The sequence below is a fragment of the Melopsittacus undulatus genome, chromosome 7 (assembly GCF_012275295.1).
Source record: "Melopsittacus undulatus isolate bMelUnd1 chromosome 7, bMelUnd1.mat.Z, whole genome shotgun sequence".
In the NCBI taxonomy this organism is placed as follows: domain Eukaryota; kingdom Metazoa; phylum Chordata; class Aves; order Psittaciformes; family Psittaculidae; genus Melopsittacus; species Melopsittacus undulatus.
This window is the reverse complement of record NC_047533.1, coordinates 62,882,243-63,021,519: the sequence shown is the minus strand read 5'-3', so window position 1 is coordinate 63,021,519 and position 139,277 is coordinate 62,882,243. Positions and strand designations below refer to the sequence as shown.

The following is a 139,277-nucleotide window of genomic DNA, read 5'->3' as shown; positions in this document are numbered from 1 at the left end:
GAATTTCACCACATAAATTGTCAGAACTTCAGTGCTCTGACCCCCTATTCCTATTTCTTCAGCTTTTCATCCCAAATAAGTAATCTGGGATCACTGCAATCAGTTATATAGAAGTTTTTGAAGGATTATAGGGGGTGGCAGAAGCACAGTGATTTTGTTACAACTGTCCTGAGTATTGTTGTGGAATTAAAATACATCACTTACAGTTTCTTTTCTATTTAAACAGCCTATATTGTGTATGACAGAAAGTGCCCCAAACTGAAAACAATATCTTCTTTCAGCTTTAAATATTAGATGTATTTTTATGGTACCTAGAAGAAACAACAGACAGGTGGAAAATGAATTAATGAGAGCAGCAGCATTTTAATTGGTGAGTTCTCAGGTTTTTGTAGTCCATTTGTTTCAGGTGATAGTTTTTGAGGTGACCTCATTTGTGCTTATCTGTTACATCAAGCACTTACTATTCTCATTACTTTTGCCAGGGACTGCTGTTTTCCTTGTCTGCTATATGTGAGCTGTCAAGAAAGTGAAATAGAACCTGCAGCTTTGTTTAAATGACAGCTGCTCAAACAGAATATGTTTTAGCACTTCCTCAGTATTTGTTTTCTGGACACAGATCTGTTGATCCACTCAAGCTATGGGCCATCATTATTTTCTCCTGTTGTTGCTTCTGTTAAAGTATCATTAATTTACTAATGTACTCTTAGCAGAAGACAGTACAATGGCTTAAGCAAGTTCTACTCTTCATACAACTGCATTTTTTCCCTAAAGTAGAACAGTAAATTAAAATCAGATTTGCCTTCTTTATGTCTTCATTTGTGCCTCATGCTTCAGTAGACAGAGAAATACCCTTATACTGAAAAGGGTCTTTGGAAATGATAGGTTAGATAAGGGTACCTGCTCCCTTTTTCAGTGATTCCTCTGAGAAACACTGTATTGTGCAAACTATGAACTGTCTTACATAAGAGAATCACATTGTTTTACAGGTTCTAAAATATTTATGTGACATGTTTTAGTCAACTGCTGTTCATGTGCTCACAGGCTAGAGAAATGCATTGTCTTCAGCAGGACTGTGTAGCTTTAGCTGGTAGGCTACAGTTTAGTAAACAATTCAGTATTTCCCAAGATAAGGAAGAGCATTTCCAGCTCATCATTTCTAGCTCTGTGGGATTAAGTGAGGTAAAATGCATTAAAACATTGTCATTCAAGTAAACAGGCTTTTGAAAAAGGATAGTAAACAAAACCATTGAGTAGGATGTTGACATATTCTTAGTTTCTAGAGTTATTAAGTTGCTCTCATGTTAACAAAACAACAGCTACTACAGAACAGTATGAGAAAATAATATAACTGTATGAGAAAATTATAGCAAGAATAAGTTTGTAGTTAAAGGTATGATACAGTTAGACAAATTGATATGGGAGATAAGGAACAAACTCTTTAGATACACAAACTCATGTCCTATGAAGTCTTGCAGCTGTAAGTGTGTAACTGTGAAACTTTTCCCCGGGTCCTTGTGTAATAGATGTTGCTGGTGTTTCACAGCTGGAAAAACAAGTGTTATGAGATGAGGTGATTTACCCAGGACTCTGAAACAGGTCAGCAGAGTATAAGGGTTACAGTCCAGTAGTCTTTGTTTTGAGCCCCATGTATATTTACAGCCATGTTACTTAAGGTTGAAAAAATGCTCTTAGCAAGTTCATGCTCTCAGTGTGACTTACTCCTTTCATATTTAATCTCTCTGTTTTCAGTGACGGGACCAAGTGACCCTTGACTACTGTTCTATTGTAATGTCCTGCTTTAAGTAATAGAAGAGTTTTACTTGATCTCTGATCTGCCCTTGTCTTTTGTAAATGCTTCCTGTTCTGCATGCTTGTTCAGTCTTTATGTTCCTTCACATATATTGCTTCTTTGTGAAATCTGCAGTGTGTTGGCTGTTTGTGGGTCTTGTGATTTTTGAAGAGGGGGATTGAGCAAAGCTGAATGATACAAATGAACTTTTTTTAAACCTTGTACACTTAGCTTCCCAAAGTTTCCTTTCTTAAAATAATGTGGTAAGATTCAGTTACTAACTTTGCTGTGTACTGGTGTAAACACATTTATTTCCTCTTTTCCTTACTCAGCACGCTCTATTGTTCCCGCCTTGGATGCATAGTCAGCAAGCAACACTATCCATGAGTTAAAATGAGAAAGAGTTTTACAGACTTCTGTAACTATTCCTGCTGGACTATTCTAAAGCAGATATCATTTGAAGAATGAATGAACAGAAGCTGATGAAACAGGTATTTAAAGAAAAATTAGTGTGTTCCCCTGGAACATATGATTTGAACAGTCAACAGTGACTAATTAGCAACAGGTATACTCTTCCAAAAACTAGTTCAGCTAGTCCATGGTCATATTGCTTACAGTTTATTTAAATATACACCACCACCACCACCCTCCCGTGGTAGGACATTAACAAAATTCGTGGATTGAGAATAAAAATTTCAAAACTAAAAACCCCTTTGCAATTACAGTACATATTTAGAATGGAAGTATGATAGACATAGTCTCTTCCCTGCTGCCATACTGAAGTATGGTTCAGCTGGTGAACAAACAAGGAAAAGAGGAGCTAACATTCATGACAGTCTGTGGAGAAAGTACATTATGGAGCAGAAAGAAGAATGTCTGTTTTCCTCTTTTTTTCTCCCATGGGAGCATAGGAATTGTCTTTAGACAATTCACTGGCAAGCTGCAGAAATTGTTGTGATCCACAGTGTTTGCTCTGTGAGGTTTACAAAAATGATCAATTCCCTTTTCTGTCTCTTGGGTTTGTATGTTACCTGGGACTTGTCTAATGCAGACACTTGTCCTTTGGAACAGACTGGTTGTAACAAAGCTTGTAACAAAGTCATCAAAAGCTTCACCTTACAGAGTGTATAATGAGATTCCTGTATTTTTCCTTCAGATACTATGGCGAAATGAGTTCCTCCTATATGTTAGTTACTATGTCTCCTGGTAGAGTAGTATGAAAAAGCTACACAGCTTTTAATTTTCTCAAATATTCATAAAGTTAATTAGGAATTAACAGTATTTTTGCTTTGTTTCTTCTATTGTGACTTATCACCTAAAGATTATAACCTATATAGTTTATAATCCAAAAACAATTATAGCTTGAGATGATTGAGCTGATCTGCTCTGTGGCAGACTGCAGTGGCTGGGGATGCGTAATGTATGTATAATGAGAAGATGCTCTCATTGACTGTGTGGCTTGTAGCATTACAAAGTCACACTGCTAAAGGTTTCTCAGCACTGAATCTGTGACACAAGGATCCTGTTTGTATTTTTCTAATTGAAACCAGCAGAAGGGGAGAGTAACATTAGTTTTTATGACTTGTTGCTTAGCAGCACTGATCAGCAGAAGTACAACTTTCTTTCCTTTTCCTGTAACCTTGGTGAACCCAGGCTTGGACAGAGCTCACTAGCAGACAGGGATTTCTGAAGTCGTGCATAACTGTTGTTTGGTATCTGTTAGTAGCATCTGAGGAAACTGTCTCTTCTTGACCTCTTTGTTACCTTTGCCCTTTAGTCTTCTTTCTCTCTTGCATCAAGTCTTAGAAGAAAATAGACATCCTAGGAAGGTGTGAAGGATGAGAAGTTCAGAGACAAGCCAACTGTGTTAAGATGTATCCTGCTGCTTATTGGGAAAAGGAGCCAAGCTGGTTCCCAGATTGTGATATCGGACCCTCCTCTCATGGCAGCAGAAACAGATTTCAGCCATCACAGTAAGGACCATTCTTACTTAGAGAAGCTTCCCCAGTATTTTGGAATAGGAAACATAATCTGGAGAGGAAAGGGAAATCAGGGCACTAAGAATTTCCTGGTTTATATCTTTTAGGAGAGATTTCACAAACTGAACTAGAAAGGATACAGAATGTGTTTGAAAATTATGAGCGATCTGCATTGAATGTAGATATAAAGACAACTGTCGCCCCCCTGTCCCTCCCTTTTTTTTATCTGATCAAATCTGTCAGAACCTGTAAAATAAGAGCAAAGAGGAAGTTGGTTATTTTGCCTTGCTTCTAAACTGTAAATTGTCTAACTGGACAAAGGATCTTTAGTGACATCACAAACTGCAACAATTAATGTGCTTTATGATGTCAGAAGGTCAGACTTGGACCTTTGACTGTTACTCAGATTCTTGTCTTTTACTTCTAGATCTAAGTAAGAAATCTCAGTATTTATGTACTTTTTTTCTGCCAAAAAAAATTTATGATTATGAGACATCTGTAAGCTTGTGGACATTATGTGGAAAATAATGCCTTGTCAGTCTGCTGGTGTTCTTTCCTCCCTCTCACCTCCTCTACTGATTTCTCTCATCTATCCACACTTCAGGAGTCATTGGTAGCTGTTAACAGCAGTACAGGTCAACATTAAAAGGTCAGTATGTGTTTCACAGGCCTGTTACACTCTGGTGTCCCTTCTCTTCTGAAGTTCAAAGGGAAACTGCCATTTGGCTGTCGTGGTCTCTTAGAATTCATGGAGAGGACTAATACTGTTATAATTGCACAGTTGAGGTGAGATAGTCATTTCCACAAGAAACTGGTTTCTGTCCTATGTGTCATGTGAAAAGCATGACAAGTCTATGGTGTCTGGCACAGCTCAATAAACAGCAAACTGGACTGTGAATTATATTGCAAATATTGCTACCAATTTTTTTTTAATTGCACAAGTCTTAACAAGATGATCTGCCTGAAATCCTGACTGCTGTCTGAGACTAAGAGGAATGATTTTCCATGCACTTGCTTGCTGAACAGAGCAAATTTTTTTCAACAAAACAGAATTTCTTTTTTTTTTGTTAGCTGTGAATACAATTCGTCTGTCTGCAGTGAACAACAGCTGCTAATATTCGCTATCTGCACGACTCAAAACAAGTAGCTGAAGTCACATTCTGAACTTCTGATTTAGAGGAGGAGGAGGGAACTTAGGTCAAAATCAAGAAGCTGGTAAAACATTTTCAGTAAAAGCAAAAAACTTTATTGTGTTTGCAAGTGTTGTGATGCAGAATATGTGACTGGTTCTTTCTGTGTGCACTGGTACTAGAACTGAATAGATTAAAAAAAACTACATTTCATATTTCAGATAATTGGAACTGTTATCCTTTACCTTTTCTTTTAGCTATCCATTAGAATGTGGCATTCTCTTAGAAGCAAGAAACTGGCTTTACTGTGAGACTCCTTAATGTTGGCACCTGCAACCATGGCCACTGTATAGCACTAACACAACTTTAGTTGTGCTCTAAGCCTCTGAATGTTCTATTTCTGTGACAAGATTAACCAGTTGTTCTGAATTATGATGTGTTGAATAAACAAGTCCCAGTTTCATACTTGCAGGATGTATATGGCTTTCAGTTTAGCTGCAGACACTGCTCCACACACTCGTTTCACAGCAAACAATTCCTTGCTGTGCACTTGCTCAGACTAGAAGAAACACTCTCATTTCTTCATAGCCTGACATCAGGGAAGGATGGCATTGGAGCATGTGCGTACGTGGAATTGAATAGGGCTCCAAGAATACAGGCCACCCGAGTTCTGTCCCATTAGGTGAGTCGGTTTTCCATTTTTTGGGGTAGTAAATTTCATATGGAACAAGACAGGAAATTTCAGAGGGAAAACAGAATAATTAAAATAATCTTGTTTGGTCCATTGCCAACTCTTTCATCTTAGAAAACACTGCTCTGGAGACATGCACAGATCCTGTAAATGAAAGTAGTCTGGGTAGCCCTTGTCTAACATTCTGAACATGTATCCCTTCATGAGCATCTTAAGTGCAAGGATGTTTCTGTGGGACAGTTTGAATTGTTTTGGTTTTGTAAGTTCTTTTCTTTATTGGCTGCTGCTTAAGTTTAAGGTTGGATTAAGTGGATCCTCAGGTTAGTGTGGCATTTTTCATGTAAATTGCATCATCAAATGACCATAAAAGGTTTTTGGAAGCAAGACTTGTATAACTGTTCAGAAAGACAAATAATTTTACATTGAAAAGCTGAAATAGAGATTCAAATACTGCAAAAGCTGGATGGAATTAAGGCTATTCTTTTTTACTTTTTTTTAGTTTCTAAATTTAAAAGCCGTGATATTTTCTCTTCTGTGCTTAATCTAGAGTGTTTGTAGCAAACCACCTTGTTTACATACCAAGAAATTGCAACAGATAGAATCAAATTTCTACAAATGACACAGGTAAATCTGTTTATTGTGAAAATTATACCTCATCCAGCTTCTCAGTAACTTCATTTTCTACCTGATTCTTGATGAAATAGCGACAGTGATTCACAGAGAAAACAGCGACTTAGAAAGTTTTCTTACGACACTGCTGGAAGGGCAGCGAATGTCTTTCCTTCCTTCTCAGTTGCAGTACTGAGAGAGAGCCCTTAGATGGTGCCGTATCGCAGCGCTCAGCTCTTCGGAGGTCTGCTCAGCTTCCCACAGGGGTGGCTCTTCCTTGGGGTCAAACTGCTGAAGGATGCTTTTATAAACGGGTAAAATGCTTCCTTAGCAGCTGCCAGATCTCTTCACCCACTGATTTGGGGCTACTGCTGAAATTTAAACTTTTTCAGTGAAGTTGTTGAGTAAAAGAAAATAAATTCCAAAATGTTGCAGGAATAAGCTGTAGAAGCAAAAGTGACCACCAGGGCCTGTGTATTCACTTCAGGGTGTTCCACAGAGTCAAAGCTTTCTGTCCAGGAGAAGAAATGTCGTTGTGTCCCCTACCCTCCCATTTCCTAAATGTTATACCCAACCACTTGCTAAGTGATGCGTATTCCTGTCCTTTATTTTCTGTATATAGAATCATAGAATGGTTTGAGTTGGAAGGAACCTTAGAGATCATCCAGTTCCAACCCCCTGCCATGGGCAGGGACGCCTTCCACTAGACCAGGTTGCTCCAAGCCTTGTCCAACCTGGCCTTGAACAATGCTAGGAATGGGGCAGCCACAGCTCCTCTGGGCAAGACTCTTCCAGTGCCTTACCCACTCTCACAGTAAATCCATAAATTAATCTGTGGATCCATAGGTCTGAAATTTTGCCATAGTTCAGTCTGGAGAACATAGATAAGCTGTCTCAGGGCACTGTTAATTAAGATGTGTAAATGCAATCTGTCAGTAGAGACATATTAAATATTAAATTCAAACATAGATTTCAATAACTGCTATAATTTAATTCTTATAAAACTTGAATCATGTCATACTTAAATATCTTTGTCAATTATATTGCTATCTATCTCTTAAACAAAGTGCTTTTAAATAATAGCTAAAGAGGTTCTGAGGGCATTTGAGAATTGTCATGATGAAAGAACAGAGCTCATCCTGGGAACTTTCTCACATAAACATGGGTGTGGTGTTGTGGTTTTCCAGTTAAATATTCCATGCCATGAAACTCACTTTCTTTCTGAAGAACTGGGGATGCAGATTCAGGAATTTGAGTTGTGATGTCAATTACAAAGAAATTGAAATGGAATTTCCTTGAGCAGGATGGGTCTCAAGCCACAAAATAAGCTTTATTTGGAAGCTGTTGATGAAATTATGAAAGGGAGTTATGAGACCATGCTCAAATACTGTATCTATATCTAGTCTTTTGTTTTGTAGTGAGGCAGGAGAGAAGTGAGATGTTGAAACTAAACTGATCTCTATCTCTTGCAAAAGAGGTGACTGTTTTTTTTCAAGGTTGGGAGTATAGCCTTCCTATGATTTTACTGTGTGCTTATACATGTTCATGTGATTTGTAAATGGATTAGATTGTTTCCCACCTTTTACCACAGTTTTGGGGGGCTTCAGCCTGGGAATTTTCCACCAAATCAAATAATTCATGTTTTCAGAATTACTTCATTTAGTCATGACTTCTATTTATTTAGGGAGAGAGAGGGAAAGAGCTGGCGTTGTTACAGTCTCTGCTGTATTTTTTTAATCCCTCTAATTTCCTATAACCCAACTATATATATTTTTTTGTCATTTGAAATGTACCAGACTGCATAAACTGAGTATCCACTGTGCATTCTGCTTGTCCCAGTAGTTTTGATCTCTGCATGCTGTTACTTTAGGTGTATCCTTTGCCGTTATATGAATTAACATTACCTGAAATTCTGCTGGCATGTAGGTGGGAACAACTATTGAGCTTTTCTTTCTTGTGTGTTGAGAAACTCTGTAGTTGAAGCTGTGGTTTACAAGTTAAATGTTACTAGGTGGTGACTTGTGGCTGTAAGCTAGTGGCTATAAGTTCTCACCTGTAGCTCTGCACAATGTGTTCTTCCAGCTGCATTTCTGCTGTGTTAAAATCCTTCAGCAGCTGCAGCAATGTGTCAAACTGATCTGGCATTTTGCATCTTCAAAGCTCTGCTCATTCTGCTCAAATACTTGAACTGAGTAAAGCACTCCACCAAGCTGAGCGGTGTTACCATAACTTTTGATTCGGAGAAAACTCCATGAACAAACTCGCCAACAGTTTCAAGTTGACAAGCAGGTATTCTTTATTGCGGCGCCGGGAGACACGGGGGATAGCTCCTCCTAACGTGTGTCCCCGTATTGCTCTAAAGGCCATCCTTATATAGTCACTGGGAATATTACATCATTTCCAGAAAGTTTCCCACATTCATACAAAAACGTGATGGTCGTTCCCAGATTAATTAACATTACAGACATAGCAATAATCCTGTTCTTTTACTTATCAATAGGTTTAACTGCTCCCATCCTGGCCATCAGCTAGTCCCAGGTGCTACCCACCCCCTGGTCGTTTTCCATTCTGTTTTTGTCACACCTTTTGTATTGAAGTTCTGAGGACCTGAAACTGCCTTCAGGCAAAACGGTTACTTTTCATTACAAAGCCAACTTATCATTACTTTAGAACTGATTACATTTTGTGCCTCCTTGTTTCACTTTACAGAAAAAGGAACAACCCTTGAGAGGTTAAAGCGACTTTCCCTCATCACACAGCAAGTCAGTGGTGGAGCTGGAATTACAGCTCAGGAGGTTCCTGGCTCGTGCTGCGGAGAAAGGTCATTTCCCAGAATAGTACAGAAGGTTCCCGTTTGTTATTGATAATAGGGCAACAAAGGACTCTAGATGTATTAATAGTCACTGTAAATGTCCTTAATGATACATAATTAGCAACCTTGCAAAACTGACTACACAGTGTTTTTCTGGGCCAGGATCACTTCCATAGTTTTGTCTACTGTACTCGAGAGGTATTTTTGTTTTGGCTCTTCTAACAGAACTTTATTTAAAGTAAATAGGGATGTTTACAACATAGGTATAAATAGCATCTCCATTAACAGTCACATTAAACTGCATCTTCAACTCACCTTTCAGATAAGTACAGCTCCTCTATTACCATTGATACATGTTTGTAGGCCTGTGGGCAGTAGCCACGCACTATCTATCTAGGGAGAATGTAGAGGTGATAGAGGATTTTGGTGGCAACATTTTCCCTGTACTATGTAAGGCGGAGACAGCACTAGCATACTTGGGCAGTGTAGGAACTGAGGTGTAAGCACAGGAGCCCACAGAGGTGCTGGATTTGGTGCTGGTCTTCAGGCAAGGCAAATCCCATCCACACCTAGTGGGACAGGGGAGAGGATACTTTAGTGAAGGGGTTTTCATTAAGGTTAGGTCCCATTCTATTCCTCAGGTGTTCCCAGGGCTTTGTTATCTGGTAGATATTGCTGGATTTTGTAGATATTTTTAAATCTACCTTTTATAAAATGCTGTTGATTCCCCTTTGAACTTACTTGCTTCAACAGTGTACTTACTGAAGGTTTCTGTTTCTTGTTTTTAATCTACATGAGTTATTTGAACTGCTGCGTTTCTTAGCAAATTCAGAATAGTCACTGAGTAAAAAGTTTGAAGCTTGAGTTTATTTTTTTACTGAGCATCTAGATCTATGCATCTGCAATTGAAAGAAGAATAAAATGGTATTTTCTCATAGCCAAGTCTGAAAAATGGCAGTGAATAATGGTGGGAAGAACAACATTCTCAAAACAAACAAGTTAGTGAATCAATTTACCCTGTTTTGGTTTGAGTTTGGGTGAAGTGTTTCCAAACAGGCAAACACCCGGGTGGGGAAAAGTGGAAACCAAAAGTATAACTAAAGTGAAGAAACCAGAGCTCTACATGCATACAGAAATGAAAAGAGTGCTGTTTTCTCATCTTTATATCTGTGGATGCACATGTTTAAATTAACAAAGCAATAAGAGCTTCATGTGCTGCATCTGCTTTTTTAATGCTTGTTGGTTGAAGTAATTGGATCTATTGTTGGGGGCACTGGGAATGCCAGCTTGGCTCTTATGGTCACTGACTTGTGAACATGACCTTCTGGAGGTCAAAACACTGGAGAGTTTGCTCTGTTTAATTTTCAGAGGTACCAGTGATAATAGTTGTTGCTTTGAAAAAACAATGTAGATGTTCCCTGCTCCATCTAGCTTATCCTTTTTACTGAATTGTGGTGTGGTGGGTTTTTTTTTTTTGTTTTTTTTTTTTTTTTTTTTTTTTTTTTTTACTAATTCATCTCTAACTATTTTCAAGTGGATTCAGGTTTTGAGGGTTTTTTTGTTTAGTTGGTTTTAAAACACACTTGAGTTTTCATGACTAAAGTTGATTAAATAACTGATCAGAGATTGAACTGTAAATGTTAGTCAGTGGTTTTGAGTGGTTTTGATCAGGCATCTTGCTTTCATTCTTCCTGGTGATCAAATGAACCAGGCACAGTCAAACAGTCCCACATAGGAAAAGCAGTGAACTTTCAGTGTAAGAAAAAAACCTCTTATGGTTGATGCCAAAAGGTTCATGGTAAATGCTGATGGCTATGAAATTTCAGCATTAAGTATATCTTCTTTCCCTACCAAGGAATGCCCAAGCAAAATGTCCTACAAAAAAGAGACAAATGATCTCTGAAGAGAGTCTCTCAGTTCAGGCTCCTGGTCTCACTGCTTTGGCAGTGTCCTTGAGTCCTTATGGCAGAAAGGGAGGTTTCAAGGTCTGTGTGGTTTGTGATTTCTGGCAGCAGCTGTCTTAGTGGTTCCTCTTGGTATGAATACTTTCCAAGAGCTAGGGGAGATGCTGTCAGTCCTTAACTTTCCTCCTGGAAACCTGTCAAAACACATAGTATTTTAACACCAAGCATGACATGAAACAACCCCTAGATTTTGTAATCCATCATCAGGTCTGCTGCACTTACAGCAAATCATTCACAGCACAGGTGATTGGATTGCCTCCTGTAAGGTTTATGTTCATGGATGGTTCAGATGGGGATAGTTGTACTTCCACAGACCTTCTTTATCTCTCCCTAAAAAGCAGGTATAGCTACCATGTTCCACCTATCAAAGATTCAATTTGAGCTGACTTGAATGTTTTTTGTTCGTGCACCACACTGCTTCTTAAAAATGCTCACATTACCAGCTGAAACCTGTATCTGTTATAGTGTTGTTTGGAATCTGTGGGTAGACTTACTCTGCCTAGGTAGTAGAGATTTTTTTTCTGGAATTAGAAGAGTTCAGACCTCTTTAAACCTGGACTCCTATTTACTACAGATTTGAGGTTTTATGTCTTGCTAGAGAGCTTTATTTTTTTCTCTGCTGCTCTGTGGCTTGGTCAGGGCAAGCAGCATGCTGTATATCTCCTGCACTTGTTTGGAATTGATGCAGTGCACTGTGTGTTGTACTCAGATTTACAGCCAAGGTAAAAAGAACAGCCACTTGTTACCATCTTTTTCCCCCCTCCTCAATATGTCAAACTACTCCATGCTCCTTCAGAAGCATATTGAACTACTCAGAACCAGTGAAAATGTGCTAAAGAAAATGGCAATCGGAGTCCTTAATCAATTGCCTCAAGTCTAATTTCCTTCTGGTTTCTGCGTTTCTGACTTGTTTTCAACCAGGGCTTTTCACTGCTTTCTGATGGGCAAAAACTACTAAGGATATAAGAAGTTCTGCAGCTGAAGGAGAGAAGATGCAGGGCTGGCAAGATAGGACTCGCAGCTATTGTGTAAATAACTTCAAGATTATAACTTTTTTTACAAGAGGCTTGCTTGGGGTTAAGTAGTTCAAGGCATTGCTCTTGGTCAGGAAACCTGGATTTCAACAAGTTTCAGCTAGCCCCAACAAATTCATTTGAATCTTCCCTGCGTCCTCCCCTTATATTTCTTTGATATCTTTTATTTACATGGTTCGGCCTTGCTAAAACTATCCATCCCTCAAGCTTTCCATCTGCTTATATTTTACGTTTCTCATGAAGGTATATTTCTGCAATATTTCCTGCAGTGAACTGCACTGTGTACTGTCCCCCTTTTCCCTAATTCTTTCTGCAGATCCTGCCCCTCTACTCTGCTCTTGTGAGGCCTCATTTGGACTATTGTGTGCAGTTCTGGTGTTCTCAACATAAAAAGGACATGGAGCTGTTGGAACAAGTCCAGAGGAGGGCCATGAGGATGATCGGGGACTGGAGCACCTCCCATATAAAGACAGGCTGAGAAAGTTGAGGCTGTTCAGCCTGGAGAAGAGAAGGCTGCATGGAGACCTCATAGCAGCCTTCCAGTATCTGAAGGGGGCCTACAGGGATGCAGGGGAGGGACTATTCATTAGGGACTGTAGTGATAGGACAAGGGGTAACGGGCTGAAACTTAAACAACAGAGGTTTAGACTGGATATAAGGAAGAAATTCTTTCCTGTTAGGGTGGTGAGGCACTGGAATGGGTTGCCCAGGGAGGTAGTGAATGCTCCATCCCTGGCAATGTTCAAGACCAGGTTGGATGAAGCCTTGGGTGATATGGTTTAGTCTGAGGTGTCCCTGCCCATGGCAGGGGGGTTGGAACTAGATGATCTTGAGGTCCTTTCCAATCCTAACTATTCTATGATTCTATGAAAGCCGATAGAGCTGGTGTGAAATTCACACTCTTACTAATTATTAAGAGCCAAATCCCACTTTTGCAAAGCTTTTCTCTCTCATTTCCTTCCACATAGTACCGTTGCATCACTGTCTTGTTACTTATTTGTCAAAGGCTAAGAAATCTCTCCTTAGCCTGAAAGGCAGGTTCAATCCTCATAGTAAGAGGCACCTGACAGATGTAGCTCACTACAGCAATGCTGGATGTGATAAGTGAAAAGGCATTGTTCAGCTGGAGTTAGAAAAGGATCCGCTCATAGCCCCTCACCCCAAATTGACCATTTTGCCTCAAAAGATGTTGAACTTCTGTTGTGCATCTGAGCGGCTGGTGTCACAGCATGAAGTCTTTATTTGTAGACTTATATAAATAAAAATCAATCTTCCTCTACAAACTGTCAAAATGTATTTCCCAAAAGCTGGAGGATCTGTAGTCCATTAACTCTTGAGTGAGCCTGAGTTTTTAGAAAGAGCACGTTTTGTTCAGAAAGAGTTGTTTGTTTTAATTTGGCTGCTGACATGGGCTGTCTGCAGTTTCTTTATGGAGGAGAAGAGAGAATACTTTTAAAGTGTTAAAAAAATGTCACTGCACTGTGGTATTTAGAGTGTTTGCATTATTTCATGTTTTGAGTAAAAGAAATCTTGTGTAGTTGAAGGCACATACAATATAGTGGCAGCACAGACAAAATAAAATGTACAGTCTGGGGATGAGGGTAGACAATTATTTAAATAAGGTGTTAATCTCCTGACCTTTTTTGTGCAAGGAAGAGGGTAGATCACTGGAAGCAGGTTCCCTGAGCAGCTGGTATGGCTGTCTACTGTTCACCTTTCCAGGACGTGGGTTTGAATTACGCTGTACTGTTTGATCATAAACAGGAAAAAAGAACCATATTTTGAACTGAAAGTACCTCAAGGGTAACTACCATGCCTTATAAATTAAGACAAACCAGTTGCTTTGCTTCAGGGCCAGGCTGTGAACCGTAGTGGATGCATTTCCTAGTGAGGCTGCATGAATCTATCTTCTGACACCTCTCATGTCTAAAATAACTTGCAGCCTCTGTCAGAGCGCAGCCATATTGAGCTAGCTGGTGAGAAAGTGTTGGGTTCAGGTCCTCCTACAGCTCTTTGATTAGAGCCTCAAATGTCTGCCTCTCCTTTCCTGGAGAGTCTTATTGCCTGTCTCAGATGTTACCACCTGAGTCTTGGGTCCTCCCTTTAATAACCTGATGACTGGATAGGGTCTGGCACATACTGGATTGTCTATTATTAAGAGAAACTGCTTCTCAAGGACATCACAAGAAGATATACCAGCATGGGCAAATGGATGGTATGTGGGCAGGCTGCTGTCCTCTCTTGGTCTGTCTCTGCCTAGTGTCCCAGGTTGCCTGCTGGAGTTGAAAAGGGTGAGGCTTTCTTCTCTGCAGTTTCAGCACACTTAACTGCTGTCTCTGGCCTCTGCATGTGGGTGGGAAGTTTCTCTTGTGTTCTCACACCTTCCTGGGAGATCTTTCAAAAACCTTTGAATAGGTGGGAGGGAATCTTTCCTTGAAGATAGCTTTCTTCATTGGCTGTCCTATTGATTGCCAGGAAGGAAAGGGGAGGCAAGGCCACCATCAGATTTCAAGTTGAATGCTCCTTTGGGATGTCATAAGATTTCAGATTTTGCTTGACTGACAATATTAATTGCATTATTGGGTGTTGCAGGTACTTTTTCCTTTTATGTTAACAGGAAAGAAGTCTTCAGAAAGTCCCCTTGCATTGTTGGGCCTGTGAAGAGAAGATTTAAGGGACTGAGCAGTCTTATGGTAGAAGCAGCATAATTAAATTGAGTTTGTTAAGACACTGTAACTTGTTACAATGAGCGGGCCATCCTCTGCAAGAACAGAGCAAGAGGAGACAAGGTATGTGTGCTTCCGTGACTACTGATGGGGTGGAAGTTCTTTGGCTTACAGTGTTTGCACAGTAAATTCAATGTCAATATACGTACAGGCAGCAGATCTCAGAGGACTTTAAGGTAAATAGCCTTTCTTTTTGAGGTTTCTACAAAGAGCTGCAGAGCTAAGGGATTTCTTTGAGTTTTGGGCCTGTCACAATCTGGCAGATGAGTTGGGAGGAGGTAGTCCCTGGTTGTTTGGCAGTGCCAAGAGCGAGCTTTGAACCATACAAGCTTTTGGCAGCCAGGGGACACTCACGCTAGAGACTTCAGAGTCCTGCCCAGTCTGTGGCTGCCAGTGACAGTTTTTGGTGAGGTACTTTTATTTGCTCTCAGTTCCTCCCTTAATGTAGCCCATGAAGCTAAAAAAGTCCTATGGAAAACAATTTTCCTGAGCTATACAGAATACCAGCCCACCCATTTTGTTTTGGCTCCCTAACCATGGGAGATTCTTGGGTGAAGTCTCTACCACCAGATAAGAGCCTGGATCTTGACAAGCTATTGATTAAGTGAAAAAAACCCTAATGACAGCAATTCACATGACTTGTGCTGCCAGTGCCAAATACAAAAGTTGTGGGACTGGCTATTACAGTGACAGAATCAAAAATCCTGATGGAAAACACGCAGTTTCTAAAAAATACTCAGGAAAACCTCTCTGTGTAAAGGATATTTGGGAACCAGATCCAAAGGCAGTGTGTCAGCACATGGCCAGTAACACTCATAGTAAGAAACCACAAATTCTGCTCCACAGGAAATTCCTGTGTCTTTTAAAAGTTGTCTGACAGCAAAGCATTCCACTGGAAGAAACCTCGGAACAATCCCAATTTCTGGATTCTTTTATCTTTTTAATTCTTTCTTCTGAAGTGTTAGTCAGTAGCATTTGCCCTGAGAGCGGGATACTGGCTGAAACTGAGGAATGAAGGGGCTGATTGAGCAGGGTCAACCCTTTCACTACATATGAAAGTGAACTAGAAGAATGAGCTTTTCATATAAGGGGGAAGGATCCGAGGAGGGCATCAGTGAAGATTACAAGTACAAAGTGACCTCTGCTTGTGGCAAGAGCAAACAGTGTGGGACTGTCCAGCTCCAGGGCACCTATGAAATAGCTTGGGGAAGACTAATCAGGAACTGGTTTTGCAGTGACAGTAGTGAGGGATGAATTTAGTGTATCACAGCAGTAAACCAAGTACTTGTTTACTTAGTGGGTTCACATATAATTTGTGGAACAACAGGGTGGTGGAGATACTAGATTTAAAAAAAAAGACCAGGTTTGGTGACAACAGGGCAGCCCTGCATCTGTATCATAAGTGCTTATGTCTTGTCAGTCACATTAGGACTAAGTCAGATGTAATTTACTATGGAAGCACCAAAGAGATATTAGTTAATTAAATAGAGCTTAGAGGAAAACATGAGTGAATTGGTTTTTTCCTGTTAAATTCCTTTTTATGTAAGTTGAGCTGGGCCAGGTACTGGGACTGCTGTGTAGGAGAAGGGTTTTTCCAGGTCCACAATCTACCAGGACTGCAATGTGCCCATGAAGCTGCTGGAAGTCAGCAGCAACCAAGTGCTGGACCATCAGGTGGTGCGTGAGGCCTTTGAGTGTGCCAAGACCATCCACCTGAACCCGAGTGATGCCAAACCCATCTGCATTGGCAGGCTGGCTTGCTGTCATCAAGCAGAACTGCTGCAGCCAGGTTAAAGAAGATATTTGCAAGAGTTTTAGACAGTAGGTACACAGATGTAGAATCATAGAATGGTTTGGGTTGGAAGGGACCTTAAAGATCATGCATTTCCAACCCCTGGCCATGGGCAGGGACACCTTCCACTAGACCAGGTTCCTCAGGCCCCATGCAGCCTAATACTTAATGAAGTCTGCCCTCTTTCAGATGTGTATAATAACTTTTTTTCAGTGCACATGGCATTGTTTTCATATTAAAATTGCATGTGAATTAACTTTTATTATGCAATTATTAGCTTTAGTAGACTAGCCACAGGAAAGTAACAATGTGTTTGTCACAAAAGCTGTTTATCCATAAAATGTGATATCCCAATTGTGGGAACTGATTAAGTACACCCTTAATTCTATTTTCCTGGCTTAAGTGGCTGGAGGATTGTTCTTCATGGTTCTGTCTATTTTAGGGAAATCTGTCACTTTGAATAAGAATGAAACTTGACTGGTAAAATGCAGTCTTATCACAGTATCACCATATAACTGGATCTTATTTATTTTTAGTTGAAATGACAAAAGATTCAGTGTGTATTTTTAAATCACATTAACATTATTTTTAGCTCTTTTCATTAACTTCTAGGTATGTAGTCCCATTGAAAATAGGTACCTAGGTATAAAATACAACTAGGTATAAAAACATCTTAATGCTTGCTTACTAAATATTTGGAATGCAAGTGGGCATCATAATAACACCTCTAAATAGAGTTATTCTGGTATGTTTTAAAAGTGTCACTGGCATGAGTGACAGCCACCACTGTGTGTATTCTTTCAGAATACCACTGATGGAGGGAGCACTCCTACAACTATTTATCTTTACTTAAATTCTCATGTCATTTAAACTTTTTTTCATCACTTTCAGGAAAAAAAGCCCCATGATTTTATTGCTGAAACAGCTACTACTTCTAACTGTAATGGAATGGAATTGTACACTGTGAACTGGAGAGTCTGACTGTCAGGAAAGTGTAATACAAGAAATATGAGACATATGGTTTATCATAATTTATTTTGCTGGTTCTAGCTAGAAATTGTGCTTTAAACTACCCCCACAGTTTCAGTTGGACTTACGAAGAGGCCAGATGACTTCCTGCCTTCTCCTCAAGCAACTCCTGCTCCCAGTACCCAAACTCTCTGTGCCTGATGCTACACAGCATGAGATGTGCGACAGCATGAAGGTAGGTGCCCACGGCTGGCCCTTGGGTCTGGCTTTTTGACAAACGAATCAGTGTTGGATGTTGCACTGGAAGTGCTGCTGCTGTGAGTGTTCAGGCAGAGCGCAGTCTTTTTGGAGTAGGGGCTAGACCAGGCTAGTGTGGTTATTTGTGGCAAAATGCTGAAGGAGGCGGTGAGAGCAAGCCGAGGAAAACATGCTCACATTCATTCATGGAGTTATGCAGAAATAGGTTCTAAAGTAAGTCCCACTCAGCTGTGTGTGAGCATGTTAGTCACAGCTTTGACCCTCCTGACTGGCTTCCTGTTAAATCTGTTAAAAAGCAGGTTCTTCAGTTTAGTGTGTGAATGAGGCAAGAAAGTATCTGATAGTTTTTGTGACCAGCCAGAAAGCAAAGCTTATTTATAGTTTTGATTGCATTAGGCTGTGCTGTGAACATAGGCATGAAGCTCGGATAGCTCAGAGATGGAGAGCATTTTTTTATTCTTTATTTAGATGGGCACCTTCCCAGAAGAGTAACAATCCAAAGTTTGCAATTCCAGTGAAATGCTGTCTGAGAAGTGCTGGAAAAAAAAGGTATGTGACAGAACTTTTTTTTTCGAGGTTTGAAAAGCAAAGTAGAGCAGAACTACATGCAGACAATGGAGGATACTACAGGAGCTCAAAGTCTGTTTTCATTAACTATAGCCTAAATTGGAAAAGCTGTTGGGTTTGCAGGTTTTTTCAGAGTTGTGCTGTATGTTGTGTGTTAATCACAGTTTAGAGGGAGGGAAATGGAACAACTAAAAAAAAAATCAAAACCAAAATAAAGCAAAACCCCCACCTAGCATGGAACATCCTCTCCCACCACATCTTAAAGGAGGGAAATAGGCCACAGAGGCTTTACAAGGCTTCAGTGATGTGCCAGAACATCACTGTCGTCTTTCACTGCACGGCTGTTGGAGGGGTGGGTGTGTTCTTTAATTTGGTTTTTGGTTTTTTTATTAATGAAACATTTCCAGTTGGTGTCCCCCATCCACTGCTACTGCTCAGCTCTAAAGTTACTTTTATTTTCCTTTGCTTTTTTAAAACAGTGGGTACTTGAGCACCATACATGTAAATATAACCATTGCTGTTGCACAGCAGCTGTTGTGCACATGTGGAAGCACAACAGCTGTATTTCTGATGCATTGCCTGGTGTCTAGCAAGTGGATGGCTTCCTAATATACAAAGCAGTAGGTTCCTAAGAGCTACTAGACAATCCCACAAGCCAAGTGAAATCCTGGTCTTTGTTTCAGATGCAATGTGTTAACTCAGCCTCAGTTTGTCAGGACACATGCGGTCTGAGCCATCCTGCCTGGTTCAGTGCCAGCAGTGCTGTCCATACTGCAGCCAGAGAGTGCTCTTGGGGAAACAGGCTGCTCCCTGCAGCCCCCAGCAGGATTTTTAGGCCAGGATTTTTAAAAGCAGTTAGTGCATTTGGTTAGTAAGGATGAATTGCCTTAAAGACACCCAATTTTCAGGGGCATTGATCTTAGGGGACTAAAGCCGGCCTCATCCCTTTTCCAGGGTCTCTTGCTGGGCACTCAGGCCTCAGCTGCCCCATGTCCAAGGTCAGCAGTCACTTCCTTCTGCAATATTTAGATGCATCACCTGTAGTGTCTAAAACTGATGCAAAACCTGGTGCCGCTTCCCTTGCAGACTGTGTGAATGCCTCTGCGATAGACAAGGACATCCTGCTTACTGCAGCTCCACAGATGCATGGCAGTTGGCACACCTCCAGGTAGGAGCGGTCACGCCAGTGTTTTATTAGGCCTCAGAAAATATATAGCAGGGAAGAGGCTCCTGCAGGGTCTGCCTGAGCGCTGACCCCTCGAGCAAGAGGCTAGATTGCTTTTACAGCCAGTACTTAACCTTGCTGCTGATCCTTGTCAACAAGGAGTCCAATTAGCAGTAGAGATGATGGTGGATGATATAATTCAGATGTGTGTTTGTTACGAGCCCAACTGATGCATTTTTAAAACAACATGTATTTTAAACCATGGCTCTGCCATCCCCTCCAGAAGAATCCCTCTCTACAGTCATGTTTTACAGAAAATAGTTTTTTTTTCCCCAAAGTCTCTCTCACATTGTGTTCTGCTGGGCTCATAATGACTATGGCAGGTGTAGGATTATAAGAAATAATTCTGCTTAAAAAATGTTCACTTTTAAGTTAGTTAATTATTGACTTTTTTAACATATAAAGCATGTTTAAAATATACATAGATGTAAGATGAACACAGAGTGGTTCTTGCTGTCCTGATTTCACTGAGGCTCCCCCAAGCAAGGCCAGGCTCATCAAACTGCTGGGTAAGGATCTGATACTTGAACTGTGGGGCTGAGGAGGGCAAGGCCAGAGAATGCCATCATCCTTATGGATGAGCCGGCTCCTCAGAAGAAGTCTTATCCCCCTTGCAGAACTGATATGAGGAAAGGACAGAGAGAAGTCCTGTAGCCATTCCAGGAGTGTGTGCTGTTATTTCTTCATGAGCAGTAAGAACCAGTGCTTTCTTTCTCAGTTTAAACTACTGATAACACCTTCCCTTTTTACTTCATACCTTTTTGTCTTTAAGAATCCTCTCCCCCTCCCTCTAAATCAAGCCTGAATCTATTTAAGGGGAAAAAAGAGAGGAAGGAAAACTAAAAAACAAACCAGAATATAGCCAACCTTTTTAATTAGAGTATATTGTACTTCCAAACTGGATACACTAGAAATTGGCAATGCAACGTAAGATGCAAAGAAATATACCAGTTACTGTCAAAATGACCCTGTACAGCCTTATAATGCAAAAAGCTTTATACAATACAAATTTTTATTAATGTACACAAACCTTGACAGAATGATAGTTGAACATAATACAACAAGTAAAAAAAAAAGAGACAGAAGAAAGTGCTGAGAACTTTAACTGAATTACCGAGTGGAAAACCATGCGAGCTTTCCTTACAGAATGCATGGTGAAAACAAGTATGAAATTGCCTTCATGGTGGGGGGAATTGATCAGAACTGTTGGTCATTAGTCGGTGGGGGGAACCTCTGGAGAACGTTAATTTCTTTAGCCTTGAACTGCAAACCAGTTGTTTTAATATGCAGGAGCTCTGATAAATACTGTATTTTTTTTTTCCTTAAAAAAATAAAAACCTCCTCACACACTTTTCCTTACAGAGAGAACTATAACTTGCCAGAAAGAATTAATTTATCCTTTCCAAAGTGCTAAACAAATTCCCAAGTATATTAAACATTACTATATCAGATACTGGTACAGCGGAACATTGTTGCATGCTGACAGCTCATTCTTGGAAGTTGCAGCCCTATTTAAATTGCCGTTTGGTTTACATAAAGTGTCCTACTAATATTCCTACATCCTCCTCCTAGACTTTACCTGTTGTACTTTACCTGCTGGTTTGGAAAATAAGCTTTTTGATTTGGAAGTGGTTGCTCATCTATGGCAGGGTCGGAGATCTATGCACTGGGTGTATTTTAAAGAGCAGGTATAGCTTCTGGATGCAGACTACATATTTCATGCTGGCAAGCTACTCAATTTTTTATGCTTTGCATATTTACTAACCCAGCATTTTCTATTTTGTCTGTACTCTGGGGGGGAGGGGGGGTGGATGTGTGTTACCAGGAGTTCTGATGGAGTAAAGCATGGCAAACAGGGCCCTGAGTTAGGCAGGTTGCTTACAGACATTTGTACATACCTTGGAACAAATGGCTTTTCCTTACTGCTGAGACAGAACTGCCACATGCTTGGTAGAACCAAAACTGCCTGCTGGAATGTAAACAAAACGGTGGACTTCTCTGTCCTTTAATTAGTAATTCCAAATGCTGACCTCCTACTAGTTTGGGTATTTCTCCCTTGTGAGTAGCTTCCAGTATGTTAAGAGGAGTGCACAGATTAGGATGTCCTCCCCAAACAGGAGGATTTTGGTCATGAGAGTGGAGAATGTTTGGCCACCTCAGTGCAAAACAAATGTAGGAATCTTGCAGATAGGTTAAATGATGAGTTTTGCATAAAAAAAAATTCCTACACAAGCTTAATGTATAAACTAAGGAAGATTGAATTCTGTTTCTAGTTGTGTATACAGCTAAGAGCCTTTGGGGACAAGAAATGCCTTCCTGAACTGGGACCTTGCTTTCGTGCTGTCAAGAACAAGGATCCTCCCATCCCACAACAGCCTGCAGAAGCCATTCCTTCAGGACAGCATGGAGGTGGGTGGATGGTGTGTAAGATGTGACTCAGGGTACCTCCTACAGCAGCTTGGCCAAGGGACAGAGAGGGGACTCTCACACAAGCTGGGTCAGACATTCTAATTCCTGGTAAAAAGACAGTGAGATCTGAATCCAAGAGCTGCCATGGAAAACAATAATCCAGTAAGAAAGCATTCCTGTAAGTCAGCTGATAATTTTGAAATGTTTCATACTTTATACTTCCAATTTTAATGCAGAGTATTTTTAATCCTGATCTTCCTTTCTGGGTATTCAGTTGTCTAAGAAACACAAATCCATTAACAGTCAGTTAGCTTCTCGGAAATTAAGATTGCTCCTGACTTTTTGTGATTAACAACAGTTATACAACCAATCCTTGTTTGCTTCTTCCTGCGATAAAGTGCTACACAGAACATGTCATTTTAACGACCATGAGTAGGAGTGTTAAATAAGTATAAAGTTAGCTTCCTAGCAGTGTCCACTCTCTCTGCCATTAACAAAAAGGAGTAAATTATTACTAATAATATGGAGGGTAGCAACAGGACTGGGAAGTTGCAAGTACAGTTAAAGTACTGAGGGTATAAAAGAGAACTGTGTGGTTCAAACAGCATCTTTTTATAGCTTTATATTTCAAAGAAGTTACTGGTACCTTTTCAAATGAACAGTCATCTTACCTTCAGCCCACATTTGGGATATTTTCTTTTTTTTTTTGCAAGTGAGAAACAAACTAGTGCAAGACTAAAGCACTGTGCAAAACTGCCTTTTTTTTTAGTCTGAGTATTTATACCCAGAATTTATCCATACCCTTTTTTTAATCCCCTTGTTGGATTTTCCTTTTTTGTTCCACCATAGGATTCTAGTTATACAAGTTGTTCCTGCAAACTAAAAGGTAACCACTGCATAATACAGTATATATATATATTTATATGCCCTTTTAAAACAAAAGATGTATGCTATGGCCCAGAGGTGGGTATTTGTTACACCTGTGTAACAGTTAAGAACCGGGCCTGCTGTGTGAGCGTGTAGACTGCACACACTGCATCTGCATGCACGTGCACACACATGTTTCATTATCATGCTCTGATCCTGCAGTGCTGAAAGCAGCTTTTTCCTCCTCAGTTCTACCCCAAATCCTCAAACCTTGACAACTGATGAGCACAAGGCATTACACAACTGAAGGAAGCTGCAAACAGCACTGAAATAATAGACCAACCCACCCTGAACCAAGCATTACTCCTTCCATAACTCCGCAGTTCAGGGGGAGAAGGAAGAGAAGGGAGGGAGCATGTGTGTGAAAAGGGGAAGAGAATAAGAAATAAATAAGCCAGTACAAGGGATGTGCAAATGCAATGTCATGGCACGCTACAGGTAGACTCTCTTCCACGCACCCGCACGCAAACCAAGCCCCAAAATAAAATGCATCAATATGTAATCTTACAAGTGCTGATTGCCATTAAGGACACTCTTTTTTTTTTCAGCTTAACAAGACAAAATAGTTTCTTAGATAAGAGTACTGGGAACATGCCTCTGAAGGTAGAAGTATGCAGTAGGTCACCTCTTGGAGATTTAATAAAGCAGCTTTCATGTCAATGCAATAAGTATACACACAGAGCCATTTTCTAAACCTCACTAATGATATAGTACAAGTGTTCGTTACCTCTTGGGTCTACGTTTTGCAGCAATGTATACCTGCTGGGTTTGTTTGGGTATTTTTGGTACAGAATATAACTGCCCTCAGACAGTTTCTGCCCTTTCTGTTAGTCCAAGGTAGGCAAGGAAGGAGTGTTTAGGTGAGGAGGCACCTCCCGGTGCAGTCTGAGGTCTGGGTGGATGGAATGTGAGCTCATAGTGGTTTTTGGGGAAAAACATTGTTAAAGGAATAAGGTGGGCATACTCTGAGTTCCAGTATTTATCAAAGCACAGGGAAGTGCCATTGATGGCCAAGGCTTTCACTGCCAGGTTTGGCTCTGCCCCGCTGCCATGTGCAGCTGACATTGCCACTGTTTGCAAAGCCTGGGAGGCAGACATAACTGAGAGGGGCGACAGGAGGTTACTGGAGCTGTTCACTGACAGGAGCAGACTGGCTTCCTTGGAGGTTGAATACTGGCCCTTCTTCTCCTCTTCAGAACAGTCCCCATTCTGGTGCTTCTTCACATGGCGGCTGAAGACAAAAGGGTGGGTAGTCTTGAACAGGCACTCGTCGCAGCTGAAAGTCTGGCGTGGAGCGTGCTTCAGTTTCTTGTGCAAGTTGAGATTGTCTTTGCGTTTGCAGCTGTAGCTGCACTGGTCACAGTGAAAAGGGCGCTCACCAGTGTGGACACGCACGTGTTCAATCAGCTTGTTGGCGGTCTTGGACAGATAGCCACACTGGTCACACTTGTAATGGTTGCCAAGGCGGTGTTCTCGGATGTGCATCTCCAGCTCCAGCTGATTGGCTTTCACTGTCTGGCAGATCCGACATTTGTACTCCATCTTGTAGTGAGTCTTCAGGTGGCACTCCATCGCTGCGGGGCGGTTAGTGGAGTAGATGCAGAATGGGCACCTGGCAACACAGCAAGGAAAGGCATGGACAGAGAAAAGACAAGTCAGTCAGCTTGAAGACCTGCATTCCTGGTTTAACCCTGTCGCTCAGCCCCTCTCTGACCTACTGAAGAGGGGAAAAAGACACTTAGTTCTCCCTGTGGAGCCTCTTCCGAATACTCGGTTCACCCTGACACATTTCTGCTTAGAGGAGTTTTGCCCATCCAATGGCAATAGCACTCACGCGTTCCTAGGAAAACACTGATTCACGCTGAAGGAGCATCCCTTTAATCTTCTGGCTTACCTTGATGGGGAAGATTCTGCAAAGCAGGCCGGGTAGTGCAGAGTGGGTGATTGATTCACAGGTACTTTGTGTAACGACATTCCTAGTGTCTGCACGAAGTCACTTTGGCCATTTTTTCCGTTAAGAAGTGGTTTAAAGTGAGTGTTTACAGATGAGTATGAAAGCAGCTGTTTAAGTAAAGATGGAATAAACTTGTAATACCACATGTACAGCAAAAGCTTAGGAAATTCCTCTTATGTGACCTTGAACAATAAGCTTGCTGGGTATCCTGCTAGGAGCAGCTGAAAGCCAGTCTGTTAGGATGTTTTGTAGGGATTCCCATTTCTGGGAGTTGATCTAGCCATGCTCAAAGGGGGCCTGTGCTTGGCAGCATTTGCCTACAGCTGCCTCTGCCACGGCAGGAATTATTCATGTGTGGGAACAGGATGTGGGCTCCGCTTACTCACAGCGGCAAGCGTCCGGACCGGGGTGGATGTGGCAAAGGGCCTCACCCCTGGTTCCTGAACCAGGAAGGGCCTAGAAGGCTGGAGGAGGAAAGCTTAAAAGCTTGGAAGGAAGCCCGAGCTGACCAAGCCCGGACACCAACAACTCCCAAACATACCTGCTTTTGCTTGACATAACTGAGAGGAAATTGGTGAGGACAGCTACCTGCCAGGGATCTCTACTGTGCTAAACAAAGCTGCTCCCTTTCACAGCTAAGTGTGAGCTAAAAGAGCAGGTCTAGATAAAGAAATACAACTGTAACTATAGCACCTGGCTGCTGTCTTACAATTGTCTCCACTGTCGCTGATCCGCATTAACAGTGAGGCAGGTCTGCCAATTGTGTTCTAGCATTTCATATAATTTCCTAGCAGAGATCCTCTCTCTCCATGTGTGTTTTACCTTGCTACAACTGGGTGCACATACAGGTATAATAATTACCTGCCAATCAAGAGCACAGTAAGTAATACAGGAGGACAAATGGATACTAAAGCATCCAGACACCTTTTTTCTGATGCACATCAAGCACTCTGATCCAGAGAGGGAGCCTAGCACTGAGGCTGCTAACGTAATCAGCTCTATTGCAACAGAGGACTCAGCTGTCTGCGCACACATACCTCTACTGGGCTGGGTGCTCTCTGGATCAGAATCTCAGATTTTGACCTGGAGCAGGAGGAATCATGTTTTTTCCTCTTCCCCCACAGCAAACAGGAGACAGAAAAATACAATTTACTTGGATCTCTTCAGGCTCTTCTGGATGCCTTAAAAAAAAATCACAGCTTTTTCTTTGGTGCACCTTTCAAGGTACCCAATTATTACTTGAGTTGGGCAGGAATAACTTCTGTAGACTGAGAAGCCCATTCTGTCAGGAAGGCCTGAGTCATAGGTCATGGTTTTTCCTTGATAAATAGAACAGATTCTGTGCAGCTTAACCCAAAGTGTATTAGACAACTGGTCTGTACATCCAAGACAGACATCCCGCTGTTCTGGCACACTACTTCTTTCTCAATCTGGTCATCTTCCCAGATTCAGTCATCACATCTCAAGTGACCACAGATCCCAGTTCATGGAACTACTGAGCTGGAGACCAGATGCTGCCTGGCAAACGAAACCAGTTTTCAAAACCTGCAATGCAAACTGATTGAGCTATTCACGGTAACGTTAACTGTGGTGTGCTCAGTCACAGTGCACTGAAAACATCAGTTTGCTTAGCAAGAGCAATAGAAGCAGGGAGCCCTGTGCTGAACCCTGCCTGGGCATAAAGTGGTTCCAGCCTCTTTTCCTGCAGCAGCTGGAACACAGGAGAGGGAGGTGCATCTTGCATAACTGTCACATTTCCCGCCCACAGAGAGCAAGCATATGGCCCCAGCAGTCCCTCCTCCCCTCAAGGGCCCAACTTTGACATAAGGGCACACTCATTCTCTAGAAACACTGCTCTGCACCAACAGAATTTCAAGGACACCATCTCAGTCAAAGCCAAAGGGCTCTTTTTCTTAAGAGTGTATTACTTATAACATGTTAATTCACACAACAGTAATCATCCCGGGGCATGCAAACCAAAGCAGAAGACAGCCAAGTTATTCGTTCTCGGAGAGGACTGACTTCGTATTAGAGCCTACAAAGGTTATAACATTTAAGGTTATAACTTCATACCCAGTTGCAGAGATCATACAGGGTTTAGTTTCTTGGAGCTGGGGAAAGAATAGAGCCTGTGCTGTGTGATCTCCTTTGCTCTGATGCCTTGTTTAAAAAGCCCCTCTTAGTCTGCAAACAAACACCTCTGTGTAGTGCTCCATCATTTTCTGGAGGACACATCACATATTGTCTCCTGTTTGACTTGAAAAGGGAAAGGATCATGGTTTGCTAAACCTCTACAACCAGTAGATACTACATCTGCTGTTAGGTTACCCATCTGCTGTAATGGTGGCAGCCTACACTAAGGATTGGGTTGAGTCACCCCAATAAAAGGAAGCTCCAACTCTGGATTATCAGATATTTAACTGACCCTTCCTAATTGACTTCCTTCTGTCCTAGCTGCATAGTATTAGAGGTGCTTAACACAGTAAAAGTTTGTGTACTTGCTTTCCTTACTTGAGCCCACCGGTGGGGACAGTGTGGCATTTCTTGTGCTCCAGTAACTGTTCAGGTGTCTTCATGAACTTGTGGCACACATCACACTCGAACATCCGTGTGATCAGGTGGATTTGCAGATGGCGCTCAAACATGTTTTTCGTTTTGCAGACAAAGTTACAGAAAACACATTCAAAGCCTGGAAAATAAAGCAGTAAAATGCATTCCTTATGCTGGGGCCAGACTGGCTGTGTAGAAGGTGATGAGTCTCTATTTGTTTAGCAGTGTTTTACCTTTCTCTGACTTCTCTTCAGTGTTCACTGAGGTCTGACTACCAGGCACTACCGAAATGACTAGCAGGTTGTTTGAACCCTTGTTTTTTGGAGTTACGTCTGCATCTTCTTTGCTGTTGGCAGAGTCACTCAGTGCTGACAGCGAAGATGAAGATGGACTGTTAGATTCGCTGGGTGTCTTCCTCTCTTCAGCTGAAAAACAGAAGTAAAGAATACTAGTACAGCAGATCAGATGAATTTTCAATGATCCCAGTTTAAATGTCAGAAAAATATATTTAAAGTTAATTCAAACACACTTATAAACAAGTCTGAAATTAATTAATCTGGTAAGATTAATTTGGTAAGTTGCACCTCCTTCCTTTTTATTAGCGTTTACAACAGTACATCTCTCAGTTTATCCTAGAACTGTGTCTGTAATGGCAGTGGGATGGACATGTGCAACTCTACCTCATTACCAGGCTGAAAATATCTCCAGAAAACACTTTGGTTAGCACAGAGTTCAAAACCAACAAAAACCTTGTCACCCAGAAAGGAAGCAGAGCTTCTGTAGCTTTGGGATATGGAAACCAAAAGTGCCTACTGGTCCAAGCTAAACTTCACGTTTTTTCCACTTGTGTGGGTCCAATAGCTAAATCTGGGGGAAAGGGTGAAGGAGAATAATTCCACTCACTGTACTGAGGAGCATCCTCACTAATGATTATAAGAGATAACAGCTTATTTTATTGAAGATAATTAATTTAAAAAGTGTTGTTTAACTGGATCTAAAACTGAAACCCATTGGTTTCTTTATGCGTGCAATAAATGCATGAAGTTCAAATCCCAAACTCTGTCACACACTAGAAATGAAGCAGAGGTGATAGTTATCATATGAGAACTGCTCTGAGCCAGCGATGTGCAAATTATTACCTCCCACCTATGTCTTGGTTTAATCAGCTGTGTTAAAAAGAAACTTTCCTAAAACTTCATATTCTCCATGTGATCAAAGGCCTCTGCAAACACCAGTCCCTGTGTGCCTAACTTTAAACTGATGAGCGGCACCTTTAAGTCTAAGATAAAAATGTAGGAATGCACTAATGAAATCTGATGACCCGAGCTGTCAATAGGGAGGATGACTGGGATATCATATAGAAAGATTTGCTGACCTTGGGGACCAGAGTAATAGAAATGGAATGAAATTTAATAGCACAGAGTACAAGGTTGTGACCTGAAGGGCCAGTAACAAGAATTTTTGCTACAAATGAGGAGTGCTTAGGTTGGAAACCGTCAAGGAAAACAAAAGAAGAATTTGAGCAGAACATGGGATGAATATGAGCAATCAGGGGAGTCTTCAAGGAAGGTAAATATGATCACAGAATGTTATTGTGTGTTTTATTCCCAGTAGCTGCTGCTGTTTTATACTGCCACCACTACTTATTTCATTTCACCATGTACAGCTGTGATTGCATATGTCGAACAGAGGTTCTAACAAGAACATATGCAGTGAGGGATTGGTACAGTGAGAAAATTGTGTTTCATCTCACAAAAGGCTCCATGTACATTTAGAGGGGAGAGGGTCATTCTCCATAAATATACTAAGGGAATAAATACAGTGGTAGGAGGGAAGAAAGGTGGAGGAAGCAAGAGGCGGACTGCTGTTTCAGATAAAGGACTGTTCTGGCACAAGAACAACATGTGTGTATTCTGCCTCTCAGCAAGACACACTGGAAATTTCTTAAAAGTCCCCAATCTTTAATGCAGAAAAATCTGCAGCTGCCTATCTATAAAAGTAGTTGGTTTAAAACAATAACACTTGTTTGAAGACATATGCCAACATCCTTACAAACAGGCCTTTTATGACTTCCTAACATCACAGGGTAAGGGACTGGATTTGAGTGACCCAGAAAATACATTCTATTTTTTACTCTCTGTATTTGCCATACGTGTTAAACATTTGGCTGAATCACCAGCTGAATGGCTCGGTTTGACAGGGTGAAGGAAGAACAAGGGAGTTTTTTCCCAGTATTAAGCTTTCCACATGGCTACAAGTGGCATTTCTCATTTGCCTTGACTTCCTATATGTGGAGTGAGATGCAAATATTATCAGGGAGCACTGCTGAGAGCTGTGCTGGCATAAAAACACTTGAGAGCTCTCCAGTACTCTGTGTTTCTGTCGTTACATTTAACTTATGTATCTGTGAGCACAACAAACTGCATTCTTCTCTCCCTTCTCCATCCCTCCCTGTTTTCCCAATTTTATTCCTGGTAGGACAGGAAAAGCAATTTAGCCATGGAAAAATTGTACTGGATGCAATTCAGGTTCAGTATTGTCAACACAATTGCTAGTAGGTTTGTGGCAGCAAAATGCTTCTGCCTGGTGTTGTAAGAGAAATTAATTAAAAGGATTCTAATTTTATACTCCTTAAATTATGCCAGACTTCATTAGTTGCACTAAGCATATGGAGCTTGTTTGAAAACTGCTATTGCTCTTCTCTTTGACTATTAAGTGAACAGGACCAGGGAGAGAACACATGACTTGTTCTGTTATTTAATATAAAATTACATTTATGGTATTGCTGAATCACAGTGTCAACTAAACATCCACCTGAGATTCCAAACTGACAGACTGTGGAGGCAAACACATGGAAGAGCGAAGCTCAACATATTGTGTATTTCAAATCTGCAGCCAGGTATGCACAGTTAGCACTCAAAGTCACCTCATCACCACTGAAGTCAGACCAGGATTTTGATGAAATAGTAAACCAGTCAGAAAAACAAATGAAATATGCTGACTTCAGTGTGGAGGGGATTTGGGGGATAAGGGGAATAGCAAGAACCAGGGCTAAGTAGTCCTTCATTTATTTCACTAAGCCTGAAAATTGATCTGCACTACCAGATTATTTGCCTGGCTGGAGTCCAATTCACTTTAACTTTGAGAGATCAGGCCTTAATTAGCAAGCATTTCAGTGAAAGTAGAGTGCTAATGGGAAGTGTGAAGGTTGCACCTAAAAAGCAAGGAAGAGAGAGATCACTGCAGCTGGGAGAGAGGGATCATCACCTGTGTGCTTGCTGTTGACATGAGCCTTCATATCTGCCTCTTCCATGGTGACAAAATCACATGCTGTGCAGCAAATGGAGAACATCCACTGCTCTTTATCCACATGGAGGGACATATGACTGACAAACTGGACATTCATCTCGGTCTCAAACCCACACACATGACAGCTGCAAGCAGAAGGGAATTCAAGAGTAAGAAACATTAAAGCCCAAACCACAAACAGAAGCATACTGCCTTTCCCTGGATTTGCAAGAACAACTCACTGCAGATTTCTTCTCTTCCTCACTGTTGAATGTTCACTGCAAAATTCATTTGTCTGCTGAACTGCCTTTGAACTGATGGCCATGCCAATGTGATTAAGGGCAGGCACAATGCAACAATCCTGTACATGCTATAATGATGCTAAATAATCATAAAGTTAATTAAAAACTACAGATTCCAGATGCTGCGCATCACCTAGCTGATTCCTTTGGGCAATAAGAGACATTGCAGCTCTGCCAAGATGTTTAGTACGGCTGATACACTGACAAACTGAGAGCTTGCTGCACACTCCAGGAGTTATTTTCAAGCCCTGGAATGGTTCCCATGCCAAACTGGGATCTTGTGCAGAACTGCCTGGCAGTTTCAGTGTAAGCAAGTAAAAATGGGTTCAAACATTTCTTATGCTTGACTGCAAAACAGCAGTCATCAGATATGCAAATAATTAGCAGGGATACAGATTTCACAGCCAGTGCATAAACACAGGGATATTGAGAGGCAATGGAGGGGACCCTTTAATTTAACTTTCTTTGCAGAGTCCTCCTCTTGCTTTGATTAGGCCATTAACATTTAAAACAAGCCAAAAATATTTAAAAAGGAAAAACCAAAATACTCTAGGGTACTATTTTGCTTTCCTAAGGAGGACAGACTGGACAATTTAATCCAGCAGGTCTCATTCACTTCTTACTTCTATGATTTTATAATTAAATCTGCCCTTGGCACTTTGACTGAAAGTAAGAGTAATTTGGTAATCTGGTTGGCCACTGGAGTTCAGATCACAGTTTGCAGAGCACACAACATTGTGTGCAACAAGGAGAGTGTCCAAATATCCATTTTATCTGGGCAATTCCTTTTAATTTTTCAGGCAAATGCTTGTAAAGGTTTTCTTCTTTCTTTCATCATGTTGATCACTGGATGTATATACCTCTAGCAGATGGAGGAAATATGTATATCGATATGAGAATTCTTACTATGTTTTACTATTTGATGGTATAGATTCGGCTAAAAACAATGGAGCTGGTCGGAGGCAACTGGAAGCATAGTGCTTTAGATTTGCCATGAATCCATGTAATGAGATGTTTCCAAAGACAAAACTTAAATGAACACTGCATAAAAAGTTAAAGAGGCTTTTAAGAGCCCAGCTGCCTTACAGAGCTGTTCAGCAAAACCAACCCACACCAACCCCCAGAGTTTCTCCCAGTGGCCAGCCAAGTCAAACAGCACGAGGCAGCCAAGCTGGGTTTTGCTACTAAGCTCAAATCAGATATGGGCAAAATAAATACTTTCATCACAGTTCTGTCCTGTGACATCAGAAGGGTGGCCCTGTCCTTAGAAGGCAGGTAAGACATTCAGATTCCAGTGTCTGGTGCACAGCCCCTATTTGGGTCCTCACCTGTAGTAGTAAGGGTGCTTCCTTCCATCGCTGCCTTCAGAAGTGACAGCGCTGACAATGTCCTCAGTGTCTGTACTCACCAGCTTCACAGAATGGACGGTCAGGTGCTGGTTCAGATTAGCACGGCACTTAGCAGCATAGGGGCACAAGTGGCATTTGTACTTTCTCTCTTCTGAGAAGAAACAGAAAATCTTACATGTATACTTCATTTTGAAGCAAGCTACTTTTAAAGCTGCCAATAACCAAGCATGCATTCCTTTGGGCTTCTCCAACCAGCTTTCAGAATGAGGTACTTTGGGGGCTTGACTTTTTGGAAACTTAGAGGAGTTCACAGCAATTAGTCAGAAAAAAACCTAATTTGGAGGTAGTTTAGGGCTGTTTATTTTTAACTTTCTCTACCATTTGTAGTCAGATAATATAAAACTTTATAAACTGGAAAACTGGGGCAACTGCTGCTCTGAGAGCTGCAGAAGAGCCAGTGGAGAAAGAGGTCAATAATCTACAACTACTTCCTTTACCTAGTATCTCTTATTTGATTTTTTGTCCAGTTGAGGTTATCCCTGTGATCAGTCACAGACAGTTGATGGTTGAGGATTCTGTATTAAAATCTTAGGGTTAGGAAGGAAGGGGACACTGTATCATTAGGCCAGTTCCGAACACAAACTAATAAAAAACCCTCACTTTGAGTTGAAGAAATTAAAAGATTAAAACAACCAAACAATACATCAGCTTTTACAACCTCTCCCTTTGAGGAGCTGCTGCTCTAAATTTGAAATATAATGCTATAATTGTCTGGGGAAAGGCATTCAATATAGCAGCTATTTGACTAAGGAAACCCCAAGGCACCACGGAACAGAGCATTTGAACTCTTTCAGCATGGCTCTACTAGGTGCTGCAATGCACACTGCCATTATACTAATAATATTTTTCAGCACTGCATGAGAAATTCTTGCTTTCAAGTCTTATTTTGTGCAGTGCACCTCAGCAGGCTGACAAGGTGCATCTTCTGTATAAAAACTCTTAGTCTCAGTTGAAGTGATTCACTTTAAGAAAGTTGGTATGGGGTAGAAGAGCCCCTCTTCCTCTCAGACCTGGATGATGAAGGCAAAGATGAGCAACAGGTATCAAATGCTTTCAGTTTCACCAGATCTGAGACACCAAATCATTTGTTTTTCAGTAGCACATAAAAAGCTCATCAGGTGAATGTAAGAAAGGCTGTGCCTTCTCTTCAGAACTCCATTAACAGGCTTGGTTAATCAAATGGTATCTACAGGCTGGTCTACTGGAACCTGGACAAATTGGAATTGACACATTTTGTAAAGATAAACAAGTGGGATGTAAAGAAATAAAATGTCAGTTAACTCCTTGAACACCACTCTGACATTCTGTCCTGGTTTAGTGCTTGGCTCTGCTCTACGTGCAAGGAGCCGAGGATGGCTCTCACACTCTTCTGCTTGCATTCTTCCCCCTCCACTCAAACAAACCATGATGACTTCCTCAGCACTGTAACAACCAGCCACAAAGCATCGGCTTACCTGTGTGCAGTGAGAGATGCCGGGACAAAGTCTGCTGTCGACCAAACACTTTTCCACACACATCACAGGGAAAGAGCTGGTCATTAAATTTCCAAGATGGCAATCCATTTCCCACCTCCAGCCCCAGCTTTTCTGTTTCTATGCCAAAAAACACATCAACAGAAAGTTGTATTTTAAGAACTCTGACGACTTGCAAATTTCATTCAGCAGAATCCTGTAGGTGTCATATAAAATGCAACACCTCGGCTGCATGCTGTGTGAGCTGGCACATGAGTTCATGTAAAAAGGAAACTCCCAACGATGGAAAGGAAATTAATCTTTCACACAGCATCTTTCATACATACTCTAAAGCAGAACACTTACTCAGAGTGTTCTAGACATAGAGGCAGTTAAAAGAATTAAACCAAGTTATGTAATGAGAGAAAGTCAAGAGTAAGCAGTGCAAAGTATTAACTTCTAATTCTGTTTTTGTGGAGAGGCTGCTCCATTGGCTTTTTCCATCACCCGCCTTTGCCAGGTGCATGAAGAAGGCCTGGCACGAGTTGGTGGTCTGTTTTACACTGGATTATTATTTACGGATGAAGGAAGATTTCCAACCCTTTTCAACTGACAAAGGAAGTTTTGCTTCATAAGCAGTCTTACATTGAAGAGGAAGGTAAAGTTGCTCAGGCAAACATTAAACCAAGAGGACACAGCATGCCAACAAGTGCCTGGTATCCAGCGTAAGCTCAACCTAGCACCTGCTGTTCTTGGGCATCAGAATCCCCAGTGGCTTAGAGGGCCATCCAATGATAATCTGAGACCCAGAGTGAGCCATTGTCTTTAAAGAAGAGGTTTTAATTGTTTCAGGGACAAAGCCTGCCATACAAAAAAGAAACTCCACACAACATAAAACACAGACATGAAGGCACTCTGTAAGGAGGTAGAGAGAAAAGGGCTGGGAATGAGGAAGAAGAATAAGGGTAACACAGTGCTTAAAGAAGATAAAAGCATGGCCAGTTTTGATCTTGACATAAGGGAACAGAGAGCCAACAGAGACCAGGGATAGCAGTGATGCTGCTTAGCTCAGTAAGAGAAACAGTATCAGCAAGCCTCGTGTAAAGAAATATTCACTGCAAAGGGTCCTGCTGTTTGAGGAGAAGGGACCCCTGTGATGAGAAGTGCATGAAACTGCAAGGGTATTCAGCAGCTTTCCAAATACAGCAGCCAGTGGTGAGGAGGCTTGGTTTAAGACTTCTGGTAAAAGACATTCTATCTCCACTGGCATGACAGATGCTACATGCAGAGCACCCCTCTAACCTGACACCACCTGTGAGGGTGCTGCCCAGAACTGGCTCCACCAGTGCATGTTTGCGTACCGTGATGGAGGAAAACCATTTAGTCAGGATTTTCTGGTAAACAGGAGAAAAGGAGGTGGGGACAGGAGTACAAAAACATTGTAGTGAGTGTGAGTTACTATCATGGAGGCTGGCACAAACCAGTAAAATCTTAATCCAATGAAGCACTGAGAATGAACACTTCCTTGCACAAGAAACCCCTCACTGAGAGAGCCACCTACTGCTGCAGATTTGACTGGGTCTCTCCTTCACAGATAGGTGCCCAGATGGCTTCACTGTGGTTTAGGTAAGGAGCTGTTAAATACTGTAGTTAATTTAGACAATGATAAAAACATGCCGCATTTAGGACAGAGATTCCATACAGCAATCTCAGCAAGTGTAGGGATGGCTGTAGCTGCCAGCCCCTTTCCAGCTGCAGTTACTTTCTCCTGTGACCCTGTAATATACAATATCCAGCACATACTGTACACATAACATACAATATTCAGCACACCTGAGGAATTCTGAGGTTCCTCTGAGTGCTACCACCCAACAACACATTTTCTTAAAAGAATTATAGTTAGAGAACAAGTTCTACCTATTCAAAACAGTCATTTTGGGAAATTAAGAAGGAAGAAGCCTTCCCCCCCAATCCCCTAAGTGCTGTAAGTGACCTCCAAGAACTTCAATAACGAATTATTCCTTTTGTTACTATCCATGAGTTAAAAACAATAGAAATATCTGACTGCACTAATGCTACAGATATTTTAGCAGAGCTCTTTGAGTACATAATCAAAACAGTGCTTCTAAAGAGGGAGATGGTAATAATTATAAGAGAAGGTCACAAGGGCATAGGTTGCTTCAATGTGGTCACAACAAAAACGAATTAATTGGGACACATACCAAACAAGCAGGCTCAATTAAGTAAGTTAGTCTCTTAACAATTCACTTCAGCGTTAGTCATCAGCCCTCTTTCATCTCTTAAGAGAAAGAAACATAATATCATCTTCCCTATGGTGGATTTATAGCTATCAGTTCTGGGAAGCTCATGGGAAGCTGGAGAAATATCAGCTTTCTGAATATCTCGAGCTGTTCTAAGCTAGTCCCTTGCAAAGCAGCTACATATTTTTCACTGATGCAAAAAAGGACACTATAGGTATTTCAAAAGTAGTTCTGTTTAAAGATTTACTCCTGGAGTCCTAACTACAGAGCTTCTTTCTTTCAGCTGAACCTTCTCTCAATGGCAAAGTGCTTTTCCTATTCAGCAAGCTGCTTAGCTTATTCATGGGAAACCAGAGTTGGTCTCTGGTGCAACGGGAGCCTCAGCACTTCATTCTCAGCTCCAATGGAAACCCTGTGCTTCCACCCACCTTACCCTCTGGGCAGCTTTTCCTGCAGCCTGGCAGCTGGAGCTCTGTGTTCATACAGTGGTCCCCAGAGCACATCCAGCCAGTGACCTGAAGAATCAGGTGAGTCAACATCCACGTTCAGTCCTTGGGCTCTGTCTCTAATTAACTGTGGAAAATGGTGTTTTCTGCCAAGTGAGTGTGTGTCCAGTGACTCTGAGACCATAACAGTGGCTATACACAGATGTATCCCAAAGCACTCTACCCAGTCAGCATCATTATCCTTTAAGAACACCTTACACAGTGGCCGGGGAGAAAATGGACTGAGACCAACTAATCTCAGATAACAAATCACCATTGTGAGAGATGTCCCACAGAAATCCATCTTTCACCATGACATGCCTATACTAAAATGAAGGGGAGAAGGGAAAGAAAGAAAAAGAAAAAAAAGGACTTATATAAGATTTCTGCTTTAAACAAATACTCCACAGCAAATCCCAGGACTTCTGTGTTCATGGAAATTATAAACATTACAAAATAACATTAAAATTATTAAGTAATAGAATGCTTTTCTGTGTGGGTTCTGAAATTTAAAACAGAATACTCTTGGTACAATGGAAGGCCTCCAAGTTCTCTGGTACATCATTAAAAAGTAATAGATGGATTAAAACTCAGTATATTAGAGGCTAGTGATGAAATTATTTTGAAATCGTTTTGTGTAGACGTCTTGAGAGCTAAAAACTTTATGTGAAGCTAAAACTTAATTCTCAATGAAATACAGTGAAATACATCTTTATGGACACCTTCCCTGCCCTTCTGTGTCACCTGGTATCATTTCCCTACTATCCACAAGTCAACTTCATAACAAGTAGCTGTGTAAAGCTGATCATCCAAGATGGGGTTACAACTGCCAGGACTGTCACCTTGTGTATTTTCCCTGAGGTGAGGATACGGTGGACATTAACTGGAGAAATACTGCTGTGTCCCTGCTCCTGCCTCTCCAAATAGATTAATTTCTGGCAAACAAAGCCCAGCTGCTTACAAGAGTCACTATTTACCCCCTTCCTAAGCTGCTGGCCATGAATGCATCTTCAGTTTTCACCTTATTTTCCTTCTATCCTCAAGCTGATAACATCAATACGGTGAGTGCACTAACCACCCCTTCTGAAAAGCCCTTAGCCAGAGTTTTTGTCAAGAAACACTGAGAGAAGATACCATATCTGGTTGAAGCTGTAACTGAAAAAGAGAACAAAGTGTGACCTGAATACGTAAGTAACTGTCTGGAGTCACCAAATCAGCTTTGTGACTGCTAGGAGCTATCACACACAAAAAGTTCCCCAGGGACCAGGTGTGGACTCTGCTATGTGGTACTTTGATTACTTACTTTCTTTTACTTAGCTTATGTATTTTTCAATTACTGCTTCACAGTGTCTTATGCTGCATTATGCTTTAATCTGTTGTTCAGTGACAAGTCTACCTTTGTATCTTTATGCTAATAGCTCAAAGAATGAAACCACTATTTAACTGGAAAAGTCGAAGCTCAAAAAATAAACCAAACAAAAAGTATGCTGAAGTGTTATTCAAAGAAGATAAAATTCATATTTATAACCTTTGCTGGTTTACTGTCTGCTCTCACATCCTACAACTCACTTTAACAGCTGCTGCTTGGTTTCATCTTCACACCTCCATAAACCTCAGAAGCAGCAAAATCCACAAGGGCAGATCAGTATGGTCACACAGAATCCTACAGATATAAATTAAATAGACTGCCCTTTGCAGTAAGTATTCCTTAAAGAGGGGGAAGTGAGAGGTGCTGATGAGTCTTTCCAAGGAAGGTCAAAATTTATTATTCCTCCATTATTCTGGAAGTGTAGGTCATATTTATACTTTGGGTTATTCAGACAGCTTGACACCACACAGATGGTCAAGAAGAAATCAGGTAAGTAATTTTGGAAATGAAATTAACAGCAGTCCTGTGAAGGGAGAAACAGAGTGTGGTGGTTAGGCTATTTTCACTCAGTCCTGCTTGCAAACCAAATACAATGAAGCAAACAAGTTAGATGTCTGGAGGATCTGGTGACAGAACAGCCACCTAGGGTGAGTCTGACAGCAAAGAGGGAAAGATGGCTAAACTCAGACTAGGAGAAAAATTAGGAATAGGTAGATGACAGCTGGTACAGAAAAAGATGGAAGGAAGTAAGCAGTACCTCCTCATAGTCCAGGGGCTAAAACTTGATGCGAAGCATATGAAATGCAGAAGGAAGCTCCCATGGGAAAATGCATCTAAAAAAATTCCATCAAATCAGCAAATGAATAAACTGACCAAAAAACAGTGCTGGAAAAGATAAGTGAGTCTCTGTGAGCTCATGGCAAGAGGATGAATGCGTCCAGTAGTGCACATGTCCCATAGCGAGGCACCTCACTTTGCTCCGAAAGACTTAGGACATTAAACAGTCATTAGATAACTAGTGGTTCCTACCAGCCTGAAGTGGATTGCTGCTAGCCTGTCCTCTGCAATCTTTCTAGTACCCCATTTACACAAGAGGTAAATATACTCTATGCAGCTCTGTATGAACATCACAAAAACTTGTTGCAAGGTTATTCCTATTTTGACAAATAGCTCAAGTAATGATTTCTTTAGAAACAAGGTATTCAGGTCAGGCAATTGTGCAAATACTGGTTAAAAAAAACATTTAATTTGGTTAAAGAATTTTTATTTAGTTTTTCTGTCTGCATTCATTCATATTATTATAATGTCTTTCTACTTTCTGCAGTGTCCCCATCATCAGATATGCATCTTATTGCTTTGGAGCCTTTCACTTACATGTTCATCTATCACCTCTGGCAAGCACACTGTGTTTAAAAATTGAGAACTCCTTTTGCGAAATATGTAATTAAGTCTCTGCTGTGAGCTTGTTTGCTGAAAGCCTGCGAAAAGCTCACAAGCTGAAAAATGTATTGACTACATGAAATTGCAGCACTCCAAATAGTATATATCTTACTCCCTTCCCAACTTACTTTCACAAAGGTTTCATTTATAGCACTAGAATTCTTATTTCTAGGAAGTCAGTTAAAATACGTGGTGGAATATTTCCAGGTACTGTAGTTCCCAAGTAAGGTATGTCTTGCAACTTATCTAAGGTATCTGTGATCCTGAGTGGTCCTGCAGGCTTCATTTGTCACTGCCAGCATCACAACAACCTGTCTGGTCTTGTTTTAGGATGTATGTTTTACTGTGAGCAGACTCATCCACTATTAGCCAGGGATAAGCAACTTTTTTTGGCATGAGATTTTTCTATATTCCCCACAAAAGAAAAAGAAGAAAACTTCTAAAAAAAAAAAAAAACAACCCTCAAGCTTCAGCTGAACTCACACCAGCTCTGTCTGATCCCTTGGTGGTCTTTTTTTAGTGCCCTTATGTAGCTATTAAAAGTAGTCAGAGCTGTCCCCTCTAATATCAATACAGGGTGCTGTTCAGACAAACCCAGGTCCCTTTGTGAGTGTGGTTGGCTGGCCAGCAGTGAGCTTGCACCAGCCTGGGAGGGGTCTATGTAGCCATGCTCCCATTCACAGCTTGTGTCAGGTATGAGAAGTTATTTTGAGGGATTTAATGATACTGTAATAAGACAAAATCAAAATGAACACAAAATTATTGCTCAAACAAAAGAACCCAAGTTCCACTGTGAGTGGAGCACGTACTTTTTGTTTCCTAAGTCTTGAAAAGCTGCACATAATCAGACAGCCTGAAGGACAGAGCAACTGCACAGAGGAAGCAAAGAAAGGCTCCTTGCTAAATAAAAAACTTTACCAACTAATGCTCTTATTTTTTACTCAAAAGCATTTGCAAATATCTAACATTACTATGGAGTATGGTAAAAAGCAACACTGTAATGATAATTTTAAATCCTTGTTATGGAAGAAAGAACCCAAGTGAATTTATGTTTCAGTAGCATAGTGCTTAAGTTGATCTTTCTAAAAGCATCGACCATAGAAGTTGTAAATGTTTCAGTAAAGAGCTTGCACGAACCACAAAAAGAAACATTAGCATTGTGCATAGAAGTATTCCACATATGCAATGATAGGCAACAAGATTTTAAAAGGTCACTGGGAAGTGATAAAGATGTTGGGGCTTGTGAAGAGAGTAATAACAAGTTCCACAGAGGAACATGGGAAAACAGTGAAGCCCACTTCATCGCTAGGACTGAGACTGTTGCTCAGAAACAGTCAGAAGGAGTCTGAAGAAACAAAGCCTGAGTTAGGACAAAGGCAGAGACACGCTGACTTCAAAACCCAAGGCCACTCCCCACCATCTATCTTTGCGTCAAAACTAATGCCTATTTTAGCCTAACTTATACAACAGAAGACTTCCAAGTAAACTGTGGGGCTTATGATAACCTTCACCTGCATTATAGAGCTTTGAGATTTGCTTTTATTTCTGTATTAAGCTCAAAACATAAGAAAACCAAGAAGGGAGAAAATCTCCAGTTTAAAACTTAAGCCAATCTATGGAAATTCTGTGCAAGGTGGCTGGAATTGCAGTTTAAGGAACCCTAAAGCTGCAATAATGTTGCAGTCATTTCCTGAAGATTGTTTTTACAACACTGACATCAAATTGAGGATAACATTGGACAATACCATCTATTCCCCCAAACTTGTAATATCCACTGTACTGATTAGCATAAAGCACAGACAGGGTTGTCTTGGTGGTAACTTCATTCCTTACACAGTAGGAAAGGATAAAACGATGTAAAACTCTTGACATATGCAAAATAAGGCCCTGAGCCGTGAATTTACTGGCCAAAAAGAAGTAGTCATGGAAGAGTCCTTGTAGCTCACTGCACTTGCTCCAGTAGTTCCTTAACCATTCTTAGTTACCACAGTGAAGGTGCTCAGTTTGGTTTCATGCCTATAGATGATGAAATGCTCAGATGAAAAGTAGTTCAGTTTTTTATCTGGAGGAGTTGAGACATAGTAGGAAAGGGATAGGAAGCACCAACAAGTCCACTCATCCAGAACTGTTTTTAAAGCTCACCTGGTCATTGTTGGTCAAGAGAACCACAGTCCTTTCAGCAGCAAAGAGATCCATCATCATCATTACACTTTTGCTTGTTTAGAAATAACTACTGTAAATAAATGTTAAATTTTGCATCTATTGTCAGAGAAAAACCTGATGATGTGCTGTTACCTTTGCACAATATATTGTTTCAGTATAATGCTAGAGTATCCTTCTGAAAATATCCTCATGATAACTCTAAGTTGTGCCATAATGAATTTACACAAGCTCTCTCTAATTCACTCCCAAATAGGTGGCCCTCACATTCAGTTCAACCATTTACACTGCTTGTAACATTTATTTTGGGTACCACAACACTGGCTTCACATGAATTTATGAAAGTGAAATTTGCTCCTATTTTAAAACCACAATTAATTAATTCCCATAATGCCAACAGGTTTCTACCCTTTTAATTGCTTTCCTACAATTCTGCTTAAATCACACTTGCTAAGAAACCCTTTTAAGAATCATGTAGACCTATCTGTGCACATTTAGGACCACGGTGGTGAATGCACAAATTTTCCCCTTTTTGCTTTCATATTTGTCATTGTGCTTCTACTTGGAAGCCCACCTGAAATAGGGGCTTTTCTTTCATAGAAAGAAGGTACTAACACACTCAGGGCACTTTGCAGAGGCTAACGCTAGCACTCCGCATCCAACATTCAGACACAAATAAAGACAAACTGGCCTTTACTTATTTTTTTTCCCCAGCTTTCTGCATCCTTTTTAGTGAAGCAAACCCTGCTGTACCACAGAAACTGGAAGCTGGTGATCAGCACCTCAGTGGAGAATGCAAAATAAAGCCCCAGCTGCAGGCTGAGTCCCTCTTCCTGAGTTGAATGAACTAACACTAGAGTCAAAACTAGATGAAACTAAATGTCAACATTTGGCCAGATCCACCTTTCTGTGTTTCAGCAAGGTGCCAGGGAGAGGCACCACCCTTCACTGTACGTGTTTGTTGCTATATAAGAAAACGTCTTACTGCTTTTACTGCAGATTCCTCCAGTGATAAGCAGTGAATCTGCCATTTCCTTGAAGCCCTTTACTAATTTTTGTACCCTGATTGAAACCATGCTGTAGAACACAAAAAATAACTCTTCACCTTTGCTGAGTTTAAACAATGGTCTTTTATATATATATACACACACATATCTGTCCAAGTAGCCTGATGAATTTTGCATTGAATTTACTCTTAGGCAGACAAGTATTTTAGAAGACAACCTTGTACAAGATAAGACAGGTGAGGGCTGGAGAATCCCAAGGTAACTCTAAAATGTCAGGAATGATCTGTTCCAATCCCTTTTGCAGAGCAAGAAAGTAATTTTAAAACCTGTCTTTCTGTTTCATGTTGAGCTTCTATGTGGAAAAGTTTCATACCCAGGAAACAGCCTGACTCAGTGCTGATGTTCACTTCTACAAAAGATTGTGGTATTAAGAAAGACAAAAGAGGATATGAAACTATAGATGGGTTTGAATAAGATGCAGAGTCTAAAACACAGCATGCTGAGTATTTATAAACCAGAAGTCTCATCTATCAAGTCTGTTTCAAGAGGCTATTTAATCACCACTGAAGGTTTGCTACTGAATTTATATCACAGAATTAGAGCTGGAGGGGACCTCAGGAGGCTATCGTTACTCTCCCTGGCCCAGAGGCACACCAGCCACACACCAAATGTATCCATCAGTCCTGACACTGCTTGTCTAACTTACTTTTTTAGAAACCCTCCCATGACAGAGATCCCACAACCTCCTGTCATGGCTGTACCAGTGCAAAACCACTCCATTGCCACAAAGTTTTCCTTGGTGTTTAACTTAAATTTCCTCTGTTGTCACTTAGCCTGTTATCCTGTATTCTGCTCACATGAACATAGGCAAGATCTTTTTCTCTCAAAGCTGTCATTTTACATATTTGAACACCATAATCATGTTCCTCCTCTTTTCTCCAAGTTGGTTACAGTTGCCCTTCCTGAAGCCAGCTGCTGTTATTTTGTTGCTTCCCCTTCTTCCTTTCCCAAACCCCACATTCTACCAATTCACGGCTATTCTTCACCAAGTTGCCTTCCGTCAGCTGCATCAAAACACACGTCCTGAGAACTTGCCAGACCTTGTGTTGTCAGTGATTCATCCTCCAGTAAACGACAAGGTGGACAAAATCCCACATTTCTCATTCTGTACTTTGGATGAGTGCAGGTGCTTAGGATGCTTTTCTCAAGTCTGACCCCCACTTGTGTTACATAGGTATTTTAAAACTATTTTACTTTTAAAGTAGCATATGAAATAAAAAATGGTAAGAGATACCAAAACCTGCCCTGCTTGAAAGGATAAACCCCCCCAATTGCTAGTTTTAATTTTGTGTGTGGGATGAAACAGTTACCTGCTGCTGTTTTGCTTTGGATTTGAAGTTGGTGATATTTCTTAACAGCTTTTGGGTGGCTGGGTTTCATGAATGGGGACTAGTCTGGGTTTGTTCTGACTGAAACCTGAAGGTATTTGTTCTGGGTACTTTGCTCTTCTGTCATTTACCATGAGGCTGATCCTGCTTTAGGAGGAACAAACACAAAAGGCAGATGAAAGATATATAAGTAATTTTCCCTATATGAGTGCACTGTATTGGAGGGGGAAAAGTTACCCTGTGTAAAGGCAGCCCATAACAAAAAAAGGATCACAGATTTTCAGATAGATGTCAAGTGCCTTTCAAGACAGCCATTAGACATGGACCTGAAGGCGCATCTTTCTGTTTGTCTATTTTAATTAACACCTTTCATCTTGAAGGTCCTCTAAATAATTGGCAAAGTAATTAGTGCAGTGACTTCACAAGGAAAAGAAGTGAACTCTGTATGCCCATAACAATTCATTCAAAGTCCTGCTATTTAGCATGTGCTGTATTGAGAGTGGGACTGGCCAATTCACCAGGAGTTTTGTGTGTTCCTCAGAATGATCTGATGGCATTCTCCTTAGATGTTGTGAGAACAGCCAAAATCTCTCAACTGGTGGTTGAGAAAAATTAAAACATGTACAACAATGCTGCACATTTCACTTGTCCTGTTTAGCCTAAGTATGCAGTGTGCATGTTTGAGCAAGAGGCAATTTGCTGATTTGAAATATAGTATTGTCAGTTCTGAAAGGGACTTCGTTATGAAGACTGTGTGCCCGTGCTCAGGACACAATCTCTATTACTGTATCACAGATCTACAGTACACATGCAGTACCTGCAAACTGTTTGGCAGCAGACCCAGAAAAAGCTGCAAGGGAAATGTAATGCTGTAATCAGTTGCAGCCTCATCGGTTATGATCCCATTAAATGAACCAGAAATTTGGAACCCTCTGCTTGATGTCTGTAGTGCAAAGCGGTTGTCAAGGCAGCTGGGTGCACAGCGAGAGAATGCTGCACCCAGGCAGATGATCATGGGAATCTGAAGACAGGATGCGAGAGATAAAAACCCTGCCAGAGCCAGAACCACTGTCACATTCAGTTTAGCACTGAATTATGTTGAACAAATTCTGCAAAATCTGTCTTGCTTTGGAGAACTATGCCAAGCATAGCCCACTTCTATAGCAGCCCAACTATCTCACCTTCCTAGAATCACTCTCCACAGCTTGCCAGCTATCTGTCTCTTGCTATCAGACTTCAGAGAGCAACCACGACGGCTGACAGACCCATGTCTTCCAGCGAGTGCAAAGACAGAGAGCGTACACCAGTCAATGTGTACCCAAAAGACATTCTTTTTGTGTGAAGAAAGAAAGTAAAATGCATGTTGGAGATAAGGAACTAAAATCAGTTACTCAAATCAATCCCCCAACTCTGCCACAAAAATCTTCCTACTACTTAGGAAGCTGTCATACAAGTTGGATTTGTCAGAGGGATCTCTCCGCTATTCCTTTTCATGCATCTGCATGGATTTTTACACAAACATACACATGCATACACATATAGAAAAGGAGAATATCTGGTTAAATCTTACCCCAGACAGGTACTGGAAGAGGAATGGAATAAAGTCAGTGCTTTTGAGGACTGAGAGAACCAGACTTTGCAAGGCTTAGTGAGTACCTACCATTGTGTTCTGCAGGCTTCTACTTCCCAGACTGCTTTCAACAAGCACATTTCACGGAAATACAGATAGGAATGAACAACAGGACCAAGGACCACTCTTTTCCACCCTGCCAGGAAGGCAACAGGGGTCAAGTATTCTCCTCATCAAGAAACTGAAGGGGATATCTAATGTCCTGAGCAGGCAGAGCTCATAACTCAGACCAAAACTGAAAGCAAATGAAATAATGGGATAAAGGAGCAGGGAAAATCTGCTATGTAATTCACGTGCAACTATACTGGCAATAAAAATTGCTGTTCCATCACATCACAGGGATGGAAACTGCTGCCAGGATCTTGAAATACTCTTTTAGACTTTCAAAGCAGTCTGAAGTCTTGTAAATATTAAGGGATTGGAGCATCTGTCATACAAGAGAGCCTGAGAGAGCTAGGACTGTTAAGCCTGGAGAAGAGAAGGCTTGGTGGGATCTTTCCACTCTGTATAAATACCTGCTGGGGGAGAGTAAGAGGAAGTAGTCAGGGTCTTCTCAGTGATGCCCAGTGGAGAGGAGGAATGGCACAAATTAAAACAGTGAATTCCATTTAAATGTAAGAAAGCACTCCTTTTACTGCAACTGTGGTCAAACATTGGCACAGGCTGCCCAGAGACTGCCCATAGTCTTCATCCTGTGGGTCTCTCAAAAATAATAATCCACAGGTTCTGCTGTCCTGAATTAATTGTGCTCTTAAACCTTCGATTTCCTTTACCAATTCCAGCACTTAGTGAAGAGAGCCTTCCTACAGTAAACAGAGGATTACCCACAATGTGAAGTTAGATGCTTTTTGGCAGATGTAAGCTAAGAAACCATAAGGAGGTGTGAATTGTTCTAATTCACTGCATGCTACACAGCTGGGAAGCTATACAAAGGCAATTTAAATGCAAACATTTCATTCCTGTTCACTTTGGCAGAAATCCACAGGGCTTGTGCCTTTCATAGCCCCCTAAGACCTGAGGACATTTTCCAGGGTGACAGAAGTGCCAACAGTCTCCTTGTCGTGGTTTAAGCCCAGCCAGTAACTCAGAACCACACAGCCACTTGCTCATACCCCCCTTCCCCACCCCTCCTCAGAGAAAGATGGGGAGGAGAATCGGAAGAATGTAACTCCCACGGGCTGGGATAAGAACAGTGCAGTAACTAAGGTGTAACACAAAAACACTGCTGATACCACCAATAATAATAATGATAAGGGAAATAACAAGTGGAGAGAATATGAAACTAAAAGGGGAAAAGGAAAAGGAAACAATAAACACAAGTCATGCACAGTACAATTGCTCAACACCTGCTGACAGATACCCAGCTGGACCCAACCAGCAATCTGGGCCTTCTGGGTAATTTCCCCCAGTTTATATACTGGGCATCACATGCTGCGGTAGGAAATCATGGAATGGCTTGGGTTGGAAGGAATCTTCAAGATCATGTAGTTCCAACCCTCCTGCCATGTGCAGTGACACCTTCCACTAGACCATGTTGCTCAATTGAACACAGCCAGGGATGGAGCATTCACCACTTCCTTGGGCAACCTGTTCCAGTGCCTCACCGTTCTCACAGTAAAGAACTTTTCCCTTATATCCAATCTAAATCTCCTGGTTTAGTACAAATACATTACCCCTTGTCCTATCACTACAGTCCCTGATGAACAGGCCCTCTCCAGCATCTTGTAAGACCCCTTCAAGGTACTTCAAATAGTTAACGCTCTAAAGCAGTCACATACATATGAAATACGAATACCCCTTTGGCTAGTTTGGGTCAAGTGTCCTGTCTCTGCTGCCTCACAGTTTCCTGTGCCTCTCCTCACTGGCAGAGCATGAGACTTTAAAGTCCTTCCTCAGGGTAAGTGCTATTTAGCAATAACTAAAACACATGTGTGTTATCAGCATTGTTCTCAGACTAAAGCTGAAACACAGCACTGCACCAGCTACTTGGAAGGAAAAAAATAATTGTTTTAGCTGAAACCAGGACACCTGTACACAGAAATCAAACCCTCAGTGTGTTCCTTCATTTCTGCAGTGAAGTTACAGTGGTCTCAGGGACAATGTACAGTAAGTTAAAAATATAAAGCCTGGCAGCAGACTCAAAGAGATCAAGAAGGAAAACTCACTGGCAGCTTGTGAAGAAATGGAAACTATAGTCAGATCACTCTAACCCCATATGCAATTTATTAAAATCATGACTTTCTTAACTAACCCAGTGATGAACCAAAATTCAGAGCTGGTTGCTGTAGATGGCTGGAGAAATTTAGTTTGCTGCAGAGCACAGGAGACCAGAACCGAGCACAAATACTGCTGGAAAACAGTATATATGAATGAGCGCACCTGCAGGTTGGACCAGAAGACCTCTTGCTATGTACTTTCTAGACGCTTAAAGCCACACAAAATTACAACATCAAGATGCACACTCACCTTATAGTGTCTATAAAAAAGTATTAGGAAGACACATGCAAAATACTTCATACTAAAGAATGTGCTAGCTGTGCAACATGAACAGCTTGATTATTTATTACATTTAAGTTAAAACTGCAACCCCTCACAAGGCATTTTTCAACTACAGTCACAGGAGAAAGTAAACAAGATTAAGAGTGGTCACAGCCATGTCAGTCTCACAAAAATGCTGAAATTTCACATGGCTGAAAGATATGGCCTTCACCCTGCTCACATCCCAACATTCCCACAAACTATTACAAAAACAAGGAGACTAGTTCACTACTTCCCCTGATTTGGCTTACAACGTGGCCACACAAATGTCAGTGCTGCTGTGTTGGAGAATGTGCAAAGATGAGGCCCAGGGAGCAGGCAGATTTTCCCCTTCAAGTATATTAAAGTTACAGTGGGATTACTGCTTTAGAGAAAAGGAGGAGGCTGTGAGCATGAACAGTAACAGGAAAAATGCGTGTGTACCCCTGAATAGTCTTGTAGCTCCAAACATATGGGAATCTTTGTCATATGTATTACCTTAGCTCAATAAACATAAATATGGGATAATGCCACTAATTACACCAGCAATAAAAATACAACTGACGGTACCAAAATCCAAAATTTTTGCACTATGTTTCCAGTTCTCTACTGAGCTAAGTACCATGGGACTGATTCAGTACTGGCCTCTGGACATTTCCGAAGAGGAAGCATAGCCTGTCTGTCATCTTACAGGTCAGTGAAGAGCATGAAGACACAGTGACAGGAGAGGCTCTGATGCGTTTTCAAAAGAGAACTTAAGCCTAGAAGCTTCACTGCCTTTATTTCTCTGAAATAAGTGACACTGGTAAATTTGTCTCTAGCACCAATGGACAAAATTAAAAATGCCAGGGCTTATTCACGGACTACAACTCCCCCAGACCTACATCATCCAATTCCAAAAGTCTGTTTCAGCCATGTGAAATCCACTTAACACAGTAAAAAGGTTTTGCAAGAAGTAGTAAATTTTCACCACAAAAAAATTTTGTTTTAATTATTTATTTAATCCTCTACAGATAAGATAGTTTCAATGTTCAGCACTGTCAATGCAAATGAAGAAGAATACCATAGGTAAATAGGTGAGACAATAATGAAATATTATACTACACACAGATATACATGGAGAAAAATACTTCCAAAACCTCACAGCTGGAGTCTTCACCAACATCAGTGAGCTGACCAGGAAAGGAATAGTGAGTACTGCTTATTTTGACTTCAGGAAGGCAAGTATGATTTACAGAACGAGTCAGTGAGTTAGTGGAAAACTATTAAAACACGCTGAAGATCAGCTGAGGGTCAGGAACACCAGCATAAGATCAAGTTTTTAATTTATCCAGTCATCTGAACTGAACTATATAGTCTGACATAAAACTAAATTCTACTCTGTCAAAAGAAGAGCCTTATAAAACTGAAGATAAAAATGCCCCTTCAAAGAGTCTGTTTGGAATGAAAATGAAAATTTTCTCTCTCTACCTTTTGCTAGGCCAAAAAAAAGGTCATTTTGCTATTCTTATAGGGGAAAGCTGAAATAATTAATTTGGTTTTGATGTGACTTTGTATTAGGCATGACTTTGATACTACAGTATCTTTTAAGCAAAGTAGATTTGATCAATACCATTTTATTTTGTTGGGGTTTTTTTCAGTAAAAGTGATCTTATTTGGATGGTAACAGTAATACAGAAAAGTGTACTCTAACTACAATTAACTTTGCATGGTTATTAATGTATAAAACACCTTAAAAAGGAAGGGAAGTAGTTCCCTAAACCTATCCAATACTTTCAAACTGTGTACTATAGGAAACTACTTTTTTCCCTTCTCAGAACATTAAGAATTCATCACAGATGATCAGGGGGGTACCATAACTTCTGCAGGGCTGTTGAGTCCCTTCTAACAGCTGTTTGAGATTTCACTGTCATTTCCTTGGGTATCAGACTTAAAATCTACTGCACGAGAATCACATCTCCTGCCTGTGATACTGCTGCTGACCAGGATTATGGCACCTTTTTCAGGCCAAATCCATGCCTATGTCATTATTTAGTTAGCTGGGGTTTTTTTCTCCAGTAAATGCCCTGAACAGTGCATTGCTCTCAACCATCTTTTTAATACATCTTTCCTAATTATTTCATATTCTTCGGGGATCTTATATACTCAGTGCCCTACAAAGAGTGATCTTCCTCTTGCAATTTTCTTATAAACTGGCTATGAAGAGCAGTGGTGTGAGCTGAGGAGGCCACTAAGCTGAAGACTCAAGGACTACATTTTGGACAAACCACACTTAAAAGTCCTCTTTAATAGCTTCAGCACAAGAAACCCCAGCGTTGCAGTAGTGAAAGCAGTATCAATATGCAGAAATTTAAGAGTATTAAAGAATGTTGAGAGCTAGGATCATAAGTGAAACAATTCAGATTACAAGGTCATATGCCTAGAAAGTAGAAACAAGAACTTCTGTTGCATGCTGAAATCATCAGCTGAAATTGTAAAGAACAACATGCTACTACCTGATTAGCAAATGCACTGAGAGTCATCAGCATGTTGTAATTACAAAGATCGAGATTAATCAGGAGGGGCATTTCCAATATAAATACAGAAGACTGCATGCTGCTGAAAAAGTCATTGGTAAAGCCTCCTGTAAAACAGCAGGTATGGTTCTACCTACTTGTATTTGCAGAAATTAATTTCCCTAAACAGGCAGAAAAAGGCTATGATGTCAGTCAGGAAATGGAAACCCTATCATACTAAAAGAAACTAAAAAACATTGGCTGGCTTACTTCTCTGAGAAAGATTAGGGGGGTGTAAGATGGAACATCAGATAGTGAACATCACAAGGGAGAAGAATAATCAAAGCTGAAAGGCAGCACTGGTGAAACAACAACTTGGTGTGAATAAATTCAGGCTGAAAGAGAGTGGTCCCAGCCCTTCAAAGGGAGCTTCAGAAGCGGTGTTCTCATACTTTAACCTGCAACAGGTTTAAGATGAGCTTGATAATAAATGAGATTATATAATGCTGTTACCTATTATAGAAAAGAATTGAATTTGACACGAGATATCTTATTCTCCTATGTTCCTCTCACTTTCCCCAGTTCCTCGCAGCTAGGGTGCCAAGAAGTTTGCAGACAGAAAGTTGGCAGGAGTCTGTGGATACAACCACCCATACTGGTGCTCTCTTGGAAAGAAGCACTACATACGTGGGGTTCAACCAAGGCCACCCAAGACGAGCTGGCAGCAAAGGCTTCCTCATGCCACCCTGCCTGACTGAATCGAGTCTGGTTGCAGAAAGCCAGCACTGAGCAGCAGCTCAGGCCCCATGCTTGCTCATCAGACTCTGCTAGCTGGGGTGACAGTGGCACAGAGTTGCATTTTTGGATATGATCACTGCTTAATGAAAGCTCTTGGCCATGAGCAGTAAATATACTTGGATTTTAGTTGCTGACTTGAAGATAACACTGGACTGCAAATTGCCTGTACTTTTCTTTGCTGTTCTTTTCTACTTACTATCCTCTTTCAGGGATAAAGTAACCCAAAACAAATCTCAAGTGAAAGCTCCACAGGACACCATATGCACCCTTTCACAGCATTTTCTGTTACATCCCATTGTCATTTACAGTGATTTGTTACTGTTTCTATACAATACTTTCTTCAGGAATAAAGTTTCTTCTGAGTTATCTATAGCACTACATAGACTATTTCTTCTTGCAAGGCTGAAACTAGTAAGAAATCTACCTATAGGTATTCCGCTGCTCTTTTACATGAATATCACACTTGTAATTGATTAAAAATTTAAACCACATTCCTGGTGCTACTGTGAAGTTACACTTCAGGTCCAAGGATTTATTATTAAGCTGAGAAAAATCAACATATTTTGAATGACAGGGTTGTTCCAAGAATAAGAATAAAATGAAATAAAAATGAAGCAGCAACTGGCATTTCATTTTCAGCATATGTGCCACTATTAGATATGCTGCATATTAGATATGCTGCTACATATCGGAGTCTTATATTCACAGAGAAATACGTATTATATATAATACACAGACTTATCAGGCTAGTACTTATATTCCATAAGACAGATTATGGGGCAGCACAGACATTGAAAACCCAGCTCCTCAGAAGCCATTCTAACACTCCAGGATGTCCTAACCAGCTAGATACTTTTTGTCTTTAAAGTGTATGATTAAACATGTCACCAAAACCCAACCACAGTTTTAGTGGCCTCACTTAAAATGAAGTCTTACAGAGAATTAAAATTCTTATACATTCATCTTGGTATGATGTAAGAGTATTGCTGCTAGAGGCCATGTCCTCTGAGGTATTGAGCACTGCCTGAGGAGTCTAAGAGTTCTTGTCTTTCATCTGGGTATATGAATATTCCATGTAATGCCAAGGTCAAAAGCCAGGATTGAAGCACTAACCCAGTTTACATTTTAATACTTAAAAGCGCCACACGTGATCTGGTTCTCCTCACTCAGAGTTACAAAATCCATTACTTCCTTGCAGAAGCATGGCTCAGGCTAGCTTGAAGACCCTTGTCCTTATGCTACAAATCTTTTTCTTCCTGCTATGCATATTTACCCTTAGAGAACATCTAGCTCTTACCCTCATCTGCCACTTCACAAGCTGTCAAATGACTATTCAAGCATTAAAAAAAATGAAGGGTCTGTTAAGTTGTAAATTAAGTGACAGTCTATAGCTGAAAATTAGCAATAACATGCCCAAATCTTTATTGATTGCTAAGAAAAGGTGAATAACCCTCCCTACGGCTGGCTGTGTAATTACTGGCCTTTAGAACTGAGAGCAATTAATTTAAGAACAGATAGCAGTGAACTAGCAAATGACTTATTTTGCAACAGGACAGTAAAGGCACCTATCAAGTTTCAGTATGTGTTCAGTGCCACCTTGAATAGTATTGTTACATACCTTTATTTTCCATTTTAATGCAGAATATAACCCAAGCTACACTTGGACATAAAATGCCTGTCACCTAGTTCAGAAGATCAGTGGAAATGTACCTTCAAATACTGTGACTTTTCAGTATATTTTAAGAACGCCCTGTCTTTCCAAAAAGGCTCTAAACTACTGTTAAATGCAGGAATACTGCATTGCCAAGCTCTGCCACTGTGATACATGTACTGCAAACATTTCATCTGTACTCTGAAAGACAGAGGTGGAAATGCCCAGTAACAGGAGACAGGAATCTGACATTAGTCAAGTTCCTTTACATATAGGAGACACACACACAAAACCCCCTGCCTCTGCTAGTACTGAGTTTAACTTGTTACAAACTCTTGCAGAATTCATGGTAATAGCAGTGTAAAGACTATAAATATAAATGCTTCAGCAATATTTACTTTTTTTTCTCTTTATTCTTAATAACAAGCACTTACTGTCATGGGGAGATTGTGGCCTTTTGACAAAACAAACTACATTTTAACAGCATTGGTCAGGCGGTGGAGTTTCCAGTCAGAACATTGTAAAAAGCTGTATTAGGTGGAAGTAATGAAAGAAAAAGGTATCTGACCTGGTGCAGACGTCCTTCCATGAAGAGCAGTGTCATTAGGCAGGAGATCTTTTGAGTTGGAGGTGAATGGTGATTGTCTAAATGTGTCTTCAGAAAAGAATGGGCTACAGAAAAAAATAAGATGTCTTTTTGTACACAAAATAGCAGCTAACAGAAGAAATAAATACGATTTTTGACCTTAACATCTTAATATTATAACAAATACCACCTTGTTAAAAGCCCTGTTTCATTTACAGTATTCATGCCGAAAGATACGCATACTGGGAGGAAAGGTGGGGAAAAGAGGTATGCCTTGGTAATATTGCATCTCAGAGTGAAAACTGAAGTTGTCCCAAAAGGCTTTTACAGTATCACAAGGCAGTATCACAATACAACCTGGATCATTAAAATTAATCCTTAAAAAATCTGTATTCTACTGTTGTATCTGGAGACGAAAATCAGGACAGATGGAAAATATTATTATTTAATAATACAGTATATAGCATTTTTTAAAATGAAACTTTTCAAATTTGAGCTTAAGATGCTGAATAATTCTTTTGACATGGCATTCTGTGAATGAAATGAACTCTATGAGTTTGATTTTTAAAGCAGAAAACAATTCACATAAGCTAACTGAATGGTTACTTCCCAAAGAGTAAGTATTAAGTGCAAAAGTTATCAGCTACTTGACTCCAAAAAGTTTTTTTAATTAACAGGCAGTAAAAAGTCAATTTCAATAATGAATTGGCATTTCTGTCAGCTTTCTGTTTTCCTCTCAATTAAAGATCCTAACAGAAACAAGAATTCCTTGTTGCAGTACAGACAGACATCAGTAAGAGATATATCAAAAAGTTCAAAATGGAAAAGGGCAGTCTTTCTTGGAAAACTGCTTACTAAGGCAGTTATTTCATCTGCATGCAAACTATCAGTTTCTTCTAAGCAAAATGAGACTTACATTAAACATCATCTCTCTCATACTGAGAATCCTTACAAGCTGCTGTATAGTAGGTTATTTTAAAGGTGCAGGACAGGAGGCCAGCTGGTTTCTGCAGCCTGTTCTTATCCAAGAACCTTTTCAGGACAAAGCATGTACTAAGAGGTCTTACAAAGCACTGCACAGTGGGTAGTCCAGATTCAGAAAGTACATGCCAGCAGCACCAACCAAGTTGACCCTACCAGTCCAGATACTCAATGTGTCAATCTAAACAATGACACTTGCATAAGTTTTGCCTTTTAGAGTTTTTCTGCAGAGGGTGAACAAGGTATTCCCCCACTGAGCCGCTTGTATTCTGTCAGATCTCTTCTGCCTTTGGGAAACTTGTTGATAATTAGTTAACATGATCATGTAACACTTTCGTTGATCATGTCATTTGCTTGCTTGTTAAGTTTTGTGGCCATTATTCATTTTGTGCTCTTCCATATGTGACAGTTAGTGGGATATTTTGGTATTTCTACAGAAAGTTGAACATAACCATAAACACAGGCAGTGTTAGGCTGTGCTGCAGATGAAGTCATGAAGCTGCCCCAAGCCTGAACAGTTCAGTGTTTGCAGATAGCTGAACAATGCATAATACTTAAGAAAACAAATCATCATGATAAAGCAAAACAGCTCCAGCCCACGTGTACAAAACTTTTTCAAAGACTTATGCTCCTGCTCAGGGGTGACAATATAAAACAGACTGAAGCCGTATAAAAATATGGCATCATTTATTGCAATGATCCTCTCATTGCTTTAATAATAATTTGAAAGAAAAACACCAATAGAAAAAAGTTTTATTACTGTTGTAACTCTTCAAAATCTTGCAATCTGCTCAGGTTTCCATGTTGACCTTCTTGCTTCTGCCTTAGATTTAGTCACTGGAACACTGCTCATTGCTGGTTCTAAGCAAAATGGATGATGCAGAGCTTACCTATTTCAAGGCTAAGCCATATACCATGAACAGGTTGCTGTTGAAGACTGTATCTTGATGTGTCCTAAGGATTTCCCTCTCTGCCATCAGCCTCTGGTGAATTACAGGCCCAGCCTTGGATACCTCTTTTCTGCCTTTCTCTAGAATGGCAGCTGAGCCTCTTCAGTGCTATTATTATTTTAATTACAGCAGATATGTCCTCCAATTCCCAGTGCAAAGTATGGAGGGAGGAGCTCCTGCTTCATAGTAAGACATGACATAGATTGTTTTCAGTGTGCAAAGTCCCTTCAGATGAAGTTCAAGCTTTAGGATTTTTTTTCTGGCTGCACTTTTCCAGTTTTATGGCTACACAGTTCTCTAGATGAAAGCAACTTATCTTGGCATCTTATGCTGGCATGTTCACTTCAAGATCATTTGCTTCTCCACTTTTTGTCTTCTTATCACAGATGGCAGGCTCTACCGTCTCTCTCAGCCATTGAACTGTGAGGAATCCTTGCCAGTTTCAGCTGCTTAAGCAAAGTCATATGCTCACAAAGTCCAGAAACACTCACAGGAGGAATAGCAACAGATAGGTGATAGTTAGAAATGTTAATATGGAGTAAGACAGCAAAAACTGCTTGTGTATCTCATCTTGCTGAGCTTTGCTGATTTAAGACTCACCAACGACACAGCTTAATCTTTCTTCTCCCCAGATACATACAGGTGGATAACAATGACCTCACCTTGGCTCTCTGCAGCTGTCAGGTTGTGAGTCAACAACTGTGTTTCAAATGCCTTTCTGTCATTACTCCAGATGTAGGCTGTGAGCCAAACTGCACCACCACATTTTCTTGATGCAGTCTGCGTGCCTCTATCCTCCACTGGGTGCTCCATCACATCCTATTTTTGAGAAGGTGTCATACCCTTTCCAGTAAAGACTTCCAGCTGTTTGGTTGGTTATGGACGGGGTTTTTTTGGCAAAGTCTTTCAAGTCAATCTGTTTGAACTGATAGGATTTAGTACACTTCCCCTTAAGAAGTTCTTCTCATTCACATCTTCTTCTGTTGACAGGTCAAATAAGAAAAGCACCCAGAAGAATTGAACCAGGCACCTGGCATTTCATGCTCTGATGGGTTAGCAGCCATTACCAGGACTTCTCAGTAAAACTCAGTGCAAGTCTGACAAGAGCCAACTGTGTTACACCCTGAATAGTTGGCAGCCAGAAGAAGGGGAAGTTATCTTTGAACTGTCCTCAACCTTTCCAGTTTGAATTACCGTTGATAGATCCAAAAGTAGCTCTGGATTCTCACACTGGTCCTACTGGTAATGTCATGAGATACTGAAATCTATTTTCAACTATTTGTCACCCCCTCCCTGCAGTGCACACTGGATAGTTAATGAGTAGCTGGAGAACATATGCATTTATCTCCATATGTATCTCTCAGACTTACTCTTTAAGTACTCACAGGAAGGCTGTGCAGGCTGCATATCCCACAATTTCCCAAACGAGCAAACATGCGAAGCATTCACAGTAGCCAGAAGTTAAAAGCTCAATTTAATTATCTTTCAACTTGTAACATCAAAAAGTCCCTAATGTACATTTACTGAGCTGGTCAGTTTATAAAAACTGAATTATTTATTTATTGCAGTTACCATGAAATGAATGGGATAGACCTAGGAATTAAAGAACAATGCAGAGATTATTTCTTCTGCAACTGAAATGCTTTTCAATTTCTGCCTGGACAAAGTTGTCTTAGCAGTGAACATACTGGGAACTCTGTAGTAGGGGCTGCAGAGGCAGAGAAAGTCTTACTCTGTCTTTAAAGGACTCGTCACTTCAGTGTACTCAGCCTCCAACCCATCCACACTGATTACAGAATCACAGAATCCCAGAATCCCAAGGGTTGGAAGGGACCTCGAAAGATCATCTAGTCCAACCCCCCTGCAAGAGCAGGGTAACCTAGAGTACATCACACAGGAACTTGTCCAGGTGGGCCTTGAATATCTCCAACGTAGGAGACTCCACAACCCCCCTGGGCAACCTGTTCCAGTGCTCTGTCACTCTCACAGTAAAGAAGTTCTTCCTGATGTTAACGTGGAATCTCCTATGCTCCAGTTTACACCCATTGCCCCTTGTCCTATCACTGGATATCACTGAAAAAAGCCTAGCTCCATCATCCTGACACTCACCCTTTACATATCTGTAAGCACTGATGAGGTCACCCCTCAGTCTCCTCCAAGCTAAAGAGACCCAGCTCCCTCAGCCTCTCCTCATACGGGAGGTGTTCCACTCCCTTCATCATCTCTGTGGCCCTGAACTTTTGGGTAGGAAAGAATACTTCCCTACTTTCAGGTAGGAACTCTTGCCAATTCCTGCCTACTCCTCACCACAGGCTCCTGAATATTTATCAGTTCTAGCTACCACTTATTACATAAGAGCTTTGAATTTTCCCACAGGGACACCTTACTTTGCTGCTCATGTATATATAAACAACACATGGGCTTGTTCCGGCAACAATACTGTAAATATTGTAAAGTGCATATTTCTTTAACAGCATGTGCTGTAACTGGATCACGTTTTTAATTCCCAGGTAATTTCATTCGTCATATTAACACAACTGAAATCTGTAACAAATATTTCATTAGCATTGTCTTACAGTCTGACTGTTGAAAACTCATCTCTGAAAGGCATTGAGATGATAGAAATAGTAAAATGAAATTTTATTAAAGAAATCAAGTTTGACAGAAGACTGAATCAAAATCACCTCTTCTTACACTGGCCCATGTCTTAAAATCCAATTGTCACTCTGTTCTTCCCTCAAGCACTGCATGTACTATGCAGTTTCTTTCAAGTTTCAGTTTTTGTAGGAAAAAAAAGAAAAAAATAGAAGAATTCTTAAAATGATGTGTGAATATTTGATCAGAGGAGAACAGCCATTTGGGTCCAAAGGCCTTTTTTCTCATGAACTCTTAGCAATCAGATCCATAAGTGCAATTTTCCAGATATAAGTTACATGACTCATGAAAATAACTTATATTTGTAATATCAGGTCACATTTGCAGGTGACAGACGCATTTGAGTTCACATGGCAAAACAAAGCAATGCCATTTACACTATAGCTTTGCAGATAACAACGGACTGTACTTACCTGGTCGTAGTTCTGATGGTGTTATCTTTATTGTGGTTGTGCTCTTTGCTCACCTTTTCTGCAGAGGAACATACATGGGGGGTTTTGATTAGCATATATCATATTTCCCCTAGCAGGTTTTATTTGACATAACTATATTAATGCTTTCTGATAACAGCATAACCCACAGTAATTTGGGGTGAATGGTTACAGCATGATTAGAGAATGGGTATAACTTTACACTAACACCAGCAAATTTTTTCAGCTTCACAATTCAGTGTTAGTGCTTCATGCAAAGTAGGCAATACAAGCATTCATTAAACACAGTGCTGATATCATTGCCTTTATGTAATTGCTGAGGTTCACTTTCTTTGTTAAGAGAAATGAACAGTGCAGCCCCAGGAACCCTGCATGCTGCAGCCACTGGCACCTACACCGGCAGCTGCCATCTATAGGCTCTCCTATGTTCCAAGGCCTGGATCAACCAGTTGTCACAAAATTATTTAATTAGCTTTCAAAAATACAGGAATTGAACTCCGGCTTTTCTAATTCAGTTCAAATATTGTGACCCTGACCTGTCACAGTGCTCTAGAGCATATGCTAACTATAGGGGACATTTGGCAAGGCTTTTGCATTTCTAATGTGAGGGTAGAAGGGCTCTAATTCCTATTATTTTTCAGCCATAGCAATGTCACACTTTGATAGCACCTTAATGGTTATTTGCAATCTCTTTTTAATGTTTAAGTTCAACTTTCTACTTTCTCCACTGCTTTTACCTGATAGCTGGAAGAGCAGCTCAGATGCCATCTTCACTGATATATCTTGGCTGAACAGATTTCTTTCTGGCAGCACACGGCCTTCTGGTGCCTTCTGTATGTGTTCACTAATGTCTCTCCCTAATAAAGTGCTGTAGCCAACATTTTGGCTGGGTTGGCTGGGTGACATTGAAGCCTGCGAATCATGAATGTCAACTTCCATTGGTTCTTCCTTTATCTTTACCATCTGGGTTTCCTTGTAACTCTCAGCTGCAAATATGTATTTAAAAAAATAAACAACCACCACAATTATTTAATTAGGCTACAATTTTTCAGAGTGCTCAAAGCAAGAATCACAATTACAACATCATAATTTGTATACCGTAGCACTGCAAATGGTAAGGGCAGCAAGCAGCTGACTGCCACAGTATTCTTTTGGGGGTTATAAATAGAAGCAATCTCTTGAAAATAATTTTTCAAGCTAGAGAGCAGGAAACAGTTGCATATTTGTAAATACAAGAGTTATGTCACTTTCTATGAATACTGGGTGATCATACACCAGTTAGCCAAGCTTTGTTTTTATTTACTAAATCAAGGTGCAACTACACCAGCTCTCCAAAGGTGGGCACTGAAGACCTCTTAGAAACTCTAAATCACTCATCTGCTCCTCTTCTGCTCTCTCTCTCTTTTATGGAAAATTCCAGACAACTGTGTAAGGAACTAGTTTATACCTGCATATGCTTTCAAGATGAGAGAATTATTCTGGGGCCCATGCTTTTCTGAAGTCTAATTTTGTAACAAGCCTATATATTCCTTCATACATTACGAGATCCGGTAACCTTAATGACCAGTTTCTGTATGCCCATATCCTTCCTTCCCTGTCTTCCTCTCTGGTGTCCTAGGCCTAGCAAACAAAACCACAGTCTAGAAGCCAGTTTGTGGTTCACTTTCTATGCTTGAGGCTCCTCAGGTGTTGATGAAGGCTCTGGTTTGGCTGCAAGGCAAGTGATCATTTTAATTCAGAATAAAACTTCTGAAATCTCAGAATCAAGGTTCCAAGATCATTTGCCTCCCACACCCAAAACACTTACACAGCCCTTTTGATCCAGACTTTCTGCTGTTGGTGTGAATGTTTCAAACACTACCAGGACTTTTGTTTTCAATTACCCAACATTACGATGAATCTCAGCACCAAAACACAGTTTAGTCATCCCTGATAACTAGCTGGTCAGCTTGTTGGTACCATCTTGTAGTCTTTAGCCAAAACCCTTTAGCACAAAGGCATATGCATTTCACCTGAATGTAAATCAGTGTGTGTCAACAAGTCCTTTTTCATTCCCCTGCTTTCTCCCTCTCCCCATCTTCCCGTTGTTCTTAAGTGGAGGGGGAAAAAAAAAAATTGAAGGCAGGAGATAAAAGACACTTGGATATGTTCCAGGGACAATTTACATGAAGTGCTTTCAATCTTTCCTTGTGACATTTTTAATCCTTAAACATATAAACAAATGATAAAAAACTTTACCATCTATGATCCACCAGATGCATTTCAGACTTCAGATATCTCCATAAGGAATTCTCAGCTGAAGTCAAGTTAGAAATACAATATAATCCTTTTTTCTCCTGGCAAGCAGATTTTTCTTCCCCCCTTTTTTTTAATTTATTTTTATTTAAAGCTTCCATTAGCCTCTTATTCTAAAACCACAGAACACTGCATCTGTGTTTGAAAGCGTAAAAATAGCATGCTGTGCCTTGAAAGTGAACACAGAACAGCAAAGGAACGCATCAGGTAACACTGTCAATCAAAAGCTCAGGTAACTCCGCAAACAAATGAGTTCTTCAGATGTTTGACAGACCGAGCTCTGCACCCAGCTGCCAAATTTAGGTGCAGGGTCAAGCTGACCTCTGCTGCTCCCTCTGCTTTTAAAATATTCTTTCTATTTCTGTTCTTGCTCCACAGTTTAATTCCCGGTCCTGCAAATGCTTTTGTATCAGACAAACTGATCTGACCCCAACTAAGGCAAGAGTCAAGCAATACTGATGACCTTCTCCCCCTTATAATCAGCTAGCACTCCAACTGCCCTAACTAAATTTACATATTTGATCATTTCCTTTGACCTTTATCTTCCCAGCTGTGCCCTTTTGATCTGACAGAATGTCCCTGCCAGAGATGAATCCTGTCATACCCTGATTCCCAAAAGCAAACACACAGAGAAGACTGAAGGAGGGTATTTATGATAATTTGACAAGAGCTAATGAAGGGGAAACACAGTCAGTCTGTCCCATGAGCAGCAATCAGAGGCATACAATCCAGCTGTGCTAGATTTTGTGCTGGCAAAAGACTGTAACTAAGGTTATGCCCATACCCATCTCACCACACAGGCGCAGTTAAACTAAATTCTTGAAGATTATTTTCCCTTCTGTGCTACAGACAGTGGAATACGTTTGTGGAGTAAGGTGATACCCCTTATTTCCTTACTTAGGTATCTCACATGGTAACAGCACAGCTAAAGTTTTCCAAGTCAAGGGCTGGTACACCAAAAGGTCTCCTGGTTCAAATAATTAAAATCGTGATAGCTTTGGCTTCTTTCCACTTTTACATTTCTTGTTGAATAAATGGGCTAGGTTAAATAAACTGCAATGTATCAGAATACAACGTTAGCATGGAAGAGTAATTTTCTTCATGTCAGATTTTTATAAAAGTACAGACATCTAATTCCTAGCAAAAAGCAGCATGGGGTAAAGACTTAAGCAGCTCTGAAGTATCCAGACTGTTATCTCCTATTCTTTCAAAACTACCCTGGATGAAGCTCCGAACAACAGCAAGGCACTGAACACAGCTCATCTGGCAGAAAATGAACTAAACCACCTAATGTGTGTTTTTCTGCTGTTAACTTTGTGAAACAGAAAGAGCTTAACAAAATGAGACAAAATTACTGCATACATGGGTGTACTATATCAAGCCACAGAGATGCTGTTTCTTTACAGAGCAGTATGACTTTTAACCAGCTGGTCTATAGAAGCTTCAATGAACTTCATCATATTCACATTGACTGAGATAATTTCCCGCATCAGATATGAAAAACGTAGTACTGGACAGGCTTGTTCCAGGAAGAAAGTGATTTCTTCCACAGCTTTCAGGTTCTCTGGCATTCACAAGCACAAGGAATTGCAAAGTAGTGGCACTTGCTAAAAAAGCCAAACAAAACAGAAGCATAAAATGATACTTGTATGACCTAAAAGCTCAGGGTACAGCATTCATTCCTGGTGGCCTGACACTGTTACCTGAAGAAGGTGTAGCAATAACAGCATCTCTGGAATTAAGTGTTAACAGTGCCTCTCTGCGGGCTAGGACAGAGACTGACAGGTTTTAGAGAGAGCTTAGTCAAGCTACGTCTCAGAAAGATGGGACTACAACAATTCAACACAAGTTGTGCACAAGTCTGCAATGTGTCCCTGTGGCAACCAAGGCCAGCCATGTTCTGGGCTGTATTATTAAAACTGTACCCACGAGGAGAAGAGTCTTAGCTTCTATTCCACACTCATGAGATTTTTTTTAGAACTGTTCCCCATCTGGGGCTCATCAGTACAGGTGACATCTTGGGGCACGTTCAGTGGAAGGCTACCAATACAGTCAGGAGACTGCTGCAAGACATTACAGGAGAACAGCTAAGAGAACCAGGTTTGTTCAGTTGCTCATATTCGCTGAAATGCCCATCAGCTTTACAAATCAACTTTATGAATCAACTTAGACAAGAAATCCTTTCCCATATGTCTCATAAATTGGACTCATGTACTAGTTTTCACAATCAAGCAGACAGGGGTAACTAGTGGGTCAACTTGTACTGACTTCAAAAGCTTTCAGTATGAAGAATCAGGCATTTTGTTATGCTAATTGTTCCGATTTGCTAGCAATAAACATGCCCTAAAACAGCTTAAATAAAACCTCAGAGGTAGAGAACAGTTGGCGAGCCCTGAAGGTTCTGCTAGAGACACAACAAGTAACATCTGACGTTCCCTAGGGCGCTGTGCTTGACGCTTTATTTTGCTAGTTTGTTTTTTTTTTGTTTTCTCAAACTGCTGGTTTATGTAAGACAATGTCAATGGGCTTTGAATCAATGTAACAGGGTCTTGCTTTTTAAAAAAATCATTAAATGGATCATATTTGTTAAAGTGGAACCCCTGAATTTTGCAACTGTGGGTTAGTTTCACAAAAATGCGAGCCAACAACAGAAAAGGAGCAAATTAAAGCAGCAGACTAATTTGAGTTGTGACACGCATCTGCTGCTCCTTCAATTAAATGGTAGGACTATGGTGGTTACCTGAAACACCCTACCTGCAAAACACCAGCAATCCCTCAAAACACAGATTAAGGAGCATTTGATAAAAAGTTTACATATAAGTAGTTTATATGTAAGTTTACATATAAGTAGTTATTTTACAACATATTCCTATATATCCAATCTCCCAGTTTAAGAAAATCCCACTCTAGCATTACTGCAGCAAGCTGTGCTTTTGCAGAGAGCCTGGCTCCATGTCTCTTGTCTTTACAAGCTGACTCTTCAAAGGCAAGGGGTCTGCAAGAGGCCCTTCTGCAAATACTGTGCATCTATAATCCCTTGACACTTTGCCCACTTTCCATAGTTTTGTGGCCACTCCCACCTGGCTGAACGTCATCAAGAAGGAGCAGTAAAGCAAAGGACTGGGGAGGGGAGAGGAGGTGGTGGTGTTTAAACTCTTCAATGACAATTCCTAAAACAATAAAATGAATTAAAATAAATCCAGAACATCAAAAGAAGTACATCTGAACCACAGACATCACGATTCCTTATTATGCCAAATTATCTGATCTTTTATATTTACATGGTTTTCATCAAATGTCAAGATTACCCTGACATGGAAAAAAAGAAGATGAATTGCAGTAACTTAGAGGTGTTTTATAGCATCTACTGAAAGAAAAGTTAGGCTGTGTTAGAAGGTACTTGTTTTTCTGTGATTTTGTGGTTTTGTGGTTTGGCTTTTTTTGAGATCTATAGGAGGAAAAAAACCCTTAGACTTTGCAGACTTCCATTCTTTCTACCCTATACTTCTCCTATGAATGAGCAGTATTTTTTCATTTTTTTCCCCCCTTTTGGATTTGGACATTGATGTTGCAATGAAACATGGCAAACCCCATCAATAGGTAAGAATCCATTGTTAGCCGAGTTCTTCTGGGATTATGTTATGCAGACATCATGGAAAAACTTATTAAATATACCATGGCCTGATATGAACTTCATGTAGCACAGCATTGGCAGGAGAGTTTCAAAACCTTTGGAAAAAAAATCTGGAGCCTGACATTGCAATAACAAATCTAGCAACCCAGAAACTTGTATCTTTTTCTTTGCTGTAAATACAACATAGCTTCATTCTAACCATTCACAATCAATTTCACATTTCTGTTGGTTAAAAACAAACAAAAAACCCAACAAAAATGCTTGGATAGTAGCAGGATGTAATCTGATGATGTGACTTGCTATGGCTTGCCATCTCTCTAATTCACATCAAGAGAAAGCCTTATTTTGGGTCATACACTTCCCCACTTTCTTTTCTGGGCTTCTACAGAAGCACCTGCTGCTGTCCAGAGCTTTCTAATGAGCTATTTAGAGAGCAAGGAACAAAAGACTTCCCTGTATTTTCACTCCTCTGCCCATTATCAAGGCTCTCTAAGCAGGGATGAAAGCACTCTTGACAGCACCCCTGCAATCTAGGTACTGAGACTCTTACAAGGTCCTGACAACAGCAAACTGCAGAGACAGCAGCCTACCTCCATACAAGAGCTTCCCAGAACAGTCCACTAAGTTATGAAAAAGAAATATATAGCAAGGTCCTCAACTCACCCAAAGAATGCAGTGATGTTCTTTTTCTTCACCACAGTAACAGTAAATCAAAAGAATGCCAACTCAACTGACTAAACCTGGAAAGATTTTGTGACTGCTAAGAATAACAGCTTACTAGCCATGGACTTGTTGTTGATTTACATTGCTGATGACAGTCAAGCATAAAGCCACCCAAGCCTTAAAATGAGGTAAATCTGACACCAGCTGTCACAGATGAAGCTCCTTGCTAGCAAACTTTTTAAACTTATTGAGTTCCTCTGGAAGTCTGTGCTGCTGTGACTGGACTGGCTTTGGTATGAGTTAGTTTAAAGCCTTCTCAGATAGTCCCTCACCTCACTGTACCCTAATGTACAATGTGCCATTTTTGGAATGGGAGGTGTTCCGGCTTTCATCTTATGCTCGAACTACTAGAACTGTATTATCACTTTTCTTTTTCTTCCTCTTTTCAAATAGTTCTAATCTATGTGGTTTCAGTCAAATGTAAGATAGTGTCAAAAAAATGAACTTCAAGGCACAAAATTGGAAATCAGCATAAACATTTTCAAGTGGGTAAAGACTTAATCAAATAAAGGAGGAAAACACCCCAAATCTCCCACAATAACCAGTTGTGCTGAAAGAGGAATTGTCACATAGTTGTGACACTATAAAGGTGATAAAAAAGGGAGTTGATCAAGAATGCTTTTGGAATCAATTGAATGCAACAAGTACTTTATGATCTTGAAACAAAAATTAAGTATGAGCTAACTGCAAGTGCTGATAACCCAAAATTATGACACACTGTTGGTACTGGGCAATTGGTGTATTACAAGAAACACTGTGTGACCCAAGGATGAAAATACAATGGATCCAAAAGAGCTGAATAGTAAAAGCATCATGCATTTGTTAGTGATAACAAGAATATGTGCAATACATGGGAAATTGATTCACTGGAAAAAAAAAGAGCGAAGGAAAACAACCTGAATTACTATAGAAATGCGAGATGATCACAAATAAGATACAGCTCAAATAAAGGCAAATATGATTCAGGCAACATTTCTAGGAAAGACAGGGACATGCTAATGTCACAGTTCAAGGCACTAGGGTAAAAGACTACTTACCTACTTATAAAATGCTAGTACCTGGAATAGATTTGATACACCCCCAGCTATGCATTTATTTTTGGACAAGGGGGAACACTGTATGCTTCTGAAAGATCATACATGTCCAAAACCTATTAGCAGCATGATTATTTCAAAAGAAAGGTGAGTTTTTAGACTTACACATTAGCAGGTAAATGCAAATGTTTAGTTTAAATTTCAGCCTCCCCTGAAACCTACCTTTCTATCTATAAGATTGAGTGCATAAGACCAACCAGATGCACCACTTATTTCAACATTTTGACACATAAATTAGCTTTTCCATGAAAGAGAACTGGTAAGAATGCAGAAAATAGGTTCAGGTGTATTTTAAATACATCACTTCAATTTTCTTTAAGTGATTTAGTGCAACTTTTAATAGGAATCCAAAATCCTGCAGGGATGGCCCCTTACAAACAGAGATAAGAGTGATTTGCCCCACTCCACTATCTCCTCAAATCTATTTCCTTGCCATTGGATCTAGTCTCAGTCAAAACTTAGTAATGGACAGAATTCAGAGTTCACTTTAGTACATTCATATAAATCATAGCAGTCATTTCATGTTCTCTAAAATGTAGGTTAAAAGTCTGCACTAAAGCTCAAACTTTGCTTGTTAACCTCCAAAGACCATTTCTTCAAAATGTGTGTTTCATTTTTATTTTTAAGTTCCAGATCAGTTGTTAGGAAGTTTTGTTTGACTATCTGGATGGAAATGGGTTCTACCTAGATATGCCCAGGACACATTAACCTTCTTAATTTGAATAATTCTTTGGAAGAAGTGCAAGTAGGTATCAAGTGACTAGGTATCAAGTTTGTGAACTGTGAGGTAGAAGATTTGAATCCAAGTGGACACAGCAGAGAAAAAACTGGTATAGAAAGGCATAGCATCTCCAGGTAAAGTTCTGTACATCTACCTCTACAATAACACCTTGTAAATGTTCTGTTAATGTTCTACTACAGTAAATGACGTTCATTCTTCCACATTTTCCTAGCTTTAGAAAAGTTTCTGAGTGGCTGACAAATCCCTTCATTATAGGGGGCTAGGGTGGGCTGGTGCATACTACAGGAGAGGCTTACTGCAAACTACCAGTCCACACTAGACTCTAGAGCTGGAAAGGCCTTCCACTACTTGTCCAGGCAGGCCTTGAATATCTCCAATGTAGGAGACTCCACAACCACCCTGGGCAACCTGTTCCAGTGCTCTGTCACTCTCACAGTAAAGAAGTTCTTCCTGATGTTAACGTGGAACCTCCTATGCTCCAGTTTACACCCATTGCCCCTTGTCCTGTCACTGGATATCACTGAAAAAAGCCTAGCTCCATCATCCTGACACGCACCCTTTATATATTTGTAAATATTGATGAGGTCGCCCCTCAGTCTCCTCTTCTCCAAGCTAAAGAGACCCAGCTCCCTCAGCCTCTCCTCACAAGGGAGGTGTTCCACTCCATCATCTTTGTGGCTCTGCGCTGGACTCTTTCAACTACACTGGACAAGCTCAGCTAAGAGCTAGCAACATAGTATCTCTGCTTGGGAAAAGAGGATTCCCAGTGAAAAATATAAAGCAGTGTATCTTTTATGTGAAAGCATGGTCTATGCCTAAATCCCAAGCAGCTGCAACAATCACCAATATTATTGCTTAGGGAATAACAGAAGCATGTATATCAGGAACACAGAAAGCAAAATACTATGAAGGGTCAGAAATCCATTGCTGAATTTGTATGCAGTACAGGGTTTGGTAATTAGTATCACACAGAAGAAAGCGAAAATAACAAAGCAAGGATGTAATCCATTCAGTCTTTACCAAGAATATATATAGCCTGGAAGGACCTGACTTAACCTAATTAGATAATATATCGAATCTAATAAGGGCACTTGACTGAAGATTTCCTACAGACAGTAGAACATCCAGACATACTCATTACTCTCCAATTTTTTTTCCTCATTCCAGTATCAGGAAAAAGAAGGAATCTTGTTCTTGTTTCCACTTTATTCTAAGGAAGTGGCTTAATTGTTTAAGTTCTAAACCACCAAAAACAGAGCTTAGAATTCCTTCAGATAAGCTGGGAAGTCAACAGTGATCTGAGTATTCTACCAGATAAAGTAAATATTAAAAAACATTATATTCCTTTTACATTTTTCCTACATTAAACTGTATTTTAGTGTTTCCCTCCTTTGTAGTTTCTGACTTAGATGGTAATTCTTGAAAAGTGCAAGTTGAAAACAGCGAAGTGATAAACTTTGTATAACCCCACCCACTGGCTGATTCAGGAACACCAACTGCAGCAATACCATCTGAATAAACCCGAATGCTTTACCTTCTCATCTATGGATTAACCAAAAAGACCACTATCAGCAAAAAATGCTCAATCGTGAGCAGTTTAAAATAAGAGAAAAGTTAAACTAGTTCATTTCTTACTACAGCCTTTAAAGACTGTGAGTTCCCAACAGAAGTGACCACAAACTTTGACCAAGATTTTACACATGCCAGACTTCATCTGTACAAACAGATATTTAAGACACAAATATTCTAATATAATAACCTGCAATAAACCTATTTAAACACAGCCTGCTAGTGCTGAATTCAAGAATTACAATCAAGAAGCCTATTGTCTCTGAAGTACTTTAGTTATGAAGCCTTTTCTTCATGAAAATAGATACATAAATTTATGTGTGCCAGCAAAAATCAAGTCACAGGTTAACATTCATTAGGGTGTAAAGTTCTGTTATCAGAACACCATTCTCAAACCAATTACCAGCAGCAACAGTGCACTATATCAATAACCAAATGTTCAGTATTTGGGACTCTATAAAATAATTGGGAAACTTCTCCTCTGATTAACTTCTGGTTTTGCACCATTAACATGAACTTCTTGCAATCAATTATTCAAGTTCTTTTGAAAATTAAAATGTGCAGGTATGACCTGATGAATTAATGACACGTTAGAATTTGTGGGGGAGACCCTGGTCAGTTAAAGTCTTCCAGCTATACATTTGACCTCAAATTCAATGTTGAAAACATCCAATCAAGCCAAAAAAATTCAGATGGGTTTGGCAGGGTTCTCAGAAGTTACTAAACTTGTAAACATTTCCACTGGCACCTCTTGCATGACATTGGCATACTTAAAAAATATAAAGTCCAGCTTTGGAGAAGACTTAAAAACTAACTCATCCAGTTTAGGTGAGGAAGTACCAAACCCATCCTCTGAGACTGAGTTTCACATCTTGTTCCTAAAAATTCAGGTTTATTAGAACTTCAAAGCCTTTTTGTCACTCACTTAAGCTGTTCCCAGCAGGGAGAACTCAACCCTTTCACTTTCTCTCAAAGTTAAACCTTGACTCTGACAGTGGGACAAAGCACAATTAGCAGTACATACATTTTTATTTGACTCCCTCCAGCTGTACCAGTACATATGAGTACATACATGCATACTTGTCTGGCAAAAGGATTTATCACTAAGGCAAAGTAGGAGAGTTCAAGTGGTCTCCCCAATACCAGAAATCTGGCTCAGTTTGCACTATATTTTTAACTGTGTATCTTATAATTCTGAGTACACGATACTGTTGAAAAAAATAAAAGGCTTTAAAAGTCATAATTTATAAAGCTGTATCAGATATTGTTAAGTACAGACACAGTCTTATGATGTTAATGAGAGACGTTAATAAATTGGTATTAACATGTTTTGGTACACTTAAAAAATGACAACATCTAAAAGCTTTAAGGTATCATTTCTTTTACTTATCTCATAGTCATTTATTTGAAAACCAGAACACAGATAACTGGATACTATGGCAACAGACCAAACTTGAGGTGTCATACGTATATGAACCTGTGTAGACAGACCTTTTCTATTGTTCATTTGCTTGCTACTAAAGCTAAAAATTCCTTCTGCAAGGTAAGCTTGAGAGCATACATGAAAAAGAAATTAAGAAGCTGAATGCAGTTAAATTAAAGATCTACCTGAGAGCTTCATGAGGAGCTCAGATGCTGCCTTGACTGACATGTCCTGCCTCATTACATTTGCCTGCGCTTCCTGTGGCTTGAGTTTCTCCTCAGGGACGTTTGGAGCTGAGGCTTCAGGTTCCTGGCTGAACACATAGCTGGACTGAGACAAGGCTGAACTTGGAGCTTCTTCATCTGTAGGCTCCTCTTTCACTTTAAATTTAGGAGTCAAGGGCTCTTTTTGATTTGCAGCTGTCAAGAGAAGGAAACAAGTGAGACTTAACAAGGTATGTAATATATAATCACAGAGCAGCTAGGAATAGGAAGAAACCGTAACATGAGAAATGCTAGAGCAGGCAGTGGAAACAAGCATGTCAAATAGTATTCAAAGACACTTCAAGAGATAAACCTCTGCATCTTTTGAACAAAGGGATAATTTTGAACACAAAAAACCTGCATGTACCAAAGCTCAAGAAACCATCCTTCTCCTTTTACTTTTTTTGTCCCTATGGCTGCTAAAGACATTCCTCTGGTCATTGGTTTGTACAACTTCTATAGACTTGATGGAAGTTTATAACATCCTTTCACGTAAGGGCAAATTTGGAAAACCCCATGGGTACTACATACTGAGCTCTTAGAGGAAGGAAGAGAGGCAAGAGATGAACAGCAGAAAGCTACAAAGGAGGGGAGAAAGGAAAAAGACCACAAATTTTTAGGTCCTTCAAGTTGGCACTTGTTAAGAAAGAGATCAGAGAGATTTTAGGAAGACAGCTCTGCACTAGAAGATGCTATTAGTGCAGTGTCCCAGGTTCTACACCCATAAAAGAGAGCAAGTTTAAAATAACCCTTTCAATTACTCCATGTAAGCAGCTGCATAACCTTAGAGAAGGGTACAGAGACTTGGAGCTATTTAAAATCTACACACTGAACAATCTTCTTGAGTGGTCTTTCCAATGCCCTTTGACAGTGGTGGATCTTTTTCATGGTATTTGGTTGAAGGGATAAAACCAAGAATGCCTCTTAAACAATACCTCCAAAACCAAGCAATATAAATTCACAGACAGACTGAATGACAAACAGGAGGCTAAAGAAGTTGCACTATTTTTTAGCAGTTCTTATAATTTTTTACGTTTGACCATTAAGAGATATTTCCTTCCCTACCTCTTAGTGCCTTTTTCTTGTTCAAAATTTCACTTCAAATTCCCAGTAACACATAGCAGATGACTTGTTCAGTGCCCTAAACTGCAGTGAGTTTACGTTTCTCACCTCTCTAAAACTCTGTCTCCACAATCCTGAAAGATAGAGCATCATCCCCATTTTGTTCGCCTTCTAAGCATTCCCACCATTTACCTCTCTATCAATCCTACATATTTTCCTCCTTCCACAAGACAATCCTCTGCATTACCCCATAGCACAACACTTCAGTTTATATCCCAGGCTTGTTAGGTTTTTCTGCTTTCTTATTGGTTGGTAAGCAACTACCAAAGAGCAAGATCAAAGCAAGTGATATAAGCACCATGTACATAGACACTGCTGCTATTCATTACTCCAAAAATTAAATTACCTTATATGTGTAATTTTTAATATGACCTATAAGCACTTAAGCACTTTTACCAATATGAGAAAATGTTTTTCCCTTTTTTTTTATTTTTTATTTTTAAAAAGGGCAAAAGCTGAAATATGAAACATTCAAACATGATGTAATTCATTAAAATACAGGTTAAGGCTCTCAAAATAATCTTAATTTTATCAAAGTACTTCCAAAAAACTTCCATCTATCTTCTTTATCCACACCTACATCTTTCTGGCTCAGTCTATCCTGGGGTTTGTCGTAGGGTGACTAATGGTCACCAAAAAACCCCAAAAGACCCAAATCTTCTATGCCACACTTCCTTCTCTTTTAGAACATTCTACTTTAGCTGCTATTGATACAAAAAATACCTCCACCAGGAGCTGAGTGCAACTGAGAACATTCTGCCTGAATGTTCAAAAAACCTGGAGAAATATTTTGAATTCACTAATTTCAATAAGTTATTAATTCAAATTCAGAACATGAAGGAAACATGAATATGTGTAAAGAGGTAGAGGCAACCCACTAAGAACAGTTATTAACCTGTGAAGCCAGCTATGTTTTTTGCTCATGAACTAGGGCAGAAAATGAAGCAGGTAGAGAAAGCACTAGAGACCAGGCCAGCATACACTTTTACCACTCAAAATATAAAGGTGATATTAAACTCACACAGAATCACAGAATAGTTTGGGTTGGAAAGGACCTCAAGATTATCTAATTCCACCCCCTGCCATGGGCAGGGACACCTCCCATTAGACCAGGTTGCTCAAGGCCCTGTCCAACCTGGCCTTGAACATACATAGATCAGTGTAAGACTGCAACCATGGGTCCATTACAAGCCAGGTTAAGAACAACAAAAAAAACCATCCACATACAAATCAAATCACTACAACAGAATTCATATAATATCACAGCCTTAAACTAGGAACCTTTTTCAGAGTCAGGCTCTGGAGTATGCAGTGGCCGACACCTTATGGGTTCCCCTACCACAAAAAGGAGGATCAAAGTGGGCACTTTTGGAAGAAATCAGCATTTATTAAACTCTCTTATCACCAAGCCTAAATTCAGCAGGCAGTTTGACCCAATCCAAGGGCAGATGTCAAGTGCTCTATGCTCTTTATCCCAGGGTATTCTCAAGCTCTACTGAGATGAAGCCAAGTTCTTATAGCTCAGAGAACCTAAACTTCAAGGTAGGTCACATCAGAGTGAGAGGTGGAATCCAGACAGTTTCCCTCCTTTCCTATGTTTCACTTTCCTTTTTATTCCCTGCTCCACACATTAGCTCTCCTACTGCTGCTCTATTAACTCTCCACACACTGCTGTATGCCACTGCTCCCTCACACTTCTAAGCTGCCACTTGGGATACCAAAGCTAAAACTATGTTGACAACAACCAGCACAACATCAGACATAACCTAAATGGGCTTTTCATGAGATCTATATACTCAGTTTGTCCCTGTGTGTCTACAAGACATCACTTATAAGAAACATAAAACATAGTCAGGGTCCTACATTCCAGATGGGGTCCTGAAGATGTGCATTTGGCAGTATTACATTAAGGGTAAAAGAAGCCCAGACTATTGTTCTTACTCATGTTGATTGTTCTACCTACTCCAGCTGCTGTGCTTTGGACAGATGATAGAATTAAAAATTAGGAAAGAAGTAGGCTTTTATTTCCTTAATAAACTGACAGCACGCTTTTTGAACTGACCACACTTTCCAAAAATCAAACACTCTAATTGTAGACACAGAAACAGATGAGTTATTTACCTCATTTTTCTTCTCCCAGGAAACAAGAACAAATAAAATCAGACAACTGTTGGGTCACTTTCAACCCAATTGCTTCAATTAATGGGACTTCTGCTTCACCTAATGTAGCCTTTACTCTTTGAAATATACTAAAGTCAATTCCAATGTAAATGAAGCCTGAACAGAAGGGCAAATAAAAAATTGGGGAAGTTATCCAGTCTATCAGATCCATACGTTAAAACTAGAGGAGAAAAAAAAATCGCCAAAACACCAAAAATCCTCACCACTTTTAACTCTGTCCCATCTTGGATCCATAATTAGAGGCAAAATTGCAAACACATGGGAAACAGCAACTATGATGCATCCACTAGTCATATTAGAGAGAACAGTAAACAGATGTAAGAAAAAAACGTTGCAAATAAGGGAAATAAATGTTGACTGAGACTAGAGGGGTTTAAAAAAAATGACAACAAAACAACCCTATGATTGAGGAATCTTTTAAAAATTAGAACTAGACAAGGATTAAAAAGATGTTCAGGTCTATTAAAGTATATTTGAATGACAATATTATTAGTCCCCAGAAGGAATAACATCTTCTATCTATATACAAAAATAGATACACATAGATATACTTCATTTGTATTTAATTTACATTCATTCTGAATTGTAGTGAGAGCAGACTGAAGGATGTGTTGCCCGCAGACTGAGCCCAAAAAAACCCAGCAATTTAATTTTGAAACATACAATGAGCAAAAAAAACCCCAACCCACCCAGCAAACGCAATCAACAGGCAGCAGTTTCTCAAGCAGAGTTGATAATATTCCATTTGTTCCATTCTATTCCATACCCAGGAAAAATACCAACCAAAAACAGATCAAAGAAGATTCCAGACTGCTGATTTTTATCTTCCTGGCAACTGGAATCATTTGAGCCATTTAGCAAAAGTAGATGATGGAAGTTATAACACTTTCCTCAACCTGCCAAATGCCACAAAAAAAGCTTTGGGCATCTGCCACTAATCTGAAACACTCTGACAGAAGCTGCTAACTGCATCAGTCCACTTACGAGGGTTTCTAAATGCTCAAAGTGTTTATAATTGAAGGAGGAAAAATGGGCTGATTACTTCAAGCCAAGCTCAGTGTTACAAGTCACATGCAGCAAAGAGTTGGTCACCATTCCATCCATCTGTCTGAGCAAACATGAGAAAGAATCCACAATAAAAACACTGTCACAAAAGAGGCCACAAGAAAAAGCATCAGAGTGTGGGTCAAAATGAACTGCGATGAAAGTACCATAGTACACTGCTGCACCATCCTATCATTTTACAAGTGATGCCTGACTACAGCTACAAAGATGAGACTGAGCAGGCCAGTCGTGGTTAACAGAAAAGTGAAGACATATTCCAAAAGGCACTGCGTATTGAACTGGTCACGAGATCTTGTGGGAAAGCCTCCCTTTGTGATCCTTCTCAGAGCCACTGTGGCAAGAGAATCATGGCATGACTTCTACCTGGGGAAGAAAGGTTCTGCTGGAGCTAGTGTATCTGAATGATAAACGGAGCCTTCCATTGCACATGGTAATTTGTGAGATGTAGCAGTTATAAGAAACCAAGGACTTCTGACAGATCAGTTCTGCAATATTTGGAAGACACATTTCCCTGACACTGGGCACCAACATTCTAAAGGCATACAGTTAATAAAGAATATGACTTGAGTCTTCTACCAGTTTTGCTCTAGTAATTGAAATGTGCAGGTAGGTATTGGCATTCTGCAATAAGACTAGGGCTTATATTTTGCTGATATTCAAGAACTGAGTAAGGGGCACAAACACTGCAGTAGAAGCCTCTAGTGAGCTAATTGCTTTGCAAGAAAAATCTATGCAATTGGAACCAGCTGGAGAATCTCCAGACTAAAATCCAATTGGGCTGATAAATTATGTCCAGCTTATTAAACATTGAGGCTGTCTACACTGTTAGTGGCCCAAAAGGAGAAATACTGTTCTACTGGCAGCCTAGATGGTCCCTCATTTCTTTTTAGTGCCTTCTGCCCTGGTGTATTAATCTGTCCCAGAGCACCTCCTGCTACCTAACCCTCCTGGGAGTTCTAACTCAATTACATCTCATTTTCAAAGCCCTCTACTCTGCTCTCAGCCAAATAAACTAACCAATAGGACTACAAGGAAGAGGATGGGAACTATTGATAAAAACACAACTTACTACTCAAGGGCACTCACCATTACAGCATTTCTTTTTAACAAAACAGTGGAACACCAAAATAAACAATCATGAGAAGTATGATGATGCCAAGACTTGCCGCCTCTGGGTTTCCAGAGACCATTTAGAATACGAGGTCTTTCACACAATCTTGCTTAAGTATGTTAAAAATATGGAAGAGAGATTAAGGAAAGACATGCTAGCTATCCCAATCTTATCTACAGCTGCTACCTGGCCTTGTAGAAAGTGTTCCTGCCAATGGCAGGGGGCATAGAACTAAATAATCTTTAGGATCCCTCCTTACCTAAACCATCCTATGATTCTGGTTTGTATTTGAGGAGCTGTAGTTGAGCCAAATGAGACACAGCACTGAAGAATGACCAGTACTGCTACTGTCCCCTCAAAATCTCGCAATGTTCTAGCCCAAGGAGAATGGAGGAATTAGGCAAATTGCTACGGCACCTGTAGGGTGACACATCTCCCCAAGCCCTAAGGTATCTGTTATATTGCCAAAGTCCCGCTTCCTAAACAAGACTGTAATATCTGCCAAGACCATATTCTCCTTTCCAGATAAAATTAAAATGATAGTATGTCGTGGTTTAAACCAAGTCCCCCAACTCCCAGAGAGTTAGGAAGGAGAATCCAAAGAATGTAGCCCCACGGATTGAGATAAGAACGGTTTAATAGCTAAGGCATAACACAATAATAATGATACAGCCCATAATAAGTGAAAAGAATACAACACCCCACCAGCCACCGATCCATAACTCACTAAACCCTGCCCAGCCGAGCACCGCGTGCTCCCTCCTCCATTTTCCTCCAGAGCTCCACCCCTCCTGCTCCTCTCTCCCAGTATGCACCTGGGCATCACGTGCTATGGTATGGAATACCTCATTGGCTAGCCTGGGTCAGGTGTCCTGTCTCTCCTTCCTCCCAGCCTCCCCTCCTCCACGTGGCTGGAGCACATGCTCAGAAAAAGCCTTGAACAAAAACACCCCAAAACATGCTCGCTATCAGCAACTGTTCCCAGCCCAGAGGTCAAAACACAGCACTGCACCAGCTACAAGAAGGAGAAAAAATGACTGCTACGGCTGAACCCAGGACATAGTAGAATAGGCAAAATTCTGGGGAAGCTACAGAAAAAAGGAGTGAAAGGAGCAAAGAGAAATTTGTAGCTGATAGGAAATAACTGTTAGTAGTATAGATATTTCTTCTCTCTACAAAGGAATAGAAACAGAGAAGGAGAGAAACACCACCAGACTAACCTTTGTATTTGTTTAAGAAAACAATACCCAAAACAATCAGAGATGATGGAACTAACAATGTCTCCAGTTCCCCTTTTGGATAAATGTGACAGAAAGGCTCATGAGCTAGGACTTCTGCTCAGAGTAATGGTGTAATCAAGGAAGCAAAAGAGTCTAGTCTGATACTCTTAAGAGTTTGTATAGATATTAAAACAAAATCGTAAGCACAAGGCTGGTCCCGAATCATATTCATGTCTTCTTTTAAGCTGTATTGGGCTGAGTATACAAAAAAGTACTTTGTTATTCTGCATTTAAAGAGTGGATTAGAGCAGAGTCTACACTGCTTTATCTTGCTAAATTCTACATACTCCTTCAAGGTGTGAAGCATGATGGGGGTATGCCTTTAAGGATGGTGGGAAATTGTGGATGTAAGACATTTAGCAATTGCTAAAAAGAGATTATAACGGTAGCGATATATCAGTGGCAAAGATTAGTACAAGCTTTTATTTGCCCAAGTCTTAATTAGCTGTGCTATTGCCCCTTTTCAGTTTTATTTTAAATTAAAGATTTATATGGAAATTGTGAATCTGGAGAGACACTTCAAAGAGAGATCTTGATGACACCGGGGTATTTACACTGACAGCAGCATTATGGAATTCAAGGTATTTTTAAATTAAGGATATAGCTCAATAAGTGCCAGCCTTGTGCGCTTACATAGTCTAATTGAAATTTTACATTCTGGCATTAACCATGAATCCTAAATATAGGCAGCATCATCTTTTCTTTGGAACTCACTACACAAACGCATCAATTACAACAATTTAATTAGACATGCTTTTATTTTATTAAAAATAGCTGTTTGAAGAGTTAAAGCCAGTCAGTCCAATATTGTCAATGGCAAATTTAAAACGTTTCAAATTACTTGTGTTACCTTTAAGGAATGCAGGAATTTTTAAGAACCAAACAGAACAAATAATCTAAGTGATTACTTAGCTTATCTACTAATAGTTTGTATGTAGCTGTCTGATGATTTACTACTTCATTATTCCATTAACGGAATCAGCTAATAAAACATGAATGCAAAGTCCAAGTACTTTGGACAGTCACCAAAACCCCATGGTGGCATTATTTTCCAAAATAAAGATTTTACTCTTCACAGAATAGTGACAGCAGACATGACTTAAACTGGGAGAAAACATGGTTTCTCACTTGTTTAACAGGGCCAGCCCCAATCCCTCAGCATGTTATCTCTCCTTCCTCCTCTCTATTTTAAAGTATTTTTCATGCAAGTAACTTGGGGAACATTAAAAGAACCGCAGAAGCAGGGCGCACTTGATAATATACACCATCACAAGATAAGAGACTGACGCATGCTTTCTAGAGTAACGCAGTTGGTGAACACAGGGAAGATGTGGAGAGAGGCCAGCAATGAAGTATGCTTTACAATTACTGTTTCCACACAGAATTCCTTTGAGATCAATAGTGCAAGAATCACATTCATTCTGATGGGATTCATTTATTTTTGAATGTTATGAAAAGTAACTGCAGCAGATAACATAGGCACAGTAACAGCTTCACTAGAGTATTGTACACCAGAGTACACCAGCCATTGTAATTTGGATCACTGTGAAAGCCATTTTCTATTACAAAAGAACTTTAAAAGCCTTAGGAGTAGGTGAAAGGACATCAGTATTTAAAGAGATATAGAGATAACATCTGCCATTGAAATCTTTGAAACAGGAAAAGCAAATACTCTGCAAATTAAGATATGAACACAGTTACAAAGTTTCAATGTGGAATTAATGGACTGGGGTAAGGAAACATTCTGGCAAAGCACTAACCTAACAAAGTAGTTGGGCAACTTCAAGCATACAAGAAGTCCTACTGAAGTAAAAGGGGAAAGATTTTAAGGCAAAAACTTGCCCACGCTTAAATAGTCTTCTGTTTATATATTAAAAGTCATCTGATAATTGTCTTTACAAATAACACTTTCAAATTTTAAATAAAATTTCAGAGAACCCTTTGAATTTCTTGTGAACATAAAAGGATCTCCTACCTTAAACTAGGACCTGAAGACTGGAATTGGGGAAAAACAAATAACAAGATTTGTTCTCTTTTTTTTAGATTTACATTTGGTGAGATGTGTTATGCTTTATTTCATAAAACATGTAACTGAAAATCTTTCTGGCAAGCAACGGAACATAATAAGGGCTGAAGGGATCTCAAGAGGTCACCCACAGCAATATTTCCCAACCTCTTTAAACATAAGCTCCCCTAAGCCTTTCTGAAGAAATTTCAGAGGCCATTTTGAGCAATGTCATCCAATTTGTTTCTGGCTCACTCAAAATCAGGTCTAACATTGAACATCTGTGAATTTTTCCCCACTTTGCTTCTCTACGTATTGCTGCTTGTTTTTCCGATAAAATTCCTTGCAACTGCTTCTAATGCCCTGTGGTTCACTGGCTGAGATACACATACACAAATCTGGTCCATCCTACTGCCTAATATGGGATCAACCATATCTGACAAGTAGTTACCTAACCAGTTTTTAAAATTCTCCAGTGGCAGACATGCCACAATCTCTCCAGCCACACTACCATAGAGTTTTAACTGCCTCAACTTCTATGAAGATTTTCCTAGTGCTGGCTTAAACCCTACAGCAACATAAGCCCACTAGTTTTTATTATAATTATGATGAATCAACAGATTATTTCCTTCTACCCAAGACAAACTCTTTAATGCATTAAAGGCTTATTAATGACTCTCCTTAGTCTTCTCTATAGGCCTCACAACCTCACTCCCTTTTATTCATCTTCACTGGACATGTTTTCTAAATCTCCAGTCATTTTTGATGTTCTCCTCTGAAGTCTTTCCAAATGTCCACACTCTTTACAAACTATAGTGCCAAACCCTTGGACTTCATAAGGACTAAGAGCAGGACCGTTTCCCCGTTCTTTGAAGTTGTTTCTCTCTGTATATACCCCAGTACAATAACTGCTTTTTTAGGACCACTATGACATTGTCAACTCCTACTGTTTTCCCACAGAACTGTTACCTAGCTAGGTGTTCCTGGGTTTGTATTTGTGCAACTGTTTGTTGAACACTCGTATATTTTTCATAGATCTGTTTCGAATGTGACTCTTCTAACTGTTAATTACTTGCAATGTGCTCTTTTCCAGCCATCTGATACCCACTTCATCTAGGCTAGAAAATGTACTGCATTGCACAATCAGAAATAATGCTGAATCAAGTTTATAAACATGCTTATTAAGATTTTTAAAATCATAATCATTAATAAACACTAATTCTATACTGTCTTTTAGCCTAGGTGCACCAGTTAAACTTATGGAAACTGTAACTCTTAGGTCTGAAGGGAGACAAGCACTTTTCTGAGTCACACATTTGGAAAAAGATGCTGAAACTGCACAGAGATGAAAATCAACAGTCCCTCTGGTTTTCCATGAAACTGGAGGCATACAAACTGACACCAACCAAGAAGAAGAGATGCAATAAACATTGGCAAGCAAAAATAAATGCTCATTTAAACCATCAATATTCAATAAGAATAAATGCCAGATTCTAAAAGTCTATATATCTATCTACTGTTTCTTTCTTAGCCACAAGGCCTGTCAGAGAAGAAAATTAGATTGTTTTGACATAATTTGGTCTCGACAAATCTGTGTTGGCTGTTACAACTGGCATATACAATTTGAGATGTCAAAAGATTTATATCATGGAAAAGGTAGGGCGAGTAATTGAAGATCTGATGTGCCTAACAAGCGAGTGTCGTAATAAAGAAATCACTTGAAGGAGCTTGGTTCAGCTCAGCAAGCAGTTGAAAAAATGCAGCTAATACTTAGCCAACTTCCCAGAAAAGAATTACTTCTACTCTAAATTTATGCACATTGTATGGAGAAAAGCATGAGCTAAATGTATATAACACAATATAAATCTCAGGAGAAAAGAAATTCCTTTCCTTTTAACATTGCTCTTCTTGTGTAGTAAACTTGGTGACTGGCAGTACATTTTTATCCAATATGCACACATACAAAATTACAGATACATCTCACTCCCCCAGTGACTTTATAACATGTTGCTAGGTAACAGTGCACACAAGTCAGGTTTCAAGACCTTTAGTAAGTCACCATAAAATAACTGCATGGGCCTTTTGCATGAATAATCTACATTTGTATCCTTTTTCTGATGCCAATAGATCAGACATTGAAAACATGACCGTCTGCCAAACTGTAAACAGCTCCCCCTCAATTGCTACATGAAAAAAAATCACATCAAAATGTTATATGTTTTCTCGGCTTTCAGGCTTTACCCCTCTCCTGCTTTCTGCTCTCATTCTTGCTACACACAGCCATCATGAATGCTACCATCTATAGGTCAGTACAGCTAGTGTGTAGAGCCACTCAGTGCGCAGCAGTCTACATCTAAGATAGACATTAGAACAACAACACATATATGGCAGCTGTCAGACAACATAAAAGATGGATTTCCTACAGAGTCCATGCTTAAAACTCAAAAAAAAATGTACAAGCAAATCAAAACACACTCAGCCGTGATCAATTGTTGTTGGTCATAATAATAAGTTATACCAACAGTTTATTATTATTTTTTAGGGAAGGTTTTTGTTGCTTCTTCCAACCCACACAGCAAACCATTTGTACCAGCTCATTTCACACTCAACTCTCCATGTTGGCTCCATGAAGTCTCAGGCTTGGTTTCTCATGTTTACCCATTCTACTCACTTCCCCAGCGAACTGTGATCCCAGAGGTATAAAGGTCTGGGCAGATGAAGACAGCAAGCCTTTACAAAATAGATGGCTACAGTTTCACCAAGGCAATGGCATCAGGACAGAGCTAATTCCTTAGTTTACCTGACAACAAGGTTTGCTAAAATCCAGTTAAAAGGTGACCAATTGTTTTCTAATGCAAAGGGTATCTTTTATCTCTGAAGTCTAAAACTTACCATAGGAACTGCCATCTCCTTCTGAAACAGGGTTTCTCAAGTGATATTTTTTCTGACTCCTTGCTCTTTAACAATTCTGAAGTGTTCAATCAAATCAATAAAAGAGCACATAAAAGATTCACCCTAAACATACCTGTAACTTCAGAGTCTCACTCTTAGAGCATTATGAATATCATTCTTAGAGCAATAATCTGACAGTGAAATAAAACACAATAGACATGTGGTTTGCATTAGATATGAATTTAAATTAAAATAGTAAAAAAAAAAATTTAAAAAATATTCATGAATCTCTAGGACTACCTTTTTAGTGTTAATACTCAAGAAATGCAGTAACATTCATACTTCACCCATATTTAATGGTTAGACCTCAAATATTACTCTGAAGGAAAGGTGACCAGTCTTATTGGTCCTACTTAAACAGATGGGTAAAGGCAAAAACTTAAGAGCTGAATTTTCTGACATGCTGGGTACTTGTGACCCTCAGTAATTTCAAACAGAACTAGAAGTATTCAGCATGTGTGAAAAACACACCAAGTGAGATTTGCCAGGTAACTGTCAATCAACATGAAATCCTGGATAGAAAGTTCTCTCTCCCAGTCCTACCAATTAAACAGCAAAATCCCTTTCTCCTCTCACCATTTTCCACCCATCATGCACCGCTCCTTATCAGAAGAAACAAGAAATTATAAGTTAAGAAGTTGCAGTGTTTTTCTCCCTGCAATTCCATGACTTAGCAAACCCAAGACAAAGTGGTTTTTAGGCTGTAAAGAAGCAGCTGATGCTGCCTCTTGCTGAAAAATTACCTGACAGCTTCATAAGAAAATCTGATGCCATCTTGACAGAGATGTCTTGGCTGAATAGTGCTGATGCTGTATTGGCCACAAAGTCAGAGGAGTCTTTCAGCTTTGTGTTGTTGGGCACTCTGTCAACAGTGCTAAGAGCAAAAGGTGCAGCTGATATGCCATTGTCATCTTTGGGCTCTTCTTTCACTAGTAAAGGTGGAATACCTCCACTTGGCTGCCCAGCCACATCAGGTGTTTTTGATACAGATGCTGATCCTGTAAGGTCAGGTCCACCTCCTTCTCTCTGTGACCCCGGGCAGGAGTCACTATTTATCTGTGGTGATCCCTTCACCTCAGTTTCTGGTATTTCCTCCTTCACTTTGGATTCTGTCCTGAGGAAATGTTGATGGCAACGCATATGGAGTTTCAGGCTGAAGTGGCGGGAGGAGGTAAAAGGGCATAGCTGGCATTGAAAGGTCTCACCCCTGTCTTGGTGCTGATGAACCTAGTTCAAGAGGTGAAAGATAAAAGCATGTATTAAGCAGAAAAGAATTTACTGGCATTATAGAAATCTCAACTCTACACTTGTCACACCATTTTAAAAAAGCTAACTCATGAACTTCATTCTGAGCACTTGGAAAGAGGTCAGGCACTATGAACAGTAGGATTCTTTTACACATAAGTCAATGAACATAAACATCAGACTCAACTGAAAAAAAAAATCAGGAACATCTGTTTCTACAGCATGGAAATGATGAAGTCTGCTTTAAATCAAACAGTTCTTACAGTCAGATCCTCATGACCTGTCTGTGCATAAAAAGACTTCCAAGCCATAACTAGTAGCTTTCTTGATTACAAACAAACAAAACCCCCTTATCTATTACGTGCTAAGCATGATCATTCTGTGTAACTTCAGAAATAACAGTTGTCCAGAGCAAACCAGAAAAACAACATCCTCACAGCAACATCCATCATTGACTTGCATCATGAGAGTAAAAACACAAGACCTGGCAATACAAAGGTAGTACCGAAACAGCTTGTTACAAATAAATTCTACCAGAAAACAAACAGATCTGTTATGATAAAATACAAACATCTGCCATTTATTCCATTTTATCAGTCAACTAATGCTAACAGTTAATCTTTCTGTCCTCATATTTTGACTACAGGCTCTTTCTTATAGAAAATGCATGCTCCAGTATGATTGCAATGCCTAGTGTCCTCAGGCTTGATCCTTATTACCTTTTAAATAAAACTCTATCCATCCATACATGTGTAATGGTTTACATACTATTTGAACAGGCACACTCATTAATATAAACTATATACATACAGTTATTCAATTCTGTGTTTAACACAGTACTTATGAACAGGAAGGAACAACTGAGCCCAGTGTAATAGTGGCAGGTATATTGGAAAGTATTTTCCCTATAGCTTCACAAAGGAACTTTAAATTCTGACAGCAGCACTCCAGAGTACTCCCTGCAGAAAGACTGGCAAATACATACATTTGTTCCTTACTAATTGATGAACATGGGATCGGAACAAACTGGCACCAGGCTGAGCTCCACACATTCGTTTTCACTTGTGACTCAAGTTGGTTGGAAACCTTTCAGTGAGACAGATTTTTGTTGGAAAATGGCAATTTGTTGAATGCACAATATTTCACCTGAAATATGGAGAGATTTGATGAACTCTTGGCAAACAAGGTATGATTCCTCTACCCTACCGACTGGCACTCTACTCCCCGCTCCCTGCCTTGGCTCAGAAGCAGCAGCTGTGCCAGTGATCCAAGGCTCTCTGCTCTAGCCTGAGAGTCCAAAAGCCCTGAGGGCTCCAGCTCTAATCAAAGTTCATCTCTACACTAGAGAGCCTGGAAAACCTAACTTTAGCTAAGGCTTTCAGTACTTTGCAGTTTCCTGCAGAACTGAGATCTAGATCTCAAGTAGGGGTGCAGACACTGCAGATCCCTGGGAAGCAGCAGCATTTCCAAAATACAGCTCTATAAAAATTCGGTCAGAGTTTCCCATGGTTGTAGATTTGGCCTGATTAATTTTCTATATAGTAAGAGGAATTCAGTCACAAGCTTGTATCCAGCACCTCACCTCTGACAATGGGCTTAGAGAGCTGGGCTTGTTAAGCTTGTAAAAAAAGCAGGCTCCAGAGAGACCTTACAGCAGCCTTCCAGTACTTAAAGAGGGCCTACAAGGAATCGGGAGAGGGACTTTTTACATGGGCATGTAGTGACAGGACAAGGGGAAATGTCTTTAAACTGGACAAGGGTAAATTTAGTGTAGGTATTAGGAAGAAACTCTTCACTATGAGGGTGAGACACTGGAAAAGGTTAACCAGAGAAATTGCAGCTGCTCCATCTCTGGCAGTGTTCAAGGCCAGGTTGGATGGGGCTTTGAGCCAGCTGGTCTAGTGGAAGGTGTCCCTGCCCATGGCAGGGGGGTTGGAACCAGATGATCTTTAAGGTCCTTTCTAACCCAAACCATTCTATGATTCCCATCTCTCATACACATGACCTGAATTCAGATCTGCTAAAATACAAAGCTGAGAGGTGTTCCTCTTTCAGTCCTTTTTTCTTTCAGTGAACACATATTTCATTAGTGCTGTATAACTTTTCATCCGGTAGTTTTTCAAGGGCTCTGGAAATTAGGTACTAAACAAGCAGAAAGCAAAAGAGAATTTCTCTTGGCCAGCCACTTTACAGAATGACATTCTCAGTATTGCATAAACATGACATTTACAGACAAAGTAATTCTGGAATCTTATAATTGCACCTGACAACAAAAAAATTAGAAGCTAATGCTAACCTAAGTCAGTTTTGAAGCAACAAACTTGTAGAAGAATTGCAGCACAATTAATTCTAAATACTAACAGGTTGCAACAGAAATATCAACCAGATTGACTGTCTACACTACTGGAAACAGGATGGTCTGTGAAAACAGAAGTATGTAAGCACTCTTCTTCATCAAGAGCACCAAGATGTACTAATGGTAGCAAGCACTCTCACCATGGCAACTTTATCTCTTACACCCACTGAGATTCTGCCTGCCAGGGTTTCTCTACAGGATCCCCTTCAATCAACATTTCCCTGCCTACATATTTAACCACTAGATGCCCCTTAGCACAATCAATACTATGCCTTCTGAAGACTGCCACTGCTGCAGTCAGGTGGTAAGGTCTGTGTGGGAGCCTACCATGTATGGCATGCTACCCCTGCAGTATCTTTTGAGAATGGATGAGAATAGGGGAGACTGATTCATCTGATTCGAATTTTTCTCCTCCCAAAGACAATAGCAGGATCACCAACAGATTTCTTCTAAAATAAAGTATGCTTGTAACTTGCAGCCAAGGAATGACAGAATTCAAACCCAAATATCTAGAGTTTTAAACAGCAGAATTTTAGATCTATCAAAAAAATTACATGAAATAACATCAAGTCAAATATTTAGCCTTCAATGGGTTCAGTCCCACCATAAAGTTTAAATATATTTCTTTTAATTATCAAATATAAATATTTTAAAATATGAACACCATTAGAACTAGAAGCTAAGAATTAAAGTCCCATTAAAGGAAAAAAAAAATCCCTTATTTACTCATCTGAAAGCAGCTAAAAGAGCCAAGAATTGCCATTCCATGCTATTTGGAGGGAAAAGTCAAGGCAGCAACTACTTGCTGCAGAATAAGAGACAAGAAACCCTGCAGAGCTACACAGAAAGCCACAGAGGAGATCCAGGTCACACAGTGTTACACTCAAAAAAGCTGCCTTTTCCCTCCATGAGACAAGAGAATGGCTCTTACACTGCGCTAATGCTACACAAACCATCAGATGTTCTCTTCAGACTCAACGAGGCTGTTCCTAAAAGAACCACAGGTTTTCTGCAATGTCCCAGTATGAGCTCAGCTGCTGCCAGATTTGGATCTATGTGGATATGATATGTGCCTATGTGTCTATAGGGATATAATAGGTATCACAGAAACATGGTGGGATGGCTCCTATAACTGGAATATTGGAATGGAAGGTTACAGGCTCTTTAGAAAAGACAGGCGTGGCAGGCGGGGAGGGCGAGTTGCCCTTTATGTTAGGGATAGGCTGGAGAGTATGGAACTGTGTCTGGGGATGGGTGAGCAGTCAACAGAGAGTTTGTGGGTCAGGGTTAAAGGGAGAACAGCTATGGGGAACATTGCTGTGGGGATCTGTTACAGACTGCCTGAGCAAGAGGAACCTGTGGATGAAGCACTCTACAGACAGATAGGAACAGCCTCATGGTGGCAGGCCCTTGTTCTCATGGGGGACTTCAACCACCCTGATATCTATTGGAGCTATGATACGGCCCGGGACAAGCAGTACAAGAGGTTCCTCGATTGTGTGGAAGACAACTTCCTTCTGCAAGTAATAGAGGAGATGACAAGGAGAGGTGCCCTGCTTGACCTCGTGCTCACCAACAGGGAAAGGCTCATTGGAAATGTGACTCCAAAACAGTCTTGGTTGCAACAATCATGATATGGTCAAATTCGAGGTCCTCAGGACAGTGAGAAGAGCGTGCAGCAAGCTCACTGCCCTGGACTTCAAGAGAGCAGGCTTTGGGCTCTTCAGGAACCTGCTTAGTAAGGTTCCATGGGATATAGCCCTAGAGGGCAGGGTTGCCCAAGACTGTTGGTTGATATTCAAGGATCACCATCTACAAGCTCAGGAGTGTTGCATCCTAACTAGAAGGAAGAGCAGCAGGAGGGGCAGGAGACCTCCTTAGATGGATAAGGAGCTGCTGAGGAAAATTTGAAGGAAAAAAGAGGCTTATAAAAGGTGGAAGCATGGACAGGCAGCCTGGGAAGAATACAGGGATATTGTCTGGGAAGCTAGGGACCAGGTTAGGAAAGCTAAGGCCCAGTTAGAATTAAAGTTGGCTAGGGATGTGAAAGATAACAGGAAGGGATTCTGTAGGTATGTAGCAAATAAAAGACAGACTAAAGACAGTGTAGGCCCCTTCCGGAAGCTATCAGGAGAACTGGCTACCCTGAATTTGGAGAAGGCTGAGGTTCTGAATAACTTCTTTGCCTCGTTCTTCACCGGCAAATGCTCTGACCACATCACCCAAGTCTCTGTAGGCAGGCGCAGGGACTGTGAGCATGAAGACCTTGGCCCACTGTAGGACAGGATCTGGTTCGAGACCATCTTAAGAACCTGAACTTGTACAAGTCCATGGGACCTGATGAAATCCATCCGCGGATCCTGAAGGAGCTGGCGAATGAAGTTGCTAAGCCACTGTCCATCGTATTTGAAAAATCATGGCAGTCAGGTGAAGTTCCTGGTGACTGGAAAAAGGGAAATAAAAATTCCATTTTCAAAGAGGAGAAAATGGATGACCCAGGGAATTACAGACCAGTCAGTCTCACCTCTGTGCCTGGCAAACTCTTGGAGCAGATTCTCCTGGAAGGCATGCTAAGGCACATGAAAAACAACAAGGTGCTTGGTGACAGCCAGCATGGCTTCACTGAGGGGAAATCCTGTCTGCCCAATTTGGTGGCCTTCTGTGATGGGGCTATGGAACTGATGGACAGGGGTAGAGCAATTGATGTCATCTACCTGGACTTGTGCAAAGCGTTCGACACTGTCCCACACGACATCCTTGTCTCTAAATTGGAGAGACATCAACTTGATAGGTGGACCCCTCGGTGGGTAAAGAACTGGCTGGATGGCCGCACGCCAAGAGTTGTGGTCAATGGTTCAATGTCCAGCTGGAGACCAGTAATGAGTGGTGTCCCTCAGGGATCAGTGTTGGGACTGGTCTTGTTCAACATCTTTGTCGGTGACATGGACAGTGGGATTGAGTGTGCCCTCAGCAAGTTTGCTGATGACACCAAGCTGTGTGGTTTGGTTGATACACTGGATGGAAGGAATGCCATCCAGAGGGACCTTGACACACTTGTGAGGTGGGCTGATGCCAACCTCATGAAGTTTAACCATGACAAGTACAAGGTCCTACACCTGGGTCAGAGCAATCCCAGACACAGCTACAGGTTGGGCAAAAAGGAAATTCAGAGCAGCCCTGTGGAGAAGAACTTGGGGGTGTTGATTGATGAGAAAATGAACATGAGCCGGCTTCAGTGTGCGCTTGATGCCCAGAAAGCAACCGTATCCTGGGCTGCATCAAAAGAAGTGTGACCAGCAGGTGAAAGGAGGTGATCCTGCCCTCTGCTCGTCAGATCTCACCTGGATTAGTGTGCAGTTCTGGTGTCCTCAACATCAAAAGGACATGGAGCTGTTGGAACAAGTGCAGAGCAGGGCCACAAGCACCTCCCATATGAAGACAGGCTGAGAAAGTTGGGGCTGTTCAGCCTGGAGAAGAGAAGGCTGCATGGAGACCTCATAGCAGCCTTCCAGTATCTGAAGGGAGCCTATAAGGATGCTGGGGAGAGATTCTTCATTAGGGACTGCAGTGATAGGACAAGGGATAATGGGTTAAAACTGAAGCAGGGTAAGTTTAGATTGGATATAAGGAGGAAGTTCTTTACTGTAAGGGTGGTGGTGCACTGGAATGGGTTGCCCAGGGAAGTTGTGAAAGCTCCATCCCTGGTGGTGTTCAAGGCCAGGCTGGCTTTGGGTGACATGGTTTAGTGTGAGGTGTCCCTGCCCATGGCAGGGAGGTTGGAACTAGATGATCTCAAGGTCCTTTCCAACCCTAACTATTCTATGATCTCTCTGAAGTATGCTGCAAAAAACTGCAGTGCAGAACCTGCTCAAAGAGAATGGTTATTTGAAAATTCAACAAACCCACTTTTTGACTTATATCAGAAACATTTAGAGGACTTATCCCTTCTGAATTTATTTCATTTCAGTTTGGATATTCTCCTTGACTGTGCAAAGTACTTGCATAATCTTTATTTTAACCCTACAGGCTTCCCGGTCTCAGTACTTCATGGTTCTACAGTTTTTCAGTGTGTGCTTGCAATGACATACGCAATAATTTTCAACAGAACTATATGCTTGTCCTGGGTTCAGCAGTAGCAGTCATTTTTCTCAGTCTTAGTAGCAGGTGCAGTTCTGTGGTTTTGACTTCCAGCCTGGGAACAGAGCTGATAACACCAATGTTTTTAGTTGCTGCTCAGTAATGTTTACTCTGACCAAGGACTTTCTGAGTCTCATCCTCTGCCAGGGAGGAGGGGAAGCTGAAAGGAAGCAGAGACAGGACACCTGACCCAAACTAGCCAAAGAGGTATTCCATACCATAGCACGTCATGCCCAGTACATAAACTGGGGACAGTTACCCAGAAGGGCTAGATCACTGCTCAGTAGGGCTGGGTATCGGTCAGCGGATGGTGAGCAGTTGTATTATCTTCCCTTGTTATTTCCCTTATTATTATTGGTGGTAGCAGTAGTGGTTTGCGTTATACTTTAGTTACTGGACTGTTCTTATCTCAACCTGTGGGAGTTACATTCTTCCAATTCTCCTCCCCATCCCTCCAGGAGTGGGGGAGAAAGCAGTGGGAGTGAGTGAGTGGCTGTGTGGTTCTGGGTTGCTGGCTGGGCTTAAACTACGACAATGCTCCTTACAAACTTCAGGACTAGTCTGAGCACTTGGGTAATAATTATCTATTAGCCATTTCTTTATTTGTTTATTTCAGTTTCTCTTGCTGCCTCCTTATTCTCACAAGACAAAAAAAAAAAACAAAACCAAAAACTAAACCCAAAACCAAAGAGGCCATTTATCTTCTCTATCACATGCATTATTTTAATCACACCTCACCCCTTTGATCACACCTCTCACCCTACTGGCAGTCTCATTCTTTTCAGCTTCTTTCTTCCATAGGAGTTCTTGCCAACACACTAATCATTTTGATTGCCAGCTTTTAAAATACCTACTATCTCTGACATGTCTTTTTGATGCAGTGACCAAAAGTGAGTATTGGAAGTGGCAGCACACCATATGTTAATAACAGCATTGTAATATTTTCATGGTTATTTCTGTTTTATTCTATAGACATTCAAGTATCTAATGTACTTTTTTTAAAGCACTGCTGCACATGCTAAGAAAAGGCTTTCATTGAACTGTCTACAATGATTCCCAGATATTTTCCCTGAGTAGTTCATTATATCAGACAACCAGGTGCATTATTAGACTCTTGTTTCCAATGTGCAGTACCTTGTATTTGTCAACAATAACTTCATTTGCCCCTTGTTGATCTGTCAGACAGCCTCTTTTTGTTCCCTTTTAAGCTTTACCTTTTCAGATTTTGATTCATGCACACAAGGTTGTATTGTCTACAATTCTCTTACCCACAGACATCATTTTGTGCAGATCACATGTGCTAAAATACACACAATTCCACTTAGTAATGGAATACCTCTCTGTTAGCCGTCTGTCACGCTTAAAATTGCTAATTCCTGCCTACCCTTTGTTTTACTGTCTCTTGGTGAATTTCTAATTTGCCACAGTACATCACATTGCTTAATTTATTTGGCAGCTTCTCAGTGAGAAGCTTTGCCAAAGGCTTTTTTAAAGACCAAATAAATTTCAATCGATTCCCTAAGTCCATGATTTTCCTGACATGCTCAGAACATCTGAGTAGAAGAACACATGATTTTCTTTCACAGACACCATATGCCCCTATCACATTCGTATCACTGGAGGTTTTTTTTCTGTTAGGTTTTTACTAACATACTAATGTTTCTGGTATCATAAGCAGTTTCTTAAATCAACTTTTCATACTTAAAAGGAACAGCCCTGCTGATTTACCCACCAACTGACATCCTAGAAAGTATACACTGTCCCATACAGAAGTACCACAGTTACAAATACAGGTGATCCCACCTAACAGAATACAATGGTAAGTAGGGCTGAGAGAAACGGAAGCATCTCCTGCAATTTTGTGTTACTGGTGAGACAGGTATTTTCTTTTCCCCTTCCTTAAAGTTGGGGTACTGCTTTGCACAGACTCCCATCTAATTATGAGGCACAGGAAAGGAAGGATTGGCATTCACCTTTTGTTTGTGGAGCTTAATAGGGGTTTTTGCTGTTATTTTTTAAGCGCTCAGAGTAAGATGAAGTGTTTTCTTCTGAGAACTTCCATCTCTAAGCAAAATCAGAGCATAAGAAGACTGGGGTGCTGAATCCATTCACTGCTATATTTGCTTCTGGTTACTCAGTCTTTGCTTTCTTTTTGTGATCTAATTATCACTCTTTTCTTTGCCTACCATAGGTTTTATTTTCTCACAAACTTTGAAGTGGATTAACATTTCCATGAAGGGCATCTGTCTAAGCAACTACTACAATCCACAAATACTACAGCCTGGCCGCAGCTATACCTGCCTACCCCCTGATCTTTTCTGGGGGTTGATTTTTATTTTCTTTTCTCTCTTAAATCTCTTTTAGTAAAATGCTGCCTTCTGTGACTGCATTAGAGTACACTTGAGACGTCTCCATTCCGCATCTATCATGTGCCCCTCTGCTTTTTCATTTCATGCTCATTTCTCATAAATTCCTTCATTTTAAAAACATTGCACTTTCAAAAATTTAGTGCTATGGTGCTAGTTTTGATAGGATCCTTCCCCTCAGGACACATACATTATTTATATACTATTTTCTTTTTGAAACTGTTTCTTTGCTTTGCTTGAAAGCAAATGGCTGGGGGGGAGTGCCTCTGCAGGGCTGGACTAGGCATTTACAAAAAAATTTGGGTTTTTTTCCTTTTATCTTTAAGATTTAAGGTATCATTGCATATCCTGTCTTATCCTTGACTCATATGCAAAAAGTGACAAGATCAAAAGACAGATATTTGAAGTCATTTGTGGTACCTGTCTGAGACTCAGGGCACAGACTTCACTTGTTGAAAAGCTGCTCAAGTTTGCATTACCTCCTGTCTGCTGATGGAAGGTAATGGAATCACAGGTGCCTCCCAGGGCTCTTTAAGTTTACCTAAACCAAAGCAAAAATCCTCCCATAAAATACAGTCAACTTTCTTCTTCCTCCTTCATCTAGTGAAGATGCTTTAAAATAACCTGTCCTGTATTTCATTAAAATGGATAAGGAATGCTTATTCAATTGTCTGACCCTACATGGAAAAGAAAGAGGGAAAAGCAAGTCACTAAGGGGTAGTGAGCATCTAGCTACATTCTTCGGGGCCTTTTCTTATTCCCACTGTCATGCAATTAATAGCCTCTCCCTAATCAAGAGGCTGATTAGAATCCTCTTCATATCACACAGGAACATTAATTTGAGATTGCACTACATGGTCCTTCTTCTTAAGCAAGAGAAGCAGGAAGGTGCCGTGGTTGAGCATCACATGACCTGCCTGCCACTATCTAACTTATCTGTTAAGCTTCAACTTCTCTTTCCTCATTTCCTGCCATACCACCATGCTTCAGCATGTGTCCGCAATGCCAGACTTTTCCACTGCTAGAATAGCTGGCTAACCCATTTCTGCCTAATGTCTATATAGCAGCATAAGGAACATTTATAGGTATTATTTTTGGCCATATGCTCCTCTTCCTCCTTCCCCCTTCCAAGTGCTCAGGCTAATATCCCACTGCTTTCTTGGAACATATCTGCATGATCTCACAAGCCTCTCCCATCCACTAATTGCTGAGGAGGATATGTGCATGATCCAAAGACAGCAATTGGCCAAAGTCTGACTGATGCTTGTGGTATTGCTCTAAGGTAAATTTAACCCCTACTTCCCTACCAGGAACAACAGAAAAGCCTGAGTGCATCTTGCTGAATTACACTGCCCCTTCCCATTCCTTTTTGCAGAAGTACATTAAGATTCTCTCTCAAGAAGAAAACAATGTATTCCAACTGAATATATGTTCAGATAAACAGGAAGGAGGACTCAAGCATAACCCTTTCTGCCTGCTTCAATAAGATACCTGTCTCACAAATTCTTTTTGTCCAGCTTCATTTTCAGTGTTCTCAGCACCTCTGGAAACCACACTATGATACCAAAATCAAGTCCTGAGATGCTACCCCCAGATTCCTGGAAAGAAGGGCCAAAATTTACAGTTATGTATGTTCTGTAATTTGTCACCAAAAACACCGTACTGTGTCTATTTTAGGATTTTTCTGAGGTACCTATCACTGTGGAATCTAAGTGCAACATAACAATTATAGATAAAACTGTGTGCCTTAAAAGACAGACAATTCAGCCTCCCCTTTTCATTGTGTGTCTGTGTGGAAACTTCCCTTGTGCTTCCCTTCTTGCCTTTTTCTGCCTCCAGTTGTGAGCTGGTCCTGGCAAAGTGCCCTTGCTAGAAGAATGTTCCATCAACGTGGTGGGTAACACATGTAGATCTGAGTATAGTTTAGGGCTGGAATCAATACAGCTCTCTATTAAGATTTTCTTTATCAGGGAACAAGACACTGAAAATGTTGGCAATCTTGTATTCTGGGTCAATCAGTTTGATATAATTACCATAAAATTACAGAGTATTTATATTATTTAGTTATTATTCATTAACCTAAAGATACACACAATAAGGAAGGACCATATGGACATGCACAAACCACTCATGGAAATTAAATCTCTAAATAACCAGTTTCGATGGAAAATGCCTACAAGAACCTAGAAAAAAGAGAAGGTGTTTCAGCTCTTGGCTACGCTGCCTAGGAGGAAACAAAGACAACCTTATTTGATTTTGAGGACTGCAGCTAGACAGAACACCTCAATGGGTTTGGCCTGTCATCCTTGTCAATACAACATAAAACCTGAAAACCAAAAAGCAGCCAAAAGGAAAAAAGTTTGGCTTTAGTATCCTAGAATAAAAATTGGCTTATGATGAATGACAAACACCACCCTAACACCCTAATTTTGAGTGGCTTTTTGCTTTTGAAAAACGTGTCTTCACCTGTAGCTGCAGTTGACTCATGGACAGGGAGAGAAGGGCAGAGAGCTAAAGACAGCTCTACCTTTGTGGGTTGCCTGCCAGGAAGGAGATAAGGCCAGGTGGCTCCCAAAGGATCGTAGGACAATGAGAAGAACTGAAACACCTGACTGGCATAACCAGAACAATGCATGCTAAGTAGCTCCCAGCTGTGCTGTACCATGTCTGATGTGTATTCATTCCATTTTTAACACTGTTGGTTTATATATATATGTCAGTTATCATAATCTCATACCAATTTACATACAGATTTAAAAGCAGCACCTTCTTATAATGAGAAATCTGGTAATTATTTTTTTTATCTTGTTATCAATTTACACTTTAACCAAAGGGAATTCAAATTATGTCTGACACTGTTGGACACATGACTAACATGCCTCTACCTCATTCACCTGCTTCAATTTTGTGACAGAAAATGTTTTTATGACTGGCCTACTCGACAGAGAAAAGTGTATTAAAACCCACTGAAATAAAGGTAAAATACTGTCTTTCAGATTCTTGTGCTTGTTATTTTTTACCCCCTATCCATGAGGTTATAAAAGGATAAAAGAGCAAATACAAGCCATCTAGTTTAGTAAGATAACAGCCTTCATCTTAAATAGGAAGCAGTTTTACCAGTGAAGACCACATATCATGACCTGCATGACTGGGATTGCATTGACTCCTCATCAGACTTCAGATCTTATCTCCATAGTAAGGCTAAAGGAGGCTGTAATCTCTTACATTGAGTCAAGCAACTCTAGGCCCTACTCTGACATCAGTGATGGTAGGGCTGGGGTAACAATTGGACTTGATGATCTTAAAGGTCTTTTCTAGCCTACTTGATTCTATGATTCAATGTCTAACTGAGCATTACTTGGTAATAATTACTGTATTACCAAATAATTAACACTATATGTTACACATCTGTACAAGGGCTCTGTTTTAAGATGATATCAACTCAGGTGGGAGCAGAAAAGAGCACAAGGGCTTCAGAGAGGAATCAGTTTGACAGCACATAGAGACAGTGAAAAAGTTCCTCATTTTCTTGAACCTGTGACCACCTGTGGAAATCATCATGATAAAAAGGAAGGGATAGTCCCTCAACTTGCAAATAATAACTCCAAAAAGAAGGGGGGGAAAAAAAAGGAAAAAAAGGAAAAAAAGGAAAAAGCAGCGAACAAGGATTTCTGCAGGGAATAATAGGGACAGTGGGACAAAACAGGGGACAACAACAGGTTTTTGCCAGGCAGCCTGTCAATAACCAAAACACCTTTCTTATCATAGAATCATGCTATGTTCCCATTCCAGCTGCTCATCTACTCCTGTTGGCCATATGTGCAAGCATATGTCAACATGGAATATCAAGTCCTAAAAGAGAGCCATAAACACCAAACCTACTTGTACCTAATGAGGATTAGCATGATACACCAAGGATGTCTGGGTATAGTGCACTGATCCATAGTAGGAGCATTAAGGGATAAGCCCTCAGACTTCAGGGGGATGATTCCAGACCTAGCAAAAACCTGAAATACAGCAAGATTTGCTTTTGTGATCAGTGGAATCATTTGCATGGAAGTGAATAGCTACTTGGCCAAAGCAAGATTAAGACTCCTGTTTAGAGATCTCAAATTCTGCAATAACATACATAAAAGCTGAACAGGTATTTCTGTCCCCCTCCCTGATACTATTACACCCATTTGTCTAAACCAGACAAAATACTATCTGTAATAAAACATTTCACTATTATAAAACTCAATTGCATCAACAGGGAAAACGTTTTGTACTTTAGCTTCTTCATCTATGGGCTAATGGGACAGGTACTGTTTTTACTTCATCAATCATGTTCTATAGCTTGCAAGACCGCGTGCTTTGTATACTGCAACTACGTAGTACTTCAGCTAAGCAGGCAGACAGTTTCTTTACATGTTTATATTTCTCTGTATCAACACAGATAATTGCTTCCTTCAAAGGAACATCTTCAGTTTGAGCCTAAACTAAGGCTGTTAAAAGCACCCTTTAAACATAATGGAAACACTTCAAAACAAAACATTACAGTATAAAATGTCTTTGTGTGTGTATGATTCACTGAAGTGCCTGCAGTTAAAAACTACAGCAGGAAAAGTTAAAACTGCAGGTGTGTCTGTGGAAAGTCACGGAGAGATTCCTCTGCTAGTGCTGGCTGAGTTGAAATGCCCACTTAGTGTGACGCAATGGCATGCAGAGATACTAGCCAGCATCCTGAAAAGTAGCACTGCTCTGTTTGCATGATGTCACACCCCAACTAACAATCCTGCTTCTGGTGGTTCCAAGCCCAGAACTAAATCAGTCACAACCAGCTTTTGCTGCACCAAGTTGACATAACCCAAGGAAGTTTCCACACTGCATAAAATGGAGAGGCAAGCAAAGGAAAAAAAGTTATTTCTTTCTCTTTTTATGGTCTCTAACTGAAATAAAGGCATCACTAGTAGAACAGCTAGGGAAATTTTGTTCTTGCAAAGTCAAAACAGTTTTGATATACTATCATTTTTTGATCGATGATTCAAATCATGCAATTGTCCCTTACCTTCATGTGTGATTTGAGATTGTCCTTGCGTGCACAGCGAAACGGACAGAGCGGGCACTGATGACTTTTCAAACCTGTATGAATTACCATGTGCCGTTTCCAATAACTCTTCCTCTTGATAACCAAACCACAGATTGGACACTGGAAAGGTTTTCCTCCTTCTTCTTCCGAGGCTTAGCAGAAGGGGGAAGAAAAAGAGAGGATCCTTTACAGCCATTTGTCGAATACTTTCCCCTTGTAAACATAATCAAGACACTATTTTTCAATGCTAGAATTTCATCTGCAAAGAGACACATCTGTTAAACAACATGTACCTGAAATTTCAGTGTGCGTGTGTGTGTGTGTGTATCCGTGTGTCCCCTCCGCATATCCATTTTCCCCTTAATCTAGTTATTCTCTCTCTAAGAAAGGTCACCATAATTTGTAAAGGTTAATGTCCAAAACATCCTTTGGCTAATCAGGAGGGGATGCTACTCTATCTCACCTGGTCCTAATGGTCCTTATAATTTAACTAAACTGAGATGGATGTCTCTCATAATCATCACTTTGCAGCTTCATTTCCTATCAAAGGCCGGTTATAGCAGGGTATGGAAAATATGCTTAACTGTCAAAAAATGATCCATTTCCATATCCGATGGTTAGCCAGCAGGGGAGCAGGATATAAAGCATAGAACAATCCACAACTTAAACGAAAAGCATGCTGGTATTGCATATCAGATATATTGAACTGCAGAAGTGAATGACTTCAGAATCCCTGCTGTTGAAATCTTTTAGTTATGGGTCAAGGAGATACTGTTGCAACTTGAGTCATCAGGGTCTTCAGGTCATAGGTTTTCTTCTGCTCCTCTAGTTGCCAGGGCTTTAAACCTACTGCCTTCCTAAAATGTTTGCACTCTGCTTTACTGTCCCATTTACCTAAAATACGAAAAGGATTTGGTGGTATTTATCAGACAAATGTGATTCATGTCATTGAGTGTGTAACCATTGCAAGGCTGAATGAAAGAGAAACCCTTGTTGCTGACTTTACACAACTAATCAGCTCTTCATTCTCTCACCACAATTTCTTCTGCTTATTGTAAAGAAAGGCCTAGTGTTACCATGAAGTTGGAAGTCTTTTACTCACTGTGAAAGGCTATTTCCAAATATCCAGAACTCAGCAATGTGCATCCTGCTATTTAGAAATTATCTCAGAATATTTAATCTCATTATTATCAGTTATTTCCTACTGATAAGGATATAGCAAACATCATATTCCCTTGATGAGGAACTAAGTGATAAAAACCTCCAGAAAGGTTTGTCACATCCTAAAATCTAATTCTTGCTATTAGGTAGGAAACAAAAACACTGTAATCCAACTGATTAGGTAATTGTTATGTAAGCACAAAAGAGGACACATTGTCAAAGCATGTACTTTTTGCAAGTTCAGAAATTCTTGTCATGAAATATTCTATCACATTCAATGTATTATCAAATTGTTCCACCCTCTGTATGTCTAAAGAGTACACCAACATCAATGCTAAAATTGCTTGTGCTTCACTTTTTAAGTATCTTTACTTAATTCTTCACACAAGGCAGGAGAAAGACAAACCACAGAAAAAAAATGCTTTAGTAGCATTTTTACCTTCATTTCTTTTCTTTCTATCCTATCTTTTCTCCTGCCTCTGGCTATCATCACAAAGGATGCAGAAAAGAAATGTGTAACAAGCTATTACCTGTTTTCCACCCCAATAAAAATAAAACTGCAAACAAGATGGATCAATAGTAATTTTACACATTACAAAATATGCAAAGAATCTGACTGAATGCATGTGACTTCACCAGTAACAATGACAATGGTACACAGGAATGATATCAATGTTCTCCAAAGCTGAACCATGTTAGCTCTTTACTATACTACAGACCTCAGCACTAAGAAAGAAAATCATGGGCTTCAGCTTTTCTTCATCTATATTGATATCTATTTTATGTCACATGGTGTCAATTAGTTGGAAAGAAATTACTCCAGTGAGGAGAGAATCAGCCACTGCTTCCCAAAGAAGCTTCGGGAACAAGATTGCAAGCATCACAGGCAAAAATTTACACCAAACCAGCATTCAGTCAGTAAAAGAAGGGTCTGCCATGCACACTTTCTAAAGAATTTTATCAGAACTTTAGCAGAGATTCCAGGCTACCTCTTAAATTTCATCCCAAGCGCATGAGCATTTTATAAATTGGCAATATTAACAGACTGATATAAACGTCAGTCTTCTCTGGACCACTTTACTATAGCCTGTGCAAATAATGATTAGGTCCACCAAACTTGACGTGCAGTTTCAGAGGTGACTCTGCTCTGATAAGCCATGGCTCCAGCTTCTTGCCTGAAATAGTTCTGAGCAAATATTCTGAGCGACATGGTGGACAGAAGAGCAGCAGACATACTCCTGTAATTAACTTACTCGTCTTCAAATAGCCTCCACCTTTGCTGTTCTTTACTTGTCCACATATAATTAATCTGAGTATTGATCTCATAACCAAAGCTAGATGTTGCTGGTGGGTAAGTGAACCAGATTCATAACAACAAAGCAAACTCACCGGTGCCTTTAAAGTTTAATGTGTGAGAGGGGAACCCCCCCCCCACATACCTCTCAAGCTAGACCTACTCGGAATGGGTGTCTCATTCTCAGAATGAGAGAAAAACATAATGGCTCAAGAAGCAATCATACAGACACAAAGAGAGAAAACATTATAAAACGAAAAACTATTTTTTGCTTTTAGTATCGTAAGGCTGTAGGTGCAAAAGGAATCAGGAACACATGACACCCACTTCCATGGCAGATACACACAGCTGCTCTACTCCACATGTACAGAAGTGAAGTCTTCAGTCAAAGGTCACTGAACAGTGATCGCTTTCTTGCAAGCTGCACTTCTCCACAGCTGAAGGGACCAAGGAGTCTAGCTTTCCATAATGAACATCCAGATACGCTAACCAACAGCTTGCTTTTCAGTTTCAGTCATTTAATTATTTAGAAGGCAAAAACCTTGTAGCATATCAGAAAATGGATTTAAAGAACATTTGTTATGAACATTACACTATAAAGTTTGCTTGGATGCCAACTGGCACTGGCTCAGTGTGCATGAATTGAAAGAAAACACCCTTCCTCTTGGGGTACTAGTATCATATATTATAAAAAATGAATCGTTATTCCTTGTTTACTAAGGACCTGAGGCAGTCAGCCCCCATTGTTATGTTTTAGCAGCACAGTATGCTTGGGTCTTCAGCAAAGAGAATATTTGCTAGGAATTTGCTGCATCAAAGCTAGTGTATAAAGCACCAGTACTACCAGCACACATGCAGTCTGGTACAGAGCACTCCCCTTGTATAAGCTGTACAGAGAAATCTCACAGTCTGTCAGTCAAACACAGAACCCAGGTTTTACTACAACTATCTACTTTTTCACAGTAAAAACTTATGATCTGAACAGCTTTTTTTTCCCACAGGAAATAAACTAATAACTTCAGATAAATTTTAGCCTTACTTCTTTCCTATATGTTGCTGTTTTTCTTATATGAAGGCCGGTCTTCATGGGTAAAGTTAGTTACATTAAATTAATGCACACAGTCACACTGGTGTAGCCAGTGTGGATAATTCTATTCCCACATGAAAGGACCTTTTTCTTCATTTAGGTTATGTTACTCCAAAAAGGACTTAATCTAAACTAATGAAAACCTCAGGCCAGACCCAAGCCGGGAATAGATTGCCCCTTCAACTCTCTTAGCAAAACACACCAGCAAAGCATTTGTAGAACACATGTAACTCAGAGCAAAAAACTGGTACCAGCTGCACCTCATCACATCCCTACCTCTCCTCTTCCAAGGGAGGATTGAGCATTTCTGTCTATTCAGTAGCTTGTACGCAGCAAGTTTTTACCAAGAGCTGCACAGGAACAGATCAGACCTTATAACATCCCTAAACAAAAACATTAAGTCAGAAAGATGGTATTGCAATGATGCAATATCCATGTCAGGTTTCATGCCTATATGCTGGCTTGCTACACCTGTGCAGTTAAGCTAGTATTCCTGATAAAACTCTGTCTGATAAAGCTCTAATATACTGAACCACTTTGTGCATCATGTGAAGACAAGTGACACACTTCCTTCCCCTGTGCAGCAGAATGCCACTCTAGGGACAACACTGACAACACCTAAAGCTGAATGCTCTACCTGAAATACGAACCCATGCTGTGAACTTTTCATAGAAAGAGATGAAAGAAATCTTATCTTTCCTTATTTTGAAGGTGGATCATTGAAATTTCCCTGCATGGCTTGCCAGTTCTTGAAAGCTTTCATTACAAAAACTTTCTTCTTACTCCCTGCAAGCCTTATTCCTTGATTGCCAACAGCTGGAATTGGTGAAGGGAAGTCAGAAGTGTAAAAATGGTTCTTGTTGAAGAAATTAGAAAATGCAGTTTGCCACCTTCTTTTTTTTAAAAAAAAAAAAAGATGACTGTAAAATACAGAACTGCTGCAAAAAAAATTAATTAAAAGAGGTAACATAATAATATACTCTGGTAAATTAGGACAGGGTAGTAAGTGATCATACAAAAGTCTATTTGTGACAAAAACAGCAGGAGGGAGAATTCTCCCTTGTCCAGTGTTTCAAAAGCACTAGTTTCTTACATGCCCACTGTTACCATTAGCTCCCTTACATGGATTATTTGATCTTCTCCATTAAATATTTTTGTGGACTTGCTCTGAACTTGGTAAGAGAGGAAAACACCATTGTATGGAATAAAACAAACAAACAAAAAAGTACTGAGCTATACACTTGTATCTTTCAGATATGGTAACATTCCTGACAGTTTGGTCTTCAAGTGGTATTTTAAAAAGCTTTTCTACTGTTTACCTAAAGTACCTATTTCTTATTCTCATAATACATGGAATTGAACCAAGTGCAGGCCCACTGGAGATCTATTATACAAGCCTATAGGAAACCAGATACATTCTGTGTAGTGGTTCAAACTATATTCATACCTGTAGTAGTGGGTTTGGATGCTCTTCCCTTAGGGACTGGCAGTAACAATAATTCCAAAGACTGTGGTGGAGTTGCTTTCTCTTGCTTCATCTCTGAAAGCTGCAGGGGATCCTCAGCAACCAGTGATTTCTTCTTCTCAGCCAACAGGGTGCCTGCAGCCCTTGCAGCAACCTCCTTGAGAAGGGCAGCTGAAGAGGTCATGGAAGCCAGAGAAAGGAAAGAACTAGCTGGAGGTGGGTGCTCCTGCCCGGGAGTCATGCTTCTTTCACTCACTTTCTTAGACAAAGCTGCTAACGTGGAGCTGGCTGACTGAGAACTAAAAGGTGAGGAAAAGGATTCAAATCTTATAGTGTCATCAGTCCTTGAAAGAGATTTGTCCTGCAGAACAGCATTGGCTGCGGCTTTCAGTTTCAGGATAGCTGAATCAGGGGACAAACCACAGGTGGTGGCTGAATTTGGCAACCACTTACCTTGATTCCATATAAAGTGACTACCTGCATTGTATTGGTCACTTTGTTCCTGTTTCTCAGCAAGCTTTCTGGCAAGAACACTTAGCTGCTGGGCATGATGAGCAGGTGGAGAGAAGGAAAGGTTTGAGCCAAGATTTACAGGGGACTCAACCCTGCCATTGACAGTAACAGCAGCATCCAGCTTGAGGGAGCCAGCCTCCAGCAGCCGCCTCAGGTTACTACTCAGTGGCTTATTTGGACCAGGAGGTTCTTCTTCACAAAGAGATGACACATCAGGAGAAAGGTGCTCTTTGCTCTGTAGTGTGTCTCTTAGTGCCTCATTTTCAATGGAACCCAGCTCCGCTGTGTTGCTGCTAGGAGTTGCACTTCCCAAAGAGGTATCTGGGGAAGTGGACTGCTCTTGGATCCTGTCCTCAAGAGACAACTTAAAGTTCTCCTGAACTTCTCCATATGATGCCTCTGAAGGAGTTTCTGAAGAATTTCCAAACCAGCGTTCTTCTTCACTGAGTTCACCTTCCACTTCTTCCTGTCTGGTACCATCTGTATGGAACCAAGAACAACAGTATTATTACCAAGTATGTGTAAAATAACTTCTTCGCATGAAGTATGCCTGGTCTCTACATGAACCTCCAAAGCAGACACTTAACATCCCCCTGAGGTGCATGGATTTGGCATCAGCCTGGATTGAGTGACCAGGAAAATACTTTTTATTAAGTCTTTCTTTGAAGATAAGATCATGACAAGCCTGACACCTTTCAGTCAGTGTAACTAAACCAGCTAAAACTGCAACAATACAAATATACACCATACATATTCAGGTATTGAAAATATTTAATTATTGGTGTAGTCTGTATATCCTGCTATTATGAACTCTGTGGAATAAAGTAAGGATTTAATGGGCCCAGAAATTAGTGGATACTCATGTCTTTGTACAGCTATGACAGGTGTGCCTTCAAAAGCCAATCAGGTGTGTAGCTACTCAAAAGTAGTTTTTTCCAATTACTTTAAATCTCAGCCCAATCCTGCAGTGACCCCTATCTAAAATAGAATAAAATTTGTACCGCCGATACACAATTCCTTCCTGAATAGCTGAAATGACTAATACATGAACATAGGCTAAAGCTCTCATCTCTCCAACAGTTTGAGAAGCAGTATCAGGCATACAGAACTAGTATTTGTGGTTTTTTCTTCTTAATAGACACCTCTTGCTTATTATTTGCTTGTCACTCTCCGTTAATGTTGAAGTTTTAAAGACCATCCTAAACTGAACTTAGCTTAGTGGGAAAGGGGGAGGGAGGAGGGAGGGGGGAGAGAGAAAAGAAGGAAAAAAAACCCAAACATTGGTCTCAGTTACATTTTCCTCCTCTTCGGTAACTGCAACAGATCTAGTCTCTCTTGAGACCTAACTGACAGTGTTTAAAGCACTGTGATCCTGGATTGCTCTTCTTTCTGATAGGTACTCAAAGTCATACAGATATGACCAAGCCTTTTTTTGCAGCTCTTACTGGCCAGTCAGAATGTATTTAAGAACAACAGTGATGCCAGAATGAAATTCATGTTATCTTCTTTTGCCAGTGTCCCAAGCTACAAAAGAATCTTTGTAATGATACTACAGCAAAACAAAAGGGTTTAATATAACCCTCCATTGACATCCTGGAAAATAAGCCTGCATGATATGTACTGCACCTACGATCATGTATTATTCCCAGATTCCCGATTTAACTCCAGCAAACTGCAAAAGTTAGAGAGAAGTTGATGAATTAAAACTTAGATTTATATTATTGTTTTGATCCAATGAATTTACAGAGGAAAAACCCAGCTAAATATATCATGAGCTTAGAGATATCAACATACACTCTGAAAAGAAAGATTTTTTTAATGTTATACAGAATATGAGCAACAGTCTCTCACAGTAAGTTCCTTTTACTAAAAACTCTTTAGAAAAAAAATCACCTGTTTTAAGAGCCCACAATAAAACCACCTATTTACCTTAAATTAGTAATTCAAGCAGAAGAGGGCTAGCATCTTTCCTATTCAAACAAGACAAAGCACTTACCTAAAATTATTCTGACATTAAACAAGTTAACATCACAGACACAGCAAGATTAATAATAATATGCACATAAAGGCCAATAAAATGCACATTCAAATCAAGAAGATGGATGCTGATCAGTTGAACCAGCACTTATGCAGGTTAAAGGAGAACTGAACACATTCTGTTTTCACTCTGTGCACATTAAAAACTAACTTGAGGCATGTCTGTACAGTTGGGCATACTCAGATGAGAGATTCATCTAATCATCCCAGATGCAAGCAAGCTCTGGACTGGAAGCCAAAATAAGTATCTTACTGGCACTTTCCAAAGTACACCAATACACCAAGAGCAGGGCACATCCTCTGGGACATGGCCTAGAGTTGACACCACTACCCAGCTTCTGAACCACAGCTAGTCTGCATTCTACCACTCACATCCGTACGTTTGCTTACAACTGACTGTTAAAACAACCCCTCTTCCCCCCTTCAAATCCTACTCTCTTTGTGTCTCTGCTCCCCATTCATAAATAAGGAGGAATAATCGTGTTTCCCTTTCACTCGGAAAATCATACAAAATTTAGTTTGAGAGATATTTAAGCGTAAATGGTCACTAGAGAAACCTCCAGCTTACTAAATGCCCAACCTTTTCTGTTCCTTGCCATGTACCTCAACTTATTAACATTGATATAATACATTTTAAATGTTATACAGAATACGAGCAACAGTCTCTCACAGTAAGTCACTTTTACTCAAAACCTTTTAGAAAAAAAAATTCAATTTCCCTAGTTGTAACCAGCCTTTAAATACCAGTTAAATAACAATGTTTTACAAATCTCTCCATCTTGTTCATCCTGTTTGCAACAGAAATAAATTCCTCATTCTCACCTGCACCAGTTTTTGTTTTAACCATAAAAGTAATGTCCCACATATATTTTCACTCTCTCTCCCTCCTTTCTAAAGCTGACATCTGGGGGAACACTTACAGTAGCTAAAGAACAGGACACCGTTATTTGAAGTTGATGGTAAGGATGGGGAAAAGGAATTACAACTGCTATGGCCCAGGTGTACAGGTGTACAACTACACTATGACTGTGACCAAAAAAATAAGGTAGCAATAGCAGGAAAGACAGGAACAGGACATGGATTGCCTTTCTTTTTGCAGACATGCATATTCTCCATTGGTCTTGCCTATATGAAGACTAACCACCAATATTTTATTGACAGGGAGCAGCAGGAATGCAGTACTCTTCATTTAAAGGTTTGCTACCAAGGCCAAAATTTCCCTTCTCTTTGGGTGATGCAGTGAGAGCTCCCCCTCATGTTGCTAATCTACCTGTAATCACCCAATTGCTCTCGAATCTCCAAGTGGTCTCCTTAACAAAGGGCAAATTTCCTTTGCAGCATCTTTATCCCAAAAGTCAGATGGACTTTTTTTTTCTTCCTACCAGTGCATTTTCTTTCTGTACCCAGAAATCAGACCTCTAACTGCTGACACAGTTCTAATTTCCCTCTTCTCAATAATTCCCTCAGTTGCTGCAATTTCAAGCCCACTGTATTTTCAGGATGTAAGGTTAATGCTGAAAAAGCCAGCATCATGAGCTCAGTCAAGCCTTCTTTTAAACAGCAGTGAATTGGTTTAGAAGCATAACAGTGAAGCTTGGCAATTTAATTTCTAAGTGAAGTTGCCATTTGAGGCCTTCTGGGCAGGATTTTAATTCACATTGACTTGTGAGTCTGTGAGTTTGAATAAGCTTGAGAACTCCAGGAGAAATCAGCCCAACCCACTGACTTTCCTGCAATTTCAAATTGATTAAAAAACTTCCTTCAGAACTCAAAGGGTTTTTGGGACACACAGACCAGGTTTATCTTAAACAGGAGCCAACCTTCATGTGTCTGTTAAGAAACATCAGCTGTATTTCACATCTCTGTCAGAAGATCTGTACAATATGTTTTCTCTTTTGCAATATAGCTAATGAGCTCCACTCAGAACTCCCTGAACACTAGGATGGGATACCGCATTTAAATTTCTCCTCTCTACCATAAAGATACCATAGTACCATAGCTTGTTATCACAGAATTACTTATGAACATTAAGCCACTGGCATGTCATTTCTACTGCAGCCTGAAATCGGTAACAAACAACATGGAAGGTACAAAGCAGGAAAATGTAACTTCAGAGTTAGAGGCAAAATCTGACTAACTTCATTTTTAACACAACATGGTTGGGAATCTCACCAACTTCTACCACTAGTAAGATTGCCTCTTCTCAACAAGACTGAAGAGTTAAGACCTATCAGTGCCTCTTCTGCCTGATTCCCATGGCAGTTCTGGAAGGAGAACCACTTCCCCAGCTATTTGCCACTGGCAGAGGCTGGTGGAAGTTACAGGTGTCCTGCATGCTTTGGGACTACCTCATCACACAGCACCCAGGAGTCTCACACAGGTACTTCCCACTCCTGTTAGCAATGACAAAAAGCACCAAAGTGCTCTTGTGTGACTGCTACCACTGATGTCCAATATCAAGCCCATCATTGAAAAATCTCTGGCAAAGCCACAGACATGCAAAAGCACTGCCTAAGGAAGTGCCAGATTCCCTCGCTCACCCACTCATCTGTTTGTTTTCAAATAAGGAGAAGTTCTGTTTCCTCTTCAAGAGATCAGTTTGACAGACAAATCTTATTGATCCTGAAGTATATTATTTCACTTTGTAAGCATGTGCCCTTTTGTCGAGTGGTGATTACAATTTGACCCCGATATCAATAGAAATGTAAATATTAACTTTCTCTAATTACTTATATCTGGAAATTGGAAAAGGCAAACATGTTTGTTGATTTATATACTCAGACACGCAATTCAAATGCTGGAAACTTCAACTTTACCTAAGTAATGCACACATGCTGCTCCTGAAAGTGGCAAGTGTGAGATGATCCACAGTTCCACTTTGTACAACTTGGTGTGGAGACATCTGAATGTAGCAGGCTACACCTAGAAACAGTCTGTGCAGCACACAGAATGAGTCTCCAAGTTGTGTCACTGAGCAACAAACAATGAAAACATGATTGAAAGAACACCATTTGAACAACCAGAGAGAAGTGAAATAAGGCTACAGCTAAGAAAACCACCCCAAAGAGGCTGAATTTTCATGGTAAGGGGGACAAAACTTCACTTTGATCATCCAGAGCAATAATTAAAGAACTTCAATACAGAATCAACATTGCAAATCTTTATGCTACAGTGATATGAAACATACAGAAATCGTAATTATAGGATTACAGAATTAAAATTAAAGCAAACATAAAAGTAGGTAGAAGTCAAATAATTTCATAGAAATGCACATAGGAAAATTGCTGATGGGATAAATAAGGTAAGATTGCCTAAATTCAGCAGCTACACTTCAAGAAAAAAATGGGAATCTATAGGATGAGGATTTAAAGGGATAGGAGAGACAAACTTCATTTTTATTATATTGCTATCAAACATGTTGATCTATATAAGGATTTCAGATATGATCGTTCAAGTTTGTGTCAATCTAAATAAAGCATCACTGCATTTTCTGGCTATCTGGCACCCAGGTCATCTTTCTAATTTGTTGCCCTAACAGCTGTAACGCCAACAATAAACCATCCTCTGTATGGATGCCTACAGAAAGAGCTAGAACCAAGAGATAGGTTTACAGTAGGGAACTGAGGAGCTCTGCAAAGATACCTGAAGAATTTAAAAGGATGCATTAAACTTAAATGATGCAGTAGCCATCCATAAAGAGTTCTGAGGAAACACAGACTGACTCAGATGAGCACTCAGTTTTAAGGCCAAGGCAGATGCATCAAAAATAAGGCAGAGACAACACCTGAGAAACCTAGAACGTAGCCTCAGACTTTTATCAAGAATAGCAAACACAGAGGAGTGAAGAGAGAGAAACAGCAGCTGACAACCAGGAAGGCACAGACAACTGTAAAGGCATTTAACTAGTCACAAACAAGGAAGAGGTGAGACAGACAGCAAATTGGTGTGCATATGTTTGGCCTCCATAATGGCTTCCCATGTCCTACTCCCTCCCATCCACTTTTTTAGAACCCTCAAATGAGAATTAGGGATCAGGCCATAGGCCAAAATTCACTCTTCTGGCAGTCCGTTTCAGAATACCCTCTTTTTAGAGGTGCTGTAACACACACTCCATCAACATCATATCCAAATAAGAGGAGTTTCACATCACATGATGACTCCATGTTCAAGAAGGGAACACAGGTCCATAATGTCTGTATCTTAGCTCTCTGACAGGCAGCCAACTTATGCCCTTTAGAACCGTGATACAGAAGGATGCTCACTTCCTTCATCCAAACCCAGTAAGTACCCTGGCATGGTAACCTTGAGACTGACCAGAGACTGGTTGCTAGCCACCCTGGGCAGAACAGTTTTAGTGGAACCAGGAAAGCAGAAGCAATACTGGAGAAGCTCCAGGATTAAATTAAAGAGAGGAACTTGAAGTCCTAACTGCAACTGGCAACATTCAGTGAGAGCTATCAGCCACAAAAGTGTCACGTAAGAAGCTAGTGCAGATCAGATAATACAGAGAAGAATGAAGGAGCTACAGACTCAATACAGTAGATACCTTAGGTGAACTATGTACACTGTGTAAGTACATCATTTTAGCAATGGCAAAAAATAATTACAATAAAAATAATTACTTGCTAATACCATATGACTTTCTGACTCATGTTTTTTCTGGGTGTCAGCTTCACATAATGCCTTGTTGACTTCACAACCAGGTACTACAGAAAGCAGCATGCACAGGCCTAAAAATAGTAGTCATATCTGGGAACTCGATTCTATGGTATCCTATATAAACTGCTCAGTCTAGCTACCTAGAAGCTAATCCTTTTGTATGCCACCTGTTTTTAAGCATTTAAAATAAAAAAGATTGATTGTCATTTATTTGGGCTGAACAACTTCTGTTGGCTCCCACACCCACCAAAACGCATGGATGTGTGTGCTGTAGGACTACCTCAAAGAACTAGGTGCACTGTGCACTGACACCCCACAGGCTCCACCTCTAAAACTGACTTACAGCCACATCTGATTAGACTGCATATTGCCAAAAGAATGCCTGCAAGAAAATAATGATTTTAATAAAGACACAAATTCCTGCCTTAACTCCTTTTATTATACCAAAAGCAGCAAATAAAACTTAAAAGTCACAATTACATAAATAGTCATATGCTAGAGCGACCTCAGTCCCCTGTTTTCCCTTCATGATTTCTGTGACCTATAATAGGTAAGCAGCACAGGATGTCACTGTCCTCTTTGAATGGAATTTCTGGCTCATTCTCTTATCAACGGGATGATTATTCAACTCTTGACCTCATCACAAAATGGTTTAGCATTGTTGCTGGTGCTTGAACCAAATTTCTCTACTGCAGGCTGACCTAGAGAGAGCAGCACAGCTGCAAGAAGGAACTGCCAAAAAGCCATAGCTGTTCTGTTCTGTCCTTTTCCACTGTATTTAAGATGTGTAAAAATACTCATACAATTAGAAAGGAAAAGAAACCCTAGGTAGGACTCTCCATTTTATCTCCACATCTTCTAAAATAATGATTTTCCTAACTGGAGGGAAGGAGGAGAGGGGATGAGAAAGGCACAGCTTTTAAAGACAAGGCATATATCCTCTACTTTTATCCCTAACAAAGTGACTTTGAAAAAACTGACTTACAAGAAAATCACAGAATATTCACCTAGCAATTTCTCCAGTACTGCTTTCTTTTAAAAAGGGCTCCAGGATGAACAAGATTAGAGAATATTAATTACCTTGCAGTAGTAAATGGAACTCTTCAAGATGCTTTGCCCATATGCACCAACAACTGTGAATGTGCCTAAGATCCACACATTCAGGTTTGCCAACTGCTAGACAACCACAGAATTTAAAATGCATGTACAACACCTCAGTTTTCTCTCAAAGGCAGAATCCAGATGTGATGGACTCTTCCAAGGAAGAAGGGAAACAGCATAAATTACTGAACAAGCTTCCCACAGGCAACATAAAACTGCCTTTACTTCCTGTCCCTCAAAGGAGAAGAATTTTATGGTAGATGGGAAACAGGGTCAGTGGTCTTTTATTTTCAGCAACAAGCCCCAGGGTAAGCGTGTCAAGCAGGTTTCATTACCTGCCAAAAAGATCCTTCTATTACTAGCTAAGTATCTATGGAAGAGGACAGAAATCATGGTTTCTCCTGAGGTGAGCTGTCACTATTTGATGAAGGTTCTCACAGCTCTTGACAAACCACAAGACAGGACCTCATAGTAACAGCAAGTCTGATCTCCCCCAAAACAAGCCCTAAAAAATATGACTGCTAGTTATGATGGATGTTTGACATGTTGCCTCCAAGAGAGATGAACTATTCTTCTGTTCTCGGCAAGAGGTTCTAGTTTAGTACCTGTAGGATCAGTCTTTGAGGAGTGTTGCTTCCACTGGGACTTGATGATTTTAAGCACCAAATGAACAGGCACTGCTTTAGAGTGCAGTCAGAAAACACTGTTAAGGTGACAAAAAAAGTACAAAACCAACAGAAATGGTGGTATTGCACACACACACACAGAGCCCTTACATTTGCTCCGTTGTTTGACTACTTGGTGAGCCAATTTAAACTCGCTGATCTGGCAGAAAACTACTCTGTGAAGAAATCAGAACAAAACTGATGCAAAGGAGGCAGGAATGGGGAAGCAGGAGAAGGAGTCAACAATCTGAGCCACCTATTTCCTGAGGCCTTTTGGGGTGCAAAGTAAATAACATCTTGTCAAAGGAAAATACCAGAGAATTCTCCCTCCCAGCAATGTTTTATACCTCAACAGTGATGAGTCAGGATGGCCATAGCAGTCAATATCATGCAGGCTGCTTCAGAAGCTTTATCTGGGACATCTGCAGCTGGGTTGGCCACCATAGACTCTTCTGATACTAACTGAAAAAGCTTCTTCTCTAGAACTGGTTGGCAGCCTTCTTCCTGGGAGAAGTCCTGAAGACCCACCCAGAAATAATGTCTTAACAGCGAGGCCCAGTAACCAGCAACCAAGAAAAGCAGGTGGGCAGAGCAGTATATCTTACAATGTACTATATTTGTATAACAATGTAGCATATATAGTACATATATATAGTATATGTGTATAATGATATATATATATAATATTTGTCTCACTGCAATTTAGAATTACTTTGTTCTAGCTGAATTCTACCACTGTTTGAGGCTCAGTGAGCTGAAGTACTTGAGGTGTGTGCATGAAACAGAACACAATAAAAAGGCCTTAGAGGAGGGGAATATTTCTGAAGACCATTTCTCAAGCAGTATGCCACAAAAGAGCCTCCTACACAAAAAGGTTTCATCAGCTGACTTGACCAATATCTAGAACTCCTGGAGAGAAGGTAGACAAAGACAGCTGATTTTTATGATTGAGGTTTTCAGGAGACACAAATATTACTGTAGATAGCTTACGCTGCAAAGGCTAGCTAGCATCCCCAAGACAGATTCATAAAGCACATAAAGTGTCAGTATAACAATTGAAAAACATGTTCCTTGCAAAACATATTTTATGGTACCAATGTTGTTCTTGTAACACTTTTATGGAGACTGAGAATACCACAGCCAGCCTTATTGAAAGTTTCTTCCACAGATCCTCATGAACATCCTACAATAGTCTATAGTTGAGTTTGGGCACACCTTTCATAAAGCACAAGATAGTGATCAGAATGATTTATAAACTAAAGGAATAAGGACAACTGAAAACCTGAAATTTGTACATTAACACATCAAAGGAATACACCTCTTTTGCCTGCTGAAAATAGAGAATATGATAAACCATTTGCTATAAAAACAAACACACTTTTATGCAGCAACTTCTGAGCCAGATTCAAGTCCCTTATCAAGAATTTCAGGCTTCCTCGGGTCTTTTAAAACCAGCTATAATAACAGATTAAGACTCTGATAGAGCATTATAAATTTGAGGACAAACTAAATATGCAGGAGATCAACTGCTATTCCCACAGCTCTATTTGAGATGGGAATCAGCTTTAACAATCTTTGATGGTTCAAGTGGTCTATGTGCAAGCCTGCCCAGGGACACTCCTTGCAACTGGAGTGGTAGTGTATCATTTACATCAGCGCACATTTCCATTATGGGCTTACGTACATGTTAAGCTCAGTGCAGTGATCAGAAATCCTACCTTTTTTTAGTGACAAGAAAATTTAAGAATTTTAAAGAATAAGAATACTTAAAATTATTCCCAATTAGCTGAAACTCACTTTGCTTGTTTATTTGTTTTGTTCTAGATTGATGTCCATGGCAATAGGCCGTAGCAGTGAGAAACTATCAAATACCAAAAGGTAACAGTGATGCTGGCACCTCCAAAATAAGAAGAGTTAAACATTATTCTCCAGACTTCTATTACCCTTAGTATACAGAGTCCAAACCTATCAGCCTACTTCATAAAGGAAGGAAAATGCTTCAAGATTTCTCATCATAGCTCTTCATTAGAAACGAAACCCCAAACAATTCCAGCAAAACATTTAGAAAAGCTGGCTAAACCAGATCTCCATATGAGGGAACTTAGTTTCCAATTCACATCAAAATATTCTGGGAGATAATCTCATGAATGCCAAATGGTCAATACAGGAATCCATGATATTTTTAAGCTATCCTAGAATGACAGTTAACTTCATAAATGAGATTTTATTCCTTTGGCAGGTCATTAATGAAATCTTCTTTGAAACACTGCTTACGGAACAGAAAACTAGTGCCTCTATTAGGAAATTCTAAGCAGAAACACAAAACTGCCTTATCTTAAACACATCTGCAAACCAGAGGCTCAGCTACTCATTTCCAAATGGCTACTTGCTTTGTAGTAGCTAGATTCTAGGTCACAGTCTTCTATTGTATATTTGAGGTAGAAGACATCAAAATACAGATTTTTTTAATCTTATTTTATTTTTCTGATGAGATCTCAAGCTGCAATTATCCCTGAAAGAAAAAGATACAGAAGGAAGGAAAACCCTAGTCAGACTAGACTATCACTACGACTTCCAGCAATGAAGTAACTCAGCACTCCTATCATCATACATTTCTGCTTAGGTATAATGCAAGACAAGATCCGTTCACTTGGACAATTCTGCTTGAGAAAACAGATAGATCATACTATGATATTAAGATATCTAAAAGAAGAAAAAAAGGCAGACTAACCACCTCAGTTCTTTATACCTTTCATCCCTTAAAAAGCAATGGATTTCAAGAAAGGAGGTGGGCACACGTGCATGATCAAGGACCTAGACAAAAACCTCTGCCTTGAACAGCTCAGGTACAGCCAGCAGAATTTCTTTCTGCATACCCTGAAATGGTTTTTTTAGGGCTGCCATAATCAGTCTCTAAGACAAAGACCAACCATAAGACATGGTTTAGAGAATCTATCTGCTGACTGTATAGCTCAAGGCATTTTAAAGTGACTCCATTCCTTCTGGCTGTCAGTGGCATTCACAAGGCTTTGGTGAACACCAGAAGAAAACTGGGAAAAGCACCCTTAATGGTGTAAGTTTTTCCTAGTGAGAACAATCCAAGAAAAGAAGTTTCCACAGCAAAACTGAAGTAAGGTATTAAGCACAAATAGTAAAGTTTCGTATACCACATTTTGTCTGATCTAGGTGCCAAAAAAAGGCAGGAAAGCTTTGCTTTCTAATCTTCATTTAAACTGGTAACAAAATTGGTGGTCCACTCTGTTTTGCATACCAGTGTTCTCTGGTTTTGAGCTACACCTGTAAACTGCTTGCTCTTACTCAGTGTCTTCATCAGCTAACAATTTATCTTAATTAAGGCCTGTACCTGACCTGCCACCTCCCCAGAACTGGCTGCAGTGACAGCTGTCTCAGCTCTTTACTGCGACAAAATGCATCTTCATTGCCTGAAATGCACTGCAAGCCTCAGCACAGTCACAACCCCCACAGTAAAAAGTAGGCACAAGAATCCTCATGGTTTTCACAATTTACAGCAGCTAAGAATAAAGTGATCTGTTTATGCTATAGATTACCGTAACACTGATTCACCCTCAATACGTGCAACTTGCTTTAGTATGGTTAGTCATTTAAAACTGACAGGGTCATCACAGCAACATAATTTTAGTTACCCTTACAGTTGGAAAGGAAGCAGATGAGAAGTTGCAAGTGTCAATTCAGCTGGCAAAAGGGGCTGACTAAAGTGAAAAAAGTGTTCAAACATGCCACTTTGTTGCATACAAACAATTTGCAATGAAAATAAATAACTCCTTTATCACAATTGCAATTTAGCATTATAGCCTGTGAACAGCCATAAGTTTAGAAAAAGTTCTCACATTGCCTGGAAGACTAAAACTGATCTAAAAGCTCCAGGAAAAAAGCCATAAATCACCTATGTTCTGAGCTGTGCTGTGCAGGGCAATCCCAAACTTTCCTAGGGGACAAACCATTGACCAGAAGGCTAATCAAGGTATCAAAACCACAGCAGCTGATTACCTGCTCCTTCACCCATTCATTTCAAGGAGTCACCTCATGTGTTGTACACACCATACAGGATTGTGCTCTTAAGCAAACCAGAGTAAATTTACCATAGCTACCACCATGTATCAGAAAAAAATTGTCTGCTAAGGTTGATACATCAGTCAATTACCTGCTTTCTTGACTTTTACTCTTGCGTAAATGTGTTCATCCTTACATTACCAGTACCAGTACCTATGAGATGATAATTTGTACATTACCAAAACCAACTATTTAAATTGCTAGCAAATCCTTAATTACTAAAAGCATGATTACAACAGGCTTATTTACAAGATTTCAAAACACCAAAGTGATTGCTCCAGAAAACAAAGCTCCCTTTCTGTCATTGTTTGAGACCACTGTCTACATGTTTACTGTTGCTCTGTGCATGACCCTCAGCCCTCCCTCAGCCCACCTGAATGCCATAGCAAGAGAACCTGCTGTTGCTCCATCAACAGCCCCTGCACAGCTGCACATATATAAAGGGAATGAAGTTCCCAATCTCCCCTCAGCTCCTCCTATGAAGTCCCACTTTTCTCCCCAAGCCACACACTCCCCCACCCCCTGTAAAATAGAAATCAATTATTAACATACAGGGGAAGGTAAAGCCAAGCAAATACTACTGAAGCACTGCAGTTACTGACTTCGTCTTCAAAGCAGAGATGCTTTAGTGCCGCTGGCGGGAATCCAAAGAACAGTGCAAACCTTGCAGGTATTGGAAGAGTATGGAAAAACCTCGAAGGCCTTTGACCTTGCCAGTGAGATGGTTTGGGCTCATAATTATCTCAGACAAAATCTGTTTTCCATAGTTCCTCTCTCACTGGTAATAGCAAGAGATTTCCGGAAAAAGGAATCATAAAATGGTTCAGGTTGGAATGGACCTTCAAGCTCATCTAGTTCCAAACCCCTGCCACAGGCAGGAACACCTTCCACTAGACTGGGTTGCTCAAAGCCCCAAAGCTAAACACAGTACTCCAGGTGAAAATGCATGATTATTACACACAAGCTGAAACCAAAAGGCTAATGATCCTTCTTCCTCTACACATAGAAGTTATCAGATACAAAGGACTGTACAATAGATCTGTTTTCCTCTATCTCTTTAAAGGCATAGTCAATTTTTGCAATTAAGAAGTGAAGAACTCCCACCAGGGTTTGTAGAGGAACAAGCTAATCCAAGCCCAGCATTGCTTTAATAATAGAAGGAAGCTCTTCAGAAGGTTTCAGCAACACTTTAAAAACATACAGAACCTATCTAGTAATTTACATAAGCAAGTTTTCTATATTCTTCCCTACTTACCTTGGTTCCTCCAAAGGACAACTGCTCTACAGATGCACAACCTCAACTATTATCTTGGTTGCCCTGAGAAACTGCAAAGTGCATCTTTCCTAGAGGACATCTAAGTAGATACAGGCTCTCTTTCAGGCTGAAACTATCCTTTTATTGGGTCACGTGTGCCTAAGACACTAGGCTGACTCCTTGGCTTGTACTCCTATGCACTATACAAAACCAATGAAGGTGAAGGAAACAGTATTTCCTTCTCTCTCATGCACTAGGCAATCCTTGAGAACACTGTCTGATGTTTAATCACTACCACAAAAACAAATTCAGGAGACACTCAAGTAAAAGAGTAATCAGAAGTCCTACAGAAGAACATGGTATTTTTTTATCTGCTTTCTTCATGACTACTGGCTCTAATTTCCCAAACCAGGCCAAAAATGTCAGAGATAAAACAAATGGCAACCTTCACTTTTCCTCTTCTCTCTGATGGATTAAAGGCATACTATGTCTTCTCTTGAACCAGCTCCAAATAACTTCTCATTCTATTAACTTCTGAAACTGCCAGTAGTCTTCAGGGAGTGACACTGATAAAGCAGTGATGTTACCAAAGTGAAAAATGGGCATTTCTCTACTTTCCTACGTTTCCTGACCAGTGTTCACCAGCTGGTCTAGAAAACTTACCATAAATACTGACTGGCAAAGGGAGAAAAGAGAGAAGATTTATCAGTGATAAAAGCAGTGATTATATCACAAGTGGTTTTGGAGAAAAAGGAAGACAACTAGTCCTCTTCAGTGTAGTAGCACTACACAGGATTAAAGCCAAAAAAAACAAAGCTGTCTGTGAAGCTCTCCCAATAGGTGTGAAGAATCTCTGCAGATAACTTCCTGTTGAGCCACAGGAAAAAACCAAAAACAGGAACTCAAAAAAGCTGGAGATTTCATGTCTGTAAACTGTCCTGCCAAGGCTCCAAACCTCCCCAAAAACATCATACAACCCCAGCAGTTCTGTCACTGCAGTCCAGAACTCTTGGACCCAAAAACTATTCCAAGGAACACGGTTGTAACTTAACAGCACCAGTAAAAGGCAAGAGAAAAACTCCTGTTTGCCAAAGGGAGGTTTTCATCTCCTGAGCACAAAGTTAACCCAGCTAGCTTCTAAGGAAGAAAGGCAGAACACAGCTTCTCTCTCCATCTCTCTGTGTCTTTATTGCTGCAGGAGGCTGGCTGCTCTTCATATTAAAAAAATCTGGAGTTTGAAAACTGTCAAAGAAGTGGTTGCATTTGCCTGCCTTGATGATATGATGTACTGTCGTACATTCTGACCTGTGCTTACTTTGACTCTTTTGGTCAGCTCATTATTTCCTTCTCTGGGCATGAATAAGACAGCTCAACTTCCCAACAGCCCCAGTGGCATTCTGGCAAAAGGAATTCATTCCACTCGATTCAGAAGAACCACTACCACTATGTAGTCAATAATTCAGACACTTCTGTTTAGTTTACACATGGGGCCAGGTTCTCGCCTGTGTGACACGTGAATATTTAGAAAAGAGGAACAAAGCCTCTACAGCACTCCAATACCCCCTTGTGTTTTCTAACTTAGCTCCAGCCAGGAGACTGTCTTATCAACAGCAGATGGAAATGGCTGTTAACTAGCAATAAGTAGATCCAAGTGTGCTCCAGCTGTGGCTTCATCTCTGACCCTTTCCATCTCTGATTAACAGTCTATTCTAAGTTGCAGTGATGTGAATGTGTCTGAAACTACAGTATTATTTCTCTCCTAGGAACATCCCCATGCAATGAGAAGCCCCACCTGGGAAGGCCAAGGCAACTTCCATTACATTTGCATCACCCTAGCAATACGAGAGGAAGGCTGTGAAGCTGGCCCATGGCTGATAATAAAGTCCTAGGTTAAAAATAATGTTAAGTGTAACTCAGTGAATTCATCTTAAATTTTTCTAAATATTGAAGTTGGAAAGGTAGGGAGAGCAAATACTGCAAACTTTCTTTCCCTTTTATTAACATACAGAAAGAGAAAACACCAGACTAAGCACTCAAAACATTGACTCTTGAATTTTAATACATGGAATTGCTGTTTTAGAACACATTTATGAAGGTTGTTCCAGTGATCATAAAGTAAAAGAAACAACAAAATCAACTAGAAACTCCTATGTCACCTTTATATGTCAGCTGCTGCAACAAACAAAACATAGGAGCCCTCAAATCAAGCTGCTACAGTGCCTTTAATTATCCCTGTTGTGTTTACAACCTCTATTAAAGGGTCACAACTGAAGGGAGGAGGAGCTCACAAACCATACATATGGCAATATTCATCCATAGCAGGTGACATCAGACAAGCATACCTGCTTTAACAAAGATCTCCTTTGGTTTTGGCTAGTTTCTGTTTATTTTTGCTATATGCAGCTTCTCCTGCTCTATTTCTGGTAAATAGTGTGCGCCAAATTTACCATTTTACTCTGCCCCATTAGTCACCTGAGATGCTTCATGCACATTTGCTTTGCAACTGGTTTGGAAACAAAAGGTTTAGGTTTCAGATACTTAAATTATTCCTTCTTGTAAGTGTTACAGGAATTTAGTTCCCTATAATTTATTTTTTTTTCTCTCTCTCAAAGTCAGATTAAAATATAGCAAATTATATTCTCTGTGTTTCTAATTCCTCCCACAAGGATGATATTATGGTAACATATCTAAAGGAAGCTTCAAGAAGTGTTTGTTTTGTCGTGCTGCTTTTGCTCCCAAAGACAGCTGCTTTCTTGGTCCCTGAGAGGATTGCTTGGGGTTAACAAGCAAAGCCAAATAAGAGAGGATTAGGAAGCTACTTGTGGTGGTAGGTGAACACACAGAAGCAGACCTTTCCATGTGGAACCGGTACTCCTCACTCCTAGATATAGTGTTTAAGGCACTGCCTCAGCTTTCAACCTTAATTATGTGACCTCTGACTTGTTTTAATGTGGAAGCACAAAATAAAAAGTGGACATTGCTCAACCCTTATCTAATTTTAAAGAGATTTAGGATTCTGTGTCAAGCTCTCAGTACAAGAAACTAATGCTATAGCTACTTAAGGCACAGACACAGCATGAACGGCAGCAACCAGCTTCTATGTTCTGCCTAAAAACCTATGTAAAATTCAGATGCAGAAGAATAGCTAAAAGCTATAAAGAGGAGGTTCCCTGTTCATGTCCATTCCACTGCTGGCTTTTCTGCTGAACAAACACACAAGTGTGCCAATGGCAGTGGGATCCGATTTTATTTTTTCAAAGTGCATTCTTGGCCAAAAACGCTGTGGGATTTACCAACACTTTTTATGCAGGCCAGTAAATGCCTTCGAAGACAACAACTCTGATTCTCATGAGAGTATATCTATACTAAATATCGCAGTGCTATGAAGTGATATCTGAGCCAGCTTGAGTATACCCAGAAGTATTACAGCTGAATTAACCTGGGTAGACTGCTGTGATAACTGCCTCTCATACACAGGGTAGCTTATTTAGAGCTTGCTTTGTTATCTCAATGTGGCACAGCGCTGTGCAGGAAGACAATATAAACAATTATGGTGAAGTCGATTTAGACCTTATGGGCAATGTTAAAGTACCTCAAGGTGGGCAGAAGAGCCCCCTTCAGAGTTATATGCAGTGCAAAGAACTCCCTTTGGCAATACAGAATTGACAAAAGGATTATGTCAGCCCTTCCTTTCCAGAACTTAGAGCAGGGTGAGAGCCTGGGGGCAGCAAAAATTAGAGCAGCTCTCAGCTGTTAAGCATACACTGGTGCCTGAAAAAGGCTCTTCATTGCCTCAAAGTGCTAGAAATACAGAGGTAGGTAAGGGGAAGTTCTGCTCCAAACACAGATAAAGAAATGGGTCCTCAGTCACTAGTTGCCATGTCTAGATTTGGCACAGCAGTCTGTAAGGGGAGAGACTCTGGCTATGCTTCAGGAAAGCAAACACAAACAGCTACAGCACCAGCTGCTATCTAAATCCACTTGCCTGCCACCTTCTTTGTTCCCTACCTACTTTTCATTGTATGATCATCTAGATGTGGAAAATCTCTTATTTTAATTTTTAAGACTTTTTTTTTTTGAGATGAGTAATTATTTGCACTACTACACAAGTCAAAGTGAAGTCTCAAAGTAGCTTGCAAAGAATTTGTGTTCATCAGTGCTCACACATGGGGATCATTCATTAAGCTAAGTACACACTTGTTAAAGCCATCAATTCTTTTAATGCAGTTTTCTGAAAGTTACTTGCCATTTATTAAGAATTCACCAGAATTTTCCTTTTTGCAGGGCAAAAGATACAGCATCTTACAGATTCTAACAGGCACCAAGACCCAGGACATGTCCAAACCATTCACTTTAAATAGGAAGTTGCAATTTTAAAGTAAGCTCGCACCAAATCTTCTCCCTTACAGAAACTTTTAGACAAAAAGACCACACAGGGAAAAATTCTTTGCACCTGCATAGAAAGCCCCACAACAGAGGAAAAACACATCCAAGCAGCAAACCCCAGATGAGGGCAAGCAGAGCTATAAACCCTTCTCGAGGAAGGGAATCCCTAGAGGTAGGAACCACAGAGAATTCAAAGGGATGATGACATAGCTTGCTTTGAGTTGCTTCAAAAATTTTATTTCTACCCCAGTGGGAGAGCATCCCAAATAAAATAAATGAAACAGTGCAGATGTTTGGAACCTGATTTTGCTTTCTGAAACAGCTGATTAAACCATTCATTACAAGGCCTCTATCACTTTGTAACCCTTTCATTTTTAACATAATTTATTCTAAACAGCAGCTAAATCATCAGTCTTGAAAACAGCATGGAAACATCTCTCTCCTGGTCTACTGTACAATTAGTACAGGTCGTTTTTCACCCCCAGCTTCCATCCCTGCTGCTTAAGTACTGAAAAGAAGGAGGGAAAGGACTATTTATGTAGCCCAGTTTTTCTTCTCCTTACTGCATGTTTCTCAAAAATATCCCCCATAACTCTTTCATGATTTCCAATTAATCAAACTTGGACTCTGTGAATTCTTAGCCAGCAAAATGAACAGGCTTGTTTTAGTGTTAGCCTTAGCTTGGGATTCTACTGCTCAGGGTAATTATACAACAAGCAGGAAATTCCTTCAGAAGCAGGAGAACCTTGATGGAATAAAGTTAACTACTAATCTGACGGGCTCAGACTGAGCACTCAAAATATCTGGAGTCTCAACCAAAGAGGATACCAACTGTACATGTACTAAAGGTACATGAGGAAAAGAAAAATTGTCTTTGTGAGCATAATGTTTCCATAATTCTGACCCTAAGTTAGGCTTGTAAAAAAGAAAAACTAAAAAGACAAGTTTTCTCATGAGCTTATGAATACAGGTTGCTGAATCCATCATTAAAGTAACCACAATGCTGTGTATGTGTGCAGAACCCATGCTGACTGTACCCTGCAGCACACATCCTTTCTCCTGAAGAATGGGTCAAGTCTGACTTTTATTACTAAACTACATTAAAATAAAAAAATCTTTGGGGAAAGGGTTATTATCTACCTTTCTGAGTTGTTGTGGGGTTTTTCTTTCCTTCAGCTCAATATCACCATTCTTCATGCCCATATCATATATTAGGCTTCATAAAAAATATTTTTTCAAGTGGAATAACAACTTTTACTTTGTGGGGGCAGAAAGAGAGAGGAATTCCCCCCACCCCTTTGAAAACAAGATTCTACTACATACTATCATCTACTTTGTAGTCCAGAGTGTTTACATATGGATATTTTTGTAAAACACATAATACTTCAGCCCCCACGCATCCTGAATGATTTTGTATGCATAAACCTAAATGATACAAATCAGGTGCCATGAACAGCAAACTAGGCAGCAAAAAAATCGTATGCTAGAAACCAGGACAAATGATTATTTAGAAGAGGCACTCTTCAAGCATGACTCTGGAGTCCTTCAACAGCTGTAAAAGATTCCAGGCATAGGCCATATTAGCTTTCCCCAGCCATCTGAACTAATGTCTATATTATGATTTCCTTGCAATGTGAAAGGAAAAAAAGTCCTCTACACAGTGCTTCATGACAAATCATATGCCTTGTGAAGCTTCATGTTAGAAACCCTTTTAACTTCCAAAAAGTCCTCTTTTGTAGGTCATGCTCTCATTATCTTGCTCTGGGATCTGGTCTGATTAAATTATAGGAAATTACTAATACTTCACTTTGAACAGCCAGCTCCTCCTGGCTCTTCTTTTTCTTTTTTTTTTTTTCTTCTAAACTTAATTCCTCCTACTCCTGCCTTCTTACATATGCAAAAGACAACAATCACTCTCTCACAAAGATTAAGTCATATTCTTTCTTCATCCCTTTTAAAATTTCAAAGTAAAAATGCATTCTGACTCTAAGTTCTTACATTTCCCATTCCACTGCTCTACCTGAGGTTTTCCTGTCCAGCCAACCAAAAGTCTGGGGGTTTGTTCTATAATATTTTGCACCCCCTCTAAAATCCCATCCACAAGATCCTAAAGGCTTAAATAACTTACTGAGCACAATGCTGACTCTTTGGCAGTCCCATTTACACACCAGTGTGCTTTATTCACATTTAGCACTATCAGATATAGTCTACCATTTACCAACACTAAGACATAGTCTACCACTGAATGCATTTAGACACTGATTATTGAATGATTTTATACAAATGACTTAGTTTGTATAATGGAAACACCTCCCTCCCCGCCCCCCCCCTCCCCCCAAAAAAAACAAACCAACAAAACACCAAACCCAAAACCCACCAAATTTAAAAGTGCAGACTTTACACATCAGAAAAAATGCCTTAAAGGGAGAAGGTGTTTCCAAAAAGCCTACGATGACTTCACTATCATGAGAGGGACAAAAAAGAACAGTGTTTTCAGGTGGAATAATGTGGCTGTTATTCCATCCACCAAAAGACTGCTGTTCAACTGATAGGTGCATTACAGTACCACCAGGACAACTGCGATGATAGCAATGAGATTATTAACCTAATCATACTAAGAATAATAATTTTCCCTACATGGCTCCTCTTGTTGACAATGAGCTATATCATGATCCCTGCAGTTGTAAGAGGTTAAAATAGTAAATAGAAAATATGTTAAAAGCTTTGCTTGTACATGCAATGTCTGCTAGTAAGGTAATAAGCTCTACTAAAAGAGAAAAATTCCTGCTACTGGCAAAAGCCTTTTGTCTTGGAAGCAACTTTCAAATGCCAAATGACAGTAAAGGCTTTTCTGACATTGGGAAGCTTTTTGAAAAACCCATCCAACACATCCTCTCTTGCTATCAGAAAGTATCAAATGAAGCAAAGTGCAGAAATAAAAAAGGAGGAAGCGCTAACTCACTGTTAATTTACTTGTTTGACAGTATTTTCTTTACACTTTGATGATACAATCCAGCAATAAAGCCCCAACATAATAAAAAGCTTCACAGAGTTTAAGGGTCTTTTTACTGTACAGAAACAGCTAAATACTTCAACACAGTATCTGAATATCTAACACTATACCTGACCATTAAAGCAAGAGTTAAGCCCCCTCGTTATCACATACTTAGCTTTTGATACTGTAACTAACATTGTATCAGTTCTGCATCACCTTCTTTAACAAAATAAAGGGAATAGAAATACCACTGCAGCTTGTCCAATATGAAACACATTCTTCAGAAAGTAGCTGTAGTTCAGATTCCTGAATGTAGCAGCTAACTCTGCCTGCTACTCTGTAACAAATGTAAGCTTTGTATAAGTGGTATTGCAGCATTCATTCAAAAAGTGCACTGCTACTAGAATCAAAACCCAAGGAGCACCAATTGCTACACTTAGGGCAATATAGTAGTCTAGATCTTAAAACATTTAACTTGAGAACCTCAAAACTTCCCAGCACTTTTACTTTTCAGGCTGAACTCTTCCAGAACACGTTTGTGCAGTTCAGAGGAAACGGACTTACAGGAATTCTCAGAGAGAAAATAACAGTGTGAGGCAGAACAGAGCAGAGAACCAGGGTAAAATTGTATTTATACAGAGAGTTTTAAAGATTCTGATGCTAACTGATGAGGGAAAAACCAAACCAAACCAAACAAACAACAAAAAAAAAATGCTGAAAAAAACCCTAACATACACTAAGGAATGAGCAAATTTCCTTTAGACATTCCACTGAAAATGCATTTGATACACGGGTAACCAATGTACAGGGGGGTAATACAGAAAAATTGTACAAGGGAGTTAAAGGAATTCCTTTGCTTAAACAAAAGTGTTGTCTGTCCTAAGTACCTGCCATTGCCATCTTGCCAAGGCATTGATTACTGCTGGAGGGGAAGAAACAGATGCTAATTCTACTGACAAAAGCAGATGAAAGGTCCTGCTGATAGGCGGCAGGAGAGGCAGACTGGGTGACCAAGCCTTAAGACCATGACAAAAGCACAGGTGTTGGGTCCTACTGATAAGCGGCAGGAGAAGCAGACTGGGCGCCGACTAACCCTAAATCCATGTCTGAAGATTAAAAGGTGTAAAGGTTAAGAAGAGGAAGACTCATTTACTTCATCTTGAAGACCCCTGCCCACAGGAGGAAGACTCATTTACTTCATCCTGAGACCCCTGCCCATGATCAGAAGGGGCACTGCGCAAGTGCAAAGGACCTTCTGGCTCATTATAATACGAAGCGGGGATAGATAATACATATGTATAGGCGGATTGAGCAACCTCATGTCTATGTATACCTTAAGAGAATAAATGTAAAGGGACAACAACCCTGAGGGGTGCATGCTTTGGAGGAGCTATCCCCATGCACCTCAGCGCTGAATAAAAGCATACCTACTTTACAACTTTAACTAGTTGTGGAGTCTATCCGCGTATCACATTGACTTGGCTAAGGTAGTTGCATCCAAAAGTAATCATAAGACACTGTGCACTGGGCAAATTTTTAGCATATGGACCTAACTAACTCTGTCGTTGCAAACTGAGTCTATGCTGCCATAGTATTTAGTTTGATTATAAATGAGACATTGCCTATCCAGGAACTCCTGAAGTCCTTTCTCCATTCACTTGTATTTTAAATTTAAAAGGATGTGCTTTTTCTTGTATTTGACAGAGTGTGAGTGAAGATATTCTATTGACATCTGTGACTAAGCAGCTCCCAAGCACAGACTTCTTTACACACAGAAACTCCACTTACAGTATGTGCTAATAGCAGTCTCAAAGGGCCCACCCACCTGAGTGAACCCTGAGGTTCCTTCGTCCTGCTCTGAGGAGGAGCTTAGGGCAGATGACCTCCAAAGGACCCTTCCAAACTAAATTATGTTGTAAACAACTCAGATGACTGAAAGCTTACCTTAACTCTGCCCTTTTAAGCAGATGCCACCAAAACATGGAATTATTGCACCTAATAATATCAAACCTTTTTTTTCTTCAACCACTGAAGCTTCAGTATCTAGCAACTGCCTTGAAACTACATTAAATAGATGCAACAGCCTGATACATCTCTACCAAACTCTTGCACAAAGAACTTCTTCACCATAGCGTGAGTTTTGGCAATGCAGTCTTCCTTCATGAAATTACCTCTAAAGTCAATGGCCAGAAATACGCAATCAAGGTCCCAGATACATGTTATCACATCTTCAGGTGCATTTCAGGCTACATAACAATTTATAAGAAATTAATTAAGGCCTAGGGATGCCAAGAAGAAGGCTTCCTACCTATGCTACATTGGAGTCCACAGGACTTGCCAGACTAAGTTAAGTTCACTCAGTTACAGTGTAACACTGGGAAGTTCCTCTGTGTATCCACATGTTACTACTTATTTCCCAAACAATTGTAACAGAATCCAAAATATCACAGAGAGGTTCAGTAAGATGCTGCATCGTTTATGCGTATTGGAGATCACCTGTACACCAGCAGCAACATGTAACATAACTTTGGATTGACTCATTGCCTGATATATGCAATGGGGCAGATTTAAGGGTCAATGTGGTATTAGCCATCTTCTCTCTGGGTGCTTATGGTGCACTTCACATTCTTTTGCCATCACTAATATTCCAAAATGGAATACATACACAGTTCCTCTAAGAAATGTACTGTTAAAACCAATAGGAACTGCAGAATAAAAATGTATTTTACACTGAGTACTCATTAAAGCAACATGTTGCTAAAATAAAAATAATCACTATTTATAGAATTTGCACACTGATTGCAATGGATTACGAGGCATTTTCTGAACCTGCAGGACTGCAGGCTAGAACAGTATCCCCGCAATTCTTCCTCAATTATCTAATATATTATTATTATTACTGTCAAATAACAGCTTCTGATCCAGTGCAATGTAGCTGTGAAAGAAATTAAAATAAATAAACCCCATTAAGAAGTAGTACTTGTGTGGGACACGCCGCGTGTGAGTGTTTCGCACATCAGGGGAAATAAAAAACTCCCACGAATTGAACTAAAAAAATTAACCCGAAAGAACTGCAAATTAGGCCGTGCAGAAAGAAAACCCCAAACCAAAACAAATACCACACGCACAGCTCGCTTCGCACAATGAAGGCAATTGTTCCGCGGCCCAGAAGCAGCCGTGACTTCCCCCGGCCGGGAGGTCGCGGCCGAGGGGAGCCCCCGCCGCAGCCCGCAGGCAGGGGCAGGCAGGGCCCCGCCGCCGCGCACGGGAGCTGCACGCCTGAGCGAGCTAAAATGGAGCCCAGGTTTGATGTCGGCCCGAGAGGCCGGCGGAGGGCACCCGCACCGGGGCGGGGGCGAGGGCAAGGTCAGCGCCGAGCCCGGCCGCAGCGCCCGCCCCGCCGCGGAGCTCCGGTAAGCCGAACGGCTGCGTTCGCCGCTTCCCCCCCGCCCCGAAACGCCCCTCCACGGCCACGCAAGGCCCTGCGCGCCCGGGCTTGGCCCCTGCCCCCTCCCGCCGCGCTGGGGCCGGGGCGCTGCAGAGGCGGGCGCCGCGGTCCCGCCGCACCCCCCTCCCCGTTCTCGCCAGCTCGGCTGCTCCAGCGGGCGGACCGCCGAAGGGCTGCGGGGGGGCAAACAGCGAGAGGAGGGGAGAGGGATAAACCCCCTCCATCCCCCCCGCCCCAGGCAAGCCCCATCACAACTCAAGCCTTTGACTCCGGCTGAAAGGAAAAGCAGAGCAATGTCTGCGGGGCTGCAAGTGCCGCCCCCCGCACCGGCACCCTGCACCGGCACACACACACACACGCACCCCGGCCCGAGTGCCGGTGGGAGCGCTGCCCCAGCCCCCTCACCCGCATAGCGGAGGGGAGACGGGCGGAGCTCCGCCTGCAGCGGCGGCCCCCGGGCAGGGGCCACCCCGGTGAACTCCCGGTGACCGAGCCCAGCTCCCCCACCGGCGGCTCAGCTACCGCCCTGCCCCTAGCCCTGGCGGAGGGGCTACGGGCGCGCTCTGAGCAGATGTGCCCGAGCCAGACAAATGACCCCTCCATCCACCCCCCGCTCTCCCTAAACCAACCCTGAGGCCAGGCAGGGGCAGGGTATTTTTAGGTTCCTTCCCCTCCCCTCCGCCTCCCTCTCAATAGCCGCCGAGCGCTGAATACACGGAGAAGGGGGAGAGCGAGCGGGAGAAAAGTTAACTGTTTTGCGAAGAGGGGAGAAAATAGGCAGGGAGGGGGGAGGGAGCGAGGAGGAGCAGTGCAGGGTGAGCTGTGTCAGGGGATGTGTGTATGCGTATGTGTGCTCTCACGGGGTGCCCGCAGGCGGCGGATCGGATGCACTTTAGCCCTGTGCTCTGCTGCTCTCGGCTGGGGCAGCGCCGCCGAAGCCTGAGTCTCGCCTGACCCTTCGTTTCACTGCGGCCAGGAGGAGCCCGAAGCCCGCCGCCGCCTCTCCCTGCTCTGCAGGGACCTCGCCTGCCACGGTCTGCCTCCCCGCCGACCCCTCCCCCGCCGCCGCCGCCGCCGGCCCCAGCCCCCTAACGGGGTGGCCGTGGGGTCGGTATGGGGTGCTCCAGCCGCCGGCAGCCCCCTCCACGGCCGCTGCCCATCTCCCCCCCTCTCCCGGGCCGCCCAGCGCCGCCGCAACCTTTAGCCGGGGACGGACCTCTCGGCTGGTTCCGCACAAGACGCCAGCAGCCGCTTCCCCTCTCGCCGCCCTCTCCTCCAGTGCTAGACCCCCTCCCCACCCCAATAAAACAGATCACCCCCTCCCTCCGGCCCCAAAGAGAAACCCACACCGCCCCCCCTGCCCCCCCCTCAGCAAATGCACAATCACGGGCAAGGGGAGGGAGAGGGAGGAAAGGGCGAGAGACGCGAAGAAAGAAGGGGGGAAAGGAGAGAGAGAGGAAAAATTAAAAGGGCACAAGGCTGTTCATCACCAACATGGCTGCCTTAGCTCAGACCTAAAAGAGGAATAACCCAGGCTGTGTCTTTGTCAGTTTCACCTCTGTAACCCTAAACTAATGCACGAAACGGCGGAGGCGGCTGCAGAGGGGAAGGAGACGGGGAGAGAAGGAAGGAGAAAATGGCAAAAAGAGGGGGCACTTACGTGAAGAGAGGCGCTTGGGCTGCTCCTGCTTCCTCCTGGGCATTTTCCCCCTTTTTTCACATTCTCCTCCGTGGTTTAACGGGAGATCAAATAAGACCGGGAAGGGGGGGCACAGGCAGGCACAAAGCCGGGGCCCCCGGGGGAGCTGGTAACCGGGGCGGGTTTTCCCTCTTCGCCGGGGGAACGGGGTCTGAAGCCGGTTTTCCCGGAGCCACCGCGAAGGGCTCCCTCTCCCCCTCTCTCTTTCTCTTTTTTCCCCTCTCCTCTCCCCCCCCCCCCCCCACCCCCCCCAACCCGGTCGTGCACCTGGCTTGTCCCCGGTCGCAGTATCCCTCAGCGGCCGGGGATGTGTTCCCGGCGGGCGAGCGGGCGCCGTGCCGGGGCGAGAGCTGGCGCGGCGGTGCCGAGGGCTGCGCCCCGCGCGGCTCCCGGCCCCTAACTAACACTAACGCCGGGATCAAAGGGCAGCGGCGGCGCTCACGGCTCGCCCGCGGGCGGCTGGAGGCAGGCAGGGACACACGGACACAGACACACACACACACACACCCCGGCGGGCGGGCGGGCACGCACAGACACAGGCACACGCAGAGCAAAGGGGAAGGTGCCCCCGCTCCGGCGCAGCGCTGCGCGGCGGCGGGGTCCAGGCGGAGGATGCGCTGCCCCGGTCCTGCACCGCTCCGATTCGCTCTTCTACAGACATAAAGGGGTTGTGTATGGGAAGTAGGGAGGAGGATATCTGGGGGTCTTCGCACTGCGATTCTCTCATTTCTGGTGGGAAAGAAAAACAGTAACATCGACCCTTTAAAAAAATTAAAAAATATTTAAAAATTAAGACGTTTTCTCTTCGTGTGTCAGAAAAGAAAACCTGTACCAATGCAAAGCTATTCCCACGGAATTTCTTGGATGTGCTCACAAAGCACAGGAGCCGGATGGGCTTATTGCAACCCAACTTCAGAATGGGGGGGAGGTGATTACACACAACTCCCTCCGTGCCAAATTAAGCATACAAAGTAAGAAAGAAAGGAAGATAGGCAAGTGAGCATGTGGATACCCTGTTCCACAACCAGGGGCTGCCAGTTTCTAGTACAGGTTTTAAAAGTGGAAAGAATGCGAGCAGCATGGAAATCACAACTCATCGAGAAGTATGAGTGTGGGGAGAGGAGGAGATCAAGAATAGGTCACCCCTAATGGTTGATTTAACTGCTACATGATACTTCCACAATGCACAGAGCAATCTGGACTTTTGAAATTTACTTTTTGTTTCCCCCCCTTGCTGTAATGCAGGTATATGAAGCTTTATCCTGAAGCAATTCAAGTGAGCATTATGAAGCCAGGATAGCAGTTTTCAATAACTGATACATACTTTGATTACTTCACAAATCACACATCTTTCTTCAAAGACATACATGAAGGTCGGTAGAAAAAAATAGAAGAGGGATTTGGTCTCACTAAAGCACAAAAGGTACTTCATGAAAGAGAAGTGCTCTCATTGTGACTTGCAGTCATTTGGATAAAAGTTCACATAAAGATTGTTAATGATTTAAACTCTAAAACCTATTACTACAATTGAAGTAAAATGGTTTGAAGCATGGTTATTTCACGGAGCTCTCTCTTTGTGTGCGGAAACTTTGAGCCTAGCAGAATGCATAGTCAAAGTCATGAGTCAGAGGTTGCAACAATAAAAAAATGCACGTATACCTGTTAGATGATTTTTTTTGTTTGCTTTTGACAGCCTGAGTCACTATTTTTATCACATCAGTTTTTCATCCTAACTTCAAAATACCTTTTAAAATTAAACAACTGTCTACGAAAACACAAACCAGCAGATTTGCAACCTAAATCTTTTCAATAATCAGTTTGCATCCTTTATCACCTCAAGTTAGAATGGTTTCAAATAATATTATAACCATTTTGCAGCCAGAATTATCTTTTTTACAGGCAAAAAAAAAAATAAAACTTTATAATATATATGCGAATCTCAGGTTCACTCTCCTGCATGTGCAGTTCTGAGTTTCAGAATCACTGAAAACTCTGAGGCAAACCAAGCTCCTCCTTACTTCAGCTGGTTTATCATCTGACAATGCAGCTAAAATACTTCGTTTTCATCAATTTACTTATTTTTAATCCAGAAATAAAACATAAAATATATAACCTTACACTTACTCATGATCATGAGTACCAGACTCAGAATTCCCTTAGAATGTTTAAGTCCTGGCTTTTCATTCAGTTCCCCAGGTTATTCTGGGTTGGAGATTGCAATGGTAACCAAACAATATCAGAGGCATTCTTTACTATTGCTCACAAACCTCAACTTTGACATGCCTGGGACTAGCAGTTCATGCAGTACATGAACCCTTCTTAATTATTTTTTAAATATACCCTAATGGCAGTTGTTTTGAACTAAGCCAGCTTCATGTGCAGTGACTTTCTGTCCACCTGAATGATCCCATCTGTGCAGGAGGCCGCAAAATAGCCATTTCAGGCAGGGAGAGCACTTGCTCTGCACTATGATCCCATTCTGCTATGGCAGCCCTTCTTCAGGTGCTCTAGGAGAATGGGATGTAGGAAACACTGCACTCTGCATCATCACTCTTTCTACCCTTTATTCCTCATGCATGGCATGGCATAAATTAATGTTGACATTGTCAGCATTAACTTACAATATGTTGGGGGGGTGGTTCCCCCCATAATTTGAAACCCCCTTTAGGGTAGTTGAGGTGGCTGCAAAGACTCAAAGGGAACACAGCTCTTTGAAAGGGCCATGGGGACTGCAAGTATAGAGCAGCACTAAATCTCTCTGAGGGTGACCTTCACTTCAAGAGACATCCCACCAGTTAGCCTAAGAGTTCAGTGGGCCAAGCTTTAAGCCCATTCTGCAGTGAAAGAAATACCAATGGTTGAATGAATTATCAGGGAGAAACTTTATATACTCTAGCTTTGAAGAGCTTGGAAATACTTCATATGGGAACAACATGGGTCTTCATATCTATCCTGGCTAGTTGTGTGCTCCACACATTGTCTTAGTCAATACATCATATAGCCATCACACTGAAGTCAAAGCCACATCTATCATCAACTTTACATTCTTTTACCCATTGGTTTTAGGAAGATGGTTAACAATGTGGCACCATTTAAAGAATAATCTTCCATTACATGTTTGGTGGTACAGTACGAAAATGAATGAAGTCAGCTGACCACATTTTTGAGCATTTCTAGTCCAAACACAAGAAAATAGTTGCAACTCTTCCACAGATAACATAATATAAATAATGCATTGCTTCTGCAAGTCCTGCTATTAATAAGTAATGATTGTATGGCACCTTCCAAACACCAAACCTACTTACACATATGAATTAAGTTCAGTCTCAGAAAGCACTTTTGAACAAAGTAAATATTTTCTTCACTTACACATGAGAAAAATGAAACAAATCGAGTAAATAAGATTTTACACAGTAATAAATGATGGAACAATCTTAAAACCTTTGCAGGGTGTCTAGCATCTGAACTATCCTTATGTAATGTAGCAAATACTTGAATCAGGTGCTAAACAGAAACTTAAAACTCAGCTGACACCCTTGCTTTATTCTTTTAAACTTTAAAGAGCTCTGTTTCCAGACTCAATTTGAGTTATTTTTAATGAACTGAGTGGAAAAAATGGGACTATTCTAACTAGTTTTGGGGCCCCAAACCACACTATGGTATTAGTCCACCCCTCTGCTTAATGTACAGGCTACCAAAATGATCAGGTCAGACCAGCTGTGTGTCCCTGATCATGCAGAGCAGAGCTATCCAGGCTCCATGGGCTCTCATTAGCAGCAGACCTATCTTTAGATTAACTTCCTATTGAACATAGAAAATCTTTTCCTATAACCTATCTTCAATATCTAATATGAAGCACACTGTTTTCATCAGAATTACCTTCTCTGCATACCTCTTGGAGGCACATCCTCAATGGCCTAAACTCCTCCTCTTTTCCTATTTTAATTAATGTCAATATTTCCATGCTCTGCAGTAACTATGAATCAATCCTGCAAACAAGATTTAATTACAACCTTCTCTTTGCTCTGAAGCATTTAAGAGGCAAACAAACATGAGAGGATGAACAAATCCATAGGATAACAACTCATGGACACCATCACCCATGTTTGCAAATGCTCTGTAAACAAGTAACATTAAGTGATGGATTTGCAATAATAATAAACAATGACAAGTTAGTGACTGAGGCCACCAACCAGTTTCACAAAGGCCAATAAGCAATGAACAGAAGTCATTACTATCTGATGATGGTTACCTGGGGAAGGATTACAAACAATTACAGAGTGGAAAGTGGAGTTGCATAACCAGTGGATGCTAAAGGACAGAGAGGCTTCAGCTTTTATAAAAGACAACCAAGTTCTCTTTCCTCAGTTTTTAACCTCTTTCTTCTTAAAATGAAAGGAAAATTAAAGGGCCACAGCCAGCGAACTATCACAGCAACCTAGACAAGAACTCTTGCAACCCTTGAGAGCTCGGGCAGTGCTCTCCCAGCTCTTCAGCTGCCAATGCCATGCTTGTAAACAGAGAGCATAGTGAACCAGGAACACTCTATACTGAGATCTTTGTGAATTCCACTAGCCTTGCAGCCTCAGAGTGGAGAGGCATCAAGAAGTACAATATATCCTACTTCTCTTAGCTAAAGTGCAACTGTTTTCCCAGAAGCTTGTCTAAATCCCAGCAAACAAATTAGCCATCATCATTTTACAATTCCAACACAAGATGCTTCTAGTTGAAATGCAAATTTACCATGTTAATACTTGAACCACGGTGTTTGGGTTTTTTTTCAGCTGTTAGTATAGCACACTACCTTAGAAAGGCGATAGAGCTCCTAATTTCAATTAAAAGAAAAATAATCAATACTTAAAGCTGCTAGTCTTAAACCCATGCTGATACATAATCCTAGATTTTGCAGGCCAGAAATACATTGTGTATAGGACTCGGGAGGGATTAGTGTCCACATTGTCTTGTTGCTACCCAAATATTGTGGGATATTTATTCAGATTTACTGAGGATGTCTCATGACTCTTATCTTGCCAAAATGCAGACAACTTTTTGAGTCAGTAACTCACTATACCACCTCTTCACATCTCTTGTCTATAAGCACATTTTGCCCAAAAAAAAAAAACACTTGAGCCTGTGACTATTAGATTGAAGTCTACAGACACCTGAAATGCAGAATTTCTTGCCCAAATCTGAGCCAGCAACATCTTACCCAGTACAGATTAAGTATAGAAAAATATATTAATATTTTAAAACATAAAATACTAAGCAACTTCTGAACTGATGAGAGGAATTTGTTTAGTCAACTGGGGACTGGAACACTTAGCTCAGGGCTATTACAGTTACAAATGTGGAAATAAAGAGGGATAAATATCTGCTCTAATCCTGATCTTTTTTGCACCATTTTCCATTCTTCATTTAAATGCACTGAAATCAGTATCTTTACCCCATCCTAAGAACGGCTAAAGTTAAACCAGAGCACTCACTCTGTCATTTTACCTCCATTTAAGATTTTGTGAGTCCCTGGCTAATTGAAGGTTTAGGCACATGCTCATTATCAAATACCTGCCACGGTTTAAGACGTTACCATTCCCCTGGAGAAGCTAACTACTTCCACCCCCAAACTGGCAAAACAGAATGCATTTGGCCTCCTCATCTCCTTCAGCATGAAGACTTGCAGCTTACTTAAGTAGCAAGGCAATAGCATTTTAAGCCACAGCTGTTTGCTAAATGAAAGTGTGTCCAAGTTCTTAAACACCTTGTTACATGTACGTTGAGAGGCAGAGTCTGCTGCACCAGTAAGGTGGCAAATTCCTCAGGGAAATCAATTCTGGTTTCTCAATTAGCTAGCTAGTTTTCTGTTAAAACACTAGAGTAATACTGAGGCTGCTCTGCACCACGAGAATCTACAAGATCCCACAAGCTCATCTACCATCTAGGACTGTGTATTTGCCACACTCATCTCCCCTGACACAGCACCTTACCAGAAATGCAGCAGGAGGAATGCAGGCACAGAAGTGGAAGTGAGTAGTACTGATGCCAACTATGCCTTCTTTGTAGTACCTTAACAGATTAAAGAAGGGCAAGATAGAAGAGCAACTGAAGAAAAGGAAACATGGTGGTGCTGAGATCTTGTGTTCCCAGGGAAAAGAAACACAGTAAGGTAAGGGAGAGGAGGAGTATGTGGAGATCAGGCTTCTATCAGACTTCACCTGCCTGGTGTGATGAATTCCCATGGCATTCAGCTCTGCTTCACCATGCTACATGTCCTCTGCAATCAGCCCTCACCTACTGGCAGGCAGAAGGGTTTGGGCTGCAAGTCAGCCTGCTGTCACCGTTGTCTGCTGAGCATGAAGTCATGTGGCCAGTCCCCTCCTGTAGGGAGTATCTTCTTGCACTGGCACTTCCCCATTATATCAAACAGCACAGAGGAAAAGGTTATTTGTCTTTTGAGATACTAGGAATAAAGTCTAGCTTCTTCAATCCCTGCTGACACTACTTGATGAAAATACCTTTTCTAGCCCCTATATTTCAGCAACACTAAAGCCACCCACTTGTTTTCAAGTTTGTAGTTTACAGTAGGATGCAAATTATTTGTCCATAAGATGTAGACTAATAATAGTGCAAAATCAAACAGAGCAACACAAAACTTTACGAGTAGGAAGAAAGGAGAAGAGGTAATGCCTGGAGGGAAGTAGCTTACATTTTCATACACAAGAAAAAAAGCTGGGGAATGCATCCACAAGAAATCTGAGTGCATCCTCAACAAGTTTGCAGACAGGGTAAAACTGGAGGGAGTGGCTGACACACTAGATGGTTGTGCCACCCTCCTGAAGTACTACATTGATGGGCTGGAGAAGTGGTCGGAGAGCAGTCTTGTAAGTTCAAAAGGGAAAATGTCAAGTTCTGCATCTAGGGAGGAGCAACCCCAGGCACCAACACATCCTGGGTGCCTACCAGCTTGAGAGCAGCTTTGTCAAGAGGGCCCTTGGAATCCTGGTAGATAACGAGCTGACCACAAGCCAGAAATGCACTCTCACAGCCAAGAAGGCCAATGTTAGGAAGACTATTGCCAGAAGGTTTAGGGAGATGATCCTGCACCTCTACTTAGTGCTGGTCAGGCTGCATCTGGAATGCTGCATCTCACTCAAGGGCTCCCTGGTACCAGAAAGAGCTGGACTTAGTAGAGAGAGTCCAGCACAGGGCCACAAAGATGATTAAGGGAATGGAGCATCTATCATATGAGGAGAGGCTGAAAGGACTGAGACTGTAGTCTAGAAAAGGCTCAGTGGAATCTTATCCATTTGTACTAATGTCTGATGGGTCGGAATGAAGTTGAAGGAGCCAGACTCTTCTCAGCAGTGCCCACTGACAGGATAAGGCAATGAACACAAACTAAAAAAAACCCAAACAAATCAAAAGAAAACTCAACCAACCAAACTAAAAAATCTGAAACAAAACAAACCAGAAAATTTCATCTGAACACAACAAAACAATTTTTTACTGTCAGGATGGTCAAACACTGGCACAGGTTGCTCAAAGAGGTTGCCTGAAAAACCCACTCTAGTTGACCCAGTTTGAGCAGAGGGGTTGGATGAGATGATCCGGAGCGGACCCTCCCAACCTAAATGTTGCTGTGAAGTTACTAGCATGAGCATTTACTGTTTTCTAAACATGGTGTTCATGTCTGATTCTATGGGAGTAGTTTAGAGAATACAAATATTTCACTCTGCTTTTTTGCTAGTAGGACTGTTCAGGCAAACACACTTTGGAGACACAGAATTCTTTAATGTCCAAATACTTATTTTAAAATTCTTACTGGTTTAAGAGCTACTTCCTATGAGAAGTAGCATTCACTAATTATTCAAAAACTATGGTTGATGTTTTGCTCCCTCACTTTTTCCTCCAATGTGTTTCCTACCATGGAGGTTTTGCAAAACAAATAAAGATGAAAGCTAAAGATGCAAAGCAGGCAGAAGAGTGTATTTTTAACCCCTCTAAAATGTATGCATTGGAAATTTGTAGTCTTTTTTCCTAGACTTAGATTTTTCTTAGACATTTACAAAGCTTCATTACATCCACCTTTCAGGTGGGGACATGCACTCTGCCTCCAAGAGCAGCACATGGTAGCTCACTAACAAATCCCGATGCAGTATATTAAGGCAGCTGTTCCAGGCAAGCCATTATCACCAACACACACCTGATTCTGTAGGTGATGTGGCCACAGGATTTAATTGCTTTTTCAGCCAACCTGCACCCATGCTTCCTTTGTACAATTCTCTTCCCAGTAAGCATACAGCTTACTTGTACATCTCCTCATATGCTGGCTCCTTGCCCTAAAGGTTCCCATTTCATGGAAGTAAAACTCATGAGGTACCCGCACAATTCGACTTCTTGTTACTCTTAGCTCCGATGTAGATTTTGGGATAGAGGTACTGCTGTACACTGAAGGACACTTGCTGATTCCAGCAGCGTTTCTCAAGACCAGAGGCGCTCAGTACTGCATAGTCATGGTGGCTCTCCACACCAAAGTTGCATGCTCTTGCCTGAAGAGGGAGTAACGGCCCCATGCAACAGGCTGTCGCACACCTCTTTCCCCCAGCTAGAGCAACCAACAAGCAAAATAAAAGAGCTGTAGGGCAGGGGCTTTGCCTGTCTATATACTTCCCTCCAAGAAAAGCAACTGTATGAAGAATTGAGGGTCCGACAATGGAATAATATATTAGACAACATTTGTTTATCCTTTTGTATATGTCCCACAAAAACCACCCTCAATTTTGTATTAAAGAATAAAGGGTAGAAGAGAAAAGCAAAGCAGATTTCCTACACATGGAGGGTTTTGTGTGAGCCAAGTCAATGGAAGCTGACAGGAGCCTGAACAGTAAGTAGTCCCTGCCTGCCCAGAGAAGGTATGGATTTCCCACTTAGACTTGTGAAGGCCATCAAACAGGAAAAAAAGGAAAAATCAAAGTAAATGGCTATTAGAGAAGAGGTCCAGCAAGACAGTTGACTTGTGCAAGGCCTAACTGATTTAAAATGTGTTTGTTGGGTCTTCTTGAAAATCTTTATTATATTTGGGAGGTTTTATTCATTCCAAAGTACTGAATGGCAACTGATGAAAAAAAAAGCTTTCGTTGTCTCAATAACCATTAAGTTAGGTAGCCTTTACCACAAAGTCTCAGGAACAGTAGGCATCAGAAACAAAACACAAACTTTACATGAGCTGTAGCAAATCAACTCAGGAAAGAGGTACTGGGATGCTTTCATTTCCATGGGGGGCCGGGGGGGAGAAGCTTTTTAAAGTGGCTTTTTAAATCATCATCTGAGTAGCAGAACAATTGGGAAGAGGGGGAGGAAGGTACTCTGGTGCATCTTTCCAATTGAAAACAATATTCAGTATTGGAGAAGGTACTATAGCCAAACTGAGATTAGGAAGAAAGAGTGTGGAACATCTTTCTGATCTTCTAGTGTGAAAAAAAGAAAGTCCGCTCTGTGGAGAAGAGTAATGCAGAAAATATGACAGGAATTCTCCTGTTCAGGGCTTATCAGGTTTATATGATTCATACAACCCACCAGTCCCCACAGCTGTGATAGAACATCAGACATCATTACTTCTGCTGCCCACTTGGGTATGCAAATCAAGGAAGATGGGTCAAGTCTGACCCCCACCTACTTCCCTCCCTTCTGCAGCTTTTAATCAACTTATTAAAAATGTTGAGAGCTCATCACACTATAAAAAAATACGAAAACTGCCATACTCCATTGCTGACATTGTTGGATATGTCACCAACACGTGGTCTTTGGTTCTGCTTTGTGCTCTCAGTGCCTATATATTACTAAAAAGAATAAGATCCAACATCTTTCCTAGAGCTAGATACTCCAAGTTCTAAAATACAAAACAAGAACAAAATTCAACCATCATCCACAAACCACCCCAAAACCCCCAGAAGATGCTGAATAGATTAAGATGTTTCAGGTTGCAAGCAAAGACTTGCTGGCCTGAGAGCTCAAACATTTCAGCTGACTGAAATTGTCAAACCATCATGTAATAAGAGAAAATATCTAACTTATAAACCTTTGAAGCATAGGAGCCCTTTTTCTTCCCAAAGTTACCTCTGAACTGTGGCCTCATCCTCCCTTCTTTCATCTGTCT

The 139,277-nt window shown here is 40.7% G+C and overlaps 1 protein-coding gene across 1 annotated transcript; it reads right to left on the bottom strand.

The window, feature by feature from the left end:
- Positions 1 to 20,402: 20,402 nt before the first annotated feature.
- ZNF827 (zinc finger protein 827) lies at positions 20,403 to 129,181 on the bottom strand. Its single transcript, XM_034065020.1, has 14 exons — positions 129,089 to 129,181; positions 102,260 to 103,270; positions 97,250 to 97,422; positions 82,842 to 83,325; positions 70,305 to 70,538; positions 59,377 to 59,625; positions 58,622 to 58,679; positions 53,605 to 53,708; positions 33,839 to 33,976; positions 32,304 to 32,475; positions 30,653 to 30,819; positions 27,619 to 27,810; positions 27,347 to 27,524; positions 20,403 to 24,493 (listed from the first exon to the last, which is right to left on the bottom strand). The coding sequence occupies exons 1-14, from the start codon at positions 129,129 to 129,131 to the stop codon at positions 23,686 to 23,688; spliced, it is 4,011 nt and encodes a 1,336-aa protein (XP_033920911.1). The 5' UTR covers positions 129,132 to 129,181; the 3' UTR covers positions 20,403 to 23,685.
- Positions 129,182 to 139,277: the final 10,096 nt, after the last annotated feature.

Coding starts and splice junctions, on each gene's coding strand:
- ZNF827 (XM_034065020.1), bottom strand. CDS start 129,131: ATGCCCAGGAGGAAGCAGGAGCAGCCCAAGCGCCTCTCTTCAC. Junction 97,423..102,259: donor ATCCAAACCCACTACTACAG/GTATGAATATAG, acceptor CCTTCTGCTAAG/CCTCGGAAGAAGAAGGAGGA. Junction 24,494..27,346: donor GTCCCCACCGGTGGGCTCAA/GTAAGGAAAGCA, acceptor CTGTGTTGCCAG/GTGCCCATTCTGCATCTACT.